Here is a 144,179-nt window from a genome sequence, read left to right as displayed (position 1 = left end):
AAACCATCACTCAAAACTTCTATATCTTTTTAGTCTTTAACTTTGGACTAGAAATATGTAAACAATTAACACTAAGACCACACATAGTTATTAGACTGTCTCAAGCCTTCGTTACTTAGTCACATTTCTGACAGTTTTTCTTACAAAAGAGTAACCTGTCTACAAGATCTGAAGCTAGGCAAGATCTCTGGGCGGTAACTATATCTCCCGCTGTGCTGAACACGCGTTCGGATGGTATTGACGTCGCTGGGATGCAAAGCCGAGCTTTAACTAGATTGACAAGTAAAGGAAAGTAGAAGCAATGCTCCTTCCACCAAACAAGAGAATCCATTTCAATTTTTATTGGTTGGACCATTTTGTACTTGGTATTCTCCTCATCCAGCCTCTCATAACTATATTCGGCTTATTGTTTATCATTGCGTAACTATAATGGAAAAAAATATTAACTGTTACGTTTAATAACAATACTATAAACTGTAAGAAAACACAAAATTGATCGGTAACAAATTGATCGGTACGGTACGAACGGCGATCCGGAGACCCGGGTTTTAGGGATATTGCGCCTACATGACTGGAACAGGAAGTAATCGATTATTGAATCTGCACACGTCAATTTTTTCATAATCCAAATTATGAAAAGACCGATAAGTTTTGTAAATTGAATTTAATGGAACAAAACCGGTACGCTAATGTTGTACCGCGGTACGATTTTTTTTGCTTCGTACCGCGATATACCGGTATACCGGTATATCGTGGCAGCCCTAAAGTTTATATAGCTTATTCCGTCGTGACATAATTTGGAATACAAATAATTCTCATTTCAAAGAAATAACTTAACACATAATGTATAAATTCGCCATATGCTAAACATCAGTGTTAAATAAACTAAGTACTCATCAATATAATAAGTTGTACATATCAATAACATGATAAATGTGATGCACACATACAATATCACAACTTAAAATCATCATGTCTAATACAAATAGCAACATAAAGACACATATTGAACCTAGTACAACAAAAATAACACAAATATCTAAGTACCATCACAATGCTTCCATGCAAAACAAAAGGAAATTCTTATTCAACACAACCAAATAAACGTCTTTCATAATGCAGAATAATAAAGGGTTGGGTGGGTAGGTTAAATTGGAAATTATTCTAAAGTCAACTGACTGTCATGACAACTTAGAAGATCGAATGACAAAAACCGCGTAACAATTTACCCAAGAAATTTTATTCAAGCGCGAATGAACAGCCAATCAAAATTTCGTCCAATGAAACTCAATGTAAAAATTAACTGCATCAAACCCGGATGAGACAAAGTGAAAGTAGATATGTAAATCCGGATGCACCAAAGAGAAAGTAAATGTCGCAATTAATTATTTTATATTTAAAATATGCCGTTTGTGTTCATGAAGTCTATGTCAAGTTTGAAACTGGGTAACCTAAGTTCAAAAACTAGGTCACGAAGTCAAATCATAGAAAACATTGTTAAAACACTGTTGAGGCCATATTTTCTACTTTATCTATATGAAACCTGGTCAGAATGTACTTATTACAGCAAGGTAAGGTTTGCAACTGGGTCATCCTTGATATTGAAAAAATCATCTGGATATTAAAAAAACAACTTGGTCACTAGGACGGATCTAAGTAATATATTTTTTAATTCCAGCAGGTATAAATGTTTTGATTCCATACCTCATGATTATATGCAGATTTATTGAAAATATACTGTAATTTAATAAAAAAAATCCTTCCATGATGCAGTCAAAAGTATGTATAATAAGTTTCCAATGTTTCGTGCATTTTCATGTAGAACAAGTGTTTTAATCACATTCACTGCTAAAATACATTCTAAATTAAATGAAACAATTTTCATGTTTATACTCCAACCATGACAAGAACAGAAAATAAAAATGTACAAAAAAAGACAAGTACGCATCCTTTCTAAGGTAGCAGACCACCAGACTGACATTTCAAATTCTCTAAATCTGTAATACCCTCAACTATAATATTTAACATGTAGCATTGAAAACTAGTCCTAAATATGTTTTAATTAAGTCGCCTCTCGTTGCACTTTCCATCGCCCTGAAAAACACTTATTCCCTCCCCCTGTCACAATTGGCCTCGCCCTGAAAACACCTAATTCACACTTGAATTGGAACAGGTGATCGATACAGGGCCTTCAGGGCCCTCTTGTTTTATAAAAAGGTACATTTACTTTGAATATATCCCCAATGTCAAGTTCACAATAAACCATTGGTCGCAATTTAAAAACAAAACACATACAAAGTGTGTTGGTTGGATTATTTATACACTATAACCTCTTAATCAAGGAATTGAAACGAGACTTACCACTACGTCAACACTATCAGCTTGCTGGTTTACTTGACACACATTTTTCTATGGACTAAAAACAAGTAAATATGGCGGTAAAGCCCAAAAAAACATTTATTGTAAAGAAATCAAGTCAATTCAGTGCCCTGTAAATCTTAATTCTGCTGCAATGAGGTTTATCTAGTGTCAAACATACCACAGTAAGACACTTCTACATCCAACTCAGTTCAAAATAATCACAAATGCAGCTACATTTAAGTCCATCATGTGTCAAGCAAACACCTAAGCAGCATAAAAATCGGTATTCTTAACCACAGATCGCAGATTTTCATATTTCCATTCGAAATTTTATGTTTTATGGCTAAAAGTGTTACTAACGGTTTAAGAAAAATGCATAAAACATCATTTTTTGAACTTAAAATGAAAATCTGCTATCTGATTTTTTTGTCAGCAGTCTTATATCACTGGTTTCCATGCATTTTCGCATAAAATGGCTCGTTCCAGGACAATATATAAAAAAATTGTCAAAACGTTCAATCTGTGAGAGTACAGCTTAAAATGACAAGGTTCCAATTCTAATGAGTCAAAACATTGTGTTAAAATTGTATTACGATATGGCTTTTTCAGTACAGTTTGATTATATTTGCTGATGATGTGATCAATAATGTATTATTTTAAAAGCAAATATACTTTTGGCTACTCTGATACCAAATTATTCACGAAACGAAAAATGAATAAAATAAAGGTTATTTCTTGGCTATAAATAAAACAGTATAGATGCCAATCATATTAGTGGTCGAAATTAGCACAACAGAAGCACAGAAGCCCGCAAGCCCTGCAGTGGTAAAATGCTTTCAGGTATGCTTGCTAAATTCTGCGTTTTAAACAACAGGGCTTGTTAAAAAATGTTAAGTAAAATTTAATAATTTCTTGTCTAAAATGCACATTTCAGGTGAATTTTAGTACTCTTTTTCAACTATATTAAAAAGTAAACTTTTCACCAATTTAGGAGGGGGGGGCACGCATTGTCTCACCTTCCCTCTTAAGCTGCTAGTGGGAAAAAGAAGAATCCTGTTTTTAAATAAATTTGCACCGGTCAATTGTAATCACGGCCCCCTAGGCCCGCTATACTGTGAAAGCGGGCTAAATTGGGAGTGTTTAAAATTATCTTCCAGATTGCCGAGTGAATTCGTTGGTTTTGTTTTCCCGCCAAAAATATCTGGAAATTGGCTTACCTAGGGTGTCACCAGGGTGCGGGGGCCATTTGACGTGGATTTACCAGGGATTGGGTGGACTGATTAGTGATAGTAAAATTCCCCGCTATTCCCCATATGGGGGGAGGGGAATGGTTACTGGTGCATTACGAGTTGACTGTTCATAAATTCAACAAGCAACACAAAAAGATCTATGAAGAAATGTATGACTTACACATGGGTGAGATATCCATTTAGCAAAACGTAAGTGTCATTCATCTCCTGCAAAGCTCAATAAACAAATTCGTCTGACAGAATTTCACAGCAGATAGTATTGATTACAGTAACATGTTTGTGGTAAACCGGTTTGAAGTCACATTCAAATACACTCTAGTATTAATCATTAAACAAATATTTGCAATGTAACAACTTGCACAACTCATATATTTATTTTCATCGGTATCAATTTATAGCATCTGGTCAGCTCTAGCTGGTATCACGGACCTAATTTTGTTTAAAAGAATCACGTGTAACAGTTTTCAAGACTGAGGGAGTGTGTATCAACCAGATATGAGTTTATTGTACAAGTAATAGTGACTCGCCCATGGTTTGTAAAATGTGTTTTTTACATTTTTTATATACAAAATAAAGTGTATCAATTAGTCAGGAGCGTAAGAACTAAGATACTCACAACTGGAACCCTTCAACAAATGTTGATGTATGCTTAAATATTGTCTTTGAAGTCAATATTAATGATTTCCAAAAACATTGCTACTGCAGTAGAGCAATTCAGCAAAAGGCTGAAGCGTGATTGGTTAATTGACAGTAAGGCATGATACTTTCAGGGTATTTAATAAATGATAGAATACCCAATACATTATGTACGAACCCCTATTGCTGAATGGTTATGTAACAAGTGTAGGTTCGGCCCCCGATTAAACCAGATTTTATTTATATACGTTCACTTTATTTTGTCCTGCAATTACGGTATCAAAGAGTTAAGTTAACATAATTCAAGTGTTTTCTGAAATATATTATCTGGTGCCAAAACATGAGAGAGTCCCTATCAGAATGAAGTGGAAAGTGATTTATACGAGCTTCAGCGAGCTAACAAGTACCAGTTTTTTGGTGAAAAAAAATGTAAACTCCATTTTTAAATGTACAAGAAGATTCTCATACAAGTATACATCATATGATTTTTTTGCTTTTCTGCCATCTTGTAGGATGACTGACCTAGCTACTACAATGCAATAAAGAGACTATGGCAATAGGCTATAACAATACCATTTATTTTGTAATGCAAGATTCACTAGCCCAATATACAGGTCGACCAGGTTTGTGTTCTACAGGCTTTTGGTCATGGGCACATGGTGAAGGATATGTTATAATATCATACTGCAGAACAGTGTCTATGAAATACATCAATATGTTAGGTATAACATTTCACAAGCCTCATCATTAATTTATAACATCTTCAATAAAAATAAAGACAATGGTAAAATTTAAGTGTAAAGGTACTGACAACCAAAAACAACATTTTCAAGTTTAAGACTAGTTTAATATTTGTCCCAAAATGAATAACTAGTCGTTCGTGACCAAATCTTAACCGATTAAAACAAAATGGCCTCTGAAAACCAGGTTAAAGATATTAATAAAATGGAAGTTGTGTCACTGGTTGAGTTAGAATACTTCAGGTAATTTTTGATATGATTTATTGCATTAAAATCCATTAAATGATGCTTAAATCTTATCGCTAAGATATCGGCACAGAAGTGTTAGCGTGAAATTGGATGGATACAACGTCAGGGCTCAGTACAGTAAACAAATGTAACGGTCCGCTGTATGCGGCGGATGTGCGTTCATAGTCTCCACTTCTATGCATTTGCTGGAAAGCTCAGCTGTCTTGTGAGGCATAGTAAGTTGGAACTTCAACATTCTTTAAAGCTCTGCTTTCCTGATGGTTGAAGTGTAACGGTCCCCTGTAGGCGGCGGAGGTCAACAGCGGCCGAGGTGCGTTCATAATAATATTCCGTATAAAACGGAAGTACGTTCATACCGGATGTAAACTTGGTTGGTAATATGCAAATTAGCAAAGCCAGGGCTATGTGAGAATAGAGAAGTTAGTGTATATAAAGACCAGAGGACCCCTTCAGGGTCGAGCCCGCCCAGGATAGGTGTGCGGTGGTTGAACTGTCACTCTGGGACCCTTCAATGTGCTCACGCCGGGACCCGGAGTATAAACTACTAACACCACCACCACCAGGGTCGAGCATGCTTTTCTCTGAAGGGATCTGTTGGTGTTTGTTTCATTACGTCAAAAAGCTCGCCCATCTGGTGTTTGATTGTTTCACGATCGCACGTTACACAATTAAATTCCTAAAGAAATTGATAGATATTTTAACAGATTTAGGAAAGTGGGAATATTTTCCCATATAAATTGTTTGTCTGAATTTCCAATTGGATTAAGCCCATTGCCAATCTTCCAATTGGAAGATGAATCTTCCAATTGGATATGATTACAATTGGAGATTTCCAATTTCCTAATTTTTCTCATATTGAATAATGGGAAAGTTCCAATTGGAAAAATCGGTCGATGGGATTTATTTTTCCAAAAAATGATAAAAGGTACTCTAACCGCACTTTTTCATGTTTACATTATAACTATTGACAATAATGATTGTGATTTATTACTCTCTTTTATTTAAATGTGGGAGAATTTTGCAGCACAAATTGTTGGGCTAATTTTCCAATTGGAAAATCCATTTTCCAATGGGAAGGCCATTTTCCAATGGGATTCCCATTGGAAAAGTTGACTGTATATGCCAAAAAGACATATTTTTAAATCAAATATCAGGAATAAAAAATATCTCTTATTAGTATTACCAAACCCGTTTCAATAAATCAAAAACTAAAACATTGGGTGAAAAATAAAGAAATTAAGTTTGCAAAAATTCTGGATTTGCAAACTTAATCCGGATGCTGTTTTAGGACGAGTGTATTAAGAGCTTGCATAGGATTGATTTTGGAGACCCTACGTTCGAGGTTAAGGTCACTGTATCTAGAAAACGAAAAAAAACACAGTCGAAACCAAATAGTTAGGTTACATATTGTGACTCAATTTGGTATGTAGGCACGCACAGTTTTTTGTAGACTTATCGTGGAATTGCGTTAAGAGTTCCTTGGGTAAAAGTTACTGAAAATAGAAAACGGATGAGACTTAATATATTTATTTTGGGTTGACATTTTCTATCCAATTTTGGAATTTACGAACTCATATTGAGACCTTTCACAATAAGTTTATGCTGAAGAAATATTTTAATTTATCCTTATGATCAATTCATTTGACTCTAATGAATAAAATAATATTAATGCAAAAAAACTACAGAAACAAGCTCAGTAGCAAAAAGTTTAAAATAGTAAAAATATTACACATGACATATGACCTTATAAGAACCGGTCAGTCAGCCCCCGAATGTATTTTGGACCGATGCGTTTGTGGACAAGAAAGGAGTTTGTGTTTCAGTTTGATCCTGTAGGTTTTATTCGACTCCAGATTTGATTTTGCATGATGTGCTATCCGAATAAAATCAAAGCATGCAAAAATGCCTAAAGGTCGAATATGACCACTATTCTAACGGATTGGGACTATTATCTTTTTCATAAGGTACTCGTAGATATCATCCAAGGAAACACAACACTAAAAAGGTTATGTCACTAGTCGTTATAATATACACAATATTATTCAACCAGTTCCGAAAACATGTTTGAAAACGATCCTTAGATACTGAACGTCTCAAATATATTATTAAGAAAAGTGTCAAGAGTAGATTTACTTTCTTCTTCTAATGTTTTCGTTCGATGATACAATTCGTTCCGTCTCAGGCTTTCTGTCCGAGGTTATAAAATAACATAATGTTGATATTCATAGATGAGAAATGACATACTTAGTGTTGAATTAATTGGCTAATATCAACGAAGCAGTCGAACCACGCTATGTCGAAGTAATCGGGACCTATGAAAAGGTTCGAGATAAAGAACATTCGATATATTCAAAATACAAAAAATAACACCAAACCCAGCACATTGAGTCTGAATTATGTCTAATTACATCCGCAGCTGAATCGATATTGTTGTATTGTTTCGTCGTGAAAACACCAAACTTATTATTGAAATTAATAAATTGAATTATTTGTGTCATTTTTTTATATCATGTTTATTGATTACGCAAACATAGATATAAAACAAACACATACATGACCAACGATATATCACATATGACAGCAAGTTTGATTCGTGATTCGTGATATAATACACAGCAATGTACTTGTAGCGCATTCCCAAAAGAATCATTTAAGTACTATAATACATAGGATGAGATACAGGATTCAGCAATAAATGTCTCTTTGATCAAACACATTAACTTAATTATTTACACTTAGCAATCATATAAATAAATACTGAATTGTTGTCAGATCAATTATTAACACTTAACCACTTAAGTATAATTTCATTTCACCTACCAGTGCAGATTTCGTTTTATTAATTATTTTTAGGTCAAAATGGTGTACACCAAAACACATGGTTCTTATATAAGCGATCTACTGTCATTGTAGCCCACTTGCATTTCAAGAGATTAAAAGGATGATTAATAAGGTTTTGTAACCAATATACGTTCGAAAATTGTATACTAATTTTATCACTTTACACAATGTAATTTATATCAAAACATTAACAGAACGTCATAACATTTTATGTTGCAGAAAAATGTCAGGAATAACAGAGGAAGACCAGAAAGCAATGATGAAAGCATATAAGGAAGAGGGTCTTCCTGGTTTAAAGCAGGTTATTGTAGAAAACAGTAACAAGTGGGAGAAAGAACCGGTACGCATTGCAGTGACTGGAAACTCGGGCGTTGGGAAATCCAGTTTTATCAATACTTTCCGTGGATTAAAACCTACAGATCCCTATGCAGCCGCAGTCGGAACAACAGAAACGACAATGGAAGTGAAGGCATATCCACATCCCAAGCACAAGAACTTTGTCTTGTACGACCTCCCCGGTGTGGGAACGCAGCAGTTTCCTCGCGAGTCATACGTAGAGAAAGTTGACTTCAACAAGTACGACTTCTACATGATACTGTCTGCCACTCGTTTTACGGAAAACGATGCGTGGCTCGGTCAAAAAGTAAAGGAGCAACAGAAGAAGTTCTTCTTTGTGAGAACAAAAATCGATATCGATATGTATAACGAAAAGAAGGATTCTGGGGAAAACTTCAACGAAGAAAGAAGCCTGCGAAAGATACGAGAAGATGCAGAACGCAATCTTCGAGGTTTGGACGCAAAAGTTTATCTGATATCAAATGAACTTCGAAAAATAAACCTGTTTGATTTTGATCGATTAATGCAAGATGTGATTGAGGGAGCTCCGCAAGTGAAGAAAGAACCCAAAACGCAATCATATAAAAGGTATTGTTTAACTCTTCCTATGTACCAAGTTTGGTACACATAAGTCAATAACAATAAATATATTCGGTTCCAGCCGTTGTTCCATTTTTAGTTACAGTTGCCTTGACATTGACCCTAAAGGCCCCAAACGCATTCCCATGGAATATATTATTGTTATGGTGTCCTGTCATTGGATTGCGTTTTCGGGCCCTTGAATCAAGGTCAAAGTCACTGTTACTTATAATAGGGAAGCGGCTGAATTTTAAAAAAGCACACTTTTAATTGACATTTTGTGACCAAACTCGATATATTGAAATAACTTATGGAGACGTTTCATTGATTACGTTTTTGGCCCCTAGGGTCAAGGTCACTGTTACTAGAAATCAAAGAACAAGTGATCAAATTTGCCATATAGGACGAGTGTATTGAGAGCTTATATAGGATTGATTTTGGAGACCCTATGGTCGAGGTTAAGGTCAGTGTATCTAGAAAACGAAAAAAATGGTTGAAATTAAATAATAAGGGTAACATATTGTGACACAATTTTGTTTGTAGACACGCACAGTTTATGGAGACTTTTCATAGAATTGCATTAAGAGTTCCTTGGGTAAATGTTACTGAAAATAGAAAAACGGATGAGACTAAATATATTTATTTTGGGTTGACATTTTCTTACCAATTTTGGAATTTACGAACATTTATTGAGACCTTTCATGGGATTGTGTTAAGGGCTCTTTGCGTCAAGGTCACTGTTAATTAACATATAAAAAACCTTTTGAAACTGAATTTCTTTAGTCAGAGTAAACATATTAATATTATCTTATAGGAAAAGTTTATGGACACCTCTCATTGGCATGGGTTTGGGGCCCTTTGGATTAAATTCAAGGTCAATGTTACTAAAGTTTACAAAAGAACCCTTGCAACTGAATATATTTAATTGGGAATGACATATTGTGTATAAAGGAAGAGTTTATGTAGACTTGAATTGCGTTCGGGAACCCTAGGGTCAATGTCAATGTCACTGTTACTAGAAACAGAAAAACAGTTGCAACTAAATAACCTAAGATACAGTTCTATTTTTGTAATTTTTCGTCAAATATTTGTAATATAAAAACGGTTTATTGAAATTTTATATTAACACACGCTGAATGTCAATCATTGAAAGCGTAGTTTCGTCGCATTCTATTCCGTGAAATATTGATGTAAAACAAAACTGTTTATTCAATGCGACCAAATATTCATTAAAAATTAATATTTTCAAGTATTAAGTATTTAAGTTAAGATATTTGTGCATTGACAAAATTGAATCATATTTATTGAAGACGACGAAAGCTCATTTAAAAGCCCAGTTTCACTTTGGGTAATACAGAAATGTATGGGAAATACCAAGGTAATCACGAACTCGACCACTCACACACAATATGCTTATGAGGTAGAGGTGGGCGGAACAAAGCTTGTAAACAGTACTGGACGGTACACTTCGATAAGTTTACAATACTAAAACATACTGGGTCTTTAAATCAAATGTTTATTAAAGTAGTCTTAGATCAGTTCTTATATCATAGAAAAGAAGTATATATATGAAAACACGTAAATTTGGCACTTTTGTGAAGCTATCTTTGACACCATGTTAAACCATGTCCAATACGTTTTATGGTTATAGAAAAGTATACTTGTTAAATGCAAACAATATCATTGAATAAATTTGACAAAAAAACACAGCTAAATGCACGTGTTTTTAAGAAACCCATCATGATTATGGTTTACTTTGGCAGCCGTCTTTGGCGCCATTCTGAATGTGATTTGGTCCAATTACTGGTTTTATACTTAAAAGTATACTTTGATTAACAAATATACCACAAAACTAATTTCTAACAAACCATACACGCAAACGGACAAGCTCATGGGAAAATAAAACATTTTTATACATTTGTAAACCTTCTTGGACTCCATTTTGAAAAACAATGATATATATTTTTTGTATTTCCATTTACGTATTATTTTCATTTTAAAATTAAAAATGTGATGACTTAGGACTAGATGTCAATATCCATGCACATATGTGAACTCAAGGTATACATTTGAACTTAGTGGCAGCCATCATTGACTCTTTGTTTAAAGACGCACAATATAAGTTTATGCTAAAGAAATATTTTAATTTATCATTATAATCAACTCATTTGACTCTAATGAATAAAACAAAACGAAACATGATTTTGTAATAAAAAATAGTAAAAATATTACACATGACATATGACATTATAAGGAGCCCCTGAATGTAATTTGAACCGATGCGTTTGTAGACAAGAAAGGAGTTTGGGTTTCAGTTTGATCCTGTAGGTTTTATTCGCCTCCAGATTTGATGTTTTTATGTGCTATCCGAATAAAATCAAAGCCTGCAAAAAAGCCTAAAAATTGAATATGACCACTATGCTACAGATTGGGACTATTATCTCTTTCATAAGGTACTCGTAGAAACCATCCACAACACTAAAAAGGTTATGTCACTAGTCGTAATTTAATACACAATATTATTCAACCAGTTCCGAAAACAAGTTTGAAAACGATCCTTAAATGCCGAACGTCTCAAATATATTATTAAGAAAAGTGTCAAGAGAAGATTTACTTTCTTCTTCTAATGTTTTCGATCGATGATACAATTCGTTCCGTCTCAGGCTTTAAAATGATCAACTCAGAGGTTTTAAAATAAATATGTATGATATACATATACATAGATGAAAAATGACATATTTAGTGTTCAATTAATGGGTTAATATCAACGAAGCAGTCGATCAACGTTATGTCGAAGTCATCGGGACCTATGAAAAGGTTTGAGATAAAGAACATTCGATATATTCAAAATACAAAAAATAACACCAAACCCAACACATTGAGTCTGAATTATGTCTAATTACATCCGCAATTGAATCGATATTGTTGTATTGTTTCGTCGTGAAAGCAGCACACTTACTATTGAAATTAATAAATTTAATGATTTGTGTCATTTTTTATATCACGTTAATTAATTACGCAAACATAGATATAAAACAAACACATACATGACCAACGATATAACACATATGACAGCAAGTTTGATTCGTGATTCGTGATCTAATACACAGCAATGAACTTGTAGCGCATTCTCAAAAAAAAGCATTTAAGTACTATAATACATAGGATGAGATACAGGATTCAGCAATAAATGTCTCTTTGATCAAAAACATTAACTTAATTATTTACACTTAGTAATCATAAAAATAAATAATTGTTTTCACTATGTCAGATCAATTATTAACACTTAACCACTTAAGTATAATTTCATTTCACCTACCAGTGCAGATTTCGTTTTATTAATTATTTTTAGGTCAAAATGGTGTACACCAAAACACATGGTTCTTATATAAGCGATCTACTGTCATTGTAGCCCACTTGCATTTCAAGAGATTAAAAGGATGATTAATAAGGTTTTGTAACCAATATACGTTCGAAAATTTTATACTAATTTTATCACTTTACACAATGTAATTTATATCAAAACATTAACAGATCGTCATAACATTTTATGTTGCAGAACAAAAATGCCAGGAATAACAGAGGAAGACCAGAAAGCAATGATGAAAGCATTCAATGAAAAGGGTCGTCTTGGTTTAAAGCAGGTTATTGTAGAAAACAGTAACAAGTGGGAGAAAATACCGGTACGCATTGCAGTGACTGGAAACTCGGGCGTTGGGAAATCCAGTTTTATCAATACTTTCCTTGGATTAAAATCTACAGATCCCTATGCAGCCGCAGTCGGAACAACAGAAACGACAATGGAAGTGAAGGCATATCCACATCCCAAGCACAAGAACTTTGTCTTGTACGACCTCCCCGGTGTGGGAACGCAGCAGTTTCCTCGCGAGTCATACGTAGAGAAAGTTGACTTCAACAAGTACGACTTCTACATGATACTGTCTGCCACTCGTTTTACGGAAAACGATGCGTGGCTCGGTCAAAAAGTAAAGGAGCAACAGAAGAAGTTCTTCTTTGTGAGAACAAAAATCGATATCGATATGTATAACGAAAAGAAGGATTCTGGGGAAAACTTCAACGAAGAAAGAAGCCTGCGAAAGATACGAGAAGATGCAGAACGCAATCTTCGAGGTTTGGACGCAAAAGTTTATCTGATATCAAATGAACTTCGAAAAATAAACCTGTTTGATTTTGATCGATTAATGCAAGATGTGATTGAGGGAGCTCCGCAAGTGAAGAAAGAACCCAAAACGCAATCATATAAAAGGTATTGTTTAACTCTTCCTATGTACCAAGTTTGGTACACATAAGTCAATAACAATAAATATATTCGGTTCCAGCCGTTGTTCCATTTTTAGTTACAGTTGCCTTGACATTGACCCTAAAGGCCCCAAACGCATTCCCATGGAATATATTATTGTTATGGTGTCCTGTCATTGGATTGCGTTTTCGGGCCCTTGAATCAAGGTCAAAGTCACTGTTACTTATAATAGGGAAGCGGCTGAATTTTAAAAAAGCACACTTTTAATTGACATTTTGTGACCAAACTCGATATATTGAAATAACTTATGGAGACGTTTCATTGATTACGTTTTTGGCCCCTAGGGTCAAGGTCACTGTTACTAGAAATCAAAGAACAAGTGATCAAATTTGCCATATAGGACGAGTGTATTGAGAGCTTATATAGGATTGATTTTGGAGACCCTATGGTCGAGGTTAAGGTCAGTGTATCTAGAAAACGAAAAAAATGGTTGAAATTAAATAATAAGGGTAACATATTGTGACACAATTTTGTTTGTAGACACGCACAGTTTATGGAGACTTTTCATAGAATTGCATTAAGAGTTCCTTGGGTAAATGTTACTGAAAATAGAAAAACGGATGAGACTAAATATATTTATTTTGGGTTGACATTTTCTTACCAATTTTGGAATTTACGAACATTTATTGAGACCTTTCATGGGATTGTGTTAAGGGCTCTTTGCGTCAAGGTCACTGTTAATTAACATATAAAAAACCTTTTGAAACTGAATTTCTTTAGTCAGAGTAAACATATTAATATTATCTTATAGGAAAAGTTTATGGACACCTCTCATTGGCATGGGTTTGGGGCCCTTTGGATTAAATTCAAGGTCAATGTTACTAAAGTTTACAAAAGAACCCTTGCAACTGAATATATTTAATTGGGAATGACATATTGTGTATAAAGGAAGAGTTTATGTAGACTTGAATTGCGTTCGGGAACCCTAGGGTCAATGTCAATGTCACTGTTACTAGAAACAGAAAAACAGTTGCAACTAAATAACCTAAGATACAGTTCTATTTTTGTAATTTTTCGTCAAATATTTGTAATATAAAAACGGTTTATTGAAATTTTATATTAACACACGCTGAATGTCAATCATTGAAAGCGTAGTTTCGTCGCATTCTATTCCGTGAAATATTGATGTAAAACAAAACTGTTTATTCAATGCGACCAAATATTCATTAAAAATTAATATTTTCAAGTATTAAGTATTTAAGTTAAGATATTTGTGCATTGACAAAATTGAATCATATTTATTGAAGACGACGAAAGCTCATTTAAAAGCCCAGTTTCACTTTGGGTAATACAGAAATGTATGGGAAATACCAAGGTAATCACGAACTCGACCACTCACACACAATATGCTTATGAGGTAGAGGTGGGCGGAACAAAGCTTGTAAACAGTACTGGACGGTACACTTCGATAAGTTTACAATACTAAAACATACTGGGTCTTTAAATCAAATGTTTATTAAAGTAGTCTTAGATCAGTTCTTATATCATAGAAAAGAAGTATATATATGAAAACACGTAAATTTGGCACTTTTGTGAAGCTATCTTTGACACCATGTTAAACCATGTCCAATACGTTTTATGGTTATAGAAAAGTATACTTGTTAAATGCAAACAATATCATTGAATAAATTTGACAAAAAAACACAGCTAAATGCACGTGTTTTTAAGAAACCCATCATGATTATGGTTTACTTTGGCAGCCGTCTTTGGCGCCATTCTGAATGTGATTTGGTCCAATTACTGGTTTTATACTTAAAAGTATACTTTGATTAACAAATATACCACAAAACTAATTTCTAACAAACCATACACGCAAACGGACAAGCTCATGGGAAAATAAAACATTTTTATACATTTGTAAACCTTCTTGGACTCCATTTTGAAAAACAATGATATATATTTTTTGTATTTCCATTTACGTATTATTTTCATTTTAAAATTAAAAATGTGATGACTTAGGACTAGATGTCAATATCCATGCACATATGTGAACTCAAGGTATACATTTGAACTTAGTGGCAGCCATCATTGACTCTTTGTTTAAAGACGCACAATATAAGTTTATGCTAAAGAAATATTTTAATTTATCATTATAATCAACTCATTTGACTCTAATGAATAAAACAAAACGAAACATGATTTTGTAATAAAAAATAGTAAAAATATTACACATGACATATGACATTATAAGGAGCCCCTGAATGTAATTTGAACCGATGCGTTTGTAGACAAGAAAGGAGTTTGGGTTTCAGTTTGATCCTGTAGGTTTTATTCGCCTCCAGATTTGATGTTTTTATGTGCTATCCGAATAAAATCAAAGCCTGCAAAAAAGCCTAAAAATTGAATATGACCACTATGCTACAGATTGGGACTATTATCTCTTTCATAAGGTACTCGTAGAAACCATCCACAACACTAAAAAGGTTATGTCACTAGTCGTAATTTAATACACAATATTATTCAACCAGTTCCGAAAACAAGTTTGAAAACGATCCTTAAATGCCGAACGTCTCAAATATATTATTAAGAAAAGTGTCAAGAGAAGATTTACTTTCTTCTTCTAATGTTTTCGATCGATGATACAATTCGTTCCGTCTCAGGCTTTAAAATGATCAACTCAGAGGTTTTAAAATAAATATGTATGATATACATATACATAGATGAAAAATGACATATTTAGTGTTCAATTAATGGGTTAATATCAACGAAGCAGTCGATCAACGTTATGTCGAAGTCATCGGGACCTATGAAAAGGTTTGAGATAAAGAACATTCGATATATTCAAAATACAAAAAATAACACCAAACCCAACACATTGAGTCTGAATTATGTCTAATTACATCCGCAATTGAATCGATATTGTTGTATTGTTTCGTCGTGAAAGCAGCACACTTACTATTGAAATTAATAAATTTAATGATTTGTGTCATTTTTTATATCACGTTAATTAATTACGCAAACATAGATATAAAACAAACACATACATGACCAACGATATAACACATATGACAGCAAGTTTGATTCGTGATTCGTGATCTAATACACAGCAATGAACTTGTAGCGCATTCTCAAAAAAAAGCATTTAAGTACTATAATACATAGGATGAGATACAGGATTCAGCAATAAATGTCTCTTTGATCAAAAACATTAACTTAATTATTTACACTTAGTAATCATAAAAATAAATAATTGTTTTCACTATGTCAGATCAATTATTAACACTTAACCACTTAAGTATAATTTCATTTCACCTACCAGTGCAGATTTCGTTTTATTAATTATTTTTAGGTCAAAATGGTGTACACCAAAACACATGGTTCTTATATAAGCGATCTACTGTCATTGTAGCCCACTTGCATTTCAAGAGATTAAAAGGATGATTAATAAGGTTTTGTAACCAATATACGTTCGAAAATTTTATACTAATTTTATCACTTTACACAATGTAATTTATATCAAAACATTAACAGATCGTCATAACATTTTATGTTGCAGAACAAAAATGCCAGGAATAACAGAGGAAGACCAGAAAGCAATGATGAAAGCATTCAATGAAAAGGGTCGTCTTGGTTTAAAGCAGGTTATTGTAGAAAACAGTAACAAGTGGGAGAAAATACCGGTACGCATTGCAGTGACTGGAAACTCGGGCGTTGGGAAATCCAGTTTTATCAATACTTTCCTTGGATTAAAATCTACAGATCCCTATGCAGCCGCAGTCGGAACAACAGAAACGACAATGGAAGTGAAGGCATATCCACATCCCAAGCACAAGAACTTTGTCTTGTACGACCTCCCCGGTGTGGGAACGCAGCAGTTTCCTCGCGAGTCATACGTAGAGAAAGTTGACTTCAACAAGTACGACTTCTACATGATACTGTCTGCCACTCGTTTTACGGAAAACGATGCGTGGCTCGCTCAAAAAGTAAAAGAGCAACAGAAGAAGTTCTTCTTTGTGAGAACAAAAATCGATTTCGATATGTATAACGAAAAGAAGGATTCTGGAGAAAACTTCAACGAAGAAAGAAGCCTGCGAAAGATACGAGAAGATGCGGAACGCAATCTTCGAGGTTTGGACGCAAAAGTTTATCTGATATCAAATGAACTTCGAAAAATAAACCTGTTTGATTTTGATCGATTAATGCAAGATGTGATTGATGGAACTCCGCAAGTGAAGAAGGAATCCTTGGTTTTCAATTTACAAACGCTTTCCGAAAATGTCATCTTGGAGAAAGGGAAAGCTCTGTCTAACAGAGCCTTAAAAATGGCTATTGCGGCAGCTATTGATGGTGCTTCACCATTACTAGGTGTGGGCAATGTTGTCGACATAAAAATCCTTACCCATGAAGCGATGTTTTACAAGAGGCAGTTCAATCTTGATGAGAATTCGATAAAGGAATATGAGAGGGAATATGGAATAAACACTGATACCCTTGGCTTGAAAACGCGATCGATTTTCAATTCAACAATTAATTTATTGAAATCATGCGCCGCTGAAGTTGCTGGAATTGGTGTTAAAATCGTTCTTTCAACGATCGATGGGTTTGATAAGGTTATTACTGGAATAAATGCCTTTGAAAATACATTTGCATTGCTTCAGGATCTTTTACAGAAATTGACAGAGGATGCCCTCAAACTCATCTATGAAATAGAAAAACGGTTTTCTGGATCGACACACACGTGGCTTCATATAATAAAAGGACGCCTTTAGACACTGGTCTAGCAGAACATTTATGTTCCAAAACAGTGTTGATCGTGTATGAAAAGAAAGTTGCATTGTGCTGTTAAATGTTGATTCATTTTGCTATTTTTATTAAAATTAACGATTTTTACGCCATTATTTGCAAGCAATACTTAAATAAAAGGGTACGTTTTTTGTGATATACGCATTATTCTTAATAGAAGGTGAATATGAACTAGCTATGCATACATCATATACATAGTGATTCATTTAGTTTCGTATTAATGAAATGATAATGAATGCTGAGTGAATAGTAAAATCAAAACCTACAGAAACTTTGTTTATTGTAATAATATATCTGTTTAACTTATTTTGGATGACCTTAGATATTTTGTTTATAAATAGTTTTAGTTAAAATATCTCTAAAGGAATGATTATGAAATTCGCTGAAATTTACCTTAAACGATTTTGTGTCTGAAAACAATCGTTAAATGTAATAATGTTTTAGTTATTTGGGAATAAAAACTTTAGATTATCTAGCAAACAATTGTTCTGTTCAGTAGATTATTTGTTCGCATTTTTAACTGTTGATTATCTGTTATGCTTGTGAAACGCAATTGTCTTATAAATAGGTTTGATGTGGAAATAAAATGATCGCTTCTCACTCAGTTTACTTCCTGACAAAATTTTGCTGGACAATATATATATATGCGAATAAGAGGTACCGGCCACAGCAGGTGTTTATTTCACTATCGTTCTCCCTTAATTTAATCGGAGTTAGTCAAATGATGATAAAATCATCCGCATTGTTTTGTGATAAGTATGCATATTCTTGATGAACCTGGTTATATTAGTTTGAAACGTCGTATCATACAACTTTTCAATGCGAAATGGAATTTCATTTCTTTGACCTGCTCATCGAAGCACAAAAAACAGGTGTCGTGACCTTTAGGGCTATTAATCTTTAAAAAGACATCACGTTTGGAATAGGCTTGCTTATCAAACGTTTCCTGACGCATATTTGCATAGCCCTGCTTAATGACAACGCATTCAAAGGAAGACAACTATTATCAAGTCATGAACAATCGGCCCAAAGTGTAAAAAGCATGCCAATATCCTTGTTCCATAATAGTTGCTTGCTAGGCAGCCAAGGTAACATCGCGTTTAAAATTCAAGGGTCAAGGGTCAATACCATTCACTCTCTCGACTAGAGAAACAAACAAATACATTTGACGTGAAAAGATTTTCACACAATCGCATTCATAGTAAACGCCTTATTTTTTGTTGTATTAGCTAAATGAGCATGTCGGTAAAGTTGGAAGGTGGTCAAACAAATCTGATTCGGCAACAACCAACTGGTTAGCAGTTGGATATTCGCAAATAATAGCTAAATATCAATACAACTAGCAACTTGCGGGTAATTAAATAATCGATTCGCAAAACTACCAAATACTTTCCAATTTTACCATCATTGTTCACATCATATGTTTTGTTTTCCATATGGCTTTTCGCAATTAATCAAATGGGAATCTTCGAACATCCAACTGGCGAATGTAGAAAAGACACTAAAATAAAAGTGTTTGTAACAGTAGTGTAGAAATGGGGGGAGTAAATTAACCAGGAGTAAATTAACCAGGAGTAAATTAACCAGTTTTTTTTTAAACCAAATCTCCACTATGGTACACGTATGACGTAGTCGAGCTAACCCTTACTCGAGTCCTTAACCTCGACCTTAACCCTAGAGGTGGGGTGTATATTGTCATACATTACGAGCGCTATACTAGGGGAGGCAACTGCATACTCCGATTTCGCTTTACGCGCGATAGAGTCGCTTAACTTAGATACATCCCTTACGAGCTCTGCTGGTCATTGACTCGGTATATAACTGGGATATAAGTCAGCAATATCATCATTGTACCGTTGAACATGGCTGACACAGAAAGGGGTGATATTTTACGACGATATTATTTTAACAGTAGAAACCCTGCCGCATTTGCTGGACCTCAGAAGCTGTTTGATGCGGTTGAGCAAAAGCATCCTGGAATTTTTACGAAGAAGTACGTTATACAATGGTTAAATGATCAGGACGCCTTTTCTCTCCAGAGGCCGAGACGTCATAAATTTAAGACAGCAAATGTACGTTTGTCAGCCATTGGTGAGCAATTAGATATAGATCTTTTGTCGGTGTTTAACCTAGCCGAGCAGAATGATGACGTTCGATATCTGCTTTGTGCAATTGACATACTATCGAGAAGGCTTTGGCTGCAACCGCTAAAAAGGAAGACTGCAAAAGAGGTTTTAAGCGCTATGAAGAAACTATTTTAAGGGGCAACGAGGGCGATGATGCGATGATTTTTTCATACGAAGTCATACAATAGCAAAGGGTTTAAGAATATGAGATAGTATTTTGAGTATTAGTCATACTTTGTAAAATGTGTATTGACCCAGTTGTCATGTTATCTATACTACTTTCTACGGTTGTTGTAGTAGTAGTAGTAGTAGTAGTAGTAGTAGTAGTAGTAGTAGTAGTAGTAGTAGTAGTAGTAGTAGTAGTAGCAGCAGTAGTAGTAGTAGTAGAAGTAGTAGTAGTAGTAGTAGTAGTAGTAGTAGTAGTAGTAGTAGTAGTAGTAGTAGTAGTAGTAGTAGTAGTAGTAGTAGTAGTAGTAGTAGTAGTAGTAGTTGTAAAGTAGTAGTAGTGAACAGCGACATAGAGACACCCAGTTCGGCTAAATGAAGTTTCTGATCGTTATATAATGAGTAATTTGTCTTTAATTCAAACGTTCAAATTGTTCATCAATACTCCCAATGGATTAAAAACCCTAATGGTTCCGGTACAACTGAAGTCGGGAAAACTAAATCGAAAATGACGATGAAGGCAAAGCCGCGTTCAAAGAACACATATATTGCCTTGGACGACCTTTTCGGTGTTAGAACACACATGTTTCCTCGCCAGTCCCATTTGCGGAACGTGAACTTCTTCATAATTATGCCGCGAATTATAAACCGCGAATAACATTAAAACAATCTTGAAATAATAATTATCCGCGTGATATTGTTACCACCTGAATACGTCTTGGTGGGGTCAGCAAAAACAGAAGACAATGAAAACATAAATGGTTCAGAACAACATTGAATTCTTGTTTTATATAATGTTAAATAACAACGATAGTACAAATGGTTACATTTATATTCAATAAAACTTTTATGTATTTCTATTTGTTAAAAATGTTTTTAAGCTACAAATACGGCCGAAAATGTACAGCAGATTTTATTTGAAAAGGGTACTTAAATCCATTCACAATTAATACAAAGTCCGTATTGCTTTACAATACATTTGATTTTACACTGATACCTGTCAAAAGGTTAAGTAAGCCGGTTTAATAACATATATAGTTTCATAATTAATAACTGGTTACAACATATCTTATATTTCATAATGAAGGCATGGGCCCCTTTCCCGAATTTCGCGGAATATCCCTCTTAATTGGTCCCTTATAATTAACCAAACTAGTTAAGGTATAAATTCAGACATTTTAAGGAATAAAGATAAGCCATAGTTTTATTAATACCATATGATACTTTAGCCCGTTAGGCTTAAGATATTTGGAGAAAGTTGGGGGCAATGCCTCTATTTTAGTACCAAATGAAGTAGCATTACAAGCAAGATGTAAATAATGACCAATCGGTCACCTGACTGGATTGAAGTTTTAATCGGAACATATAATTTCAGGTCGGAAAATAATTTATCAACTTGAATATTTTGTGAAACGGATCCATAATTTAAACACTTTCTTGTGAAATGGGCAAATGATGTCAACTGTTTCTGACTTGTGAAACTGGTCCATGACTTTAACACTTTCTTGTGAAATGGGCAAACGATATCAACTGTTTCTGACTTGTGAAACGGATCCATGATTTAAACACTTTCTTGTGAAATGGGCAAATGATATTAACTGTTTCTGACTTGTGAAACGGATCCATGATTTAAACACTTTATAGTGAAATGGGCAAATGATATCAACTGTTTCTGACTTGTGAAACGGATCCATGATTTAAACACTTTATAGTGAAATGGGCAAATGATATCAACTGTTTCTGACTTGTGAAACGGATCCATGATTTAAACACTTTCTTGTGAAATGGGCAAATGATATTAAGTGTTTCTGACTTGTGAAATGGGTCCATGACTTAAACACTTTCTTGTGAAATGGGCAAATGACATTAAGTGTTTCTGACTTGTGAAACGGGTTCATGACTTAAACACTTTCTTGTGAAATGGGCAAATAATATTAACTGTTTCTGACTTGTGAAACAGGTTCATGACTTAAACACTTTGTGAAGTGAGCTCATTACATAAACATGTTCTTATCATTTGTTATAACATATTGGACAAAAGCAATTTATACAATTAAATTTGATAATTTCACAATCATTTGATTTCTTACAAACATATTCTATATATATACACGCAATAAACATAACCAAAAGCATATTACAATATCAATACATACACACACAAAGATTTTAGTTCTTGAAAGGACAAACAAATTTGTAAATATTGCCTCTTGGGTGGATTTGTAAAACTTCTTAAGTCATTTTTTACTTAAGTCACTTTCCCAGAATCTCTTTCGTCAGAAGAAATGAAAAATAAAAAATTTCCAAAATTCATTATTTTCATTGACCTTACTGAGAAAAACATTCATGAATGTTTAAAAAAAACTTTACATTTCATTTAATTTGACTATGAAAATTTGAAGAAATCGACTTAAGTTAGTAAATGACTTAAGAAGTACAATGAATACGGCCCCTGGTTTATAACAAGTCTAGATGCATTTGTCGTCAGTTAATATGCTACTGCTAAGAACGGGGATATGCAGAAAATATTTAATTTCATACAGCAAGCAATAATGGTTAAACATTTAATATATATAATTATTTGATTTAATCATGAAGCCTAAAATGATATGATCATGATTGTGAGGACACTGACGTCAGTTCTATTTTTGGTTCAAGTAAGGATAGTGTACATCGGTTTATAACACACGCAGGTTTGTTTACAATCTATCTCTTTTTTTCAGTAAGTTTTGATGATTTATGTACGGTCGGCTTTTCGAATAAAACACAGGGGTGAAGTATATAAATCACAGTATAGGCCTTGTCACTTAACATCTCCTGATATATTGGTAAGTATGGTATGTGTCAAAAAAACATCTAAGCTATTAAGTAGGTACTTGGGAGCCAAACTGATGTGGTGTGCTTGGACTCGTAAACCTGTTTAATCCTCAGTATTAAATGATGCAACAGTCAGTAAAAACTAAGTAAAACTTTAAACCAGTTCATGTCAGAGCTCTTTTCCGCTTAAAATTTCAATCATCTTCTTATACTACTTAAATTATCATTTTAAGAAACCTAATAATTTCAAAGACAAAGATGCACTCTTTTTTCAAAATAAGATGCACCAGACATGCATGATATATGTGTTAGAGGATACAGTCTAGACCTAATTGTTTTAATTTACAAAAAGGATGAATATATATTGAAAACATTAATAGCTTCATATAGAATCAATTCGGTATGGCAATACAATAATCACGTTCCTCAGACGTCAACATCAACCGGATGGCCACAGTGCTTGCAGAACATCCTCACACCATTTGAAGCGTCTTTTGTCTCCACCTTTTTCTTGCCGGTAGTTTCGCTCGTTGCTGAGTTAGTGTGTACCGGAACTTCTATTTTTAGAACAGTGTCATTTTCCTCTTGCTCGTTTTCAGTCAAAGCAGATAGATCTTTCGGGTACCTGGAAAACAAGAAGTATGTCCTTTTAATAAGAGCGAAAGGCATAACATAGTATGATCCGAGTTGCAACGTGCATCATGTGGCCAGACGACACATTTGAGATAAAAAAAAAATGTGAAATTATGAACCATGCAATGTTTCACAATAACTTGAAAATTATTCTCTTTGAATAGAAAAGTGTTTTCACATAATTTTCTTCGTCATTTCTTATGTTAACAACATTTTTAAACGCCCTGACTGTTAAACGGCTAAAATCTAATACCAAAAAGCAGTTTAAATACTGATACGATAATTATGCTCTTCGTTTCGATCAATTCATTTCGCTGTAACGCCAAATTAAGTCGTCAATGTTTGCTTAACATCGGCATGTTTGTTAGGTAGTATCATTTTTAAGACATGATATTGAAACATTCATAATTGCATCCTAAAAGGTCACTTAAACAATCTAAAAAGAACGTGTATACATGTATGAGGACCCAAAAACTTATAGAGCATTTTGATTTGATATTTTATACAAGTAAATCAAGTATTTGTCGATTTTGTTCAATACAATCAAAATGAGAAAATAATGCTGTTTAAATTTTTCTGAAAATAGATTGGCAAACACTAGCGTTTGATTAAGTACGATAAAACTTAGTGCACAAAACAACGATACTATAACACAAAGTTTATAAGTCTGATGATAGTGTAACGTGCGACGTTAAAAGAACACCAACAGATCCCTTCAGGGAAAAGCATGCTCGACCCTGAAGGGGTCCACTGGTCTTTATATACACTAACTTCTCTATTCTAACATAGTCCGGGATTTGCTAATTTGCATATTACCAACCAAGTTTACATCCGGTATGAACGTACTTCCGTTTTATACGTAATATTAACCTTCAGCTTTTTCTGAAATATTGTTGAAGTTCCAACTTATTATGCCTCACAGGACAGCTGAGCTTTCTAGCAAGCGCATAGAAGCATAACGCACATCCGCCGCCTCTAGCGGACCGGTACATTACTTTCCCCTCCGAGAAGACTCGTCAGGGAAGAGCATGCTCGACCCTGAAAGGGTCCACTGGTCTTTATATACACTAACTTCTCTATTCTCACATAGCCCGGGCTTTGCTAATTTGCATATTACCAACCAAGTTTACATCCGGTATGAACGTACTTCCGTTTTATACGGAATATTAACCATCAGGAATGCAGAGCTTTCTCTGAAATATTGTTGAAGTTCCAACTTACTATGCCTCACAGGACAGCTGAGTTTCTAGCAAGCGCATAGAAGCGTTACGCACATCCGCCGTCTATAGCGGACCGTTACATTAGTCTTAAACAATCGCCTATAAATACTATTAGCAACAAAACAAATACCTATCTACAGTGATGACTAACAGTAGACTCAAACTATCAGACAAACAGTTCATACTTGATGACATATCCACCGTTCGAATAGCTCTCTAATATTTCTTCAACCTTGCTGTCAAGTGAACCCTGCTTGGAAAATGGATGATTCCTATTGGCCGAGAGCGATCCGATATCGAGGCTCTGTTGTTTTGATTGGTCCCTCAGGTGCGTGCGCCTGCGCGGTGAAAGTCGAATCGGTCTCTCAGTGCAGTCCGTACGTGTGATTTCCTGATTACCAAAAACAAATACTTCGTATATAAAACAACATTTTATTAGAAAACACATATGTTCTAAGCTAAATTGAAAAGAGCCCGCTTGACATAGAAAGGACAAAACGTCTATTTCGGACATCTTGCAAAGCTTCCAGTGAAGACTTTCGGTGATAAAGGACCATTGCTGAGCACGAAAGACATGCCGAATATAATAAAACATAATAATTTATACTTGACTCCCATCGCCGCGACTTATTGTCAAAAAAGGGATGTGTAACTGATGTTGACAGATCGGGGACTTTGGCATTGTTCTGAAGACGAGGTGCTTGCCAATCCCTTATGTCAATTTTTTTGTAAGCCCGACCTCTGCCTTAATCAACGTCGGTGACACTGTGTCTTTGCAAATCATTATTTAAAGTTATTTTCCATAATTAATGTAAAATAGGCAACCTAATGAATGTATAATGTCAAAACTCGACCAGATTGTCAAAAATGTGGCCTAGCTTCATACATATTGTGCGTAAATATTAAAATTAGGGCCTACCTTCGCAAATTCAAGCATATTGTCAAAGAAAGCTGCATAGCTCCCGTTCACGAATTTCGGGGACATAGGGACGTTACTCAGGACGAGAGACATGCCGAACTCCCGGTTCTTTTTCCATGATGTCTTTTCTTTCTCTTTCACCGTTTTCTTCTCGTGCGCTTCTTCGAAAACCTCGTCCTCCAATGACTCCGCTTAAAGATTAGAAAAGAAACATGATTCTGAACATTATAAAACTTTAACATAAAAACGTGCCTCATGCTACTACAATTTGGGCTTTTTACTCGTCCTTAAAGTTTCCATTGTTTTATTCGCACCCTGGAAACATTTTTGTATGAAACATGTTATTTTTAAACAAGATTGGACTTGCATTTTTTTACAATTGCTTCTACTTTATGTGTTTAAATCATATTTTGTCAATATTTCAAAAAAAGGTAACTTAAGAGCAAAAATAATTGAAAAAAGTTGTGATGCAGTCATTTACATTTTCAACTTTATAATTTGTCTGGTATTTTGACCAAAGTTTTTAATAAATAATTAGAAAATTTATAAATACAAATATCAAAATTTATTCAAGATAACCAAAATGTTTATCCTATCTTAATTTCTTTATTTTTATCAAACACTGTTCGCAGTTTCGTCAAGTCTTAAATATGTTAAAAAAATTTGGACATTTTCGGTTCACATTCACCGTCTGTATTCTGTTCGTTCCCAAAAAGGGATGTTAACACGTATAGGAAGGGTAAACATATGAAAGCACCTGTTGTGAATGGAAACAACCATTTAACCGGTCATGTATACTATATGTATATGGGATGTTATGATACCAGTGACCCGTTTTAATGTGTTACGTACTTGTGGGTATTGAAGTCAAGGGAAGCTACCGCAAGCGAAACAAGTCAGCAGTTAAAGAATTCACTTTATTGAGCAAAGCTAGAAGGAAATGTTTTATATCTCACCCAAATAAACAAATTGCTAATACGAAAGCAACTATTTAATGTCAACGCACAAGAATTAACAAACATAAACCGTACCGTATAACGAGTATAAACCATTCGTCATTTCCTGAATACGTAACGCGGCCATTTTAAAGACATGGTCGAAGTAAATGTTCGTAGGATTTTGCAGAACTGAAGGAACTTTATAATTCAATCGCTATAACTATCGATGACGGGAATTCGTCTTCTGTTTTGTATTGGCGAGCTGTTCATGTTTTTGAAAATTTTAGAAATTTCGAATTGGCAAACAACTACTTTTCTAAATAGATCGAAAATGTTCATTATTTCGTGCTTATCCTCGTGTATCTTTTAAATAACATGTTCCTGGATATTTACATGCTACTGGTGACGTTAGTAATATAAGCTAGTGTTATGTTTCTAAAATTGGACATGTTTTACCATTTATTTTTGTCACGATTTTAGCAACGCTAAAGTAGTTCCTAGACTATACACCGTACTTGCATGATACGGAAACGGAAAACGACAGTACACGGCCTCTTAACGCCAGCTCCACCACTTAACGGTGGTGCAAAGAAAATGAGCTGTCGACACTTCCGTGATGGAGCTGTGCCCTATGTTTACATGAACACACGTGAGCATGGCTTATATTTTATTTGATAATTTTATTTACATATTTCGAAAATCGAAGAATGTGGTACCTTGTAAGAACACTTCTATTGCAGGCTGGTTACTATTTCGTTTCAATATTGTGCGAACTGTGGTGCCAGGAGCTTTTCTCCCGAATCGGACTTGTGCATATTTTGAGATCTGCTAGAATTTCAAGTACACTCCGTTGCTTACACACACCGTGAGAGCATACCGGCGCATGCAAATATAACTGTTATATAAACTACATACGCCGGATCACAACAAAACTAATAGGCACTTCTTAAAAAGGAATTATGAACATAATCATAAAAGTGGTGGCGCTATTGCACTTGTGGTGGCGCTGTCGAGTAGTGGTGGTACTGTCGAGTATGTCTTGCACCCGAAGTAATATACACATTAAATGCTTTTGGAATGAATACAAAGGTGGCTATGTTTAGCATTCATTGTTATGCTGGTTATGCCTACTACTAGCAGGAACAAATATCTACGCGTACTACTTGAAACCTGAAAACTATTTCGAAAACAAAAGGCTAGGTCCCGTAAATGTTTACCATTAAACTACAGTAAAACTGCGGTCGTTCGAGAACCGGCGTTCCCTCGAGGTCGGAGCTTGGTCCCGTACTTTTTTCCTTCTATTTTCATATAAAATATACCTACGCTGCATCGAAACCTAATTATGTCGAGGAGTCGAGCAATATTCTCGGTCCCAAGTACACAAATCATGCACAAAACTTTATGGCTCCCTCGAGGTCATAATTTCACACTTTTTCCCGAACGCCTGTTCCAAAATAAACAAACAATAGCTAGGTATTAAAATTTTCGCAAGTTGTAAAAATTGCAATGACAGTTGAAAGGCAATTAATAAGGTGTGAAAACCCGTTTAACACTGTTAACGCATCACCGATATAAGTTGATATGGGCATTAAAGAAGATAATTATGAGAAGTTATTGACCAGAAGTTAATTGTGAGAAATGTAAATGAGTAATAAAAATATAAATAAACACTACCATATCGATCCAACATCGGAATCTCGGAAAAAAAATCCTTTTTGTCACTTTGCTTTGCAATATAGCCATTTTTTTTAAAAAAATCGATTTATTGATATTTCTTTTACATTTTATATTTATGTACCTCTTTCATAACCTAGGTCATCGAAGCAACGTCTGATGTTAGGGGAAGGTGTAGAAAAAAGTAAACTTTTCATAACATTTCAGTACTACAGTATCCAAACTTACTTCGGTAAAGCCATACACCCTTATTTGTTTTAGTTTTCATTTCATACGGACACTCGCGAAAAAGGTGCTATTTTATTGTCTTTTTGTAGGTGTCATAAGAAGTACTAAAGCATTGCTGAAAACAGGTGGTTGGATTCAATATATTATCGATATCAATCTTTTGCTGTGTATCAGCTTGATTTACTTGACTTGTTTTGCCTTGTCAAATGTTTTTAAAGACAAAGATGAATCACGGGACGCGGAATTTGTTCCATGCGACAACTTTTTTCCAAGCCAAAAGAATTTAAGTGAAATTAATTTGCCGAATGTCATCAGAAATGAACCATTTTATCAAATCTAGAAACAACTTACATGCAACATTATCAAGACGTTACTTTTCGGCTGAGACTTATTTAAGGAATGACAGAAACTCACTTTTTATGTTTTCTTTTTACATTTTTTTTAATAAATCACCGAATACTGATAAAGTTTCTGTCTCACATTCGTCTTCGTCGAGAGCAAAACAATCATCTTCCGATTAGAAATACTTAATGGTAGTGTCTTCATGCGTATCAGAGGAGTACTGAAAATTGTCTGGTTCCTCCAACTCACTTTCTGTTCTTCGTATTCATAATTTCAAACTTTTTTTTTGCTTTTGAGTTTTATTTTTTCACTTTTGCATTTTTTTCTTTTCGAATAGTGGGTCTTCCAGGGTGTGCCTGTTTTTATTGGAACCGTCCGAGAAAAGGTACTGAAACTGGTATTTTCTGGGTGTCAGGAGAAAGGCCTTTTTTCTTTCTACTTTTGAAAATCCCCATCTGTTATGTACAATAAGTTAAATGATGTTATCTTTGTTTCGGTTAAAGCTATACAAAGCTTTCCTTACTTTTTAGATACTTAACTATATCACAGTGCAAAACACGACGTACGGAAGTAAGAAGTCTTGACAGGCCTTTAAAGACGAGTGTACGCTTTTTAAATTTAGAATAGGTAGCAATATAAGAAAAATAGTATATTTCCTTCTCTAAATAAAAATAATAATATTATTATTATTATCATCATTATTATTATTAATTTGGAGGTATACCAGAAATGCTACATAAACTGGTACGGGCATTTATCTGTGCATGACTATCTGAGACATACAACTCAAATGAACACTTAAGTCTCAAAAATACATGTTACATGTCATTTATGATGTAACTTCGGGTGCAAAACATACTCGATAGCGCCACAACTTATCGACAGCGCCACCGCTAGTGCAACAGCGCCACCACTTTCATAAATATGTACATATTTCTTTTTGAAAAAATGTTTTTTAGTTTTGTTGTGATCCGGCATGTGTACTATCATATATATATTTAACAGTTATTTTGGCATTCACCAGAATGCTCTTACGGTCTGTGTAAGCTAAGAAGTGTACTTGAAATGCTAGCAGAAATATGCGGGAGAAAAGCTCCTGGCACCACAGTTTGCACAATATTGAAACGAAATCTTAACCAGCCTGCAGTAGAAGTGTTCTTACACGGTACCACATTTTCCGATTTTCGAAATATGTCCGTAAATAAAATTATCAAATAAAATATAAACCATACTCACGCGTGTTAGTGTTAACATAGGGCACAGCTCCACCACGGAAGTGTCGACAGCTCATTTTCTTTGCACCACCGTTAAGTGGTAGAATGGCGTTGAAGTGCCGTGTAGTATGGTGATACGGAATTTACAATACGGCGTGCTGTATTTTCACTGTTCGATATGAAAAATTGATAGGGATATACTAAGTATGTATGTCTCTTACCCGAGTCATCTCGCACGATCCTAGCGTACGTCTGTTTGATGATATTCCAGTCTCGGTCAATGTCTTGTTCCAAGGTGTATGTCGAGGTCACGGTGAACCGGATAATGTATTTCCCCTTGATACTGGCCGGTACCATGTGTAGTTTGCCGCCCCTGTTCAGAGTTTGGAGAAGCGCTTCCGTTTGTGCATTGTCCCCCTGAAATATGCATCCGTAGGATCAAATACACGGTGATAATATATAAAACGTAATGCCTTCATACTGGCCGGCACCATGTGTAGTTTGCCGCCCCTGTTCAGAGACTGAAGCAGCGCTCCTGTTTGTGTATTGATCCCCTGAAATAAACATCCGTAGAAATTGTAATCACATCGAATACACGGTGATTCTATAAAAATACATAATGCCTCGGTGCTGGGATGAACCATGCGTAGTTAGCTACTCCGGCCCAGAGATTCTGATTAGTGCCTTTGTTTGTGCACTGTCCCCCCTGAAATATACATTCACAGAAATATCTAAAAGATCAAATGGTCGAAGATCATATAATAAGACACTTTTCCTTGATGCAAAAAGAAAATATATGCTTGTCAGACCTGTTTAGCGTTTGAAGTGGATCAACGGATTGTCCACTAGCTCCAAGACTTGATTCTTGAAAAATTGACTCAAGTCTTAGTTAATGCAATGCCATCCTTAATTGTTGTTCTTGGTACTAGCAGGAATCATTTGCAGTTTGTCAGCCCAGTGCGTTGTTACTCCAAAATTAAAGTTTGAATTAAAGGACACACCTCGCTCAATTTTGTCATAAACCTTCCATGCTATTTGTGAAATTCTTAGGAAGTTTGCAAGTCCTGTTCATGCAAAGTCACCCGAAAAAAATAAAACTGAGATAGTATCTACTTGTAAGTTGGCAAACCCAGTTAAAGCAAACGAGTTGGAAATTGCATACGTTATTTCTAATTTTCTATTGAAAAATGTTATTAAATTGAAATGCCTTTCCTTGCGGTAAACACCATTTACAAGTTCTTAAACTTCGCTATTGTTTTTTTCTGCGCTCGGATATCATTATTTGAAATCGCAAGCACATGGATTTAAACATTTAAATAAATAAATACAAGGCAAGCAAATATTACACTGACCTTCAGGCAAATATTACACTGACCTTCAGGCAAGTATGACACTGACCTTCAGGCAAATATGACACTGACCTTCAGGCAAATATTACACTGACCTTCAGACAAATATGACACTGACCTTCAGGCAAATATTACACTGACCTTCAGGCAAATATGACACTGGACATCAGGCAAATATGGCACTGACCTTCAGGCAAATATGACACTGACCTTCAGGCAAATATTACACTGACCTTCAGGCAAATATTACACTGACCTTCAGGCAAATATGACACTGAACATCAGGCAAATATGACACTGACCTTCAGGCAATTATGACACTGACCTTCAGGCCAATATGACACTGATCTTCAGGCAAATATGATACTGACCTTCAGGCAAATATTACACTGACCTTCAGGCAAATTTGACACTGACCTTCAGGCAAATATTACACTGACCTTCAGGCAAATATTACACTCACCTTCAGGCAAATATGACACTCACCTTCAGGCAAATAATACACTCACCTTCAGGCGGAACACGACCATTCCGAGATGCCGCTCCGCGGGAATCTCAAACCGAGGATCATTTTTCACCTTTTCCTCGAAGTACCGGGCAAGCCGCACACCCTGTTGAATAAAAGATACGCTTATGCATTGGAATGGATATTTCAATTGCAAATCAATAAATACAAAAAAATCCTTATCGGATTATTTGAAAAGGGTTTCCTACTCAGCTGGCACATACATGAACTAATACAAATTAAGCCAATTACAAAAGAACATTATTATATTAGATAAAACATTATAAACATATAAACACACGAGAATACTAAAATTATAACTTTTGATTGGAATATATGTTATAAATGTTATAATATGTTTAAAATATGCTTACACGATTATACAAACGATGTTCGTATGTCGGAATTTATTATTGAAAAAAAATAGTTTAAACTAAACTCCAAAAATGCAAATAATATTGATACAAAAGCAGATTGCTAAATATAAAGCGAACTTTTTGAACGTTCTTGTTTATTTGATTTATTTTCGTTTTATGAACAAAATATTTGATGTGATGTCAGCAACTGATAACTCAAAATGTACATTATTGTTTCGGTTTATACAATCATGAAGACACCAATCGCATGTAGACTGCCTACATCAAGGGCAAGCTGACGTACAATGTACACATCACGCAATGTCAGCATTACCTCCACTGTATGATTTTATTGCAAACCACAGCGAACAACCAGAGGACGAATCAAAGGTTTCGGATCTGAAAACATCACAAAGCCATCTTTTGTACAGTGTACATACTAAACAAGTGTAGTATTTCCGGAAATACTGAGTTACCTCTCGAATGTGTTTTTGCAGACCGTCCACGCCAAATGATCGGATGACGAACCACAGCTTAAGGGCGCGGAATCGCCGACTTAACGCGATCTGCCAGTGCTAGAATGTAGGACGATACAATATTGTGCGATAGGTTTAATAGCAACACTATTCAAATCAGGGGTCGCAGGTTCGAATCCCCGCCGCATCGCTTAAAATAAAACTAATCGTCTTTCGGGAGCCAATAAATGTTGATTGTTTAAATACGAATACGATGGAGACCTTTGCAGTCCTCCTTTAATAAATCGATGTTTAAACTAGTTGGTTAACCTGAGATGTTTTTATTTATGATATATCATATTTCATTTTTATCTATTCTTGATAGGGGATATTATACATGTGTGGTGTAAGTTATTGAAGATGCTTAACCCTTACCATGTAATCGATTGCAGCACCTGAAATATACCAAATCGGATAAGATAAGATAAGATAAGATAAGATAAGATAAGATAAGATATGATCAGATAAGATAAGATAAGTAAAACCCCGTTAAATTTCTTATCAATACGGTTAAAAGATCTATTGGCAACAGTTTTGAACTAATCAAATATACAACATTCTTCTAAAGTTTTGAAAAAAATGCAATGATAAGAAATAAAATTAATTAATCTGAAATAAAATAAATAAAAGAAGTGTTGCTGACAGCAGGGCTCATGCGCAAGTCCCCGGACAAGCCACATAAAGATTACGATCTGGACGGACACAACTTATGGTTGTATTGGATTGTGTAGCCATAACAGCGACAGTTTTCAACAGTAAATGATTTCTGTTTATTGTTTTCGAGATAATTTAGAATACTTTATTAAAAACTATCATTTTGTTGACACAATTTTGCCATGTGGTAGTAAGTTTAAAAGAAGCGTTCAAAAGGCCAATTGCTACTTGCTACTTAAATTTTATTCAGGAATATAAATAAATATACATATACTGGCCAAATCCGAAAGTGTGGCTTTTAATCATTTAAAAAATTGAGATGGTTTGCCTAAATGTAACGATTATCGTATTCTTCGAAAGCATGCCTCGGTAAAATCATTTATTGCCATGTGCACAGCTATAACTCAGCTGATCGAGGAATACTGGTAAAAGTGCAATCACTTTAACCCCATATATGGATTCATCCTAGGATTGAATCAGTTGTGCACAATATTCGGTCCAATGACAACACTGATATATCATTCACTTGAGATTGTTATTTGAATAAGCCAAGCACTACTTGATTTCTTTAACACCGAAAAAAGATGATCGCGATTATCTTCTCGTTAATTCGTAAGGTTTAACAATAACAAACTAATTTATATCACGTGTAAGGTTGTTTATTATGCAATTTTTGTTTATAAAATACAACGCAATATTGAGTTTAAAAATAAATACAAGGCAATATGAGACAATTTAGTCTGAATATCAGACACAGTTGTGTTGCGTTTCTAAATGAAATTGTCAGGGTATTATAATCGAAGCGGAGGCTAATCAGCTTTGACAAAAAACACAGTGTCCAGATTCACATTAACGATTCCGGAATTACCATCTTCAGAAGGAGACACCTAATTAGGCATTGAGTATTTTATTCCCATATATCTGTAAAATCTCAACAGAAAACCTAGCCTTTTTCACTGCCTGTTCATTATTGTTTATTGTAAATTAATTGTCTACTTTGACAACTCAATTATAGCAAGTGTGATTGAGTGATTTTTACGAACGTGAAAAACTCACAATAGCACCGTTTTGCAAAATTTACGATGGGCTAATCTTAGAACAGCGCCGTTACTAAATTTATATATCAAGATTTGTGGTCGCGATTAATGACAATTTGGCCTCAGTAAGGGTTTATTCAATAAGGAGAATGGACTTTTAATATCAGATTTTCTTCCTTCCATTCATGAGAGCAGCTATTGTATCCTAAGTGTCCATATTCAGGAGAGTTGGGGCATTTTATGTCTAGTCTTGATAGAAACCAGAATGATTTTGATTGCATGGCATTGTAAAACAGGAGAACATATAACCAAATGGCCTTCTGTTTCTGTAGACAGTAATTACAGAGCATATATACCTATATATATATATACATCCTGTTGCTAATAAATATCTTTTTAGACATACGGCATTACATATTACAAATAAAACGAACATAACTTTCTAGAAGGAGTAACCTATATTGTATCCCTTAAATAATTTGTATTGGGATTAAGTCTGTTGTCAGAAACCTTCCCACTTTGTCGAATGAATCTTTTTCGACAATCTAGACTCAGCCTGATAATTCTATTAAACAGAAACACAGATAAACTAAATAAAACAAATCGCTTAAAAATCAAAAACACTTTTTTAGTTTTATTAACTGTTATTTCAAATTAAGCCAATGTCATGAAATGCAAGAAACACAAGCAGATAAGGACAAAATAAACATAGTTCACGTAAATTACGAAAACTGTTATTATTTAATGAATCAACAATTATCCTCTGAATTAAAGGCAGAGAAAGTAAGAAAAGTTGTTCCCTACCCGAGTTCTCGTGCTTTAGGTAGAGCGGATCCACATTAAACGTCCGATGTAGGGCACCGCTGTTCTTCACCCTGAATGATCAAATATATTTTATTTTAAAGTATTGTATATCATGTGATATATGACAAAAAATAATTACAATATATTTGCCTAACGTAGAACATCAATATCAAGTGTGAAAATTCTAAATATAATTGTCTTGATCGTATTTTTTATGTTATATGTTTTATGATGAATATTGATCTAAACCAGTTTCAAGTTCTACACGTGTTATTTGAAAGTGTAAAAGAAAAGGCAACGTAATTAATAGCCACGTGGCCATATATTCCCTATTTAGGAAAGTGCCAAAATATCGTCCATATTATTTTTCTGTGCACAAGTTATACGCTCTATTTGTTTTGTTAATAACATAACAATGCATTAAAATGAGAAAAAAAAATCATAAACTTATGTTGAGCCACTTTAAGGCAATTGAACACCATAAACAAACCTACAAGACAGCAAGCATTGCGGAACTATATAAGTATGGCCATTGGCCAACGTCGTATGCATGAAAGTGGCTAAAATTTCTGGCTAATTTTAGAATATTACGAAAATAAGTCATGTCTGGGTTTTGTCGGAAAAGAGATAAAAATGTATCATAAATTAAGAGGGATACATTGTTAATGTTTGTTCACTAGCAATCCTGGTGCCAAGGCAAAATGTTCTAAGTGAAGGTGAATGAAGAGGCAGATACATCATCTTCCCGTCCATACACTGTTATCTTACCACATGGCGCTGCAATCAAAATGGACCATCATCCACTTGGATGGGTTGAAAGCGAATGACTGCGCATACTCCACTCCGGTCATGAACTTCCGGTACTCGGGGCAGATGAACGCTGTTCCAGCATAAGCCGCGTCTATGTGCATCCATATACCCTCAGATTCGCCTTGAAGGTTTAAAAAGTACCATATTATACAATTGTACCAATACGGACAAGCCGAGCTTCCATAGACTCTCGACTCGCTTAAAAGGTTTAAAAATGTCTTAAACAAAAAGGCTTAGCAGCCTGCAATAATATGTTACACGTTCAGCCCTCTGATTTTAAACCATGAATAATTTGAAGAAATCATACGCAGTCCACACAAGTTCAACAATATGTTTTACGACTGAAATTGTGGTTTAATTGTTTTCGCAGATTAGGACGCATCGTGATTTTGAGCAAGTGCCGATAACAAATCATTGTACATGTATATTCATAACGATGACTGAGAGAGAACAAAACAGGAGCGAAATCAATGGAGTAGTCTGTAAGTTATCTTAATTAACAGTGCCTTACATATAGCGAGTGCGATTGGGTGATTTTTACGAACGTGAAAAACTCACGATGACACCGTTTTGCAAACTTTACGACAGGTAATTACATATTGGTCCGATTTCTCTGAGGTTGTCAAACGCACATGCTCCTGTTGTCCCGAGAGTCGCACATAGCTGAAAAATGAATTATATGTTTTTACAAGTTTTGGCATTATATAAGATGTAAGCCATAGTAACGCAAAATGCTTACAAAACATGGATTTTTTTTTAAAAATTTATATAAATTTATATTTTTACATATGTGTATGTCTCTATAAATAACAATAAAAGGATTTAATTAATAAAACTACTTTAAGTGACGGTTACCATGGCTACAAGCAAAACTATTTGAATTGAGTCTTTATGTCTGTTTTTCGCAAAAGAACATGTTATAACAACACATGAAAGATATTTATGGCCACGCCAAAAATCATGTTTTTGAGTTATTTTAAATTATTAATTTTATATTTTTATGTGAAAGCATTAGTACAGGTTTCATGTTTGTTCAAAGACTGGCTCCTCTATATGAATGTTTTGATAAAACGTATAAAACGTAATCAGATTAAACAAACATAAAGTAATTTGCAAAACAGTGCACACACGCTTAATATTAATTATTATAAATAAATCATAACAAGCAGAAGTCAATTTGACGTAATCAAGAGATATGACGTTATAGATTCCTATGACTAAAATAAAATGGCGTCCATGTTCTATGTCAGGTAGATAACGCTTGTGTTGATGAATGATATATTTGATATGATGCCAACAAATGATAACTTACAAACTCGATTTTAAGACCCATATCAACTTGTGGTGCTCCATTTATTTAAAATAAAACACACAGTGCGTCTCGCTCATTCAGTTTGTCGTTTTAATTCAATCTTTGTCATGTATTTACTCAGACCCCCATATTCCTGTTTTCTCAACCCCGATAATTCAATTATTTGAGCACGGGTCAATGTAAGAGACAGGCGCTTGCTAATGAGAGACAATCTGGATATTTTGATTACCGATATTTATGTGAATTTTATAGCAACAGATAGGAGAATGGCTTTTTAAAACTTAATCACTCTCTGGGTTTGAAATTATCTTTACACTTCAAATTTGTATAATGAAAAATTGCTTAAAAGTTGGGAAGAGTGCTGGGAAGAATACAAGAAAATTTTGAGATTTTGCTGTTTTCGACATCACTTTTTTGTTTTCTCAAAAACCTACCTTAAGTCATGTTGGTAGTGACACAGTGTAATTTCTTCGTTAAATGGAATTCAAGAATAAGTCCCAGACTTAATCATAACATTGTCGTAAATAACGTTGCGCCATTTCCCTTTTAACAGCCATTACTATAAGTTTGTCTCTTTTCATTCATATGTTAATACAGAAAGCTTTCACATAGGTTTGCCAACACATTTTAAGAGTCTCAATTATATTAAGTGCAAAATATGCAATGCAATATACGTATGCATTTACTTCTTCATGCTTGGCCTGCTATTAAATAAAACAGGATGTTGCTTTGTATTAAATATAACACAAACCCCAATCAATATATCTTCGTATACACTATACTCGAGTGGTTTTAATACAAACATTGACGGTCTAAAATGCATATTTTGTACAGACAAATTCTGAATTTTAATTATTAATACATTTGTTTAAGGTATCAACATATATGTATGACTGATATAAATACACTGATCAATATGTATATATATATAGTTAAACATTCAACAAAATAATTATCTCAACTCATGTAACCACATAAAAAGAAAGAATCATTCAAAATCGTATAGGCTTTTAGTAAGTTTAGTTTAGTTAAGTTTAGTTTAAACTTATTTATATTACAACGATTGTGAAACAAGTTATAACAACATTATATGTATCACTCTGATTGGCAAAATGTAACGCGAGATTGAGGTTTTGTGTTGTGGAGGGAACTGGAAACCCATTTGTCCGGCTTGCAATCGTAGCAACTCGGGCATCTTCGGCAAGCTTCGAGATAGATAATGTTGGATTTGCAATCGTAGCAACTCGGCCATCTTCGGCAAGCTTCGAGATAGATAATGCTGGATTTACAATCGTAACAACTCGGCTATCTTCGGCAAGCTTCGAGATAGATAATGTTGGATTTGCAATCGTAACAACTCGGCTATCTGCGGCAAGCTTCGAGATAGATGATGTTGGATTTGCAATCGTAACAACTCGGCTATCTCCGGCAAGCTTCGAGATAGATGATGTTGGATTTGCAATCGTAACAACTCGGCTATCTCCGGCAAGCTTCGAGATAGATAATGTTGGATTTGCAATCGTAACAACTCGGCTATCTCCGGCATGCTTCGAGATAGATAAATATGGCCGAGGTGTTCCGACTGGACCGGGTTGGTGAATTTAAATCAAACTCTCTTGCTCACATACTTATACACGTTTAAAAACTATTTAGGGAATCAAAGACACTAGACGAGAGTCACAAACATGCAATCACCACAAACAGACGACATACACACATAAAATATCGTTACCAATAAATGATATAGGAAAACCGCCTTTGAACAGACAGACAACAGGCAGTTATAGCGCAGATATAACATATCTCTATCGATAAGTGCTGTTAGAAGTCAAAAATAAAGGTTATCTTACGTAAAAGGGAATAAGACCGGCCTGGAGGTCCTCGTTTATGGCTGTTTGAAGGATCTCCCCTCGTAGACTTAGGTTTTCGTCACTTGGTAAGAACCGCATTTTTACAAGTCCGATAAGCCCCGCCTTCTCCACCGACGAGTGCGCCTAGAATGATTACACACAGTACATATTATATATATCGTATATGTTAGCTTTTTCATGTATAGTTTTACATAGTTTTATATAAAAACCTCATGGGCCGTATGGCGTATTGCATTTAGAAAAATAAATCTCCTCCTTTTAAATATACCATTTGTAAGTTTAAACGAACATATTTATGGACTATATCATGGTACAACCCCAGTTTGGGTGGTGTAGACTATTTGAAGCCAATACCTTTGCGGATTCTTCTACTTCTAGTAAGTGGCATATCTTTTCCTACCAACAAAACACCTTAACAGTTTACTACTGGCAGATGTCAGTCATTGGGTTCCAAAAACACTGATCTTTATATAGTGTATAGTAGCGAATAATACCCACAGTTCGCGGAAGGTACAAAGTCAGGGTTGGACACAGACTCAGTAAAAAGCAAAACAAAAACGTTTTGTCGGTGACTTTTGTTGTTTTGTTTGTAAAATTGGTTTTATTGTTTTTTTCTTTGTTGTTGTCGATGCAGTTGTTGTTAATTTTGTTGTTGTTGTTCTTGTTGTTTTGTTGATTATGTTGCTGTTGCTATTGTTTGGTCTCCGTTTTCTTGTTTGTCCAAACGTTTTGCCAACTTAAACCTATCAATGAGAATCGCATTTGAAAATACGTACCATACAGTTCATTAGACATGATTACGTACCTGGTCGGAACAGTAAGCGACCAGCCTGGCATTGACCTCTGCATCTTCAAGGTCGTTGTTGTTGGCACGGTAATGCCTGATGGCATCGGAACGGGCCGCCAGCAACGTCACAAACGTACAGTCGCTAGCCGTTGTCTGTGAATAAAAGGATTTTATTCAGCATCTATGTCACAAATTCTGTCTCTGAAAGAACCTTTCCATTTGCAATACCAATGGGCGAGAATTGTGTTTACATGTATGCTGTTGGCTGGTTTTCATTCGCCAAGATATGGTTATTGCTATAAACATGAAGGAATAAAAATGGCACGTGTCCTAATTATGTTGTGGCATTGGCTTTAAGTAATCAAAATTGCATAGCAGGATTTATTGAAGTATACCATAAACAATACTGGCCTAACATCTTTGTCGCATTGATCCCATCATTGTTTGGTGGAACTGACAACCATAGGGAATGTTTAAATACAAATAATTAGACAAAATATGTCGTCTTTTATCTTACAACTACAATCATATTGCCCATGTATGCTGTAATGGAAAACTGCTGGTGAAAATATCCTGATTGTAACCCGTTGTAGAATACCTAATTATTTGAACAGGTAAAGTTGTGATCTCGGCCATACTTTAAATAAGGCTATCCATGGTCTCTTCGTTGCTATAGAGGAACTCAAGCGGAAGGCTAATCAGTTAACATTATGGAACAGTTATAATTGATCAAAGTTTAAGTAGGTCAAATAGTTCCGATAAAGTACGACCTTGACCTTACCTGAATGACACCACCTCCCATAGCATGTTTGTTGCTATGGAGAAACTCTGATGGCAGGCCAATCATTTTCCCCAGCCAGTCCATGACAATGGTTTCCAGCTCTGTTGCTGCTGGGCAAGAGGCCTGAAAAATAAACAATCAAAATTTTAACTTATTAGTCAGACAGACAATTAATTGACTTACACATAGTACATCGACATAACACATATATTTTATAATACAATTTGTCATGGTGTTTGAGTAATGATAATAACAAACAATCATTATTAATACACAATGCAGAATAAGTATATGTAGAAAAAAACATTCAATGAGAAGGTGAACATTTTTTTATAAATGTAATGAAGTATTGAAATTTAGTAAGCTTGGTCTTATTTAATGAGATCCTTAAACAAAGATCCATATTTTTATTAACTAAAGTTTAGTTGTGTTAGATGAATTAAATTACTGGACGGTTTATTTCAAACACTGACGGCTTTACAAAATAGTATTTCTTTATATATTTCTTTCTTAGTGCATCAAAATAAGAACAGATACATGTAAAGTGAAACTCATCTTCGATATTCAAATTACAGTTTTGAAAATACCTTTGAGCTCTATAAATGTTCTTCCTGGCATGTCTACCAGTTTAAATACGAAGTGGATGAACAGATAAACGTAATCTACTCTCATGTGAAATCTTAATCTCTTAAATTCTAATTTTAAGAATACAGTATACAAAATAGTGTGTTTGACGGGGGGAGGGGATTTATTTAACATGCAGGTGTGTCTGAACGTCCATGTTAACTAGATTCTTCACATAACGGTACTACCCGATTGTAGTGTTTTATATGGACAACTTTCAAAAGATTTAGAAACTCAGATGAGTAATGTTCTTATGAACAATATTAGATGAATATATATAAAACATGCAAAACATATTGTTTATTCTCATTCTTAACTACTAAAGAAAGCGCTATTTCAATTCGAATTAATACACAATAGGATTGGTAAAACATAAGTGTTTTGGTAGAAATTGCGTCAATAACTAGATAACGTAATTGTTTAACATATTCATAAATAAGAACACACTGCGGAAACTACTATCTATACCGCAGCTTTAAATTGGAAAATTGGATCATTTAAATATGCGTACGTGCATATATTTCTCTGGTTCAAATGTTAGACAGGAGTGTCTGAGTTTGGAGAGAAATATATTCGTTAATGAATTTCATGATTCAAACAAGCAGCCATTCGATCGTTCGTTCAATTATATCGGATCGTTCGTTCGTTCGTTCGATCGATCCATCCATCCATCCATCCAGTCATCCATCCATCCATCCATTCATTCATTCATTCATTCATTCATACATTCATTCATTCATTCATTCATTCATTCATTCATTCATTCATTCATTCATTCATTCATTCATTCATTCATTCATTCATTCATTCATGCATTCATGCATTCATGCATTCGTTCATGCATTCATTCAGGCATTAAATAATTTATTCGTTTTTTCCTTCGTTCCTTCGTGCATTCATCCATTCATTCATTCATTCATTCATTCTACACATGGAAGTAACAAATCATTCGTTTATGTATGGCCTTCATTAATCAATATGTCAGTCAGTCAGTCAATCAGTTAGTCAAGAAAAACTGAGTCATAATAAGTTGCTTGTCATTGTTTTCTATAACTTGAAGCAATTCATAAAATTGAACGAATTTTCAAAAAAAAAGACCAAAAAACATGTGTTTGTTATCAGAAGGCCCAAGTTATGTTTAACCGGCTTCATGGCCATTATTTTCTGCAAAAATGTAAGAACTGTAAGGAGCCACTGGACTATATACCAACAATCACATGATAGGGTGTTCGCCTACAAGTATTTTTGAGTGCATTTAGTAAGCGGTAATTGTGTCCGTACAGCATTGAGCTTAAAGTCTAGCTCTTAGTGCTACGACAATTTGTCTGATGTTCCACGATCAATCGTCGAAATGCTAATCGTGTTGAATCGCTAGATCATGGTCCAGATTTGGACTAAAAATGATACTGCCTAACCCTTTCGAGCCAGGATATCGTTAGGAATGAGATAATGATGTAAATAAAAGTGCATGATAAAAATAGTTCCAATCCTGCGAGGACCTTCCCGATATATAAGGACAGCGTGCAATAAATGTCCTGTTTCTACATGTTTTTTCTTTGATTGTAAAATTATAAATCAAATTATTTCGATATGAATCTCTGGCGGATGACATATTCAAATAACCTAATGATATTTATGGAATATTTATAACAGTTTCTCTATCAGAACAACAAATAAGAGTTTCTAAGGAAAACATCACTCGATGCTATTTTTTGTGCATAAAATAACCACTTAAAATTCTAACATTTCTAAATGCGTCCTTCAACATTTCAACATTTGCCGGTAAACGGGTTTGATTTCAATCGGTTCTTTTCAGTAATTTATTGACTTGACAAATTCAAAAACAAATCAAGTCTGTCATCAAAGGAAATCTCTATATTTAATATCTCAAAACTATTTCAAAGACTGTGACTTTTTTAGTCTTGCAAAATAAACAAGTCAAAATCCTCTTTCGATCGTAACTTGATCATGTTAAGGTGCCTTCAACCTTAAAATAACAACGACCCTCGGAGACAATCAAGGATCAAAGACAGAAAATGTAGCTAATATTAGTTATATTTCTTGAGTAAATCAAGGAATCATTTCTTGCATTTCCGGTTTGTGTGACTATGAATGAAAACGTTAACACCCGATATCAATGAATGAGTTTTTGCATATTTCCTGGCTAACCCGGTTTGTAAACATTCCATATTGGCGATATTGGACACTGTATTGACCGTGACATTTGCGCATGCCGTATAATAGCATGAGTCGAACTACCTTTCAAAATCAAGTGGTTTCTTAACTAAATGTTATTCTTTGTTATGTTCAAAAGCATGGTTGTTTGTATCAATTCAGATTGAGACCAAATTATTATACAAAATCTTCACAAAACACTTCACTGACTCAACTTTGTAAGGAATATTATTATGGGCCTTCCTCAATAGCATGAAGTTTATTGAGAAAGCAAGTAAAAATCGATAAATTGAATAAAATAGTATGTAAATTGCGTGTCTTCTTTTAATTAAATAAATAATTCTATTTTGTTTCAGATACATTTGCATTACAATTCAAGTACTACTTATAATTATGAAGCAAATGTACAAATGGTAATATAACTGTGGCAGTTACGCATTTCAACAGCACATACTAACTATTTTTTTCAAAAACATCCATAATGTATGGCATCTCGGCAATAACAAGGGCTCACTAAAGTTGAGTTCTTGAAAAGTTCGTATATTTTGCACGGAGATGATTGTGAATTAAACGACAAAAATATCCTTGAGATTATATTGATTTTACATTTAAAAAAAACAACACCATTTACTATAACTTTAACACTTTGTGATCTCTTTAAGCAAGGGCCACATAGTTTCATACCCGATCTATTATAACAGTGACAACAGCGTGACACATAGTTTCATACTCGATCCATTATAACAGTGACAACAGCGTGACACATAGTTTCATACTCGATCTATTATAACAGTGACAAAAGCGTGACACATAGTTTCATACTCGATCCATTATAACAGTGACAACAGCGTGACACATAGTTTCATACCCGATCCATTATAACAGTGACAACAGCGTGACACATAGTTTCATACCCGATCCATTATAACAGTGACAACAGCGTGACACATAGTTTCATACTCGATCCATTATAACAGTGACAACAGCGTGACACATAGTTTCATACTCGATCCATTATAACAGTGACAACAGCGTGACACATAGTTTCATACTCGATCCATTATAACAGTGACAACAGCGTGACGCGTGACACATAGTTTCATACTCGATCCATTATAACAGTGGCAACAGCGTGACACATAGTTTCATACTCGATCCATTATAACAGTGACAACAGCGTGACACATAGTTCATACTCGATCCATTATAACAGTGACAACAGCGTGACACATAGTTTCATACTCGATCCATTATAACAGTGACAACAGCGTGACACATAGTTTCATACTCGATCCATTATAACAGTGACAACAGCGTGACACATAGTTTCATACTCGATCAGTTATAACAGTGACAACAGCGTGACACATAGTTTCATACCCGATCCATTATAACAGTGACAACAGCGTGACACATAGTTTCATACTCGATCTATTATAACAGTGACAACAGCGTGACACATAGTTTCATACTCGATCTATTATAACAGTGACAACAGCGTGACACATAGTTTCATACTCGATCCATTATAACAGTGACAACAGCGTGACACATAGTTTCATACTCGATCCATTATAACAGTGACAACAGCGTGACACATAGTTTCATACTCGATCCATTATAACAGTGACAACAGCGTGACACATAGTTTCATACCCGATCCATTATAACAGTGACAACAGCGTGACACATAGTTTCATACCCGATCCATTATAACAGTGACAACAGCGTGACACATAGTTCATACTCGATCCATTATAACAGTGACAACAGCGTGACACATAGTTTCATACTCGATCCATTATAACAGTGACAACAGCGTGACACATAGTTTCATACTCGATCCATTATAACAGTGACAACAGCGTGACACATAGTTTCATACTCGATCCATTATAACAGTGACAACAGCTTGACACTAATCAAATCTTCTTAATTCATCCGTTCCATGCCAACATCGAGTCTGTGGTTATTCTATTCCGGAAAACGAGTTTATGTAAAAGGCGACAGGATGTACGTTTGGGTTCGAATAAATATAAAAAAATGTAATTGGATAATAAGTCTTAAGAGTGATATCTGTCCTCATTAACTTAAATTGACATTGCAATATGAAATAACGCTATTGTTATTTTTAAACATATTAAAATATTTCAAAATATATTCTAAAAGGCCTTTATCAAAATACTTAATAATTAATTTCGTACTTTTATTTCTTCCGGTTTAGATAACAGATATAATAATATGCATGCTATATGGCGCTACGGCTCCCATATTGTTTTCAGAATCGGGTTGTTTTTCGAAAATGGTCGCGGTAATAAAAACTAACTTCTTATATAAGTCTCGTGTTTTAAAAAAAATCACCAATTAAGTTGTAGTACAATGCAAATAGCTTGATATATCATCAATACATTGATAGTATATTTATTGTAAGACTTTCTTATACGTAAAATTGTCGTAAAAACTTCCTCTGCGATACTAAGTTCTCTCATCATTGATACAAACGTATAACAATTGAATACCGTTTGGCTTGAATAATTCTACATCAACCTTCAAACAACTCGTGTGTGAATCATTAACCCCACGAAGGCAATCAAATTATCACCTAATGACAAAGTAATGAATAAAGCTCGTGTGAAGTGCATCACAGAGTGGGGAAACCCTTTTGTATGAAAATAAATCTTAGTAATATGATTTGCTGGAGTGATCTGTATATTGGCTCAGAGAGGATGAATAGCTTGCATATCTAGTTGGCCATGGTGAGTTGGTGTTCGTAGAGAAATGTAAATTATACCATTATAAAAAAGTAAAGATTGTAGGGAAAAGGTCATTATTTGCACTGGGTAATCATAAGGTTTTCTTCTTCTTTTTAAAAACATACTATAACATGACAATGATGTGAAATGTAGCATTGCTATCTCAATTTGATTTTAAAAAACTATACTATACTAAACTAACTTGCAAACCAATGGGAGTTACAAGTCCTATGGTTTCTGCGTATGATAAATATGTAGTTATCTATATTCGTTGGGCGAAACAATCTTAAACAACAGGTTTTTTGTTACCAGTAATTTATACACGTTTCATTTAGTCCATTTTCTTCAATTCTGGGTAATTCAAGCAGATTCCTAATTGAGGTTAGCAAAACCTCTAGTTAAACTTACCAGAAGTGTTTTGTCAGTCTATGAGTAACTAACCTATTTAAAGTCAATACAGTTAGTGTCATCAGCCAACATATCTCCTATTAATGTTAAGGGCTATGTAGTATGGGTTTATGTAGGTGCTTTGCCAGAGTAGCTTATCCAAGTGAATTGCAGTTGATGGCATCAGCCAACATGTCTCCGGGTAAGGACAGGGAATTGTTAAGGGCTGAGCAACATATGTGCATGTGGGTACTTTCTACAGTAACTTACCCAAGTGAATCCAATACAGCTGATGGCATCAGCCAGCATGTTTCCAAGTTATGATAGGAAATTGTTAAGGGCTGAGAAATATATGTGCATGAAGGTACTTGCTAGAGTAACTTACCCAAGTGAAAACAATGAATTTGATGGCATCAGCCAGCATGTCTCCGAGTAAGGACGGGAAACTGTTAAGGGCTGAGAAAAGTATGTGTATAGGGGTACTTGCTAGAGTAACTTACCCAAGTGAAGCCAATGCAGTTGATGGCATCAGCCAGCATGTCTCCAAGTAAGGACGGGAAACTGTTTAGGGCTGGGAAGTATGCATGCATGTGGGGGCTTTGCCAATGAGTCACCTGCAATGAATAAGTATCTATTTTCATGGGCTATAAAGCTAACTGCCTTAATTATCTTTACCTTTGAAATGTATGCAGTACTAAATACTTTTGCTCTTCCAAATCACATCGTGAACATAATACTTGTAGTTCTGCTGTGGAATTCAAGCGGACCGTGTTATTTTGTTTGTCTCTTGTCGAACGTCGTATTAGCAAGGTCATCGGAGGTGTATAAGCTGATCTTGTCGCTGATTCGTCTAGCGTATTGATATCAATGTTCTACTTCAGTGGTACCATTGAATGATGGTATAAACGAATATTTAAACTTAAGATATATGATTCAGTATTGATATTCTATTGAGGCGGGGGTTCCTCCTTGTCTGTGCAGTGCCATCGAATATTGTTTACTGTTCTCACTGTACCCGATATGTGAATATATGAATGTTCTTGCTTGGTGACTCTTAAAAAGAAGGTGTGTGAAGAAGAAAATGAAGAAAAATATTTAACCAAAAATACTTCTACAAAAATAAATGGGTTTTCGGCCTTACAGGATTGCAGAATGTGTCCGTTTATGTCCGATTTCAGTTTAAAAAAACGCATATAAATAAACTGTAATAACAAATAGATAATGTATTTTTTTGTTATTTGTTCAATAAACAGTCGAACCCCGGTGGCTCGAACTTCGAGGGACCGGGGTAAATATCTCGAGCCTCGGAAAATTCAAGCCAAGCGGGAATGATTACGTTCAGTTTAAAGAAATCGGTCCTAAACATTCAGTTCGAGCCAACCAGGAATTCGAGCCAAGCGAGCCAACGGAGTTCGACTGTACTAATTACTAGGAATCAGCAAAAAAAATCCTCTCAAATTCCTTAAGACACTAGACAGTTGACTTACCCCTGGCATAATTACACGCTCCACATCTTCCATAATAACGTTCCAGTCCTCCCCATCTTGTGGGGCAGAGTCGGGAACCAGGTGGCGCATGTAACCCGGCTTCACATTCGGTAGTACTCGGCGTTCACGGATGTTTTTCAAGTAATCCGCTATATAGTCCACCATCTCCTTTCCTGTGAAAGAAACGAGGCTAAAATGTTATCATTTATTTTTCGATGTTATTTCAATGTGACTGGGACCTGTGATCCCTTTTCATTCGAATACTACCCAATACAAGTGGTTTAGATTTCTTACTTGTGCGCTCGACTCCTCCAAAGGACACATTTACATGCCTCTCAGTGTTCAAAAGTATAAGTATTTCTAACCAGATAGATCCATATCAGCTTAAAGAATCGAGCTTAAAAATAAAAACGTTTTAATGACAATAAAAAGTGTCAACTGCTAGCTCTCGTGGCTCTACATGTATTTGAAATAAAACTTGAATTAAAGTATCATCCAAAGAGAGTGATCTTAGTCAGTAGAAGATGACGATTCATCTCTATTTGGTTTTACCAGTAATTGTTTCAGGAAATAAAACATAAATCATTTATAAATAACGTTAGAAAATGATGAATTAAGAAGTAACCGTTCTGGTTATTGTTCTAATTGAAATAAGGTTTTTCTTGGAGTCTCTCTTGTCCATTTCTCAAAACTAATGCCCTGACAGTCCAGAGCACATATTCACTAACGTATTGGGCTCAAGTTTGAAATTCAATACTCAAAACTTCATATTGTATTAAAATTTGTTGTATAATTACTCATACAATAAATATTAAAGGTCAAATGGTTCCGTTTTCAATGGCTGTATCGGTTTTACAATCTGGAACACATTGACAGGAACATATTTACATTAAAGATCATTTTAAACATATATGAATTTATAAACCTGAGTGATAAACTCAGACTCAATAACATGGGTAATATGGGCCCCCTAGTTCATATTCAACGTATTCTAAATATTCTAAAACATCTATGCATCTAAACAATGTTGGCGAATTAACTGATCCTACAGAGTGATTTCTTGAAATAGCACCGGCGTACATTAACAGTACAACTTTTTACATTTACATGTGCAAAATAAATGTTTGTGGATTTTAAAACATCCATATAAAACATGGACTCAACCAGAGCAAATTACAACTCATAGCACCATGGTCCGGATTTCATGATACTTGGTGTTTTTAATCTTTGAAAAACAAATGAAACCAAAATGCCACTAATTAAAGGCAGTTGCTAAAACTCCGAGACACGCATCCATATTTATAACAGAGCGCTGATTAAATGTTGGTTTTATCAGCTCTAAAAGTCTCCAAGTAATCGCATATATTACATTTTTCTCAGTGCAGTATGGTACTTATTACCAGTAAGTATCGTCATGCTCCTATCAGAGGACGTATACGTGTAATCATTTAAAGATATTGCGTGTTAAGTTACAAATCTATGATTCTTCAAAGAATTGTGCAATGAATAATTTAGACTTAAAATCTGGTGAGTCATGAATTTTCAAAGACACTAAAAGAGTTTAAAATTTTGTCATTTCGAGGTGTCTGCTGTACAAGTTTTTTATTTGTTGATGCCTTACCACATATTATTAAGCAAGCCTAGTGAAAGGATGATATGTGAAGAGAAAGAATGTTTAAATATTGTATCAAAAATAACATTATAATCAAGCTCTTTTGTTGATGAAAAATCGCAAAACTGGCAAGCTTCCTCCGATTTATGTTGAAATAATAACAAAAATAATGAAATAATGTTTTTATAAATGTATTTAGTCATTTATTCTTCATTTCAGAAATTAGCAAACAATTTCCTTTTAAATTATACCATATGTATGGGCCAATGAAAATCGAGGATTTACAATAATTACTGCAGCTCCATAACATGTATAGCAGATCTGACGGTGAATATAAACATTAATTTTCGTAGAGAGTATTCTGTCGATCTTACGATTGGACAAAGTTGACATCCGCAACACTTTATTTATATTGTGGCCACGACTTGCTCAGTTGTGACCAAAGATAAAAAGTTGTGACTACAAAATACTAAGTTGTGGACACAAGTTACTAGGTTGTGGCCATAACTTATTACATCGTGTTCAAAACATATTGAATCGTGGTCACAACCTATTTAATTGAGCCAACGACTTAGTTCAGCCATTCAAAACGGCCGTTTCATCTTTGCCGATTTCTCTGCGGCTCGTTCCATTTCTTTTGATCGCCAAAATAAACTCTAACATATACATGGAATCAACAGGCATCAAAACTGAACCTAATCGCCAATGACCCGATAAAATGAAAACCTGTAATACAGCGGATACATTAAACCTTAAAACAATGAAGAATGTATTAATTTTTCGTACGACTGAAGGTTGTTTTTACGATTGTTAAACTTTTTGTTTAAATTCACATTGGGATTGTGACTACTCATTTCTTCATTCTTCACACCAAGACCAGCGAGTTTTTACTTCAAAAGTACCTGTTTTGCATCAAAGAATTGCCGTATTTGATTATAAAGTAACACAGATAGATGAAATTTTGAACACTCACCGTGTTTTCTGTATTCTTCAAAATCCATTCTTCACAACCGCACACACAATACGCTCGCTAATAGAGCTGATAGAGCAGGTGGGTAGTTTCCAACAAAGTTATTTTTCCCCAACGATTTTTGTTGATAATTCGAGAAGTACTCTGTTGCAACAGTTCTGTTATATTTACGCTGTTGAGACACTTGTTTACTGTGAAAAATATCAACACAGTGATTGCACGTTATTTTAATACTTTAAAATGTTTTCCCGTTCCAGCACATCAAATCAGAATTTATGTCTTTGTACTTTTCTAACCAACTGCAAAATATAGCATCGAAACATATAAATAGATAAATGCTTCTTGAGCACGAGGTTTCATGAACAACAAAAAGACTTAAAGCTCATAAAGTCAAAAGTGTTTTCCTTTATTTTGTAGCATAACCCATTTCCAAATATTTAAACTGATTTCAACAAGATTTACTAATTCCTTTCCCGGAACAAACATGCTTATCGAATTGTCTCGAAATTAAAAAGCTCCCAATTAGTGTTCACTGTACGTTACAAGAATATAACATGAAAGCAGTGAACCAGATATTTATTCAATTGAGAATAGGGTTAATAGAATTACTTGTCGTCCATGTATTCGATTGTTTTTTACACACAAAAAAGATGAAAAATCTCTTCATTTCATAAGAATCATACGCGAAACAGGTTCAAAATTGCAATGTTTTTAAGGGTGGTGAGAAGATGTTAATGTTCAGTGTTATTTATAATCAATGCAAGAAACGTTTTGCCAGACGTAGCAAATATCGGATGCTGTCTTAGAACGATTATTGTTTCATCTGAACACGTTTTAGGTCGACAGATATTACCCATCGCGTAAATAAATGAAATATAGACACTTCCACTGAGCTGTGATGTCATGCAAACTAGTAAAGCAATTCAATTCCAGTTAATTGAAATACTTTATGGAATACATAATACATTATAATTATTAAGCATGCGTCGTTTGAAAGAAAGAAATCGAACGGTAAAAATGAGTTTATCAATCATAGAATACAATAACAAATACGACACATATTTAACTAAACCTTAAAAGAAATATTACATAAGTACCAGCCATTTGTTAATATTAAACAAATTCGCTCAAATAGTTCACCCACTATTGCAGCTTATGTCACATCGTTTCAAGAACGGGAAATAAATAAACCAGTATCTTACACAATCTGCGATATTTTTTTAGATATCAACTTAGTCCCTTTATCATTTTCAGGTAAAGCATGCCACTATATGTGCAATTTCTATATTATTTAATGAACGCGGACCATTGTCTAAAGTTTGAATTTATAAAAATATTAAAAGAGTTTCGTTTAAAAGTATAAATGAATCGTTATATTATTTATTCGTTAAAGATACCCTTTTTATCTTAAATGATCCCAAGTCGTAAAAGCCAACCATTACAAATATTGGCATCGAGTAAATCTAGCAATTATTCATTACTAACAACAAACCATCAAAACCGTCCTTTATAATATCGTATAATCACTTTAAGATATGGACAGAAACTCCCAGTATGAAAACTGTCCCATGGAAGAGTGCGAGCGTTCACTGTAACAGCGAGGACAAAACAGGAAATGTTTATATAGGCGGCACAAGGATCGATTCCCTTGATAGTTATTGTAAAGGCGACGCTCATACTAAACTCATGTGGGTTCCAACGGATACTCACCGCAGCGATGTTCTCTTATATCACCTAAGAACACAGTCAGGGCGACTTCTTGGGTACTTGTGGAATGTAAATTACTACATTTTCTTATCATTTTATTCGTTATTCTTTTCGTATATCCAATTATTATTCAGGCGCAGTTTGGTTCTTACATTTATTTTGATAATACAACTAAGTTCGAAAACACATATAATAGCAAGAAGACAGATAATCACAAAGTACTCATGGTAGTCAATATTTGAAAGTATTGAGATACCAAGAATTAGTTCTACTAGCAATTAAAGTACACATTTACAGAATTTGGAAGTAAGCACAGTGTTTTTTCTAAGTCTTTCTTCTGTATGTCATTAGAGAAATTGATATATGTGTGAAATACCAGAGTAAACATGTTGTCACATTAGATTAATAAGGTTCAACCGTTTGGGAACAGTTTTAGGTTTTAAAATTCTCAAAGGTGTGTTCTGGCACTATTTAAATACATAAAAATAAGACTCTGCTTTGTGTTGTCTAAGTTTTCTTTTCAATAAACTCTTAATAATATTAGTACTTGATTATCAAATTATCGTCCCCCCATGTCTAAAATTTCTACCGCTCTCGTCTCCGAAATTCGTGTGCCCATGGTTTTCCTTTCTTTACCTATCGCGAAAAACTGTGGTCGGCCATGTTACATCTCATGCAGCTGAAATTCGTGCACCCGCTGTCTTTGATACCCCCCCCCCCCCACCCCCCATCGACGAATATCGTGTTGCCGTCTACGTTGTCACTGCTGCCGTCGCCAAAATTCGCACGCCAGTGGTGTTTGTTACTTCTCCAGTAGCCTTATTTAACTTCCCTGAAAGACAAGAATGGGCACAGAAAATAATGCTTTAGTGACAGTAAAAATACTTATTATAAATATTCTGATACATTTCGTTGACTGTACATGCATCAAAAATAAATATCATCTCTGAGGGAAATAGTGAAGGCGTTTTAAGTAAAACTAAAGAGAATTTAACGTATTAAGTATATTTGCAGCATTATTTAAATAAGTTTTTTTTTTCTCATCATCATGCATCAAACAGTTATGGCAAAAGTTGATATATACAATTTATATAATATATAATACACAAAGTAAAGTACACGTATATACAAATTATAAGGCGTATCCAAACAAATTATTACCTCAACCTCAGGGGAAATAGTTATTATGTTTGATCTACGTTAGCCAGTATCGTCCATTCATTCTGCGAGATTTTTGTCTTCGACATAATAAGTCACATCCGCGATATTTTGCGTTCCGACTAAACAATCTCGCGGCGTAAATATATAATTCCCTAGATATTTTTCCGAAAATGACGTTTGAAAATCACGCAGCTTACATTTTATTTTGAACAGGCCGTTGCAGTCAATATAATAACAGCTTAAAATGTTAAAACAAATGTACAGGGCAGACACGTATACCACTATTTGCACAACTCGCTATAACGGTTAAGTTAATAATAATGTTTTCATACCTATAGAAACGGCCCATAATCATCGAGATATGTACTGCAGGGTGTAGATAACACAAGTCAATCGCATCTAACGAAACTTATCGTCGTGCTCCGGTTCGTATCGTGTTGCCTGACCGTGCCCATTGGCTGCATTTATGGCCTGACGCCGCGGAGCCCATTTTCAGTGATAATAAAAAATTAAAAGCATATTTGGAGAAATTTGGTGATGTATGAGTGCAAAGAAAACAATTTAGAATCCTAAAAAAAATTGAAAAATGACACCTAAAATGATTCACAGCCTCGGTTGAAAGAAAGCCAGCCAAGCTCCCTGAACGTAACCTTGTTTCAGCTTGCAAATTGCAACAAATCATTCCGATGGAAGGTCAAGATCGACCAGGTTGCATTAGACGGCTTCAAGTTCTCTCGACTACTGATGTCCAGTTGAATTGTAACAAGGTAGATACGAATATCATTACATATACACCATCTCATACCTTAGTGAATTGGTCTCCATAAGGATTTTGAATAAAACCTACCTTCTCAGGCAATGAAATTGCAAATAGGCAATTATACTTAATCATTAAGAATTTCAACTTTCGTGAGGGTTTAAAGGACCGCCTCCTGCCACTCCTCTGATGCACGTCAGATTTACGTTGACAATGTTTCAGCAAAAACGATTGTATTCTTAGACGGTTAGATAACCTGAAGTAATGTTTTAATGATTAAGAAGAGGTCGTTCGTTCCGCTCACTCCGCCAACTCTTTATCATTAAGATATTACTTTATGTCATCTAACTATTACTTAGCATTTAAGAGAATCTTCCTGAAGTACAGGGACTCTAATAGGCATGCACTTCATTATACAATATCAAACCAAATGTTTTATTTTACATTATTCTGCCATTTATCTATTAACATCGAATATACAATTTAGAATAACAGTGTATAGGTCAACCGGTCATTTTTACTGACAAATAACACTTTTTCAGCGTGGTCAAATGTCTCCCAGCCAAGAGATCGTGGTTGAAATTAAACTACGATACTGAAATCTCGTGCCGTGCGTATGTTTTTAAATGTTCAAAATTTGTCTTTAAATTCGTTGACTTTGATTTGCGTTGATCACATTTTGAGAATAAAACCAATAAACGATCAAATTATTAATTTTGAGCATATGCAGCTGATATTTCAGTCAATAGTGCGCTGTCTTTACACATCGAAATCGGCGTAATAGGACCTATCATTATTCATATATATTGTTTGTCATGTAATCTGTACGTCTCGTCCATGTTATTTCATTAAACATTTGTAAATTACAAAATGCTAATTTGCCGATATATATGCAGATACAAATTGAGCTGAACATAATACATGTATACCTTATATATTGACACAGCTCTGGTTGATCACATGACTTATGGCCATTCCGCAAAGACAGACGTGTTTCTAGACAGGTTTGGTGACCTCTCAACTGTTCGAAGTCAAATCATTTAAGGTATTAGATCAACAAATATTGTTTTAATCAGCTTCCTACAAAACATCGTGCTAAATTTGAGGCAATGTAACCATTAATAAATTTGGTAGATCTATCCTGTGAAAGACTATCGCTTGCTGATTGCTAATACACAAATTTTTAAGGGGTTTTTCATTATTTTTTAACTGTAGTCGAACCTGAAATAAACTAATTAACCATCTTTTCAAGGCCAAAACGGTGGTTCTTATATTTTCATGATAACTTACATTTTTCCCTACAATTAAAACACTTTCAAATGATTCTCATATAATGCAGAGTGATTCGTATGTAAGTAATATTCGTATGTACGTAATATTCGTATGTAAGTAATATTCGTATGTAAGTAATATTCGTATGTACGTAATATTCGTATGTGAGTAATATTCGTATGTAAGTAATATTCGTATGTGAGTAATATTCGTATGTAAGTTGTATTCGTATGTACGTAATATTCGTATGTACGTAATATTCGTATGTAAGTAATATTCGTATGTAAGTAATATTCGTATGTACGTAATATTCGTATGTACGTAATATTCGTATGTAAGTAGTATTCGTATGTAAGTAATATTCGTATGTACGTAATATTCGTATGTAAGTAATATTCGTATGTACGTAATATTCGTATGTACGTAATATTCGTATGTACGTAATATTCGTATGTACGTAATATTCGTATGTAAGTAATATTCGTATGTACGTAATATTCGTATGTACGTAATATTCGTATGTAAGTAATATTCGTATGTACGTAATATTCGTATGTACGTAATATTCGTATGTACGTAATATTCGTATGTGAGTAATATTCGTATGTAAGTTGTATTCGTATGTACGTTATATTCGTATGTAAGTAATATTCGTATGTACGTAATATTCGTATGTACGTAATATTCGTATGTAAATAATATTCGTATGTGAGTAATATTCGTATGTAAGTTGTATTCGTATGTACGTAATATTCGTATGTAAATAATATTCGTATAATATTCGTATGTAAGTAATATTCGTATGTAAGTAATATTCGTATGTAAGTAATATTCGTATGTACGTAACATTCGTATGTAAGTAATATTCGTATGTACGTAACATTCGTATGTAAGTAATATTCGTATGTAAGTAATATTCGTATAAGTAATATTCGTATGTGTTTTGGTATCGGACACCTTTAGTGTAACTAATGAAATAATGACGCCCAATAAAGTGCATTATCGGCAGACATTCACTCCTTAGTTCTTAAGCTAGATTCTATCTATAATAATACCTTAAATGTCTGTTTAATAGCGATGTGCAATAAAATCCCCATTCTTCACGCTTATCAGATGGACCATGTACGATAGTTCCATATTGGATGTGTCCGCAAAGTCTTATTGTAACGTGATAATAGCCAATTAATAGCCAAACAATTATCCTATTCGGTTTAGGCGTATTAAATATTCATTTTTTGTTTTGTTTCATTCACATGACGGGACAAAATAGGAATTTCATCGAGTCTCGATCTGTAGACGGACTTTCTATTTCCATTTATCAACTGGTAAGTTTACGTCACTAATGGTTTGAATTCTTAAAGACTTTGAACTATTATTGATTGGTGTTTTAACATTGATCATGCATGATGCGATCCATTCCAATCTTGTTAAGTAATGTAAACAATTTTACAACAGGAAGAAAGGGTCGTAAGCCAGGCGTCTATTTCGAAATTAAGTTCTTGCTCCACCATAGTTTGCTTCCTCTACCTTACAGGAAGTCAGAGCCAGTGGGTTTAACATGAATATCTCAGTGTAAATAATTTATTCTAGCCGAAATTTAAACATTCTTATTATGATATAAATTCGAATGATACCAGGTATAGTGATCATTGTTTTGATCAGATCACTATGCACACCAAGATTTCTCTAACAATCTCGAGTCCCGTTTAGCAGTATCAAGATAAGAACAATATTTAAGTTTTGATATATACGTGTAATATTCTCCTTATCAAGGTTTTAAGATTTTTAGAGGAGATTTAATTGCGATAAAGCGATATTATTTTTGTCTTAAATCAAGTCAATTGCTAAGCTCAAGTGACATCAAACGTATGTACAGAACTATTTTTTCAACAATTATCTAGGTAGAAGGTGATTTTTTGAAAACATTCCCTTCTTTTGACAGAGTTGTAATTAAAACTTTGTTTACAGGTCTGTTTTCTCATTATTATTTTTTGTCAGGGCCTGCCACAGTGCAAAAGTGGGTGGGGAAGGCCGAAAAATGAAAAAAAAAGATCATGTTTTGTTTAGTTTTAAACAACAATCTTTTTCAGTAGTAAAACATGCATCAATTGAATCAATTACGACTTGTTTTGGGATAATTATGAAATGATCAAATTTTGCGAAAAAAAGATCAGATTTTGGAACAAAAAACATTTGCCATTTTTGGGAAAGTCCTTCGACAAAATGACTATGTTTTTGTGGCAAAATGCCCTAGACTACCTAATAAAGAGTGTCTTGTGGGTTCTTGATGATATATTATCAAATAAGAAAGTTATTCAATAAAATAATGAAAACTAGTAGATTAAATTCATTTACAGGTTACAAAAATGCAAAAATCTTTCTTAAAATAGCTGCAATCACAACAAAGCCTTCACGTTGTTGAGGGTAGTACTTCACAAAAACATCTTCATTTTGTATAAAGGCATTTCCGGAGAATGTTTATGCTTTTGATTGGAAATCTGATAAAATCTTTTTTGTAAAATTTGCTCAACATCTTAATACAGCTTCACATTATGCAACGGATATATGTATTATGCTTGCTAAATATTGTACATCAAAATTAGATATAAAATGATTTTTTAAACATTTTCTCTTTCAGTCCTTCAAACGACTTTTACTAAGTGGAAGGCCCTTAAGGTGTTCAACGTTTTTGTCATATGCTCAAGTTTCTGATTGACCAACCAAACTATCAAAAGTATTTTCATTTTAATAAACAATTGTCCACTTTCACTTCGAACGTAAGTAAATTTAGCACTGGTTAATTGGTCACTTTAGCGTCACCTTAAGTAGTTTGGCTAAATAAAACAAGAAACTAATTGTGTTACACTGTTATTTTGAGAAAGTAGGACTTGCTTGGTTTCGGTTTCAAACATCAGAAGAACATATCATTGATCTACAAATTAATTACTTTCGTTCCTTCAACCTCGATTTTTGCTCAAGTTCAATTTTCAAAAATATATATAAATAACCAAAATAAAGCTAAGTTGATTTCAATTTACGAATAAGATCGACTATTGAAATGGGAACCTGGGGTCCATTACATCAAGACTCCTAGGAACAAGTTTGTACCTCGGAAGGGTTTAAAACAGTGCAATTCTTCTGTTGCAAATTCCTCCTAGGAGCAAAATAGCACCAGGATTCTTCATGAAATGACCCCTGGCAAATTCATCTAAATTAATGAAGGACTATAACTCATCCAGTATTTTAAGAAGAACCTTGGCTATATTTATATACCTGTACATGTATACTAATGCTATTTAAAACGTGTGTACCAAGTTTCATGGCCAAAAGTGACACAGAGACTAAGGTTATGACCATACATGTACATCTTTTTAATTAACATTTCAGATGTGAATTTTAGGAACAAGACAACTGCCATCCTAAGATTATAAATTCAAATTTGAAAATAACATAAACAAGATAGGTATGACATTTATTTCATATTTCAAATACAAACATATTACAATAAATCAATAAAGATAATGAAACTGTGACCTTACAAAATGGACTTTCTTTCTATTTATCCTCTGATGAAAAAAGTTTGAACAAAACTATTTGAAAACAAATTACTTAAAATATTCAAATGAACCAATATGATGTGCATGGCTTATAAATGAAACAAAAACATGTATCACATCTGAAACATTGATTTTATGAGACTTGATCAAATCTTCCAAAAATGTTTTTTCTTTGCAATAGGTCCACAATCATTCAAAGCACTTTGAAGCACAATTACACTGCCTAGAAATCAATGTCTGTCAGCCTGTTATTCATAGCCCCTGGAATAAACAAAGAAGAGTCATATATATTTTTCTGTCTAATATTTAGTACAATATACATTTTTAACACATACAAGAAGGGTAATTTATCCCCTCAGTTAACTTGATCGATCAGTTTTAACCCAACGAAAAGCTGATTGATCAGTTTTAAACCAACAAAGCTGATTGATCATTTTAACCCAACGAAAAGCTGAATGTTTAATTTTCACCAATAAGTAAACCTATAAGTTTAGTTTCAACCCATTAGTGAAACAAAATGTTCTAACCCATTATTACATGTATGTACTTTTTTATAGTAATGTTTGAATACATTAATTTTATGTGAAGAAATCTTGATTCGAATGAAACAGTTATCATTTTAACTTTTTCGGCAATGAAATACTTAAAATCTATTTTTTACTTACTTGATTAGATGTGCAATTTCCCAGTTGGGTTTTGAGGCACAGGGAGTTCTGATTTCCACGCCGTCTTTTGTGATGATCGCCACCTCATACTGAAAGCATAAAAAAAAATGAAACTGTGACAAAAAGAAATGCCTGTGATTGTGAATAAAATGGCCAAGCCCTTGTTTTTACAGCCTTATTTACATATGAACATTTACTAAAATTTTTGCAGCAAAGTGAATGACAGCGCTTGTTCAGGTTTTGTTCACTAAAAAAGGAGGTACCACTCAACAATTCATAAAGCCAGATTTATGGGCCTTGCTGTGCATGTGTGCATTGTCTCTGGCAACATTTATACCAAGTTTCATTTAAACATCTTGAATGGTTTTAGAGATATGCCTTATTGTTTAAAGTGATTGCTAATCGATGCTGAATACAACATTGACAACATCACCATGGCCATGACTATACCTATAATATTATTCAATTACATTGTATTAGTTTAAACATTATATATTTTACAAAGATTGTGAAGAAAGTTGTGATAACTTATACTAAGCCACTCTCGTTGGCACAATGTTGCCAAGAGTGTGGTCTTGTGTTGTGGGGAAACCGGAGTACCTGGAGAAAACCTATATGTTTGGCTTGGTGACCACTAGCAAAACTCAAGTGCGCCTAGGCCGGGAATCAAACCTGGGTCGCCTTGGTGAGAAACAAGTGAGCTAACCACTGTGCTAACCGGACAACCACTCCAATTACATTATATTGAATATTAAATAGAATGTTCAAATAATGCTCACCTTGTTCAGAGATCGAGCATCCCGATAGTAGAGAACACGCAGGCAGTTGTCCACTATCTCAGCAGCTTGGGCGGACGTCATGTTAGGATTCTTCTCTACAGCCTCTCGCAACAACGGCTGAAATGGGATAATAGAGTTTAACATATCAGCCAAACTTATTCAATGACTGTGTCAGTAATACAGAACATGCAGGAACCTACTATTATTATAGTAGACTGGCCAGACGTCATATTTGGATTTATTTTAACGGCATGTCAAAACAACACCTATTATGGAAAATTAAAAAAATTATATTTATTTCATCAAAAGTGGTTCATAAAGTGAGAGTTCCTGTACAATAGAGTAATTATTACACTGTAACATATCTGAAAAATTGACAGTTTTGAGCTGAGGCTATGTTGGTGTTTTTTTCAAGGGCATTTCCAAACAGGGGATTAAATTAAACAATAATACTTAAATATGTTATTGTATATTATTCAGAAATTCAGCCACCATGTAGCAATAAATGCAAGGACAACAACCATCTTTTATCAAGACCAGTTCAAATGGGCTGTCATCATGTTAGGGTATTTCTCAGCACATCTCTCAACATTAGCAAGGACTAAATGTGATAATTATTCAATTTAGTTTAATGTATTCATATAATATATGACCCATGTAGTAATTAACTGAAATACATCCATATACATAATACGACTACATCGTGGGCTAACATCCAGTAAGGATCATTTTTTCCCAGCATCTTGAGGATAACCCACAATCAAATTTGATTTCCATAAAACTTGTTAATTGAGCAATCCAGTACATGCAATAAAATCTGAAACAAGAGATGATAATGTACTTGCCATCATGTACACTGTATATTATCAATATCATACATAATTTTGCAAGATATTTCATCTAAACTATGAATAAATGTAGGCTTATATTAAAAGTACTCTCTACTTCCACTCATTTGCCACATAATGAGCCACTTTGCTTACTTTAAGTATTCTTACTTTGACTAAAATGTTGATAAATGGTATAAATTTACTATATATATATATATATATATATATATATATATATATATATATATATATATATACATACATATATATATATATATATATATATATATATATATATGCTGAAACATTAACAATTAACAACTGAGAAGTAAATAACGCGCTTCAACTTAACGTATTAGTAACAAACACACAGAAATGCCCATGTGAAGAGCCATAGTTCTGAGCTTTGTTTGCATTCTTTTATAGTTCATGAATGCAATTCTACAATTTCTTAAAAAAAATATAATTCAAAACAATAGTGCGATGGAGAAAGGGACATACTGTAGTAATGTACTAGGGTTTTTAAAGGGACAGGGCTCTGAGGGAGAAAGGGACATACTGTAGTAATGTACCAGGGTTTTTAAAGGGACAGGGCGCTGAGGGAGAAAGGGACACACTGTAGTAATGTACTAGGGTTTTTAAAGGGACAGGGCGCTGATGGAGAAAGGGACATACTGTAGTAATGTACCAGGGTTTTTAAAGGGACAGGGTGCTGAGGGAGAAAGGGACATACTGTAGTAATGTAATGTACTAGGGTTTTTAAAGGGACAGGGTGCTGATGGAGAAAGGGACATACTGTAGTAATGTACCAGGGTTTTTAAAGGGACAGGGTGCTGAGGGAGAAAGGGACATACTGTAGTAATGTAATGTACTAGGGTTTTTAAAGGGACAGGGCGCTGAGGGAGAAAGGGACATACTGTAGTAATGTACTAGGGTTTTTAAAGGGGCAGGGTGCTGAGGGAGAAAGGGACATACTGTAGTAATGTACCAGGGTTTTTAAAGGGGCAGGGTGCTGAGGGAGAAAGGGACATACTGTAGTAATGTACTAGGGTTTTTAAAGTGGCAGGGTGCTGAGGGAGAAAGGGACATACTGTAGTAATGTACCAGGGTTTTTTTAAAGGGGCAGGGTGCTGAGGGAGAAAGGGACATACTGTAGTAAGGTACTAGGGTTTTTAAAGGGGCAGGGTGCTGAGGGAGAAAGGGACATACTGTAGTAATGTACCAGGGTTTTTAAAGGGGCAGGGTGCTGAGGGAGAAAGGGACATACTGTAGTAATGTACTAGGGTTTTTAAAGGGGCAGGGTGCTGAGGGAGAAAGGGACATACTGTAGTAATGTACTAGGGTTTTTAAAAGGGCAGGGTGCTGAGGGAGAAAGGGACACACTGTAGTAATGTACCAGGGTTTTTAAAGGGACAGGGTGCTGAGGGAGAAAGGGACACACTGTAGTAATGTACTAGGGTTTTTAAAGGGACAGGGTGCTGATGGAGAAAGGGACATACTGTAGTAATGTACCAGGGTTTTTAAAGGGACAGGGTGCTGAGGGAGAAAGGGACATACTGTAGTAATGTACCAGGGTTTTTAAAGGGACAGGGTGCTGAGGGAGAAGGGGACATACTGTAGTAATGTACTAGGGTTTTTAAAGGGACAGGGTGCTGATGGAGAAAGGGACATACTGTAGTAATGTACCAGGGTTTTTAAAGGGGCAGGGCGCCGGTGGAGAAAGGGACATACTGTAGTAATGTACTAGGGTTTTTAAAGGGGCAGGGTGCTGAGGGAGAAAGGGACATACTGTAGTTATGTACCAGGGTTTTTAAAGGGACAGGGTGCTGAGGGAGAAAGGGACATACTGTAGTAATGTACCAGGGTTTTTAAAGGGGCAGGGTGCTGAGGGAGAAAGGGACATACTGTAGTAATGTACCAGGGTTTTTAAAGGGGCAGGGTGCTGAGGGAGAAAGGGACATACTGTAGTAATGTACTAGGGTTTTTAAAGGGGCAGGGTGCTGAGGGAGAAAGGGACATACTGTAGTAATGTACTAGGGTTTTTAAAGGGGCAGGGTGCTGAGGGAGAAAGGGACATACTGTAGTAATGTACCAGGGTTTTTAAAGGGGCAGGGTGCTGAGGGAGAAAGGGACATACTGTAGTAATGTACTAGGGTTTTGAAAGGGGCAGGGCGCCGGTGGAGAAAGGGACATACTGTAGTAATGTACTAGGGTTTTTAAAGGGACAGGGTGCTGAGGGAGAAAGGGACATACTGTAGTAATGTACTAGGGTTTTTAAAGGGACAGGGTGCTGATGGAGAAAGGGACATACTGTAGTATTGTACTAGGGTTTTTAAAGGGGCAGGGTGCTGAGGGAGAAAGGGACATACTGTAGTAATGTACTAGGGTTTTTAAAGGGGCAGGGTGCTGAGGGAGAAAGGGACATACTGTAGTAATGTACTAGGGTTTTTAAAGGGACAGGGTGCTGAGGGAGAAGGGGACAAACTGTAGTAATGTACTAGGGTTTTTAAAGGGGCAGGGTGCTGAGGGAGAAAGGGACATACTGTAGTAATGCACTAGGGTTTTTAAAGTGGCAGGGTGCTGAGGGAGAAAGGGACATACTGTAGTAATGTACTAGGGTTTTTAAAGGGACAGGGTGCTGAGGGAGAAAGGGACATACTGTAGTAATGTACCAGGGTTTTTAAAGGGACAGGGTGCTGAGGGAGAAAGGGACATACTGTAGTAATGTACTAGGGTTTTTAAAGGGACAGGGTGCTGAGGGAGAAAGGGACATACTGTAGTAATGTACCAGGGTTTTTAAAGGGGCAGGGTGCTAAGGGAGAAAGGGACATACTGTAGTAATGTACCAGGGTTTTTAAAGGGGCAGGGTGCTGAGGGAGAAAGGGACATACTGTAGTAATGTACCAGGGTTTTTAAAGGGACAGGGTGCTGAGGGAGAAAGGGACATACTGTAGTAATGTACCAGGGTTTTTAAAGGGACAGGGTGCTGAGGGAGAAAGGGACATACTGTAGTAATGTACCAGGGTTTTTAAAGGGACAGGGTGCTGAAGGAGAAAGGGACATACTGTAGTAATGTACCAGGGTTTTTAAAGGGACAGGGTGCTGAGGGAGAAAGGGACATACTGTAGTAATGTACCAGGGTTTTTAAAGGGGCAGGGTGCTGAGGGAGAAAGGGACATACTGTAGTAATGTACCAGGGTTTTTAAAGGGACAGGGTGCTGAGGGAGAAAGGGACATACTGTAGTAATGTACCAGGGTTTTTAAAGGGACAGGGTGCTGAGGGAGAAAGGGACATACTGTAGTAATGTACCAGGGTTTTTAAAGGGACAGGGTGCTGAGGGAGAAAGGGACATACTGTAGTAATGTACCAGGGTTTTTAAAGGGGCAGGGTGCTGAGGGAGAAAGGGACATACTGTAGTAAAGTACCAGGGTTTTTAAAGGGGCAGGGTGCTGAGGGAGAAAGGGACACACTGTAGTAATGTACTAGGGTTTTTAAAGGGACAGGGTGCTGAGGGAGAAAGGGACATACTGTAGTAATGTACCAGGGTTTTTAAAGGGACAGGGTGCTGAGGGAGAAAGGGACACACTGTAGTAACGTACCAGGGTTTTTAAAGGGACAGGGTGCTGAGGGAGAAAGGGACACACTGTAGTAATGTACCAGGGTTTTTAAAGGGACAGGGTGCTGAGGGAGAAAGGGACACACTTAGTAATGTACCAGGGTTTTTAAAGGGACAGGGTGCTGAGGGAGAAAGGGACATACTGTAGTAATGTACCAGGGTTTTTAAAGGGACAGGGTGCTGAAGGAGAAAGGGACATACTGTAGTAATGTACCAGGGTTTTTAAAGGGGCAGGGTGCTGAGGGAGAAAGGGACATACTGTAGTAATGTACCAGGGTTTTTAAAGGGACAGGGTGCTGAGGGAGAAAGGGACATACTGTAGTAATGTACCAGGGTTTTTAAAGGGACAGGGTGCTTAGGGAGAAAGGGACATACTGTAGTAATGTACCAGGGTTTTTAAAGGGACAGGGTGCTGAGGGAGAAAGGGACATACTGTAGTAATGTACCAGGGTTTTTAAAGAGGCAGGGTGCTGAGGGAGAAAGGGACATACTGTAGTAATGTACCAGGGTTTTTAAAGGGACAGGGTGCTGAGGGAGAAAGGGACATACTGTAGTAATGTACTAGGGTTTTTAAAGGGGCAGGGTGCTGATGGAGAAAGGGACATACTGTAGTAATGTACTAGGGTTTTTAAAGGGGCAGGGTGCTGAGGGAGAAAGGGACATACTGTAGTAATGTACTAGGGTTTTTAAAGGGGCAGGGTGCTGATGGAGAAAGGGGACATACTGTAGTAATGTACTAGGGTTTTTAAAGGGACAGGGCGCTGAGGGAGAAAGGGACATACTGTAGTAATGTACTAGGGTTTTTAAAGGGGCAGGGTGCTGATGGAGAAAGGGGACATACTGTAGTAATGTACTAGGGTTTTTAAAGGGGCAGGGTGCTGAGGGAGAAAGGGACATACTGTAGTAATGTACTAGGGTTTTTAAAGGGGCAGGGTGCTGAGGGAGAAAGGGACATACTGTAGTAATGTACTAGGGTTTTTAAAGGGGCAGGGCGCCGGTGGAGAAAGGGACATACTGTAGTAATGTACTAGGGTTTTTAAAGGGGCAGGGCGCCGGTGGAGAAAGGGACATACTGTAGTAATGTACTAGGGTTTTTAAAGGGGCAGGGTGCTGAGGGAGAAAGGGACATACTGTAGTAATGTACTAGGGTTTTTAAAGGGGCAGGGTGCTGAGGGAGAAAGGGACATACTGTAGTAATGTACTAGGGTTTTTAAAGGGACAGGGTGCTGAGGGAGAAAGGGACATACTGTAGTAATGTACTAGGGTTTTTAAAGGGGCAGGGTGCTGAGGGAGAAAGGGACATACTGTAGTAATGTACCAGGGTTTTTAAAGGGGCAGGGTGCTGAGGGAGAATGGGACATACTGTAGTAATGTACTAGGGTTTTTAAAGGGGCAGGGTGCTGAGGGAGAAAGGGACATACTGTAGTAATGTACCAGGGTTTTTAAAGGGACAGGGCGCTGAGGGAGAAAGGGACATACTGTAGTAATGTACCAGGGTTTTTAAAGGGGCAGGGCGCCGGTGGAGAAAGGGACATACTGTAGTAATGTACTAGGGTTTTTAAAGGGGCAGGGCGCCGGTGGAGAAAGGGACATACTGTAGTAATGTACTAGGGTTTTTAAAGGGACAGGGTGCTGAGGGAGAAAGGGACATACTGTAGTAATGTACTAGGGTTTTTAAAGGGACAGGGTGCTGAGGGAGAAAGGGACATACTGTAGTAATGTACTAGGGTTTTTAAAGGGGCAGGGTGCTGAGGGAGAAAGGGACATACTGTAGTAATGTACCAGGGTTTTTAAAGGGACAGGGTGCTGAGGGAGAAAGGGACATACTGTAGTAATGTACTAGGGTTTTTAAAGGGACAGGGTGCTGAGGGAGAAAGGGACATACTGTAGTAATGTACTAGGGTTTTTAAAGGGACAGGGTGCTGAGGGAGAAAGGGACACACTGTAGTAATGTACTAGGGTTTTTAAAGGGACAGGGTGCTGAGGGAGAAAGGGACATACTGTAGTAATGTACTAGGGTTTTTAAAGGGGCAGGGTGCTGAGGGAGAAAGGGACATACTGTAGTAATGTACTAGGGTTTTTAAAGGGGCAGGGTGATGAGGGAGAAAGGGACACACTGTAGTAATGTACCAGGGTTTTTAAAGGGGCAGGGTGCTGAGGGAGAAAAGGACACACTGTAGTAATGTACCAGGGTTTTTAAAGGGACAGGGTGCTGAGGGAGAAAGGGACATACTGTAGTAATGTACTAGGGTTTTTAAAGGGGCAGGGTGCTGAGGGAGAAAGGGACATACTGTAGTAATGTACTAGGGTTTTTAAAGGGACAGGGTGCTGAGGGAGAAAGGGACATACTGTAGTAATGTACTAGGGTTTTTAAAGGGACAGGGTGCTGAGGGAGAAAGGGACATACTGTAGTAATGTACTAGGGTTTTTAAAGGGGCAGGGTGCTGAGGGAGAAAGGGACATACTGTAGTAATGTACTAGGGTTTTTAAAGGGACAGGGTGCTGAGGGAGAAAGGGACATACTGTAGTAATGTACTAGGGTTTTTAAAGGGGCAGGGTGCTGAGGGAGAAAGGGACATACTGTAGTAATGTACCAGGGTTTTTAAAGGGACAGGGTGCTGAGGGAGAAAGGGACATACTGTAGTAATGTACCAGGGTTTTTAAAGGGACAGGGTGCTGAGGGAGAAAGGGACACACTGTAGTAATGTACCAGGGTTTTTAAAGGGACAGGGTGCTGAGGGAGAAAAGGACACACTGTAGTAATGTACCAGGGTTTTTAAAGGGACAGGGTGCTGAGGGAGAAAGGGACACACTGTAGTAATGTACCAGGGTTTTTAAAGGGACAGGGTGCTGAGGGAGAAAGGGACACACTGTAGTAATGTACCAGGGTTTTTAAAGGGACAGGGTGCTGAGGGAGAAAGGGACATACTGTAGTAATGTACCAGGGTTTTTAAAGGGACAGGGTGCTGATGGAGAAAGGGACATACTGTAGTAATGTACCAGGGTTTTTAAAGGGGCAGGGTGCTGAGGGAGAAAGGGACATACTGTAGTAATGTACCAGGGTTTTTAAAGGGACAGGGTGCTGAGGGAGAAAGGGACATACTGTAGTAATGTACCAGGGTTTTTAAAGGGACAGGGTGCTGAGGGAGAAAGGGACATACTGTAGTAATGTACCAGGGTTTTTAAAGGGACAGGGTGCTGAGGGAGAAAGGGACATACTGTAGTAATGTACCAGGGTTTTTAAAGAGGCAGGGTGCTGATGGAGAAAGGGACATACTGTAGTAATGTACCAGGGTTTTTAAAGGGACAGGGTGCTGAGGGAGAAAGGGACATACTGTAGTAATGTACTAGGGTTTTTAAAGGGGCAGGGTGCTGATGGAGAAAGGGACATACTGTAGTAATGTACTAGGGTTTTTAAAGGGGCAGGGTGCTGATGGAGAAAGGGGACATACTGTAGTAATGTACTAGGGTTTTTAAAGGGGCAGGGTGCTGAGGGAGAAAGGGACATACTGTAGTAATGTACCAGGGTTTTTAAAGGGACAGGGCGCTGAGGGAGAAAGGGACATACTGTAGTAATGTACCAGGGTTTTTAAAGGGGCAGGGCGCCGGTGGAGAAAGGGACATACTGTAGTAATGTACTAGGGTTTTTAAAGGGGCAGGGCGCCGGTGGAGAAAGGGACATACTGTAGTAATGTACTAGGGTTTTTAAAGGGACAGGGTGCTGAGGGAGAAAGGGACATACTGTAGTAATGTACTAGGGTTTTTAAAGGGGCAGGGTGCTGAGGGAGAAAGGGACACACTGTAGTAATGTACTAGGGTTTTTAAAGGGGCAGGGTGCTGAGGGAGAAAGGGACATACTGTAGTAATGTACCAGGGTTTTTAAAGGGACAGGGCGCTGAGGGAGAAAGGGACATACTGTAGTAATGTACCAGGGTTTTTAAAGGGGCAGGGCGCCGGTGGAGAAAGGGACATACTGTAGTAATGTACTAGGGTTTTTAAAGGGGCAGGGCGCCGGTGTTGAAAGGGACATACTGTAGTAATGTACTAGGGTTTTTAAAGGGACAGGGTGCTGAGGGAGAAAGGGACATACTGTAGTAATGTACCAGGGTTTTTAAAGGGGCAGGGTGCTGAGGGAGAAAGGGACATACTGTAGTAATGTACTAGGGTTTTTAAAGGGGCAGGGTGCTGAGGGAGAAAGGGACACACTGTAGTAATGTACTAGGGTTTTTAAAGGGGCAGGGTGCTGAGGGAGAAAGGGACATACTGTAGTAATGTACCAGGGTTTTTAAAGGGACAGGGTGCTGAGGGAGAAAGGGACATACTGTAGTAATGTACCAGGGTTTTTAAAGGGACAGGGTGCTGAGGGAGAAAGGGACATACTGTAGTAATGTACCAGGGTTTTTAAAGGGACAGGGTGCTGAGGGAGAAAGGGACATACTGTAGTAATGTACCAGGGTTTTTAAAGGGGCAGGGTGCTGAGGGAGAAAGGGACATACTGTAGTAATGTACCAGGGTTTTTAAAGGGACAGGGTGCTGAGGGAAAAGGGACATACTGTAGTAATGTACTAGGGTTTTTAAAGGGACAGGGCGCTGATGGAGAAAGGGACATACTGTAGTAATGTACTAGGGTTTTTAAAGGGGCAGGGTGCTGAGTGACAAAAGGGCATATTGTATCGAGCAGTGAATAATTAAAGCATTATGAATTTCATAGAAAATGTTAGTAATTATGCTTATTTGAAGTAATACAAGGTTTCTACTACTAAATAATTATGTAAAATTTGTTTGAATTCATAATCAAATTTCAAGCTTTAGAAAAAAAAGAAGAAATATTTGATTATATTAAGCATTTAATTATTAAAAGGCAGGAGTGTATACATTCTGAGCTCCTGGAGGGCAGAAGCGTGCTTCCAAAACGGGACAGAGTGCAGCACCCTTCCATATCTCTCAAGCTAAAACCTTAGTGTGCATAATTTTATTGTCTTTGGAAACATGTGTACCAAGTTTCCTTTGAATATCCTAACCTTTGGGGAAAATTATATTATTTTTACTTTGACAATGACACCAAGACTATCACAATTCCAATATGTTTTTCTTCGACCAGACAAGCTAGTACCAGTTTAATAAACCCAAACACAAACACATCCGTTGACTGTGTCTTAAATTTCTGTTAACCTGTGGTATAAGGTTTTGTTTTCAAGGGTATTTCAAAACCCTTTAACACAGGCTTAAAAGCATATCCTGTTGAATATTAAAGCAATGTTTCAAAATCGAAATAATTACAGTATTCCCTTACATTAAACAAAAAATAAAAATCAATTTAATTTAAGTCAATGTTAAGTTGTTGTTGTTTTTTTGTTAAAGATACTTTAACTGTAATCTTGTAATTTTAATACAATGCCATTACTTCTAGGAAACTATACTGCTAATTGACTTAAGTATTTTTGAAGTATTGGCAAAAATCCCTTCAAAAACCAAGACAAAAGATGATGTTTAAAAACCACAAATTACACGGAAAAGCCGCTATTTCTTCTTTAAATAAATTGACAAAAACATGGTACCAGTAGATACATGATATCATTTCTTAAGAGAACTTGGTTGTTGCAGTAATTAAAGTTAGTACTTCCAATCATCCAAAAACAATAATCTATAAAACAGATTCAAATACAGACATCCAATACATGGCACTTCTGAACTAAGTATTAAAGAGAACAATCATTTCTTTCATTGCACAAATGACATTCTTCAATAATAGAGAAGAAACCTGAAGCACTTAATCGTTGTTGGCCTTTCAGACATCTGCTCACATGTATTTTATAACCAGAGATGGCAACAGCTCTTCCTTGTAAAAAAAACAACTTACTGGCTTAAACATTTCAATACAACTGATATTTATAAATGACTTGTGTTAGAGTTGAGTTGATAAGTGGTATCAATTATCCTGTGTGTTCGCCAGTGCAATATAGGCCCAGAATCTTTAGTGAAATAAATCAATGTTCTCATGTGTTGACCATGTGTAATACATGAGTTATTACATTTTTATATAACGGATTATTCCATTTTGTTTTCCTTGTTGTAGTGTGTGTGTTCTATGTTCACTAATATGATTTAATAAATAAGAAACACAAGTGTGCTCTAACTATTTATTATGAACTACGCTAAGCAATGTACCCCAACAGACTGACCAAGAATACTAAGCATGCAAGAAGATAAAGATATAAAGTATAGTCTGTTTCTAGAATCTGCAACATCTCTCTTGTTTTGTTAAAAAGAAGAAGTAAATATTATAGTCAATAATATTCCAAACATGTAAATAAAAGAGATCATTGTTACACATTAATTATTAAATGAATGATGTATTTGTCATTTTAAATCTTGCACAATCTATGTAATATGGTAGAAAATATTATTGACAGTATATTCATGCATGAATTCATTTATAATGATAACAGTTCATTTAACCCAATCATCGTGATTGTATCTTTGACTTGGTTGCACTATTCTACCAGATCGTGTCTGATAAGGGGCAGGGGAGTTTTGGGGAATCTCTGCAGGGTAATTAAACTGCTGAGAGTTTGCACAGCTGGGTACCTGTGGGTTGATTTCTTTATCAGTACTTGACTGATCTCTGGCCAATACATTGGGTGTGAAATCATTTATTTCTGTTAATCGCTCATTACTCTTCAACATGAATCATGATTTCTCCTGTAACTACTTCCATCAGGGGTTAGGATTACATAATAGTGGTCATTGTGTATCCTACTTTAGCGGGTTTCCAAATATTTCCAACTTGAAATCGTACTAAGTCATTAACCTGCAACCTTGAAAGTGGTTTTGCGTTTTTGTCGTATACTATTTTTTGCTTTCTTTTGGATGTTTGGATGGCTGACCTTACCGATTTAGAGTTAACCGTTTTAGGTAGCAGCTGAGATATTGTTGTAGGTAAAACAGATCTTGTTCTTCTGCTCATAAGCAATTGCACAGGTGATTGCTTACAATCTGACATGGGTGTATTCCTGTATTCTAACAATGCTAGATATGGGTCATGACCACTGTCTTTGGCCTTTACTAGCAGTCGTTTTACAGTCTGTACAGTACGTTCTGCAAGTCCGTTTGAACTTGGATGTCGTGGACTTGATGTGACATGTTCAATGTGCCACGAATCGACAAAAGTCTTGAATGTCTCAGATGTGTACTGAGGTCCATTGTCACTGAAAATACGTATTGGTATTCCGTGTGTACTGAAACGTGATTTGAGTTTTCTGACAATAGTCGATGATTTTGTGTCAGGCAGCTTGTCTATTTCAAAATATCTGCTATAATAATCAACGACAAGTAAGTACCATTTCCATCAAAATGGAACAAATCAGTGGTAACCTCTTGCCATGGTCCTTTTGGGATGTCGTGGGTTGTCATGGGCTCTTTTTGATTTGAGTTCCTACGTGACAAACAAATTTTACAGTTTAGAACGAAGTCATTTATTTGTTTGCTCATGCCTGGCCAAAACATCACGTCTTTGGCTCTCTGTAGGCTTTTGTCAGTGCCCATGTGACCTAAATGTACTTGCTCAATCATGTGCTGTCTGAGTGATTTGGGAATGATCAAGGTTTGACCTCTGCAAAATTAGGTCATCGGCAACTGATAATTCGTCCCTGTGATTGAAAAATTCATGCACCAGTTCTGGGCAATCAGATCTAGAATATGGCCATCCTTGAACTATAGTCCGTTTCAATGCCTGCATTTGTAGGTCGCTGTTTGTTTCCTTTCTCACATTTTCAATACTGTGGTCAGTAAATGTCAAGCTTGAAAGCACGGTATGAACATTTAGGTCAAGACCTTCTATTTCGGAACTATCTGACATAGGTTTCCGTGACAAGAGATCACTAATGGGAACGTTTTTCCCGCTCACATGTCTTACGTCAATGTCATACTTTTGCAAACTTAGCATCATTCTCTGCAAACGCGGTGGTGCTGCATGCAAAGGCTTTTTCATGATTGCAGACAAGGGCTTATGGTCAGAGTGTACAATTACATGTCTACTATATATGTATTGGTGAAAACGCTGACATGCAAACACAATGGCTATTTTTTGCATAATTGCGTTCTGTTTGCATAATTGCGTTCTGTTTGCGTCAATGTCTTAGATGCATAAGCTATGGGTCGACCATCTTGCATAATGGCTGCACCTACTCCATTCATAGAAGCTTCGCATTCAAGATAGACTGGCTTCTTTGGATCAAAATAAGCTAGAAATGGGCTTTGTGTGATAACCTGCTTGACCTTTGTGAATGCGTCAATTTGAGATTGGTCCCAAACGAACTCTATGTCCTTTTTAAGTAAATCTCTCATTGGGCTTGTAATTTCGGAGAGATTTGGGGCAAATTTCTGTAGGTATGTCACCATACCAAGAAATGTCTCTAGCTCTGCACGATTTTTGGGTGTTTCGATTTTCTCAATTGCCTCTATTTTGGCTGTGTCTGCTTTCAGCCCTGATGATGTAACCATATGACCAAAATATGGTATCTCTGACAGTCCTACGCGGCATTTGTCTACGTTGAATCGTATGCCTTTGTCGCGGGCACGGTCTAGTACTGCTTTCAGATTTTTGTCGTGCTCTGCTTTTGTCCGACCATATATCAATATGTCGTCAATAATAGCCTTGACACCTGTCATGTCTCCAAAGATTTCGTCTACTTTTTGACAAAATACATATTGACTACAACAGAGACCATAAGGAAGACGGGTGAATCTGTATCTACCAAACGGAGTGCTAAACGTTGTCAAATATGACGACTCTTCGTCTAGTCTAATGCTCCAGTAAGCATGAGTTATGTCTAAAAGACTAAAGTATTGACAACCAGCTAACTGTACTGTTACGTCGTCAAGTGTCGGCATAGGGTAGTGCGGTCTACGTATTGCCTCATTCAATACTTTTGGGTCTAGACATATTCTCAATTGTCCAGTTTTTGGTTTTTCTACTACAACAAGGGAGTTAACCCAATCAGTCGGGGTGTTAACCTTGGCGATTATGCCATCGCTCTCCATTCGATTCAGTTCTTCCTGAAGTCGGTTACGTAATGCTTCAGGTACCCTTCTTGCAGGATTCACAACGGGGATAGCATCCTGCTTCAAATGAAGCTTGCAAGATCCTGGAATTACACCAATTCCCGTGAAAATGTCTTTATAATCAGATAACACCTGTTGTTCGTTTAACACTTGACCAGTACTTTCACAGGACTGCTTATCAATGGTACATGTCAGTTCGATTAAACCTAGATCTATGGAAGATTTCAGGCTCAAGAGAGGCACAGCAGGGGTATCTACCACATGAACCCATGTGTTGATTGACCTTTCTTTGTATTTACAATACAACTGAACTTTTCCTAGAACTGGAATACGATTACCTGTATAGGTAAGAGGGAGGCTCTTACGGGGAATTTAAACCTAGCACTTGAAAATCTTTGCGGGGAAGAATATTTGCTGCGCTTCCTGTATCAATTTTGAAATTTACAGGACATTGTTTTTGGCCAAGGGACAGGCAGACTAATGCACGATCGGTAAAACAAATTGTGCTTAACGTGTCAATGTTGTATTCTTGTATACCACAGATTATCTCATCATAATTATCGTTAACACTATTCACATTGTTTTTTTTCATGACGGCAACACTTCGCGAAATGATTGTATTTGTTACAGTTATGACACTGTTTCCCTTTTGCCGGGCACGCTCCGAATGTATGTGAAGTTGCACAGTTCATGCACGAGCGTCCTTGTCTCGGTGGTCCTTGTCCCGGTCTTGAAGATGAAGTCACTGGTCGGCGTTGTTGCTGACGGCGCTGTGTAATCGGCTTGTGTCCAAACGGTTTTGATCGACAGACGTCCACGTTCTTATTCATTGAGCGTAGCTGTTCCTGCGAATACTCGAGGTTTTGGGCAGTTTGTATTGCTCTGTCCAGTGTTAAATCAGATCCGATGTTGATGAGTTTTTCACGCAACTTTGCTGAATTGGTTCCAAACACTATTCTGTCTCTAATCATCTCGTCTGTGTTTGTAAAATTACAATCCCTTGCGCACATCCTCAAGCGAGTGATGAATGCATCAATTGTGTCATTCTCTTGCGTTTGATTAAAGAACTTATAGCATGCAAAAATAGGATTTAGTTTTGGTTGTAGATATGCTCTGAATCTTTAATAGTATGTACTGAGCTTTTTCCCATCAGCTTCCGAAATGTCTTTCCACGTACAGTGAATATCTCTTCCTCTGTCGCCTATCCACAACAGGAAATATGACACTTGCTCTTCTTCTGTTTTCGCCTTCAATGGTCCAGAGAACATCAGCTTCGCGTGACGCTCAAACTTTTCGAATGCTTCTGGCAGATTTGTCAAGTCCCATTCCATGCGTGGTGCTTGAATTCCACTGAATTCCATATTTAGTAAACTAAATACAGAATACAGAATAGGGGGCTTTGTTGCAGATTCTAGAAACAGACTATACTTTATTTCTTTATCTGCTTGCATGCTGAGTATTCTTGGTCAGTCTGTTGGTGTACATTGCTTAGTGTAGTTCATAATAAATAGTTAGAGCACACTTGTGTTTCTTATTTATTAAATCACATTAGTGAACATAGAACACGCACACTACAACAAGGAAAACAAAACATGGTGTCAGAAGTTATTTGTGGATTAACTAAATTTTGATCTGAACAGTCTTACATTAGTAAATATTAGGGATGGAAGCAAATATCCGAGTATCCGGATATCCGGATATCACGCAAGTATTCGGATACCAAAATGGGTATTCGAATATTCGTTAAGAATCAAAATTTCAATGAAATAGCTTAGCAGAGACATAGCAATTGTTATAGAACTTTTCAGATGAAATATTTCAGGTGATCAACAGTGTCTGTTGCGAAGCGGGTATGTGTCACAAATCGTCTGCTAACTGGGTGTTTGCACAAGGCGTGATATTGTGTCCTTGTGCAGCACCCTGTGAAGTTCTATGACCTTGTTTACAATGACAAGTGTTGTTTTATGATTTCAGATGTGCTTAATTGACACTTATTTGCACTAGTCGATATTAAACGGATTGATCATTAATCCGTAGGAATTGATCGTCCAATCACAAGATAAGGGTCGTGCAATCAAAGCTATTAATGACCAATCGTATTTTTGATGAATATGCATGAAGAATTTATTGCTATCTGAACAATAAATACAAAAACAAATTTGTTTATCTTTTCACTTTTCAATCAAATTTCCATCATTTTGCATCTTGTAATTGTGTTTTGAATTATTAATCGTTAATCCTGTATCACGACTAAGGAAATATTCCTCCAACATTGACTTCAAGTGTTTGGCAGTATTTCACAAAATCCGAGGATGGTAAAAGTGTCGTGTGTCAACTGTGTAAGGTTAAACTAGTATATTGTGGTGGAACTTCAAATCTTAGAAATCACATGAAAAACAACAGGTATGCAGTCCACCGACTACGCCTTCAAAGTCCACCATGAGGCAGACGTTTTATTTGTGTAGTGTATTTTATTTTTCATACGATATGTAAACATGTTTAGTTTATTGGTAAATAAAATAGTACACGCATGTAAATAAATAAAAATCATATCGTCTTTTCGTCTTCTTATCTTTCCCGCAATTATATCCTTCATTACAAAACACCACAGAAATTGTAGGTATTGCATTAAATCAAACAATGTAATGAAATAGAATTACAATCGACTATCAAATAATCAAAGCGTCATGAAACCTGCTGATAAATAACAAACTTGAAAGCACGTGGCAGTACCCAAGCAACCACCTCGGCCGAAGTGACTATCAAATTTGCGAGGTGTTTATGTGGAGTTCATCATGAGTTTTATGACGTAAAATGAGCTGTTTTGCTTTGATTATAACATTATTAAGACGGAGAAATAATGAATGAAAAAGTGAAATTGCCATATGACGAATTATAAATTAAGTGGACAATTATGTCAAGTAACAGAAGGTGGGTGACATATAATAGGAAATTTACTTATTATGAAAACCGGATACCAAATCGGTATCCGGATATTCGTATCAAGTATTCGAATACTATCCGGATACTCGTATCAAATTGTTTTCATAATAAGTAAATTTCCTATTATATGTCACCCACCTTCTGTTACTTGACATAATATTTAGAATAGTGTGCGATATAAGCCCCATACCCCGTAGCTATAGTGGGGGCCTGATATGTGGTATAAGATATTTATCACATGTGTTCACCTGTGCGATATAAGCCCCATATCCCGTAGCCACAGTGGGAGCTTGATATGCCACGCCAATCTTGTCCACATATCCAAGGAACCTGGAACAAGCATAAATACCATCTATGATACATGACCAAACCTTAATAAAGATTTATAGATATAAGTATTTTCATGTGATTAGACTTTGGTAAACATTAATTTTGGCATTTATGTGCATAGTAATGTTGATTTATACATACAAGTAAGCTTTTTACAACAGTTTCCATTGAAATCTCATGAGATTCTGACACCCTGTTCTAGTGTGTAAGCATTCTGACACCCTGTTCTAGTGTGTAAGCATTCTGACACCCTGTTCTAGTGTGTAAGCATTCAGACACGCTGTTGTTCTCATTTGTAAGCCTTCGGAAACTTTGAAAATGATGTACAGCACCACAAACTCATCTGGAAGCTTGTTATTTCTCAGACGAAAAAGGGGCATAACCCGCATAACTCACCAATTATATAGTAACAGAATTGTGGGCCTTGCTATACATGTGCATATATATATTGTCTCTGGCAATATTTGTACAAAATTTCATTTGAATATCTCGAGAGATTATTGTTCATGCATGCTGCCAGCCGCAGACTCTGAAAATATCAACAAGGTTTTCACAATACCTGACCAACTAATGTTCGTAATAAAAAGAGTTAACAATGTATCATTCAGTAAAACAAAAAATATTGATCACAGCTCAATTAAATGTGAATAAAGTTTTCATTTACCCTTATCCATTGTCCCAGCCAGCAACAACGTAAGTGTTCCACAACGGGTTGATATTTGATCGTCTGTTGTACATGACACGAGTCAGCCATGAGAATAGACTGCTTGGTGTATAACCAAAGCCATCGTTGAGGCATTCTTCTTCAATTCTGAAGGACAAGAAATGTTCTAAAATAAGTTAAGTGAATTAAGATAATGTGTTTCACAGTCGGTGGGTTTATATTTGACGTCCAGTTGTATATGTAAGTCTAAGTAAATCTAAGACATGAGAAAACACTTTCACACGGGTATTATTTTTGCATAATATAACCAGTGTATATCACTTTTATCACTTGTCCCGTAACAGTCTCTCCAGTAATGACAAGGGTTGCAATAGACCATGCATGAAATAATTAAGGATTGAATGTTTTACGATTGCCGTTTATTGTTATTTGAAAACATTTGGTCAGAGCATGACAAATTATTTTCATACACTCATGATTAGCAATTCTGAAAAATATATAAATCATTCATATCAAGCTAAGCCAAAGTTTTATCAAATCCGACTACAGTCAGAACCTGTTGACTCGATATCCTATGGCTGTATTTCATTAGGTTTGAACATTTTGGCCCGTCCCTGGGAGTTAAAGACAACTAGGTTCAACTGTACTTACACTCTCTGTTCGATAATTTCTGCGAGGAACTGGTAGTCTGCGTAATCCCCGCTGGCTCCCACCACTGTTGTGTCATTCACCTGAAAGATTTACACAAATACGTCATCCTGGTCTTCAATAATTGATTAACTTCATTTTTTGAAACAAGGAAAAATATATAAAGCAAACCATTTTTACAAACGAAATAAGAAAAAATGAATTTCAAATTGACACTAAACTATCACAGATTGAAAGTTTTGACAACTGTTTTAGTTGTCTCCGCTGATTTTGGTATTAATGCATTCAATTCAGTCATATAAGATATCTCACAAGAGAAAGGATCTTGATTGTTTGCAAAACTGAAGAAAACTTCATATTTCTTTAAGCATTAACGATTTTAGAGTCTTGTATCCCTCAATTTCAGACATCAACATCCATTAATCAGGAATGAAAGTCAGGCTTATTTCATCAATACATCTACCACCATTTATGAGGCATTGGCAATCACAGAAAAAGAGAATTAAATGTTATGATCAACAAACAAGATTTCTTGCATTACTTCTAAGTTTTAACAGCCCTAACTGTGTACAATTCAAACTTTGAGCAAGCCCAGTAAACAGTTTACAAGGGCAGGGTTTGCAATCTTGTTCTAAATTTAATAACTGCCTCAAGCACTACCATACCTTAAGAATTCTTGACAGGTCCCTAAATCGTGCCATGGAGCCATATGAGCCCAATTTGTCTGCAGCGATGACAACGCCATCATTGAATCGGAGTCCTAGAACAGACGTACCAGTCACAGTTGGGTACCTGGAAATATATAATGCTGCATCCATGACAAAATATCAAGCTTAAAAGGAATTGAAACACTTAAGAAAAAATAACTGAAAAAACAACTGACAAACTTCTCCCTATTTTAAGCTAAGAAGGATCATATTGTCGACAGTTACCTGTCGTAGACACTTTGATTTGGTGGAACTACAGCCCTATCACTTGCAAAAATTTGGCATTATGAATGACACTGATACTTACAGAACTTTAAGAGTGTATTTTGACAACATTTGCGTGTTTTCAAAATATTTTAAGGAAAACTGTGGAATTTTAAATGGTTTTAATCGCGATTGCTGAACACTAGCCATTGTGCTCAAACAACTGGGCACATGGTCTTAACCCATATTCACTATTAATATTTTAGGCCAATCCTGGCACACTTGCCTTTAAAGTTAAACCTTGGAGGAAAAGTGCACCCTGTGTGGGGCTCAAACCCAAGACCGCCAGAACACAAGCACGGAGCTCTAACCAACTGCGCTAAACGGGCGGCTGGTTCTAGCCCCCACAACTAGCATATAGACAACAGTATAGTATAGTAGCCCCAGCCACAACTACCCCGCCCCTACCCTCACACACAGCATACTCACCTCAAAAAAAGAGTAAATTTAGAGCCCTAACCTCCACTTCCATTACCTCTACACTTTAAAATGAAGTATCTAAAAGTAGTATTTGAGACTTCTTCATAGCCCCCCCCCCCTTCTCCGACTTCCCCACCCCTCTCCAACCACCCCAACCCACGAGAACACAATGCAATATTAAACCCCGGCGTACAAACCACCTCGCATACTCTATTTTATGTACTTGTAAAAGGTTTATGGGTGTTCAGGTTTTCCGTGGTTTTCGGTAATTCCACCGACCGAAATACCTGAAATAAAACCATGAAGATTTCACAGTTTGTTGACTTCTCCTTGTTTTGTAACTCAAATTTGATGCATCCGATAATTTTTGCAAGCAATATAGTCAAAGTAGAGCCGCCTCTGTTTGCTCCTGAAGAGTTGTTCGGAGTGTGATTTGCTGGTATTTGACATTGCTCCTAAAGTGCTTATTACATTTTGGAAGTTAATATAAACAGATGAAATCTTGACAATGCTAGTCAATTTGCTACCTCACAAAATTACTACGCGATCTATTTGAAGCTGACTAAAACGTACCAGTTTTGGAGCATGTAAACCGTCCAAATACATCCGAGCTTGTTTTTGGAAATAATGGCCGCGGAGTTCCGAATAATAATATGAAAGATAGCGTTATCTTTCCTGATTGAAGGGCTGGGAGCCTGTGTATAAAGCTTCAATGCAATACATGATGTATTAAAATTTCTATGTCAAATAAAAAAGGGTCATAATTTGAATTAAATGCAAACTAGAGTTAATTTACTTGGTTAGTTATGTAAACTGGATGGTTGAGTATCATTGTATGAAGTCTCAATGCAATACATCAAATTGTTGCTGAGATAATATGCTTTGTGTGCGTACATGCAAAACCTTAACCAGAATTTCTAAGTAAAATAATAAAGGCCAATAATTTGCATTATATTCAAAAAAGTGTTATTCCACTTCAATAATATAGTAGGTTAGATTGTTGGGAATACATATCTAAAGTTTCAATGTAATACATGATGTACTTGCTGAGATATTGACTTAAATGTGGTTACATGCAAAATCTTAACAAGAACTTTTAAGTCGAATAATAAAGGGAAATTGTTCTGCATTAAATGCAAACTAAAGTTATTTAACTTGGTTAATTAAGTAAGTTGGATGGCTGAGCACCATTTTGTAAAGTCTCAATGCAATATATCAAGAAGTTGCTGATATATTAACCTATGTGTGCTTACATGCTAAACCTTAACCAGATTTTCTAAGTCGAATAATAAAGGGTCATTATTTGCATTTAATTCAAAAAAGTGTTATCTAACTTCATTAATTTAGTAGGTTAGATAGTTGGGAATACATATCAATGTATCAATGCAATACATTTTGTATTTACTGAGATAATGACATAAAGGTGCTTGCATGCAAAACCTTAACCAAGGTGTGACGCCGACGCTTTATGTTGTCATTTTCTTGCAAACAAAACAATTTCTTGCCAGTGTCACTTATATATTACTATTGTTACGGAGCTATATAATATCAAAAATTAATGAGAGTTCATATTTAAAAGAAAAACCTCAGTCGGCCGGGTTACCTAAAACTTACACTTTTTTGTCTTAGTGTTGTGGTTATTTTTTCTTTTACAGAAAGATTATTTATTTCATGAAAAACAAATGTTTATTTTGACATTTTGTTTATTTTTGGAGAACTTCACCATGATTATCATCACATATAAATCCAGATATATAATGTTAAACTTTCGAAGTATCCGATCTGCGTTTGATATACCCTTTTTTCAAAGGGTTTTTGTAAATTACCATCCACTTTAATACAAAATCAAACTTTTTTTAAATATTTCAAATGTGTTCACATTTTGAAGATAACACGACTAATTAAGCTGAAGAGAACAATTATACTGTGTGTTTGCATGGTAGGGCTCTCACTAGGCTGAACATTTTGGGAGAAGTGACGTCTCACTCAAGTCAAATTAGGGAGAAGTGGAGAGACTTTAGGGAGAAGTGATACCTATCGTAACACCTGATACAAATACTATGCCATACCACACACCTCAGATAAAACTAGAGCTGTCACAGTAGTGACGAATACCCCCAAATGCCGCCTGGACACAGGAATGGCAAACCATTCCTTTGAAAAGAGGCCATAACTCCAAGGTTACTGCAAACTGCATCTTCTTTTATCATGCATGTACTGTTTTATTTAAATATGTTGAGTAATTTAGAAGTTACACTGCTGACAAGAAAAACTAGCCTTTCATGAGTTATCGTCCGGAAACTGTTTTCTATTTTTAGTAACAGTGACCTTGACCTTGGCCCCAGCAGCCCCGATATCAAACTTGACCTGTATCTTCTGATGTTACACCTGTGTACCAAAAATTGTTCAAATCTGTCTAGCCTTTCATGAGTTATCGTCCGGAAACCGTTTTTCTATTTTTAGTAACCGTGACCTTGACCTTGGCCCCACCAGCCCCAATATCAAACTTGACCTGTATCTTCTAATGTTACACCTGTGTACCAAAAATTGTTCAAATCTGTAAGCCTTTCATGATTTATCATCCGGAAACCGTTTTTCTATTTTTAGTAACAGTGACCTTGACTTTGGCCCCACCAGCCCCAATATCGAACTTGACCTGTATCTTCTGATGTTACACCTGTGTACCAAAAATTGTTCAAATCTGTCAGGCCTTTCATGAGTTATCGTCCGGAAACCGTTTTTTCTATTTTTAGTAACAGTGACCTTGACCTTGGCCCCACCAGCCCCAATATCGAACTTGACCTATATCTTCTGATGTTACACCTGTGTACCAAACTGTATCTTCTGATGTTACACCTGTGTACCAAAAATTGTTCAAATCTGTCTAGCCTTTCATGAGTTATTGTCCGAAAACTGTTTTTCTATTTTTAGTAACAATGACCTTGACCTTGGCCCCACCAGCCCCAATATCGAACTTGACCTGTATCTTCTGATGTTACACCTGTGTACCAAAAATTGTTCAAATCTGTCTAGCCTTTCATGAGTTATCGTCCGGAAACCGTTTTTCTATTTTTAGTAACAACTAGACAAAGCTGTATAATTTTTGCCTATTTTAACTTATTCAGGGGCCATAATTGGAGACATGATCATGTGATTCCAACCACAATCACAGGGGCAAATGTTCTCACCATGGCTAAAAGTTTGAAAAAGATTCATTCAAAAATGACGAAGGAGTAGGACGAACAAAACTAATTTTACCCAATTTAACTCATTAAGGGGCCACAACTCCACTCAGGATCATGTGACCCCACCAAATTCATGGAGGCAAAGGTTTACATCATGGCCATTAATATTTGAAAGTTTGAAAAAGATTTGCTCAATAGCTTCAAAGAAGAATCCTGGACAAAGCTAATTTTGCCCAATTTAACTCATTAAGGGGCCACAACTCCACTCAGGATCATGCGACTCTGACCAAATCCACGGAGGCACAGGTTTACATCATGGTCATTAATATTTGAAAGTTTGAAAAAGATTTGTTCAATAACGACAAAGATGAATCCTGGACAAAATAATTTTGCCTACAAGGGGAGATAACTCCAGTCAGGGTCATGTGACCTGTACCAAATTCACAGAGGCGAAAGTTTACAACATGGCCATTAATTTCTGAAAGATTGATAAAGATTTGTTGAATAATAACAAAGATGAATCCCGGACAGGGCTTATTTTGCCTACTTTAACACATCAAGGGGAGATAACTCCAGTCAGGGTCATGTGACCCGTACCAAATTCACAGAGGCGAAAGTTTACAACATGGCCATTAATTTCTGAAAGTTTGATAAAGATTTGTTGAATAATAACAAAGATGAATCCCGGACAGGGCTTATTTTGCCTACTTTAACACATCAAGGGGAGATAACTCTGGTCAGGGTCATGTGACCCGTACCAATTTCACAGAGGCGCAAGTTTACATCATGGCCATTAATATCTGAAAGTTTGAAAAAGATTTGTTCAATAACGACAAAGATGAATCCCGGACAAAAAAAAACGGACGGACAGACGGACAGACAGACAGACGGACAGACGGACAACCCGATTCCAGTATACCCCCCCCCAAACTTTGTTTTGGGGGGTATAAGGCCAAAAAAAAAAATATGTGTGTTTCAGGTTACATGATAAAAAAAAATAGGGACGGTAGGCAGGCTTTTTTTTTTTTTTTTTTTTTTTTTTTTTATACCGTCACATATTTGGTATCTTTGACAACTACTATATGATGCCATTATAGATGCCATTTTTCGATGTTTTGAATATTTTATAACATTATAATAATTTAAATGGTGCACTTTCAGGACCATACATGTACAATATTTAAATGAAGACCCATACAACCAATTACAGCAAACCAAAGGAAACAAGATGCTGCACATATTTATGTTTGTCAGTTTCTGTTAGGACGTCTGTGGAAACACCAAATTAGTATTATTATCCTGTCATTTTTCTTGCTAAAAGATCAATATTAAAAACAAACAACTTGTATTTTTATTTCTTTGTTTCTTTATTACCATCAATAAACCAACACTGTGAAATCAGAAAGGCTTATTTTATCCATTAACCCTTGACTCAATGTATGCTACATTTAAAAAAAAAATGCATTGTATTCTAATTTTGATCACTCTTGCAAATATTATCGAAAACTGAGCATTTGCTCATGAGGAGCAAATGCTCCATTTCCCATATTATTAAATACAAAACATTCATAATAATTAATTGGAATTTTATGGAAAAAAATAAAATGCTTATTATGAATGTTTTGTATTGTGTTTTTAATGTAAAATATTATTATTAAAGGATTAAATGTAGAGTCAGTAAAATATACATTTAGCTTTCATGCAGCTTTGTCAAAGATATATAGCCCTAACTCCAGTTACTTGATAAGGCTGTGCACAGTATTTCACACTTCACAATTCCAACACAAGTATATGTTATTAATTCAAACAAAAAGGGTATGTGTTGCTTTCATACATTTAAAAAACAATGCAGCTTTCTGCAAAACAGTTAACTCCGCTTATAACCTCGCCAAATCTGCCCTATTTGGTGGCTTTGGTTTACACTTCTTAAGCATCGAATGCCCTCGTAATGGGGACATTTCTTTATGTTGAGTGACAGAATAGCAGACGCCATTATCTGCAGTGTACGAATTTCGGATTTGATTCCACTAGCCCATTCGGGCTACCAGATAGGAAATTTTACTAGCCCAAAACCAATTTCACTAGCCCAAACTTAAATATTATAAAGTATCACTTGTTCATAATAATTTTTGGAAGTTTAAATACGATTCCACAACGATTTTGATCATCTAATCAAGCACATTCATACAGTTTCAATAAATGTTCCCCAATCTGAACAATGCGTCAATAATAAATTATAGTCATACATATATTAGTGTTGTCATCCAAAGTTCAGTAACTAATAAAGTTTTCAAAAAGGTGATAAAAAGAGAAAAATATTTTCTGAACATATCATTTATTAGTTTCTGAACATATCATTTATTAAATGGAAACAATTATGCATGTACTGTAAGTTCCGTTATCCAATGCATCCTTGTCAAATCCGATATCCACCAGCAATTGTGCAATGACATTTTTCTCTTTTCAACTTTCAGTTTCACTGAAGTTTCGGAAGAAACAACAAAAATATATCGATGTTTATATTGCCAATATTTCTATAATTGTTCTTTAAAATAAATGGCAAAGCAATTCAAAGGTATAAAATAGAACCTTACTGTACTGTACACTGACAACGAGTACTTTATCCGACAGTTTCCCTTTCACTTTGATTAAATTTGTCAGAAGTAAACGGGCACCTGTTTTCTGTGCATTTAAGACGATGTTTATAGAATGGTTATTTTGTGTTCGCATTAAAAACTTAAATATCTTTCTTTTTATTTCAGCAAATAAAATATATTTAAACGAAATAAATAATATATCAATGTTGATATTGCTATTTTAGCATTGTTGATTTGCATTGTCATCAAAGTTGTCGAAACTGCCGATGTTATCCGTTAATTTACATAATGGGCGGAGTTATTGACGTCATAGAGTTTGACTGCGGCTTTAAATAGACACACTTACTGGTTAGAAACTGATCGATAATAACTTGTCACTTCAGGCGTTAATTAATTTTGACATGTGTTTATTATATTCATTGATTAAATAAACACACACACATTCAGCACATGGCTTGAGCCCTGAATCGCAGAGCAATAAGCTTTTTGATCATCGTAAATTTCGGCGAATCAGACTTCGCCGTTGTCAAGGCGACTTAGTCGTTCCAGTCGCCCTGAAGAACGCGTTCTTAAATAATAAGGTTTTGCGTATTAAAAATATGATGTGTTACGCGTTTAATTGGTATGTGTTTTTTTTTTTTTTTAAATCACATTAGGAAAAAAACGGTAGCCTGGTCGGGCTAGTTTCTGTGGAAAATCGGTAGCCCCAGCTGAAATTTGGTAGCCTCGGGCTATCGGGCTACCGCGAATTTCGAACACTGACAGATAATCTGTCGCCTGCTTACTCCTACTCAGTGCGCTCAGACGCTCTATCGATTTTTCCGGGATGAATAAAATACACGTTTAAAGCGTCTGACGACATTGAGGAATATTTGGGTAGGATAAAAAAATTACGGTCGGCGGGCGCGGAACAGACACGGCCGGGTAACCGGAAACACACATTTTTTTTTTTTACGCCTAATTAACATTCAAATTGATTGCTTTTACTATATATGAAATGTTCTTAAAAGAATGTATCATTATTGGCTGAGCAAAAGTGTCTTTGTTTATGTCTCATAGTTTATCTCCAAATAGAATCTAGAATAAAACAAACCCAGACAGCCATGCATTTGAAACAATAAGAATGACCTCATAAATGAACTGTCAAAATACAATAAGTGCAGGATTAATCTTATTTTGGTGCGATCGGGATTGGGTACGAATGTCACATTCAGCTCTGCTGTTTTTTACTTCTCGTTGGTTAACTAATTTTCAATAAGGAATTATGCTGACATTTTAGAAGCATGAAGACTGTCCATGATGTAAACATTACCAATACATGATAAAATGTTGAGAAATAAACTCTGAAAATTGTTCTGACAAAATGAATGAAGATCTTGCCATATTTCTGGCATTGTTAATATGAGGAAAATATCGTAAGTAATAATAATAAGTCAACTCTACATAAAGCAAAAAAAAATGTAATTGCAAAACAATTTTTATCATGAGCATTTCACTGAAACCCATCAAATGTTTGTTAATACGTCATGTTACTGATTTTCTTAGCGCAACCTGACCGTCTGCATCAAAGCAACTATGTTTGAAATGTCTTGCCTTGTATGTGCAATACATATATCAATTATATTTTAACTTGATTAATGCATGACAAGATTTATCATAATTATGTCGAGTTTTCTATCGCATTTTTAAATCTTAAATCATTTGATCTTCTCAATACACATTCTGATGGCATAGCAGGCGACGTTTCGGTAACACAAAGCCCAAGTATCGGATTAGGAGATTATCAATTATGATTTACTAATTGCGATGTTCTGACTGATGGGACAATGGCCAAATACTCGCTGATCAACCGATTTACAAGGTGCTAAAATAGTCGGGGTAGTCAATGTCGCTTTGATGATAAAAAAGTGCAAAGTCTGGGATTTAAGCGACCACTTCGCCCAAGACGCCCCCTCGTGAGAGCCCATATACACACATATTTACATGATTGGAGTAAATTAACGAAATCAGACTTGCCGCACCTCGTCAAAGCTGAAACTCTCTCTCATATTGACCAAAATTATGCTTCAAGAGCATTTAAAAATTTACACAGATGGATCTAAAAACCCAGAAACCGGCATAGTTGCATGTGCCTTTTATATTCCATCCAAAAATATTAAAAGACTCAGCAACCATCTCTCCATATTTTCGGCTGAACTTTTGGCAATTAAAGATGCACTAGACGGGTGGGCTCAGATCAGGGTAGGAATGGCTACCTGCCCTTAGTTATAGGAATGTGTGGAAACAATTTTAAGTTTTATTGATACTTTCATGACATTTTCAGATTGGTGAGGCTTTTCTCTTTCTTTGTATATATATTAAGGCATGGTTTGTAGAATCGCATTTTCACGGTATTTCGTAAAGTTCCAAAAAATTGGTGTTTTTTAAGCATTTTCATGTTGCACTTAAATTTAACTGTTTTTCGAAAATAGTTTTCTCAGTTGCAAATGAAAGAATTAATGCTATATTTGTATATTATTGTAAGAAATTCATTATCAATAATAACTCTTTTTACCGCATCAAAATCGGACAAAAATTGAAAAAGATACAACATATATTTTAAATGTAGGCAATCGTTATGAAATCATTAATCCTGACCATTTACAAACAAATAACATAAATTCTACAAACTTTATGGGTTAATGACTTATTTCTTTTTTTCTAGTGTTATTTAGACATCAATAAACCAAGCAATACCACATGATTAGTTTGAACGCATAATATGTGTTAAAAACGCAACCTCAAAACACTGGCTTTTTTTGTATAGTCCGTAGACCTAAGTTTAACAGCGAACAGTTGTTAGACTGATAACTTTTATCACTCGTCTTTATCATTTTCTATTTTAGATTGGTAAACATAAAAAGAAGCAAGAATGGTTTCCTACTTTGGACAGTTGTTGTGTTCACAACACACTGTCAAACTTTGTCCGTAGACCGTAGAGTCCGTAGACCTAATATTTCATCGCCATTATTTTTGACAGCAATGCATTAAGCACTACTTTATTTACTGTTTGTACAAGGTCTTCAGTACTGTGGTTTGTTTAAAATGTATAAACCATCATTTTTTTTAGTTATTTTTCTTAACTTTCAATGAATTTAGTAAATTAAGCATTGAAACTGCGAATATTTTATCCAACCGTGGAACCTTATTATTTATGATGCACTAAATGATGTTTAAGATGCTTATTTAGGTACGAACTAACTAAATAAATAAGACTACCTAGCATGTATGTAGTATTCCAATGATTGAATCACTGTAAATATGGATAATGAAAAAGTCTACGGACTATACCATATATCTATAACATACAGTTTTAACAGTAATATTTACAGTAAAAAGTGTAAATGAAGACAAGGGGCAAAATAAATGAATCTGAGAGCAAAATGGAAGCAGACAAATAAACAAGAACTGTCGTAAGACAGCGGACTCGACTAAGTCGCTTTGACTTAGAAGTGAATACAATAACGATATGTGCCTATCAAAAGCAATAAAACAATCAAATCAAAAAGTGAACAAGAATCGCGATGTGACAAAACCAGGTTTTCAATGATTGGCAGAAGAGATTCAGTTTCAACTGCTTTCTTCTATTTTTTTGTAACAGTGACCTTGATCCTAAGGGCCCCAAACACAATCCCATGAAAATCCTCCTTAAACTCTTCCTACATATCAAGTTTGGTCACAGTATGTCATCCATAACTGAAACAGTAATCAATTTTTAGTAACAGTACCCTTGACCCTATGGGGCCAAAGGCAATCCATAAAAGCATAAACTTGTCCTATATACCAAGTTTGGTCACACTATGTCAACCCTTACTTGAGTTATTCAGTACTAACCATATTTATTTTTTTAGCAACAGTGACCTTGACCTAGACCATAGCTCTCGGGCCCAAAACATAATCTCAGGAAAGGTCTCTATAAACTCTTCCTATATACAAAGCTTGGTCACAATATGTAGACCCTTACCTAAGTTATTCAATACCAACCCTTTTTCTATTAATAGTAACCTTGACCTTGATTGTAGGGGCCTCAAACCCATTTCCAAAAAAAGGTCTCCATTAACTCTTCGTATATACCATGTTTGGTCTCGTTATGTCAAACCTGGCTAAAATTATTCGGTACATAAGGTGACTTTGATACTGCCCATCCACCAGCCCGCCTGAATTATGACGCAAGTCATTCAAATAACTTGTTTTCCCTTTATAAAAATGTGGTTAAGAATATAAAAATGTGCCTTTCAAAACAAATTAAAATAAAATTAAAAAAAAATATATACAAGGGTCATAATTTGTATTTAGGGTTAAAATGGAGTTATGTTCCTTGTTGTAAGATGGTCGCCAATAATTTTGCATTTCATTCAGTGCATTGAATGAAAGGTATAGAAGTTTTTTTTTATTATAATCCCAACTTTCCCTTAACTTTAACTTACCCTAAAACTTTAACTTAAGACAACCAGAGGCCATAACTTGTATAAAGGATAATATGGATTTATATAACCACATTGTGGGATGGTCCTGAACAATTGTGTGGAGTATTCAGTCTATTGAATGAAGGGGAATGAAAGTTATTAATAAATATCCCAACCTGCCCTCAAATTTTAACCTAAGTTCCATAGTCAATCAGGGGCCATAAATTGTATAAAAGATAATATTGAGTTATCTAACCTCAGAATGTGATTGGTCTGAACAATTGTGTGGAGTATTAAGTCAATTAAATGAATGGTATTGGACTAAATGGAAATTGGAATGGTATGATATAAGTGAAAATCCCAACTTGCCCTTTAACTTTAACCATCCCTAAACCTTTAAACTGCATACCACACATATAAAATGAAATATCCAAATGATAAGGTTGGTTTCTCCACTTTCAAGAAACTGAAGCCCTAACATGTCATGCGTGTGTCAGAAACAAACCGTAAATCATGCCTTTTCCAGGTATATTGCAACATTGCTCTAAAATCAAAAGCTTTGAAATCCTTCCTAAGACATGATTACTTTAAAGGCATAGAAAAGCCACCATATGAGAAGCATGAACTGATGAACAGAACACTTTGTAAGAAGGCAAAAGGAAAGCTGCATAAGAATGTGTGTCTCAAAAGAGAATGTAAGGACTGTGGAACTAGACTGCTAAGACTATTATTTGTGAATATTAGTTTACTGTTTTATAATATTTGATAACTGTATGATGTTTGTATAGTCCGTAGACTTTTAAAAACATGAATGGTATAGCATATTTTGTAAACACTAGTACTTCATAAGCAAAGAGAGTTGTATGTTTTCTTCTGTATGGAAACTGATGGGTGTGCCAAAGTACTAGTTGTCATTCTGTCTATGCTCTTCTATTCATAGTTGTATTTGACAGGAAAGTGCCATTTCTTTGAAAGTAGAGTACAAGGGCTAACACCTATTTTTTTTTTAATGAGGCGTATTTTGTTATGGAAATGTTTTTTTGTTATGGTTGTAGTATATTGTTCTATTGCTCAAAGCAGTTTACAAGTTATAAACAATAAAGTTCCATCATTTATTAACTTGTTATTGTACATTGTGTATAGTCCGTAGACTGCATTACAAGATGTAAAGACCTTGTGGTACTTTTTTTATTAGTCATGCGATCTTGATGCCGTTCGGAATAAATATGCTCGAGTGTCTATGTAGTCCTTTCTCGTAAAAAATAGAAGGATTTATGCAACTTTATTTTTTGGTGTTCGTGCAACATGCTGTCCTACCCTGATCTGAGCCCACCCGTAGACTGGGTTATCAGTAACAAGCCCATACATACTGCTATCCTCTCAGACTCGCTATCATCATTGCAGTCTATACAAAACAGAGGTACAGTACACTCAACGAGTTAGACCCACTTTCCTCGCTCACTCCGAGGGATAAAGTCGATGATCGCAGGTTTCCTCCGAGGGTAAAACTGTTGCCCTCGCTGAAATCCCCCAGAGTTCCTCCGAGTGGCTGGCTTACCGCTGAGTTTAATATGAACGATAGCGTTGAGAATTTTATGATCCCGCGGCGGAACTCTGAGTCTAATCAGATAAGCAAGAAATCATTCTTGTTTAGAAGTTATTTATTTTTATGCTTATGCACATTGTTAAGCGTAAAAGATTCTTACATGTACCAACGTTTAATTTGTATTTATGTCCGTAAACGCCAATTGAATATTGTCTTGAATTATAAACATTGAATCATTAAAGTATATCCACTAAGTTATTGCATCATAAAGCAGCCGACTATTTACACGATTCTGACGTCAAGCGCGTGATCAATACAATGTAGAATATACTATTTATTATTGGTGGTTAAAAATAGCTATGACGTTTCATGGAATTACGAGGCAAGAAGGCCTTCAAAACCATGCGCTGTGAACTTTGAACGCGTGTTTGACCTCCTGATTTTCCGAAAATGTGTAACCTAGAATTTCTCGGAAAAATGTGTTTATCAGTCATAAGCAAAAACACGTTTATAACATGCATGTGCAACTAGTGAAATACGACTGCATTCTTGTGGTAAGCTAACTTCATGCAAAACGGGCAGAGGAAAAAGAATAATAGCAAATTACTGGAGCCGTCGTTATCTGTTGAAAATTTTAATAAAATAAATATAACTTCAGCGTAGATTCTTATCTAGTGTCCGCCGAGTTTCGCGGAGTTAACCCCTCCGAGGAACGCCGAGTTCGTTATTCTTCGGTTGACTTATCACCCTCCAAGGGCCTTAAATTCAAACTCCGAGGAACGCGGACAGTCGATAAAATCATTGTGTTGGCCGCGATAGCAAAAATCCGCGGAGGGAAACGGAAAGTGGGTCTAACTCGTTGAGTGTACTGTAGCAGCTCCAGACCGGATTTGATAAAAGACATTTTGGAACAAAATAATAAGTGTCTGGAGAAAAACTTAAAGGTTACCATGGTATGGGTCCCAGCTCATGTCGGCCTGAAGGGGAATAATGTGGTTGACGGGCTTGCAAAGGATGGCCTCAGGCGTGTGGAGGTAAATGATCCGGTCCCTCTTGCACCCACAGAGGTCTATTCACTAGCCCGCCGGCACGTCATAAATGAATGGCGGTTGGCGAGGACACCTAAAACATACATTAATACATTTGATAGGACCTCTGTGAGTCTCCAGCCTCCAAATAAATATTCTAATTTCTTTAGAATTGATAAATGCATAACGAGGCTGAGACTGGGCACATCACTTCTCCCAGGAAGTGCTGGGAAATATATTCTTAAAAGTGATCCGAACTGTGCTCGGTGTGGAGTGACCTGTGACACTTCACACATTCTGTTACACTGTGACACTTACAGGGGCCAGAGGGCCGAACTTAAGGCAGCCCTAACTTTTTCTGGTTTGGATTATAATATAAATAATATTCTAAACCCCAGCAAGGCTGCCCAAAGGTCTGTCTTCAGGTCACTTGCCAAATTCCTGGTTGACTGCCAGATAACCGACAAAATTTAGACACAATATACAATTAGTCTAAAATAATAGACATGTTATACGGGATTCTTCCAATCCCTAACGTCTAAACGGGAATGTGCAAAAAACGGGGGTGTTTAAAAATATTGAAATTGTTTTAAGTGAAGTATTTTATGGTTGAAATTGATCATAAAGAGTTATATTCATATTTTACCATGTAAGTGAAATGTTATTTTGCACTAAACAAGCATTTAGTGCATTAAAACAAGTTGTTTACCTTTCCAATAAAACGAAAGCTGACTGACACAGACAACAATTATGCGAAGGGGAACAACTCGATACAATCGTAATAGCTCGGCCTCCTCCGACAAAGCTTCGAAATAGACCTCGTTATACAATCGTAACAACTCGGCCATGGCCGAAATGTTCCGAGCGATTTAAAACTGTGCCCTAAAGCCTTGCAGGTGCCCTTCATGTATATATCGTTATGTTTTGACAGAATGAAATGAAAAAAGCCATCAAACTCATAATTATAAGTTGGATATTTATTTTTTTGTGTACGGAACTAATATAAAATAACATTATCTGGTAATAATTCTTGTTTTTATGATATTTTATAGACGCTATATGCTTTAACCCGGAATCCTGATCGGAACAACAACCCACTTTTGATACTAAACAATTTGTACGTGAAGGATTTGCCATATCAAAAATCTAAAAAAAATCCGTCAACGTACAATTATTTGGACTAAATATACAATGTGTTGTATATCATAATATACAATATGTTACATTATTTTTAATTATATTTTTATTTTTATATATAAAGGTCGGTTGTCTGGAAGCTGTCGGCACTTTTAATTAATTGCCCCATATATGTCAGGTACAGTCTACTCTATATGTTGTTCATTTTTGGACATCATATATAATCTAAGCTATTATTTACATTTTTAATTTATATTTTATCTTATTTAATTTAATTATTAATGTTACCCCTTTTACCGGCAGCTTTATCCTACCCAGGTCAGGTGTAGGGAAGGTCCATTCAGTACCCCAAGACTCTAGTCCAAATAATTGTACGTTGATGGATTTTTTTTAGATTTTTGATATGGCAAATCCTTCACGTACAAATTGTTAAGTATCAAAAGTGGGTAGTTGTTCCGATCAGGATTCCGGGTTAAAGCATATAGCGTCTATAAAATATCATAAAAACAAGAAATATTACCAGATAATGTTATTTGATATTAGTTCCGTACACAAAAAATAAATATCCAACTTATAATTATGAGTTTGACGGCTTTTCTTCATTTCATTCTGTCAAAACATAACGATATATACATGAAGGGCACCTGCAAGGCTCTAGGGCACAGTTTTAAATCGCTCGGAACATTTCGGCAATGGCCGAGTTGTTACGATTGTATAACGAGGTCTATCTCGAAGCTTTGTCGGAGGAGGCCGAGTTATTACGATTGTATCGAGTTGTTCCCCTTCGTATAATTGTTGTCTGTGTCAGTCATCTTTCGTTTTATTGGAGAGGTAAACAACTTGTTTTAATGCATTAAATGCTTGTTTAGTGCAAAATAACATTTCACTTACATGGTGAAATATGAATATAACTCTTTATGATCAATTTCAACCATAAAATACTTCATTTAAAACAATTTCAATATTTTTAAAACACACCCGTTTTTTGCACATTCCCGTTTAGACGTTAGGGATTGGAAGAATCCTGTATAACACGTCTATTATTTTAGACTACCCAAGACTCCTAAAAAAAAAAAAAAAAAAAAAATAACATTTAATTATCCATCATGTAAATTGAAAAACTAAGTGAATAATACAAGGCCTAGCCAAATATTCTTAGCAACAAATTATACCGGTTGGAAATTAGTAACATAACTTTGACTAACCAAAACTAAATCTTAAAAGCTTAAATAGTAGCCTTACAATTTTGTTTACTATAATCTTTATAGTATTACCGTGAGAAACACATTCCAACGGTCACGTGATTTTCATTGATCAAGTTCAGTAGAATATATCGTAGTCATATAATTGTGCACATTCTGATCCGTATAAATACTACTAGTGGTGTGTGTTTTATTTAACAATCATTGTGAATTTAACGGTAAAATTATCCTTCGATAGTCCGTCTGTTTAATCCCCCGCCATCGACCGAATTGGTCACGTGACACTTTCCTCCCACATGGTATCTCCTTCAATGGAGAGTATTCAAGTAGCCTAAATTATGGCACCTGGCGAACTCGTTCTTTTCTCTATCCCGGGGTAGGAAAAATAGTAATACTGAACGGAGCCACCCCTCTAGAATAGCACAAGCATTCACATTTAATTCTTTTGTATTTTTTATTTTTCAAGTATTAAACCCCATACATTTATGGGAAGAAGGGCGTCGGAGAGTTTGTTTATATCTTGTTTTAATAATTCACCAGCCGTTGTATATTATCAATTTACCGTTCCTCCGGGGTGAGAATCCTTTTTTATGTAAATAATGTATATAACATTTTAAATTATTATATAATATTTTAACAGTGGCCCTGAAAAGGAGCGTTTTCTTTCTTATAGTTAGTAAAGTCTTTGTTTATACCAATATTAAACTACCATCCGGAAACGGTTCTAATATTAATAGCGATATTTTAAATACACCCTGGAGGATCAACCAATCTCTATTTTATTTCATAATTTAATCAATCCTTGGCAACGCTTTCACATATTGTTACATCATAGGATGGAGTCTTAAGCTGGGAATCGTTATATTCTCCATCCTGGTTTGCCTGGTTACACAGCGATACTAGTCCAAAAAAAAAAAAAAAAAAAAGGACAACAATAACAACAGTTGGACACTTATATATACATGTATAACACACTTTTCTTTATTTTATTTTATTTTATTTTTTATTGAATATCGCTGTTGTATAATAAAGAAAAGAAAAAAAAAGAAAAAAAAGAATTCACTCAAAGAAAAAAAAATCCAGGCAAACGCACTGAGGCTTAGTCCTCAGTGCAAACCAGCATATTATATACCGCCCCCATCCCTGTAAAGAATTTTAAAATTTAGACATCTTTTTTAAAATGTAGGCTGAGCCTAAAATGTTTGTACAGGAAAAATTATAGCATAATTACTATGATGTATTTGAAGTGTTTGATTTTAATGCGTATGTGATAGATTCTTAAGACATTATTTAAATATTGAATTTTTAACCAGAGATTTGTACATACTGTGTAGGAATATTTATATATATACAGTCCAAAGCACCCACGCTACGATTAAAGATGAGATGTTAAAAATGTTATTAAATCTGTAGAAATACTGTAAAACGTAGCGTGCTCGCCGAATGGGTATAACCCGATGGCGAGGGTAAATAAGCTCACCCCCCCCCCCCCCCCCCGCCCCGGAGTAAATATATTGCTTCTAGTACCCAAGTATTCTTAAGAAGTGACCATATTTTTAGTATGTGACAAGCTTGATCTCCCTACACATTTCATCAAGGGGAACATTCTAATTAAGTTTGAACACATGTAATCTTACCAAGCAATACCAAGGTTCGATTCTATTATGTTTTGAAAATACAATCCAGTGACCTTCATTCGTACCACATGTGACCTAGTTTCCAATTAGTCGACAATGAAAACATTATTATTAGGTTTCATATATATTGGAGCACATAGTAAACCCTGCTTGGTTTAAGAGATAACTGGTCAGGGTAGCTAGAGATTTGTCCAGGGTCGTGCTTCTCCATAACAGCCTTTTGACCCATACCCAAGTTGTTGATCAAGTGACACATCAAGATCTGTTTCTTCAGCGACTCTTTGTACGGATAGGTCTTTTTTCTTTCACTGGTAATACTGGGGGATAATATTGCCATCCTCTACTTTTTGTTCTATGCACGGTTAAGTCTGCAAACAAAACAAGAAATGTTTCATTTACAAAATTAGATTTGATCACATTAATACACACATGAAGTCTTAAAAACAAAAGCCGAAAAAGTTATATAAACATATATACAATTTTAAACATCCCCTCGTTGTAGATTATGGCCGAGTTAACATGTTTCAGTTATGCATATTCTTCACAATCATAATCGAATTCCTGATATTGTGGTGCTTCAAAGCATTGTGTATGACAAAATCTCTCATGTTCTTACCCTTTCCAAATGATTGTTGTGATCAATTGCTGGGTAAACTGGTGACAAGTAGGAAAACCGCTCCGAACATTACATTGGCATGTGCTTGTTGAAGCCTTCAAGGTCAGCTGTACTTCTGAAAGAAGTATACATTTTATTAGCAATTAAACTAGCTTAATCAACTTACAGATTTATATCACTAAAATTGCAGGGAAATGGCAAGCAGTCATCACACACACACACGCACGCATGCAGCACGCACGCACGCGCGTTAGGCTGACATACATTAGGTCGAGCGGATTTAAGCAGATTACCTCTCTGCTTTAGCAGTAACCTCTGTCTTCGCAACCCCCGTTACCCACTTTCGATTTCCCAGATATTGAAAACTCCTTGAGGGTACAGATGCGATCAGATTGGCCCTCAAAATGTTGCCACCCAGTCTGGTAACTGATTAGGAATCAGATCTTGAGGGACGAGTTTGTCAATTTTGCACTGCCTTCGAAGTGAACCTAAGGGTGAGAGTGGTCTAGTGGTATAGGTGTCCGCCTCTCACCCAAGAGGTTGTGGGTTCGATCCCCACCAGGAGTACTTTCTCATAACCTCTCAAAAAGGACACAGTACTGGTTTCTGCCCAGGAAACGGATTCGAGAGTGATTCTATAAGCTATCAGCTTTCGTCACAATCGAGCTTAAATAAATTAGTATAAACTAAAGTGAACCTTTTAGTTTGCAGATATCGGCATCGCATAAGCCAGATGACCAGTTACTTCTCGGCCTGTATAGTGGTAGACAATATTGCCTGGCTTTTATTCTGCATTACCGAGTTCATACCTGTATAGGAAGCTACCATAATAAGCCAGTTTTTGTACTACCTGCCTATTTTTTGCGGCGAAACCCAGTTCGAAAGCAGAGAGAACACTGTATCGATGTCAATACCCGATTAATGATACATATTGTGTTTCTCACGCTCCACCATACATACAGCTATATGACAATATTGTTTTTCTTTATTTGCTCACCAGTTCTTAATTACGGTTGTGAAATCTGGGGATTTGGAAAAAAGTGTCAATTTATGGTGAACTAGGAAGATATCCGTTGTTCATAGCAAGATATACACGAATTATAAAAAAAATTCTGTAAAACACTAAATAGCGATAATATTATTGTTAGTACATAGTTCTCCAATTACGTATTGAAACTGCGCGTTATGGAAATAACAGAGTTGATCATCATGAACGTTATTGCACCATATGGTGACATTAAAGATGAGTTTTATTTTGTTTGTGTTTGTGATGTATATGATGATTTACGTAGAATGTATTTGAGAAGAAAATATATCGTTAGGCCTAGTATGATGAAATTTATTGATCTTATGCAAGATACGAATTATTCTGAACAGCTTAATTTGTGCAAATTTATTTCTAAATTTGAATGTCGTCTCACCTGAGTAAAAGATTTTAACTTTTGTAATCAATATAGCTTGTTATTTGTTCTCAAAGAATATTGAAAAACATACTGGTCAATCATGTTGCCTGGATAATCACTGACATGACTTCTAACGGTTGCCTGCACACTGACAGGACTTGTCACAGTTTCCTGCACACTGACAGGACTTGGTGATTGACTGCACACTGACAGGATTTTGTTCAGTTGCCTGCACACTGACAGGACTTGATGATTGACTGCACACTGACAGGACTTGATGATTGACTGCACACTGACAGAATTTGAATATAATACCTGCACACTGACAGGACTTTGTTCAGTTGCCTGCACACTGACAGGACTTGATAATTGACTGCACACTGACGACAGCACTTGGTACAGATACCTGCACACTGACAGGACTTTGTTCAGTTGCCTGCACACTGACAGGACTTGATAATTGACTGCACACTGACGACAGCACTTGGTACAGATACCTGCACACTGACAGGACTTTTTACAGTTGCCTCCACACTGACAGGACTTTGTTCAATTGCCTGCACACTGACAAAACTATGTTAAATTGCTTGCACACTGAAATAACTTTTAATATACTAATAGATACACCAATAACAAACAGTGCACCATCCAATAAAATCAATAAACTGCCTTTTAATAGCTCGAAAAAATAAATATCAGAACACCTTCAGCACCTTCCACTAATATCATTGCTTTTTCCATCTAGGTCTACATCACCTTCCTTCACAGTTCAAAATCATTTTTTTCTTTAATTACATGAAGGCTTATTCACTATCAACACAGAAGATAAGATTGCAGCTTAGAATAATCTACATGAAGTTTTCAATAATCTACATGAAGTTCAATGTTAAAGTATGATCATTAAATTTATCGTTAAGTAAAAATGAAATTTCTTCTAAAGAATTGAGTGTATATTAATAATTATTTGAATCTATGACCCTAAAAAACAATAATTACCTAAGAAGTGACTATGTTAAAGACGTAATAAAATTTAAATTTATTCCCTTATTACTACAAATAGACTGACTGACTGACTGACTGGCTGGCTGACTGTCTGGCTCCGTGCTCTGGTGAGCTAAAAATCTAGCTTTCATCATAAAATTATTATACAGATATTTACTAATAAGTTGTTAGTCCAGCCTCACTGCATGGTGTAAGTGTAATGATAGTGTAATAATAAAGTATCTAATGTTAAGATTTTTGTTTAAACATTGATTATCAGTTCTATTTCATGTCTGAGATTTCAAACCTATCATGTTACCGTTGCATATTTGTTTAATTGAATATATATATATTCATATATATATATATATATATATATATATCATGTAATGAGGAACACTGTGTTCAAGTTACTTAATAATTAAGTTGAATCTTGAATCTTGAATCTTTATTGCTAATGACCATATAAAGTTCTTTTGTCTGACAAAGATACAAAGGTTGATTTCTGATTCGCAATCTTAACATGCAAGCGTGGTCTTTGTTATAGGCGTCATTATCTCATTCCAATGTCAAAAGAATTATGACATGCAATATCACATATCAACTACTTATTGATTTCATTGGCATTTGAGCCTGCAGTCCCGGCAACAATGCAAACGTCGTATGAAGGACAAAAATTTAAATGTTTAAAAAAAGAAATTTTATTTTGTTTTGCGGTTCAATATTTAGCAAGCATAATTCATACACCCGTAAACAACACGTGAAACTGTATTTATGTATCAATACAAAATGAGTATGTTTATGCGTCACATTTATCAGCACTACTCGATCACCAATGTCTTGAGGTTGTGTGGTGATTGAAGCTATTCTAAAAAGATGTTTGCATTTTTGTTACCAGGAAATGAATTTCAGCCACTATTTTACATAAGTTTTTCGAATAACTTTCTTATTTGTAAAGATATCATTAAGACCTCAAACGACGTTGTTGATTAGGTAGTTTGGGGAATTTTGACACAAACACAAAGTAATAATGTCGACTGACTTTTTCGATAAAATATGAATGCTTTTTTTCCAACATCTGATAAAATCTTCTTTTGTAAATCTTATTCAACTCCTTACTACCCAAAAACATGCCGCCAAGATTAGAATGCATTTTTTGTTTCCAAAAAAGATCTTAATAATAGATGAACTTTAGAAACATTTTAATTTTTGACCTTCTTCACTGTTGAAGGCCCTTAAGTGTTCAACAAAATTGAACCAGAAACATATCGAAAACAATTAACAAATGATTCGCCTTATTGATTAAGACAAGCTTTATTATTTCATTGCTGTATATAACGCAGACCTTTATTCACATTCAACAGTAATTTAATAAGAGTTTGTGCCACAATAGAATAGAGGATAACCACTGAGATAATTTGGAGAACTTTTCAGAGCAAAAAGCCATTTTTAAACGTCTTGAAAGTATGCTTAATCAAAACAAATCTTACCAGAGGAACTCGGGAAATGAATTGCCATATAAAAGCCGAGAAAGTACACGTCAATATAAGGAACCAACGAAGTCAAATGATGAAAGTACACGTCAATATAAGGAACCAACGAAGTCAAATGATGAAAGTAAATATCAATATAAGGAACCAACGAAGTCAAATGATAAACCCAAAAGAACGACTTCATCAGAAGGTACCAGCCAAAGGCATCGTTCTAGTGAACGTGACGACTGGCAATTTCCAATACGCATTATTGACGATTTGACAAAGGTTCTTGCCAATGCGAGTGAGGACTCAGGGAAAACAATTCGGAGTAAGTATTTTTACATTCTAGTAACCACTTTTAATGTCAAAATATCATAGCTCAGAAACAGTTTAGAAAGTTTTAACCAAATTACTGTGCACTCTTTTATTAGATTTCCATAACGAAAGCAATATTCTAATTTGTATCCTGCATCTATTTAAATTGGTAAGCCCGAGCTTCATAATGGTTCACCTGACCGTCCATGTGGCTAAGTTTTACCGTGGTGCATTGCTGATGAGTTGGTGGAACCAAATGCCATTTTCTTTGATAAATGGAAACCCTTATTCCCAAGATTAAATACGGTACGTTATTTTGTAAATTTTCCGACTTTGATCTGGAAATATCATGCCTTACTATCGACAGTCTGCATTATTAGCCAGTGTAACATTAATTTTTCAAGGGTTTATTGATCAATTTTCAACGTTGAAAAATGACCCTGTCCGTGATTTAATGGCCACAGCCTCACATTAAAAATGACCCCGTTGAAAACTGATCAGCTGTATGCAGGTCATATTTATTAGTTCAACATTGAAATCATATCCCTACAACTCCTTTTACCATACAGTTTTAAGATAAACATGTTTGCATCATTTTCATATTTTGAAGTGATTAAAGGGGCTCGTTCACATACTGCCAAACATTTTTTTTTTTTTTTTATATTCCAAAAAAAACTTATGCAACGCTTTAGATAAGTTAAAAATTGAAGACTGACAACTGGAGTCTTTGAACCGCTTGATTTCTAGAGCGTTAATAATGCTCTGCAGACCTCTCTTTATATCGAAAGTAGAGTACCGACTCCGTTGCCGAGTGGTCTAACACGCTAAAAACACTTTTGGACTTATAGTCGTGAGGTCTGTAGGTCGTTGGTTCGAAACCCCGCTCTGCAATTATTATTTTTGCTTTTTGCATTTTTTATTTTCATAATATATTTGTCAAACAGCATCAGGAGAAAACATTGATCATAAAGGAAAGTTTTCAAGGCATGCTAAAATTTATTAACCAAATCGTTTACGAGTACTTTACAGTATCCTGACGTCAACTTAGATTCTTCACAACTGTAGATACCGTCGGTGTAAAAAAATGCAAAATATGTCTTTAGTACGCTATGTTTTATATTTGGGTGTGTGTGTTCGAATGATGTTGCAAATAAAGTTGAAAATATAATTTTGTAAGTAACTGGGGATTAAACTCATAACAGCTTGAAAAACACAACTTAACGTACAGAACAGTACTCGTTAAGGCTAGATTGACCATAATGTTTCATAATTAAATAGTAACAACTCGTAAATACAACGTACCTCGTATTGATCTGCAACTGTCCTAAACAAATTTACATCAATAATACCCTCATTGGCAGATGTGAGCGAAAGGAATAGAACAGATTTGAACGAACATGTTAATGATATTGTAAAAATTGTGGATGATATTGCTACTCCTTGTTTAAAAAGGTTATTAAACAACCTGTTAATAATACTATTTTGCATGCTACTAAAACTGACTGGTATAATGATAATTGTAAAGACAATCATATTTTTTCAATTATGCCTTTAACGATTTTAGACTAAATTGTTCAGATGAAAATCGTCATAAACTTGTTAATGCTAGAAGTCAATATAAAACACTTTACGAAAATATTAATATGAATATGATATGCAACAGACTAGAAAATTAGAAAGCATAAAAATGCTAAGACATACTGGAATATGTTCAAACAAGTGTGTGGGGTGAAAATAAATACAATTAATCTTTCCACTTTTGAACACTATTTTAAAAGTATTAATACTTAATAGTCCAGATGAGAATATTTTGTATTTTAACGAATGAGTTTTAAGTAATGTTTTTAGAATTAGACTCAGACTTTTCAAAAAGAAGATATTTTAAAAGCCATCCAACACTTGAAATCTGGCAAAAGCTCAGGTCCAGATAATATGCTAAATGAATTTTTCATATATGGGAAAAAAGAAATGCTAAATAGCTTACATGCACTTTTTAATAAAGTGTTGAATTTAGGGTTTTTTCCAGATAATTAGTATGAGGGCTTCATTGTGCCACTACATAAAAAGGGCAGTCTTAATGATAAATCTAACAATATTTTATTAAATTTGTTATACCGTAAATCAGTTAATTTAAGCGAGGAAGGCCTCACAACTTGGGCATCTAACGTTAAACGTTTACTTGAGGAGAATGGATGTTTAGACGTCTGGGTTAATCCGGGGATTTATAATCACAAACTCTTTGCTCCAGTCTTTAATCAACATTTAATCAGTAGTTTTCTACAAAAGTGGCGTGCTGATATTGCCAACAGTGCAAAACTTAATATTCTATACTTGCATCTGCACAGTACGTTTGGTATGGCTGAATATCCTAATTTATTATATAACAAAACTAATAGAAAATACCTTACTTTATAACATGTATCAGCACACAGGTTACGTATTGAAACTGGCAGGTACGGACAAAACAGACTGCCAAAAATGAAAGATTATGTTTATTATGTCATATACATGATGAATTTCATTTTGCTATAAGATGTAATTGTTTCGATGACCTCCATTCAATTTTTATTAAAAAGTATTTTAGGTAAAACCCAGCATGTTTAATCTTACTCAACCAGTTAGTAGTAATAACAAAACAATTATTGTAAATTTATTTAAATTTTTGAAACAGGCAAATAATAGAAGAAACCTATTAATCAATGATATTGTTTAAGTCGTAACCGTATAATCACTGTTGTAACCATTTATCAACTGCATTTCCATAATGTATCTAAATAACTAGATAAACAGCTTCTAATATCTATTTTTAATATTATTCACAATATTGTTATACATAAACATTCTCAATATTTCTTGAGCTGTTCTTGAATTGTTATTGTTATTGGCTACCTTGTAACGATGATCACACAAATGAATATTTTGTTTAATTGTATATATTTGTTTGACGAGATGCTTTGTTGCAGAAGTAGAAATAATCTGCTCTGTTCTGTCCATTAATAATCCTAATAATTATAGGGGTATAACCTAATTAAGTATTCTAGGTAAACTGTTTACACATATTCTAAGCAATAGACTAGATAATTGGGCTGATCATTATTTCGTATATATTGAAGATCAGGCTGGCTTTGGGAAAGAGATGGGCACTGCTGACAATCTTTTTGTACTGCATAAACTCATTTCCTATATGATTAACAATTATAAAAAGTTATTGCGGTTTCATAGATTTTAGCAAAGCTTTTGATTATGTGGTTAGACCAAACATTTGGCATAAACTAATAAGACTTGGTGTCAGAGGTAATTTTTAAAATGTAATAAGAAGCATGTATGATTGTATCAAAGCACGAGTTAAAGTAAGCAATACTCTTAGCACGGATTTTTCTTGTATGTTAGGAGTGCGGCAGGGTGAATGTTTATTTTCCTTGCTTTTCTCGTTATATTTAAATGACTTAGAAGAAATGCTTTTACTTAATGGCTATGAAGGCACTGAGATATATATGTTTATAAGTTTGCTTTTATATGCAGATGATATTGTTCTATTTTTTCTCAAACACCAGATATTTTACTAGAGAATTGCAATACATGGAAAATGAAACTAAATGTAGGAAAACCCATAACAATGGTTTTTAGAAAATCAGGATTATTACCGGAATCTAAATTTTGAATATAATGGCGAAATGGTAGTACATTTGTAATTGTTAATGCCTTCAGCAACTTTGCGGGTCAGTCATGAAATGCACTTCTTAAAATTAATAAATATTTATACAATTTTACAAATATAAGTATAAAACACAGATTAAAATTATTTGATAAACTTGTATTGCCAATTTTAAATTATGGCTGTGAGGTCTGGGGTTTTCACACGGCAACTAATATTGCACATGTACATACTCAGAATGGTAAAAACATTTTAGCTGTCAAAAGATCCACACAAAATAATTCTGTATATGGAGAACGTGTCATATTATCATGCATCTTTAGGATTTCATGATGTTTGGTTTTTCCAAGGTGTTGGACGTAACATAATGTTTTGAACTAAGTAAAGCAAAGACTAAAAGATGATTTTATACAAAAATGGAGTGCTGACCTAATAATCTCAACAAGAGCTTTATGCTATCGCGAATAAGCCTTAGTAGAGAGGGAGGGGGAGAGAGAGAGAGAGAGAGAGAGAGAGAGAGAGAGAGAGAGAGAGGGGGGGGGAGTATGGAGAGTGAGTCATCTGAATTTCAGTAAGATGATTAAACAGAACAATGCCAACTTAATTAATTTAGGTCTTTTGTTACAGTTCATACGTTCACCTAATTTAAAAGAGTTTGGGCGACGAATGTCATTAGGCACAATAAGATTTTTACGTATAATTAAAAAACGGTTACATTCAAGTAAGTAGTGAAATTCATCACCAATAACATTCTTAGTACATAATTGACATAATCTTTGGTTTCTATCAATGTTCAAATGCCTGCCTTTTTCAATTGGCAAGAATGGTTTCTAGTCCAAAATTTACAAAGTATGTTACAAAAGTAACTAGGTAACTAGTCAGGATAATCTTCAAAACAATGGTAACTCTTAAACATTCTATGTACAAGACATTTGGAAGAGCTAGAAACAGTACTAGTCCAGTTTTGCAAGAATTGGTCATACAGTCTACTTTTAACAATTGACTTAAAATTAACAGGGCTAACTGTTTGACTTCTAAAATAATCAGACAAACCAAGTTTGTTTAAGGTATTGCTAACGAAAGATAACCATGGAGAAACAATAAAATTACTATTATGTAGTGTTAGAACCGTTTTATATAACAACTTAGATATTTTACAATCTTTTCCATTCACTATCTTGCTCCAATAACATAAAACTCTCGATGTAATTTGTAAAGCTATGGGTTTTACACGAAGTTCACCGTACACCATGCAGTTAGGGATGAAAGCCTTGAGATTGAGTATTAATTTGCAATATTTCAGCTGAAACTGTTCAATTATTTTGATATTTTCAAAACCCCATACTTCGCAAGAGTATAACAACATTGGAGCAATCATAGAATTTTCCCTGTCAATAAGTAATTTTAATGAGAAAATATGATCTACTGTGCTATACTTTTTACGAAACCCAGCTTGTTCTTTACAAAGTAAATTATGACCTTCTAAATAACAATTTAGTCTTTCATTAATAATATTTTTAAATAACTTGCCAAAACAACTTAAAATAGTAATGCCTCAATAGTTATTTGGATCTTTAACATCTCCCTTATTCTTATATATAGGTAATATAACACCGCGGCTCCAGACATCGGGAAAAATACCAGAATCCAAAATAACATTAAAAAGTTGACAAAATAATAGATAAAATGTCATCTCTGTCTGCATGTTTTATAAACTCATTCAGAACATTATAAAACAAAGAAGGGCATTTGTTATTTTTCAACGGTCTAAAAACCTTTTTTTAATTCTTAAATGCTAATAACAGCATTTAAAAACTCATTGCTATATTCAACTGAAGTATCATCAAAGTCTTGGGATACAACATCATTACCATCAACAACATACTGGTTCAATTTGATAAACTGTTCATAAAATATCTGTCTAGAAATATTTGAAACAGTATCTTTCCTATCACCAGAATACTTGTTTAGCGAATTCCAGAATGCTTTAGGATCATTAGAGCGTAAATTAATAAGTTTTTAATTTACATCATTATAAAACAATTTTACTTTCTTGTTAATTGTTAATTCTTTTTATAACAATTACTACTATTACCCATTATATCATAACTACCCACAGTATACTATTCTTTCTATAATAATTCTTATCATGTATCTTTTCATAGCAGTATCACAGTCAGCATCAAACCGAGGTTTCTTCTTAGAAGTATGTGGTTTGTACATAGAGGCCTTCTTAGCAACAATTAGAATACTGTTATCAGCAGAATTAACAAAGAGTTCAGATATTTTATTTGTTAAACTATTATAATAATATTCAGAATACTTTTTATTGTTAAAAAAAACAACAACTTCTGACTGTTAAGTTAACAAGGTATCTTCTTCAAATCTAGACAAAAATCTCTCTTTTACAGTGTTATCCAAGATCGGTTTTTTTTTCTTCCTCTTCTATAAAGTCAACATCAATGTCATTATCATGGTATTGACTATCAGTAATATCTGAAAGATTATGACAACAAAACATTAAAGAAATAGACGAGTGTGCATCCGATAAGATAGGATCAAAGTCATTTATTACAAAGTTATTAACATTTGGGAAATAACAATGTGACAATAACAAATAGTCAACCAAACTCGTGTTTTTACATGTACATTTACCCAAGTACATATCATTTCCACATCTACCATTAGCAATACAGAGTCCAGTAGATTTGCACAGTTATTAATATTACTCTAATGAAAATCTTTCTAATAGAATACCCAGACCCAAAAGATTTTTTATTGACATTTGTCAAGTTGCAATATCATCTAAGTTATTATCTGCTATATATGTCGAAATATAACTGTTGTTTGCTGTAAGCTGGTAAATGTGACCGTGAGTCATCGTTAGCTGTTCTTGTTTAACCCTTTGTAAACCTGTTAATCGATTATTTTTATCAAACACTTCTGGTTACATCACAAACTAATTGAACATTTACAGCGCTTATCATTACTTTATTCTGTGTTGTATTTGTTATGTTATGTAAATATATAGTGCGTTTTCATCGTTGTATTTATTGCGCTATTTGGATATTGTGTATATTTGTTGAAAATCACCATGTCAAAAGTCCTAGACACACTTTCGTTTTCGACCAGTGGCTAGGTCTGCCCCTACATGGTTAGATATGTTAATAAACTTACACATTTAATGTATTAACATATGCAAACAATATTTATTTATTAATCATTTATCTGTTCTAATTATAAGCATGCAAGCATCTTAATATCTTATTCCATTAAGTAAACCTCTTTTAAATGGTTTTGTTATCAATCCAAGTCTGACATATTCTATAAAAATACAATTGTATACAGGTATTGCAATGTAAGATACTTTTCTATAGCAAGTATCATTATTTTCTTCAGAGTATTGTTTAAACGATTATTGTGTGCCTTCTCATTATCTTGTATGTGTATGTACCATTGTCAATAATTGTAAATATTGGTTGTCCTCATCGGCTGTATGGCTTAATATTGGATGTGAAATAAAAAAAATCTTCTATAACGGTTGTATCACTGGTAACAAATCGTTAATTTTAGTCATAAATTTATCATAATAACTCAACATATTGGATCGCAATTTGTTCGTAAACAACTCCTTAAAGCTGCACTCTCACAGATTGAACGTTTTCAACAACTTTTTTATCTTGGAACGAGCCGATTTTTGCGAAAATGCATGGAAACCAGTTATATAAGACTGCTGACAAAATATGGAATGTAGATGTTATATTAAGTTCAAAAATTGATGTTTATGCATTTTTCTGAAACCGTTTGTAACGGTTTAAGTAAAAACATAAATTTTCGAACGAAAATATTTAAATCTGCGATCTGACCTTTTGTCAGCAATCTTTCATCATTGGTTAATTTGCCGACATTTACGCAAAAATTTCCTCTTTCCAAGACAAAAAATTTAAAAAAAATGTAAAAACGGTATATCTGTGAGAGGGCAGCTTTAATATCTGGTTAAAGTGGTCAAACTGTATAAATTTCCTGATGAAAGAATTCATGGAGGACGACTTGGGTCTTCAAAATAATGTACCTTTATTTGAAACCCTTCAGTTTTCGTACGAGTTTTGAATTAAGATGTATAATTATAATGAACCATGGTCGGGGTTTCGTTTAGTCGATTTCAATGTCATATCTCGATAGCCAACCGATGGATAGAAACGTTTACTCGGTCATCGCAGTGATCAGCCTTTTCAAAATAATAAAGTTATTCTGCTGCTCGAATTTGGCCCCTAGTCGACTTCAGACATTCTGATTCAGAAACCATTTGATAAGATAAGTTGAAAAATCATTTACAAGTCTTCCTAGACAAGTGTTACTTAGTTTCCTCTAATGATAATGAGTATTTTGAAGAATAAATAATGTGTGTAGTTTGATGAAATATTTTTTTCGACAAAAGAAACAGGTTTTGACTCTTTTTCGAGACTTTCTGTTTTAAGCCAATTTTGTGCGAGATCGAATCCTCTCCTTTTCATAGCATGGCCTTGGGTGATAGCAAGCTTATTTTATAACTCGACCATTTGACTTAGCCTTTAAGCATGTGATCTGACCAATAACGCCAATACCAGTTGTGAATTCTGTTTGCAAAATGTGGTCTCTTTCAAACTCACTCCAGGTATATGCAACGAATTATGAACGAACGACGGACGGACGGACAATAGGTGATCACAATGCTCAAAGGTCCCGCCACTACTTCACAGTTCAGCTTTAAAAGGGCTTGTACCCTTGCCTATTAAATAGTGAAGCCAAGGTAGAACAAATTTCACTTGATAAAGCTAGAAATCGCCAAAGGAATTTTCCAATCTTTCGATTATAAGTTGATTGTAGAAAATGTTGATTTTAAACATATAATAATATGATCATCTTTTTAATACCTTTAATGGCGTCAATTATGTGATTTTGGTGGGAATTCGACATATTGGTGATTCTTAAGTGTATTTGGGGTAATGAATTATGTTTCCCCCATTCATGGGGAGACATATTGTTTTTGCCCTGTCCGTCTGTCAGTCCGTCACTACGTCGCACTTCGTTTCCGCTCCCTAACTACAGAACGCTTGGACTCAGGAACGTCATACTTGGTATGCTAGCTGGAAATGACTAGTAGATGACTCCTATTGATTTTGGGGTCACTAGGTCAAAGTTCAAGGTCGCCGTGCCCTTTAAGTGAAGAAATGGTTTCCGCTCAATAACAAAAGATCCTTTTTGTCCAGGAACTTCATACTTGGTTAGCTAGTTGTTCATGACTAGAAGATGATCCCTATTGATTTTAAGATCACTTGATCAAAGGTCAAGGTCACCTTCAGGTAAAAAAACGATATGTTGGCGGTGACCTTAATCTTAAAAATGGTTTCTGCTCAATAATTAAAAAACGCTTGTACCTAGGAACTTAATACTTTAGTACGTTAGTTGGCCATGACTAGAAGATGACTCGCAATGATTTTGAAATCAATAGGTCAAAGGTCAAGGTTACCATGACCTTGAGGTGAAGAAACGGTTTATACTCAATAACTAAAGAACACTTGCACCCAGGACATTCATACTTTAGCTAGTTGGTCATGACCGGTAGATGACCCCTAATGGTTTGAGATCAGAAGGTCAAAGGTCAAGGTCGCTGTGACCTTGAGGTGAGGAAACAGTTTGCACTCAATAGCTACATAACGCTTGCACCCAGGAACTTCATTCTTGGTATTCTAATTGGTCATGACTAAATGGTGGCCCTTATTGATTTTGAGATCACTAGTTCAAAAGCCAAGGTTACCTTGACCTTGAGGTGAAGAAACGTTCTCCGCTCAGTAACTTAATATTCTTTCGGTCCAGGAACTTCATACTTAGTATGCTAGTTGTTCATGACTAGACATGATCCCTATAGATTTTGAGATCAAAAGGTCAAAGGTCAAGATTACTTTCAGGTAAAAAACGATATGTTGGCAGTGACCTTAATCTTAAAAATGGTTTCTGCTCAATAACTAAAGAACGCTTGTACGTAGGTCAAAGGTCAAGGTACCCACTTGCACCCAGGAACTTCATACTTTGTTTCCTTGTTGGCCATGACTAGTAGATGACCTCTATTGATGTAGAGAGCAGAAGGTCAAAGGTCAAGGTCGCTGTGACCTTGAGGAGAAAAAACGGTTTCCACTCAATAACTACAGAACGCTTGCACCCAGGAACTTCATACTTGGTACGCTAATTGGTCATGACTAGTTGGTGACCCCTATTGATTTTGAGATCACTAGTTCAAAGGTCAATGTCACCTTGACCTTGAGATGAAGAAACGTTCTCCGCTCAATAACTAAAGATCTTTTGGGTCCAGGAACTTCATACTTGGTATGCTAGTTTTTCATGACTAGATTATTGATTATTATTATTGACTTATTGATTTTGGGATCAAAAGGTCAAAGGTCAAGGTTACCTTCAGGTAAAAACCGATATGTTAATGGTGACATTAAGCTTAAAAATGGTTTCTGCTCAATAACTTAAGAACACTTGTACCCAGGAACTAAATACTTGGTATGCTAGTTGGTCATGACTAGTAGACGACTCCTCTTTATTTTGAGATCAGTAGGTCAAAGGTCAAGGTCACCGTGACCTTGAGGCGTGGAAACGGTTTCGGCTCAGTAACTAAACAACGCATGCATCCGGTTATTTCATACTTGGTATGCAAGTTGGTCATGACTAGTAGATGACCCCTATTGATTTTGGGATCAGTAGGTCAAAGGTCAAGGTTGCCGTGACCTTGAGGTGAAGAACAGTCAGTCAGTCCGTCAGTCTTTTCGTCACACTTTGTTTCCGCTCATTAAGTAAAAAACGCTTGCACCCAGGAACTTCATACTTGGTATGCTAGTCGCTAATGACTAGAAGATGACTCCTTTTGATTTTGAGACCAGTAGGTCAAAGGTCAAGGTTGCCGTGTCCTTGAGGTGAAAAACAGGGTTCAGGAGCTAAAGAACACTTGCAACCAAGTGTTTAATACTCATGTAGATGATCCCTCTTGACTGTGTGATAAGTAGGTCAAAGGTCAATGTCACAATGACTTGAGCTGAAAAATGGTTTCCGATCAATAAATGATTAACCTTTAAGCCCAGGAACTTCATACAAAGCGTCTCTCGTTTTTTTAACTTTTGTTTCTAGAGGCCTTAACAAAAAGGTTATTGAATGTATAAGCTGAGCGATTGATTGTTTACAAAGTGAAAATAGAAAATTGCGCGACTTAAAATTGTGTTTTCAGTCCAAGTTTACCATTCTTGTACTTATTTGCAATTTGTTATTGAATTTTTGCATTATTTATCTTTTCGACGGCTAATGCACTTAAATGGGCACTATACAGTCGATTTTGTTTTATGTTTTATGTTGGGCGACGAAGTTTTATGCAGTTTGTTTTTGTGAAGCAGAATCAGAATAAGCGTCCTTTATTAAGTGTTATTAAGTCATGAGCTGTAACATATGTTAATATTTATAACAAATTCAAATTTGAACGCACCGTGTATTTGCTATGCAAAATTACTTGTATGTAGTATTCCAGCAATTCATCTATATGTACTCGGAAATTCGGAAATTAAATTATTGCTAGGTATATAAGAACTCTTGATGTAACATGAACGTCCCGCAATACGGCAAATACAATGAACGCAATATTTGATTCGGCTTCACAAAATTCCCTCATTTAAAATTCGGCAAACACAAATCACGTTGGATCCCCTGGTTATGGAGTGACAAAACTCATGCAATGTGACAAAACACGATCAAATCCACGATTTTTATGAAGAACAACAAACAATAAAACTGAGTTCTTAGCTGAGTGAAGTACATTCATGACTATTTACATGAAAGTATATACTAAACTTTCAAATCATAGTTCTATACGTCCAATGTGTTAACATGGGAAAGTAAACAGTAACTGCACTTTGAGAGACTGAAATAATAGCCAATGATTAGCAAAGTCCTCTTCGTCGTTGAAAACATTTTGGTCCATTTGCTATACGTTTGGTTCCAAGAATATTGAATGAGCTGAAATTAAAAGCACGAACAAAAAATATGTCTCGGCGCGTTTCAGATTCCTCTAACACTCTCTTATCGCAGAAGTCGTTCACAAGTGCAGCACCCATCACAGCGCCTGACACATGTCCCTTAAATTGTTCTGGAACATATTTTCCTTTTGGTAGATACGGGGGTTTGCTGAAGATATCATATGTTACGTCTAATACGCGCTCATAGTGGTCATGACGGTGAAGCAAGTAAACGTTGCTGCATTCGGACGTTGAATTCATTGGCGAAAATTTTGTCCTGCACATTTGTCCTCCATATTTGCAGTATACAAACACGTTTGTGTTCAACATTGTGGCAAAACCCAGAAGTATCTATCATGTGTTTCCGGTACAGATAGAAAACTCCGACCCGAGGGCACGCGCGTAATCTGGTAACGAGGCTTGCCGAGTTACCGGCAACGCAGCGTGCCTGAGGGCCAGATTTTTCGATCCGGACAGGAAACACAATGATTGATATTTTTTCTTGCATATCTAAAATTATCAATTTGTGGAAAAATTGACGTAGAAAACGAAGTTTTGTGCCTTTTTACCAAAAAGCGCGTGCGACGTTGTTTACTGACGTCATGAAGCACAGTAATTTTAAATAAGTAAAAATTGCGTTTTTTAAGATTATTTGTTTTTAATTTAATCAAAAGTCTGGCATAGATATATATTTGATTGCGCTTTATTGAAATAGCATAATATTATTTTCATAAGCCATGCAATAAAAGAAATAAGAAGTGTCGCGTTGTTGCGCGTGACTCATCTTAATTGGGTGTGTAAGATGGGGGGTTCCAGCACTGGTCACATGACTCGTTGTGGCAGTGTCTGGTCTCTTGTCATGCTGACTGGCGGTGTCTGGTGTCTTGTCACGCTGACTGGCAGGGTTTTGTGTCTTGTCATGCTGTCTTGCGGGATCTAGTGTCTTATCACGCTGTCTTGCGGTGTCTTGTGTCTTGTCACGCTGTCTTGCGGGGTCTGGTGTCTTGTCACGCTGATTGGCGTGGTCTGGTGTCTTATCACGCTGACTGGCGGGGTCTGGTGTCTTGTCACGCTGACTGGTGGGGTTTGGTGTCTTGTCACGCTGACATGCGGTGTTTGGTGTCATGTCACGCTGACTGGTGGTGTTCGGTGTCTTTTCACGCGGACTGGCGGTGCCCGGTGTCTTATCATGCTTAATTGCGGTGTCTAGGGTCCTGTCACGCTTAATGGCGGTGTCTGGTGCATGCTGACTGGCGGGGTTTGGTGTCTTGTCACGCGGAATGGCGGTGTCTGGTGTCTTGTCACGATGCTTGGTGGGATCTGGTGTCTTGTCCCGCTAACTGGCGGTGTCTGGTGTCTTGTCACGCGGAATGGCGGTGTCTGGTGTCTTGTCACGCTGCTTGGTTGGATCTGGTGTCTTGTCACGCTAACTGGCGGTGTCTGGTGTCTTGTCACGCTAACTGGCGGTGTCTGGTGTCTTGTCACGCTGCTTGGTGGGATCTGGTGTCTTGTCCCGCTAACTGGCGGTGTCTGGTGTCTTGTCACGCGGAATGGCGGTGTCTGGTGTCTTGTCACGCTGCTTGGTTGGATCTGGTGTCTTGTCACGCTAACTGGCGGTGTCTGGTGTCTTGTCACGCTAACTGGCGGTGTCTGGTGTCTTGTCACGCTGCTTGGTGGGATCTGGTGTCTTGTCACGCTAACTGGCGGTGTCTGGTGTCTTGTCACGAGGAATGGCGGTGTCTGGTGTCTTGTCACGCTGCTTGGTGGGATCTGGTGTCTTGTCACGCTGAATTTAATTGTTTGCCACGTTGTCAGGTTTATTTGCCGTGTCAGATGTCTCCTATCGTCTATATGCTTTCAGATGATTACCATGTATGAACTTTAGTCTTCCCGATAGCCGATAACAACCATTGTTTAATATTCGTTCAACAATGGATGGCCCCGTCCAAAAAGGATCTAGCTTTCCGCCTTTTCGTGTAAGTTTCCGGGTGTTGTGTAGTAGCACTTCGTCACCAACTTCAAACACGGATGTCTTTACATTTTTATCGTGATGTTTCTTCTGCTTTACCTATCGCTATGCTATTAACCGCGGACTTGCGATGCCTGGTTAAATCCAGAAATACATTTAATTTAACACTTTCGGTGCGATCCGTTTGTGTACCAGCAGTTGATGGCAGTTCTATATCTAGGGAGACGTGCTTCCCTTCCATACACAAGGAAAAACGGGGATTGCTGTGTCGTGCAATATACAGACGTTATATAGGCAAATAAAACGTACGGTATTTAGTGTCCCAGTCATAATGGTTTTCATAGTGGAGCGCACACAAACTGAATAAAGCAGTTTACTATTGTCTCTGAATTCTTATTTGGAATAGCGTACGCATCAACCAACCTCGTTAGATATTCAGTCATCACAAAGATGTACTTGTTACCTGAAATAGACAAAATAATATGCTCGTTATAAGAAAAGCATCGTGTAATTATAATTAATAACTGTTACTTTAATTAATTTATTCACTACTCAATACCGTTCTTATTTCAGATTCAACCTGCACATCAGGGCTTGATGTATTTGCTATATAGATGAAAAAATGCGTAAAAATATCTTTTTGATTGAAAGGTAAACAGTCAATGAAACATACAACGCCACAATTCATATAAGAAACGGAAATGAGATCCTGACGGAGGCTTTTTGAAACAAGAAGAATTGACTAGAACATAGTTTTACATAGTTTTACAATGGTAAAATATTTTCGTGGAAAACAACACAAATAAACGGCCTTATTTTCAGTAACATAACACCTACCTTTTATGTGAACTTGCATCATCTTTAACAAAAAGTAAATTAAAAATTAAAATACTATATTAAGTAAAATAAATTAAATTGTCAATGTCAAATCATCTTTCAAAGTAACTAATATAATACAATACAATTCTAGAATCCTATATTCATACTAGGTCTAGCACTCAATAACATAGATGGCACATAACTTTAATGAGATCTATCATCATTTTGAGCAAAGAGTAAAATAAAATTGGAGGCTGCTACTTTCACATATATTTGACCTCGAAACCCACTTCAAAAGTGTGACGGGGATTTTTTGTAACAAAAGGCATTATAGAAATAAAGTAAAAGTGGCTCAACATAAATACTCTGCACGCTACTACAAAGCATACCATTTCTGGTCTCTTCAAGTGGTCCGATCAAATCCATTCCTACTTTGGAGAATGCGTCCGACTGCACTTGTATTGGATGGAGAGGTTTGCTCGCTTTCTTCAAAGAACCCTTTCTCTGACACGAATCGCAACTCAACACATATGCCTAAACCTTTTTGAATAGGCCTTCATGGTAGTAGCGCTGTTGTATTTTGCTGCAGCTTTACATATTGGTACGACATGGTCTAAAATATTGTATATATTGTAAAGTGATACAAAACAAATTTAGTTGGGAGAAGCAGAAGATAATGTGACGTTTATTTTATTACAGATGTGTTACAAACTCCTCTCCAATTACATTCAAATGACCTCATCCATACGCGGATTGATACTTCTTGGCCAGGGGGATCCAACCCACCCTCAAATATGGACAACCAAAAAATCTAACACTAAAAAAACTATACAAGTAGGTTTCTAACGTATTTGTTGCCAATAGGTCAGGGTGGGATGGTCTCCGTGAATGTATGTAAAGCAAGTTCTTAGTACTGATAAAACTCTTCATACAAGGCATGCTGTATAATTAAGCAGATTTTCGTGTGCCAATTGTACTAACCATACTCCTACGGGTAAAGGAGAGCTTAAAACCTCGCACCATAGCGCTATGCTGTTGTTTTTTTACCGATCACCATTCCATAATGGTGTCAGTGCATGTATTCAAAGTCCCTTTACCCGGTCACGACCACGTCATAGGTTTAAAATCCAAAACAAGAGCTGTCACATTAAAAAAAATGCCCCTAAAGCAGGTTAGTGTTGAAAGCAAAGGCTGTATATACATGAAATAAGAAGTTAAGTAAAGCCACTATCTCGATGTGGTGAGCATTTGACCGATGTTCCACGAAAGCCCATAAAGTTCAATGACCTCAATTGTGAAACTGTGACCTTTACCTTGAACGGCGTGCCTGGAAGTTGGTTCTGCATATCGTCGCGGCGAAGTTAAATTATGACCCGAGTTTTATGATTATCCTACATAGGGTTATTAGATATTGCGTTTAAAATAAGTTCAATGCTCCAACCTTTGTCTTTCAACTGTGACCTTGACCTTCAACCAGCGTGCCTGGTAGGTGTGGTGTGCAAGTTATCACACGAGTGGGGACAGACGGACGGTTCGTTTACTATATCCCACCGACATCCCTTCGGAGACATAATGAGGTCGATGTCAAATTAAGGTGTGGTTATGTTGGAGGATGAGAAATGGTCACAGGTTATAATTGCATGAGCATTGACGCAGTGTAGCAAGGGACGTTGGTGCTAGACATAACGGTCCTATTTGGTCAACCTCGTACGGACGGATGGACGAACGGACAGGAAGAACATTATATGCCATCCCGCATCAGAAAATGTATGGGGTATAAGAGCATCCTGTCACTGCCATTCCCTCATAATGTATACTGTTTTTATCCCCCTTCTATTAACTCATAACAGTAAAGTGTGTTCACAAAAACAAATACAATTGTAACAACAATGTTGTCAACCATAATGTCCTTTGAACATATGTATAACTTACATGTGCTCATTGAGATAAACAACAACTTTTTTCGGTTATCTACATGCATGTTTTCCTTCTTATTTTATTGCACCGACTTGATGCATCAAGTATTTTCTTGTGCTACATTTTGACAACCTTTGATTTGTCCAGACTGAAAAATGAAATAATAATAATCGCAACCCTTTTCTCTTGTGTAGTAATGACCGAATTGATGTGTATGACTTTTGCATTGGTGTTGTCACAGCAGCCACCAACAGGTGTTCAATCTGAATAGTTGGTATTTAGTCTGACCGGTAGCAAACAATGATGATTAGAATCGTTAGTCACTGATCGGTTAAACTAGAAGTCTTATGTAACATTTGTGTCGGGCCTCATCACCCGTAGAGCTCCTTAACTAATTATGTATGAAATACATTTTATTTATATGATTCATGTATACATACTTTATCATGTTATACAAGTGTCGATTTCAACGCTATGTGTACACGTGAGAACAAATAGATCATTCATATGATGAAATTGAATAATAACAGAAAACTTTCACCCTTAACATTTGCTTGTTAAATTTTACAATCAATTGTATCGATGTGAACGAATCGGCTACCAAGCGCTGCATATAAATCACTCGTTCTTATAAAACGCCACCTGGCGGATATTCCATTACAAACAGGGAAAAAATTGTTTTCTAATTCCTTTCACTCATTACCGATGTTAAGGGCCGGCAGCGATGCAAAAGTTGGTGGGGAAGGTAAAAAACTAAAAAGTTCATATTTCATTTAGTTTTAAAGAACAATTTTTTTGGTGAATGAAACATATATTCTTGTCGACAAGTTTTTGGTAGTAAAGAGTTAGCAAATTTTAGAAAAAAAGATTTTTTCAGATTTTGGATGAAAAAACATTCACATTATTTCGGAAAAGTTTGTCGATACTTCGTTTTTTTTGTGTCCAAATGCCCCAGACTACCTATTCAACAATATCTTGACAGTTCTTGATGATATCTTGTCAAATAAGAAAAACAAATAAGAAAAATAATGAAAAGTGATGGATGAAATTTATTTCCGGGTCACAAAACTACAAATATCTTTTTTTTAAATAGCTGCAATCAACACAAATCCCCAAGACTAGGCAGTTCAGATAAATTTGACTTATAAACATATTTTTTTGTAGACATTTCCGGGAAATTGTAAATGTTTTTTATTGGAAATCTGATACATTATTCTTTCGTAAAACTTTGCTCAACTCCTAATTACAGCCTTTCATGTCGCAACGGATATATGAATCATGCTTGTTACATATTGAACCTCAAAACTAAATAGAAATTGATTTTTTAAACATTTTAAATTTTAATCCTTCGATCGACTTTTGCATCGCTGCCGACCCTAAATTGATGAGAACATTTCAGACTAACATAGCATGCGCGATTTCAACAACGCAAAGAACGGTGCTTGTGTTAAAAGTAAACATCAGGTCTGACAAACGTACATGGACCTTGTATTGGCTTAAAAAAAAAATTAAAAATTGTGTAAAAATTCGAAACATTATTAAGTTACTGGTGTAATTCTGCTACTTAATCATAAAATAAAAGTTAAAAATTTGAAACGAATATAATATGGTATAATACCACTAGACGTGTTTTGACTTCAAATATTGCAAATAAGTCATTTGTGCAAAGAACCATGGTGACTGTGCGATGCCCACAGTAAGTAAGAAAATAATAATGTTTGACGTTACAGACATCCGTAAGGTCCAATCTCAACATTACATACGCTCTGCCAAGCTTAAAGGCCTGAGAATAAAGTTAAGCTGAAATTTCGTTGTATTTTTCAAATCTTATTTCGGTTATTAGGCTTTTTATATCCATGCAAATTGTACCAATTGTATTTTCCAAATCTTTTTTCAGTGATTAGACTTTTTATATCAATTCAAATTGTACCAATTGTCAATAGGTAGAGCCGAGACTTTAAAATGAAATTTAATTAACGTCGTAGATTCGAATTTTAAATAAAAAATTGAAACCATTTTTGTCAGTCAATTTGTGCATTGTTAGCAAAATATGTAAAGATGTTTACGACTATGCTGCATGGAAAAAAACAACACATTAACTACAATATAACTATGACTATCAGTTTTACATAAGCGTAACTGTTATTATAACGGCTAGGCTATACATTACAATTTTGGAAATACAGATCATTTGCAAAACAGATTTCATTAGGTCCGATTCAGAGATCAGCGCAAGTAATTAAGACCGTGTACTTCTGTCATGTTGCACGAAGTCATACCTCAAATGGCTACGCACGCATACACTCACTGCAAATGAATAAAATAAATAGATATAAGGTTTAGACATGGTCGCCGATTCCCCAAGAACCTAAATATATATGGGTTTTTTAAAATGTCGGTAGGGTCCTTGTGGATAAATGATAATATTAAGATCTAGGCGTACGACATTTGCTTGCCGGCCTCAATCGGATTATTTGGTAGCGAATTGACCTGTGTTTAGAATGAACGTAGACAAAAATAATGTTTATTAAATAAAAATAGTTTAAAAGGTTAATATGTCGATATCTTGGCAGAATTCTTCTTAATCTTAATTAACTTGACACTCCAATTTAGTCAAGAGCTAATTTCAGCGCGTAGAAGAATGTTAACTTATTTATTTATTTTTATTTACGCTTAACGTATGTACATAATCTAGTTTCATTCCGTAGAAAAATATTTCAAGATATAACGCATTTGATCAAGTATAATAATATAACAATTAACAAAGGATATGTGGGGCCTATTCTAAAATATTGAATGTTAGTAATTCAAGTATAAGCATTATTAAGGTGCTACGAGAACTAATTTGTTTACTTCAAACGATTGCACAAAGGCTTGTCATTTAAATGTTGTAATTTCATGAGACCTACTCTAGTCTTCCAATTTGGCAGATAATTCGAAATATGATATATACCCCTCAGTTAAGAAAACATTACGAGACAAATACTGTTAAATTTAATCAAATAAATCATAGTTAGCTGGATTTGCAATTTAATGTAATGCATGTCTTTATTTTTGTGTTTAATAAACGTTATAGTTGTGGGCAATCGACGCAAATTGAACATTTTAAGGTTCATGTAAAGTACTACTTTTACGAGTTTTCAGGAGTTTTTACGAGGAGAAATCATCTATTTGTGATGAATGCACAGCCTCGTCCATCAGGATGCTATGTTACAAGCAAGTTTACATGCATCAGAGCATTTTTGGTGAAACAAATGACTTTCACTTTGCAAACTGAAATTTCCCGGACGAGCGCCCAATTATGTTACGACCACATAGAACGGAAATCAGCAACAAAACAGTTTTACAAAATTTGAGCTGATATCAGTATTGCTAAATTTTAAAACAAAAAGATAAATAATAGTGTCCAAAGACCAAAAGTTCACAAAATATCTGCACTGACCCATATATTTAAACGTCCACAGAATAACATCCATATAAAATATAGAAGACATCATAGGTGAGCACTATTTATATCCAACAATTCCCCTAAAATATTGGATTGCAATCCTCAGAATACTTAAATTCTGGATCTTATAAATGGTCTAGCACTAGTTACACTTTCAACAAAGGATTGCAATTTGCGTGTATACATCAAATAAGAAATAATGGTGATTTCATTATGGTAAGCACAGCCAAAACAGTTGTTTGACTGACAGCACTGTGTGATTTCAAGGCCTTGTCGTCATCAGTCATAGTCATTAGTTCGTGCATATTAATAGATATGTTTTATATGCATCGATTTGAGGTGACTTTCAGATCTTACTCAGCGTGATGAAACGACGCCAGCGTTATGATATGATTTTAATGAGATAAAAGTATATTTATTGGTTTTTTTTAATATGAATTTGAAAGATAATTGATTTATACTAAATATTCTTGCAGGTATGAAAATGCATGCGCTTTTGACCGGTGGATGTCTCCTGGTAGGAGGAATTCTCGGCGGAGGCATAGGGGCTGCCGTGGGTGGTACGTTTGGTAGGTTTCACACATTCGTTTGATAATAACATTTTTACTTTAGAACAAATCTTAGGAAACATACCATGTTGCAAACTCTGAGATACATTCCATTTATTCGAGAGGCTATGATGCATACTTAACGGTGCATATTCCTGCAAGAGAATTCAGCATATACAATTCCGTACTCATCATTGTGTTGTTTAATTATATTTAATAAACTCGACGCCTTGCATTTGGGTTGAGAGAATATTCGGGTCATGAATACTTTTAGATGTTATAACAGATATATTCTATTCCATAACATCGTGTTAAATGCGATTATGCTCACTATGCTTTACCATCGTCTTCAATAACATTGAGTCATTATCATAGTTTACGTTGTAAAAGCAAGGGTCTTCCCAAGGCCGTTTAGGGGCCCCGGTACCGCAGAGTCTGATTTCCAGTATCCGTATCGCCGAAGCGCTTTATAATCGTATCTCGTGATAACTTGAGTAGCCCGGAGTGCTTAAAGGGCCGGTAAGGGTAGCGAGAATAAGGTCTACCTGCTATGATCTGGATTCGGGGCATTTTCATGATTAATTAGCACGTGTCATTAATTGCGTGTTATCTTTATTTAGGATAATTGGGATAAGAGTGAGGTTTGTGCACTAAAAATGGTTTAAACCCCCAGTAAATTTACATTTTACTGACCGTTCCAAGGCGGTACCAAACAATCCTTGATTAACATGCCTATGTTTATATATATATATAGAATGCATGCACTGTGCTGTTTGTGGAGTTTTGTGCTGTTCTTCCATGTTTCTTGTTTGTGATGTTGTGTTCTATGTCTTTGGCGTTTGCCCAGTGCCACTTAACTGGGTTTATGTTTACACTTTTTGTTACTGAGCTTGTTTCTGTAACTTTTCGCATAAATATTGGTTTTACGTTATGGCAATGACAGCTTGCAGTGTTTTAATAGCTTATTGATATCAGATTAATGACTTTCTTTAAAACTTGTGCCGATCGCGAATTCATTTATGTCAATGTTTTTGATGCAGGGTTAACATTTTAGATATTTAGTAATTTACATCAACTATTTTCGGCAGTTTGCACTGCGCGGAATTCGTTTTAGAATTAAGCAAAGTTATTTTTGTGATATCCGAAAAGTCAAGTCAAAGTCGAGTCATGGCAAACAGTGTTTATTCGCTTATACCATAATTTATTACAAACGAAGTTTATATACTAAACACATTTGGCATGACGGCAGATACATTTTAAATTTAGAATTTGATACCTAACATGGGTATCGGAGAGTCTGGTATTTGATTTGGAATAGAATTTAAAATTAACTATATGTATATATAATAACATAATCTGATAAGTAAATATTAAGCCAACGTTCTCAAAACTCGATCTCTTGATAATATGTTCGTATTAAAAATGCTTATATATTACCCGTATGCATCACGCAAAAAGCTATTCTGTGCGTGCATAGATCTGAAAGCTGCATTTGATTCTATTAATAGAAGTTTGCTATGGTTAAAATTAGAGAACTATTATATTCAAGGAAAGTTTTTAATGTTGTAAAAAAATATTGTTTTCGTTTTTTATTTGTAAATAATCTACATGACAATTTACAAAATAGCACAGTTGTTAATGGCTTAATTATTGCGAAACATGATGATGATCACAGATTAATAGATTTTTTTTTAAATTGTTTGCACATTATTTCAGAAAGTTTTGACGATTTACAAAACGCTCTATATGTATATGAAAATTATTGCTACGAAATTAGACTTACAGTCAATACCTAAAAAAACAAAATTCTTATATTTACCAGAGGTAGATTGCCTAGATACGAGTTCACTCTTTGTAATGTTAATATTGATGTAGTGCCTGAATATAAATATCTAGGAGTGATACTTGGTAGAAGTGGTTCTTTTTGTAAAGCAAAAAGCAATAAAGGACATGACTAGTCTATTTAAAAAAGCAAAACATCATGTCTATCTATTGACCTACAGATTGATTTGTTTAAGAAAATTGTAAAATCGATATTAGTATATGGATGTGAAGTGTGGGGCTACGGAAATAAAAATATTCTAGAAAAAAGTGCAGTTGATCTTTTTGAAGTATTTTCTAAATATTGAAAGCAGTACACAAAACTGTATTGTTATTGGCGAAAGTACCGGTGTAAAGCCATTGAAAATAAGTGGTTAAGATCGCGAAGTGGAAATGTTTGCGAATTTCGCGAATGGACAAAATTCGCGAATATATTAACCAGCGTAAATATCCACGCCATCAGATGTTGACAAAGTACATATAAATTCAACCAAATCAACTGATTTTATTACTTACATTTTGTACACAAACATGTTTTATTGAACAATAAATGCAAAATATTGATCAAAATTTTAAATTTCGTACTTTTCAAAAGATGAGTTAATCATTTCTGGTTTCGCATGTAGTGTACCGTGTGTTTTATGAGCCACTTTGCATGAATAGGCTTTATTGCACTTGTACGTAAGTCAATGTCGTTCACAGACTGGTTGTGTTTGACTTTAACGGCAACGCAATCAGAATAATAAGTATGAAATATTGATTTCATGAAGATTTTGTTTGGAATGGCATCGAGAGGCTGCAGTTGTTCTGTACATGAAGGTTGGACGAAAACAACCTGGACGTTATTTGTCTTGAATTTCTCTAACCTTCTCACTGCATTGTGCCTTGAAAACGTCAAATATAGCCAGAGCAGCTTGATCACGTCTACACAAACAAACAAAAGCAACAGATTAGATTTACACCTCTATTGTGATCAAGCATGGCATAGCGACTGTTTATTTGTTAGCACGTAACGGCTTTAAATCAAATGTGTATTGTACAGTATTGTTTAGAAATGCACAAAATAATTGACATCAAACTGAAAATGCTTTACCTTTATATTTAGATGATTTATTATAACTTATGAAACCTGAGAGACCGATTACTCAACATTGACAACATACCTTTCAATTAGGAGAATTTCTCTAACGGATATTGATTCACAAATAATCAGTTATTGGTCAAAGCTTATAGTCCCATAATGTACAAAACTTTCAGTATCTGTATATTTATATTATGCAAAGTAGATATATGTATGACAATAGAATTTTAAGCAACGAATTTCAATGGATAAAACATATACGAAATAATGATGATTGTCTCAATGATGATATAAAATTCATAAAATTATGTAAATTCCTCAAGTGTATTGTTGTTTTTTTTCTCATTTATTTTCAACATATATCATATATATCAAGAATATGCATACACTTAAACATTTCTATGTTGGTTATAACTTTTTTCTAAAACACACACACATACACACACATACACACACAAACACACGCACATACACTAGCACACACACACATGCACAGACACACGCACACACACATACACAAAGTGATGTCCCTTTTTGTGTTCAAAAATATTTCTTTATTTATTTCTTGATTAAAAACCATGATGTGATATGCGTTGTTTAGGCTAGATGTGTCTTCATATGTATATAAGTTGTTTAAATTATTGAGTACTTCCCATTTATTTCTGTGGGTTTCATACTTATCTTTGTTAAATGCTATTTGCTCTTCTATTTTGATTCTTAATTTCAGATAATGCAAAAATGCATCGAAGTGTCTGTCATTACATTTTGTAGAGTTGATTTAAAAATTCATTGAGATAATTAGAAAATTACTGTACTTGCTCTTCTTGATAATGCCAAATAGTCCAGGGAAAATAAAAAAATGGGGAAAAAACTGCACAGAATTTCTTTTGGTGGATTTGTGTCAAATCAGGCATCACATTTAACATACTAAAAGTCACAATCACATGGTGCAAAATGTGTTTTTTTTGGGTAAAATGTTGGAAAAATTAAATAAAAGTGAGAATTTCTGGATTTTGCTGGGTGTTCAAGATCGTTACGAAACAAAAAAAATATATGATTGGCGCATCCTTTTGAAAATTTGATTCATAGAAGGCAACGTCTTTGAAGCACACGTACTTTAATAGATTATCCCGATCTCTTAAATATGTTCTGGGAACGAGGATGTCCCTTATTTGTTCCAAATATTTGATATAGTTCATCTTTTCTACTTGTCATGTACTTGTTTTCACTCACACTCATTCAATTCGTATTCACAACCAATCCTCGAGGGCGGTTCAAGTGGCCTAGTCGAGCACTCACAAATGTCCCACTCACGCAAAACACTTGAGTCTCACTCACACCTGTGAATACGGATATACCTTTCACTCGAAAATATCTCGACCACTATGTGATACCCTTTATATATTAATAGGTATGTACGTATTCTGAAGTACTGGTTCAGAGTCAAGAATAGTAATAATATAATCATGCATTCTGTAATGAGAGATGTTTTGTCAGATATTGGTGTTAACGCTGATAACTGGTTTTATAAAGTTAAAGATTTACTTACACGCTATGGTTTTTATTATGTATGGTGTAATGATGAACAAATTAATGAAAATCATTTTATAACTATGTTTAAGCAACGCCTTGTTGATGAATATAAACAACAATGGTACGCAAGTATTAATGAAAATAATGTCCTTACTGTGTATAAGGTAATTAAAACTGCACATGAGTTTGAACCATATTTAGATATGATATTGTCAAGAAACCTTAGAATTGCTGTTACAAAATTACGTATATGTGCTCATAATCTAAGAGTTCAAACAGGTAGATATGAAGGTATACAGAGAAATTTACGTATTTGCCATATGTGTAATTTAGATGAATTAGAAGATGAGTTTCATTTTGTGTTTAAGTGTTCTAGATTTAGTCAATTAAGACAGACGTATATAAAAAGATACTTTAGGGTCAGACCTAGTATGTTTAAGTTTGTACATCTATTATGTACTCAAAATAAAAAAAGCTATTCATGTTAGCCAAATACGTGTACGAGGCTTTTAAAATAAGATATGATATGTTGGTACATGTGTAGCTACATGTATTGTGATTATGTATGTAAACTTGTTGATATCATTATTATTTGTAAGATTCATATCGATGAATAATACAACATTTATATCGTTTGATATATGCAATTTTGAGTTGTTAATATGTCAAATATTCTGTAATAACAATCAGTACAAAATATCATGCATCACATGTTTCCGTGACTAGTATGTTCTTATATTGAACAATATTTAAGACAATATTATGTTCCAAAATAACTTTGTAACGAAATATGTCATATGTTATGTTAAACAACATTTAAAGTCTAGTTATATTAGTTCATCCATAGCTTTCCGTTTATTATGTGTCTGCTTACTACATTGTATAATTGTACAATTCATGTATTTGTATACAATTTATGTATTTGTGTGCAATATGTATGTTTATCACGAAAAACTGTATAAGTTTAAGTGAAAATAAAATCTGTTCTATTCTGTTCTGTTCTGTGATTACAGAGGATTAACTCATTGAGTGTGAGTGAGAGTGATTGTTCTAAATTCGGCCCTATCTTTAACACAGTGACATAACAGCTGGTGGGTATAGAAATAGGTTTTATCCAATCCGTTTTACTTATCGATGTTCATTTCTGTTTCAGGAGCATGGTATGGAGTCATACTTTTAGGCAATTACAAATCTTTGTATAAATGCCTGTTAGAGCTGGATGGCGAACAGAAGGTTGCTTTGTTTCAGGAGTTGACTAAAACTTTTGGGGATCATGCCTTACAAACGATGAGTTGTAAGTATTTAATTTCCTTGCTCAATCTTGAAACGCGACGAAATGACAGCCTACAATAATACATGTGTCACTATCAATATTTTTCTTTATTAAGATAAACACGTCGATTGTACCTTACGCTACCAGAAATGCGTTCAATAACACAATTAGGGAAAAGGTATATCAAACGTTGAAGTTAAAAATCTTTACAAAAATGAGACAGCTAGCAAAGTATTAGTTTCTACAATCAAACTAGTTTCAATTGGCAAAACCTAGTGTCTTAGTGTATCAATGAAAAATCGGCAGAAGATGATGTAACTGAATTGTGCTGTGTAAAGTGTAGCTTAAACCAAAGTGATTAACTTTAAAAGTTGGAAAATCTTTTGTGCGCCAGCTGTTTACTCACGAAAGTTCAATACAGAAAAAAATAAAGGACGATTGTGTGTTATCTAAATTTTAAGTAAGTTCCTTTAGAGAACCGAATATACTTACATTTGAATGAGCTGTAATAAATCGATGTTATAAACTACAAATATTATATTTTAATGTTTTAAACTAAATTAAGCTTATGAACTAGGCATTTTTCCGTATTTCTTTTCATACCAAACATGTTTACGCTTTAATGTGTTAAAATCACACTTAATGATAACTGATTAACCCCAGAATCAAGCTTTTGCTGCATGCGGTTGCAAATGTTTGCAACGTATGTAGACAAAATACATTGGTCGTTTTGTTCAAGTAACTATAGGGGGATACACGTAAACCGAATCTGCAACGGTTTAAGTGTGGTTCTTTAATCTTAGCTGCCACATTCACATTTCGCATTGCTGATGAATCCCTTGATATTCGCCATTATCCAACTCACACATATGTAAACTTTTAATAACTTGTAAACAAATATCATTTTGGTCTCATTTCGAAATGTTTTGTGTAAGTCAAATAAAATGTAGAGCAAAGAAATACCAAATGTTAATGACAAAAAAAAAGGTTTTTAACCTTCAAAGATTGCAAAATATGCCGTTTTAAGTCCAAGTTGAAATAAAGATCAAATACAGAAACTGTAATAGCTTAATGTAAAATTATTTGTTGGAAATTTATTCAAAATAATAGTAATAATCTTATTTGTTGGTCGATTCCTTAATATATATATATATTTGTCTTACTTGTAAGAAAGAGCTTCGAAAATGCGGCAAAATTTATATAGACATTGTACAAGGCTTCTCTTTTTTGGTTATTGAAATTTTATTGAATGCTTTCAAGAAATTGGTCACCAATTCTGTAACGGCTATTAAATTAGCTTACATGCATAACTTCGGTGACAAAATAGTGTCTAAAGAAAAGCATTTTAGTTTCTGATTTTAATGTTGAAACAAAATATAAAACTTATGAAATATATATATATCTGTTGTAAAGCTGCGTGGAAACCATGGTCATAAAAAGGGTCATAAGACTTGGACTGAAAGCTAGAAATTAACATGCCAAAATACTTTAAAGTCGTTTGTTTCATTCAGTATCCACTAGTGTAGCTATATATTGATGTTACATTTCAGCTGGATGTATTGGTGTCGCTGAATTGGAAAAGTTGAAGAAAACATGTGAGGAGTTTTTGGAAAAGATGAAGTAACTTTATTACAGCTCTGAAATTGTTGATGAATGCTATCTTATTTTTTGCGAGTGTTTTTTTTTCATAGGAAATTTGTCCGATACTAAAAGTATGATTTTATCATTCTTTCTACAAAAGGATTATGAAACAAACAATCAAAAGCAGTATTGATATTAAAAACCTACATTATCATGTAGAAACATTCATTTCATAGAATTAAAAAAATATTTATTTTAATAAAAATTCTACCAACAAAAGTATTCGGCACTAGTATTTGTTGTATGATGTTTTTGGTGATGGTGTTTTATACTGCAATGACATGTTGTTAGTCTCAACATTATAATATAGAAACTGTCGTAGTCTACATTGGTTAACATTTACGGTTGGTTGCAATTCAATCAATCCGTAAGCATAAATAGGTTAACATGTATAATGTTCCTTCTAAGATTATTTTCTTTTTTCTGTACAGGTTTAAAAACATAATCATATAAAACGAATGCATTTTTTTTCTGAACAAATGAGAATCGAGTATAACTTAAAGTTCTGTATCAACAAAAGAAAATAGTAAACAGTACATATTCAATTTATTATGTGTTTTGATAACCTAAAAGCAATAAATTGAATGCAGGTTTTATCATGAAAGATAATTTTCAAAAGTATAAGCGGTATTCAGAATTAAATACAAGACGAAAAGAAATGTTTCCGAGGTCACTGCTTAGATCTGTAGCTTGGGGTATATTTTGTTAATCTTGTATTCAATGATAAAACTAATTCTGAAAAGTTTATCACAATTTAAACCGTCGGCATTGTTCTTTATTGGCGAAAGCCTTTAAATCGTACAATATCGAGTACAATTACGAAAACACGTTCACGACGCATACTCAGTTGAATAGAACTAAATTCTACAAATTGTACCAATCCAAATTTCTAACGCATCCGTTTTGAATTGTTTTTGATTGTCTGTACTAAAAAAAAGGCTTGCCTCAGAGAATTAATTATTTAAAATAAGCCCCAAAACACTAATTCTATGTAAAATGCAGTTATGCCGTCCGAATGTTCAAATTCCGATAGTTTTACTTGCTGTTGCTACATCAAACTTTCCTGCTTTCTCTGCTACATATTCACAAAAGTTGTTTTGTATTACTTGGAATATAAAATAGGTTCAAATGGAAACGGCGAAAGATAATTTTCCAGTAATTTGATAAAAAAAAATGTATTAACGATGATAAATGGAACTAAAATTTGCACCTGATACATTTTAGGACTCAAAGAACAGTAGTTTGTACTTCTAAAGATAAAAAAAAAATGGAAATGAACAACCTCGTTATTTTGTGAGCTTGTCATACGAGATTTGTACATGGTTCCAACTTTTTATAGACTAAAGAAGAACCGGAAATGAACACGACCTTCGTCGCGACGGCAGCTAAAGTGCTTCATGTAATGCTTCAAATGGGCTGAGAACCATCACATATTTTTGAATCATTCAAGCTTAGCATTTAAAGTTCAGAGCGCACTTTTTTGAGAATTTTTGAATGCGAAAGTGATAAAATATTGCGCTTGTAAAAAGTTATGTTTGTTGACTTGTTAAATTACAACTGCTTGTCTTTTTACAATTTTTCATATTCTTTAACCTATAAAATTTAAATTATACCATTCTTATGTGTATGCGCGCAATAAAGTAACAATCTTATGGAGCTTTAACGAGACATTTTACAAAAATTGGCGACGTGAGCTAGCGTTAACGTGCGCTCTGCAATAACAAAATTATTCTTGCTCATTGAAATGAGTTTGCAACCTCTTGTGAATCGTTTCGAAATTAATAAAGTTATACTGTACAAATTTAGCCACCTAATCGTTCAATTGAATATGAACAGGCGACCATTTGATAAATTCTCGATTCTCATTGGTGCAATATTGTATCAGGGGTGTGATTGACCTGGCAGCTGGAGGGCTGAAACATTTATCGGCCATGGGTTTATGGGGCGCTCTTGGGGTCAAAGTGCAATGCTGTAGAAGAAAAACTGGCTTTTTAAAAGCTCTTTTGAGGGCTCTCCTCAATTTAAATTTGAACTGAAAGCAACAAAATATTTTATTTTATTATGTTTTTATTTATTTTATTTTATTTTATTTTAATTTTTTTTTTTTTTTTTTTTTTTTGGGGGGGGGGGGTCTCTGGGGCCATTAGGACAAATTACATCCCTGAATTGGTGTACAACGTTGTAGCGATTTTATAAATTCTGTTTTGTTTTACTTGAAGTGTAATAAATTTCGTAGAATTTAAACTGTGTTATTTTTTGCACGATTACAATGACTTTTCGAAGACATGGCGCTCGATAGCTGATTGTTGTGAGAACAAGAAGAACGAAGGTTAAAACCCTGTCAGTATCAATTTTTTTTTTAATTTTTTTTTGTTAATTAATGATCAATCTGTATCGTTTTGTATGTGAAAAAGGATTTACTTAGCTTGCAAAAAGACCTTATAATGATATTTACATATGTATCACCGGAGGTTTCAGTCATTTATGAAAATGATGAAAATGACGGGATTTCCTTACTAAATGATAAACTTACACTTATTAAATCAGACTTTCCGGATACATTATTAGTATTAGCCGGAGACTTAAATGCACGTGTAAAAGATATAATTGATTTCATTCCACAAGACAATGTTAACTCTATTTATAATACAAAAACAGACTATCCTGGAGATGAGTTTTGTTTACCGCGTAGCACAAAAGACTTAGTGTTAAACAAATTTGGGTTATCACTTATTGATTTATGCTGTACCCATGACGTGCATTTATTAAATGGTCGTCTCTTTGATGACAAGGAGGGAAATTTCACTTGTATGGCTAATAACGGAAAAAGTGTGGTCGATTATATTGTTGCTTCAACTGAATTATTTGAGCATTTTTGTGACTTTGGTGTCGATGTAGCAGATTTTTCCGATCATTTCCCGCTCTATTGTACATTGAAAACCAACACGTTTAGACTACAGTGTTATGACGAAGGCGACCAGATTCGTAAGTACGTTAAGTACAAATGGCGCGACGAGTGTAAAGATAACTTTATGAGTAAATTTTCAACATTATACGAATCGTTCGTAAATATTGTAGTAACAACAAATCCAGTTGATAAGCTTAGTGCATTTATAGATGTATTCAAAAACGCTGGTGAAGACATGTGTGTTAGGCAAAATGGGTCTTCGCGTATGACTGTTGAAAACGAGCAGTCGGACTGGTGGTGCAAAGCTTGTGATACGGCTAAACAGACAAAATACAAACTTTTACGTCGTTATCGAATATCGAACAATAGTGAAGATTTACAAAAGTATATTGACGCTAGAAATGCATTAAAAAATATATGCAGATCAAAAAAGGAGGCAGCGGAGAGATATAACAGAGAAAAACTGATTGACTCTCGAAACAACCCGAAAGAGTTCTGGCGGCAAGTTAAGAAATCGAATAAAATAAATGTTGTAAAAGATAACAATATATCACCTGAAACATGGGTAGAATATTTTTCAGACTTATATTGTGAAACAAATATTGTTTACACACAAGATGAACAAAACGCGTTTGAGGAGCTTGCACGTGATATAAATGCAAATGAACTAGAAAGGGAGATAACTAACGATGAAATACTATTAGGTATAACTACGTTAAAAAAGATTGTAGCCCTGGAAATGACGGATTATGCATAGAAATGTTTAAGAATACCAGTGGAATTATTTTACCGTATTTACGGGAATTATTTAACAATATATACGATAGCGGTGTATTCCCTGTTGAATGGAGCGAGAGTATCATTGTACCGTTGCACAAAAAGGGGTCTAAGGACGAGCCAAATAATTACAGGGCGATTTCGCTTATTTCAAGCATAAGTAAAATATTTACCAATATTTTGAATAAGAGACTGTCACAGTGGTGTGAAGATAACGGGGTTGTGAGCGAATCTCAGGCTGGGTTTCGAAAGAAATACTCGACAATAGACAATATTTTTAATTTACATGCTGTTATTCAAAAATACTTGTGTCGAAAGAAGGGGAGAATGTACGTTTTTTATATCGACTTTTTCAAGGCCTTTGACTCCTGTATACACGAGAACTTATGGAGAAGCTTATCAAGAAAAGGCATACAAGAGAACAGTAAATTCCTGATAATATTTCAGTGTATGTACAGGAACTTGAAATCATGTGTAAAGGTTAAAAACGGACTGACGCGGTACTTTAAGTGTTCAATAGGCACAAAACAGGGCTGTGTAAGTTCTCCGATGATTTTTTCATTGTTTATTAATGATCTAGTCGAGTTCCTAAAGCTGAAATGCGAGTCTGGAATTTACATAAATGACAACATTGATGATATGTATGCTTTCATGTTTGCTGATGACGTAGCAGGTGTTGCAGACACAAAACAAAATTTACAAAGACAAATAAATTACATTGAAGAGTTTTGTAACATAATTGGGATGAAAATCAACATTGACAAATCCAAGGTTATGGTATTCAGGCGAGGTGGATAACTTAGAGCATATGAAAAATGGTACTATAACGGAAACCAAGTTGACGTAGTTTCATGTTATAAGTATCTCGGGGCGTTTTTTACGCCTACATTATCATGGACTTAAACTCAAGATACACTTAGACTGCAGGCTACGAAGGCAGTGTCAAATATATATGCGTTTCAGAAACGTTTTGGATACTTTCAGTTGAAGGATGCATTCAAACTGTTTGATTCGATAGTTGCACCTATATTGTGTTATTCATCTGAGTTATGGGGATATTGTCATATTGAAAATGTCGAACGTGTACATACAAGCTTTTGTAAATATATAGCATGTCTAAATAGAAATGTTTCTAACTGTTTAGCGTTGAGCGAGTGTGGAAGACTTCCTTTAAATGTGATATATATGACTCGTTGTGTAAAGTATTGGACAAAACTGATAAGCATGCCTAACTATAGGTACCCTAAAAACTGTTATCTAATGCTTCGCGAGTTAGACGGTGCTGGCAAGACAACATGGGCCACAGGAGTGAAAATACTTTTATTCGAACATGGTTTCGGTTTTGCATGGATCGCTGGCGAAGTAGGAAATATAACAAACTTTATTGTGCTATTTAAAAGCAGACTTAAAGACTGTGCAATGCAGAAGATGCAGGGATTTGTTGATTCTTCTCCGAAAGCGCTACACTACAGACATTATAAAAGTCTTTTAAACCCAGAAAGATACCTTTCCATGGATCTACCATTCATATTGAAAAAGACGTTTTCTAATTTCCGTTGCTCTAGTCACGTATTGCAAATTGAAAAAGGCCGACACGATAACATTGATCGGGACTTCAGGTTTTGTCCTTATTGTTTGAAACGAAATGTCTATGTTATAGAGGATGAATACCACCTTTTATTACTCTGTCCGTTGTATAATGATGTTAGACAAACGTACTTGTATGAACAACTTGAAAATAGAATGATAACGCTTCACTTGTTTTACAAACTATTATCAGACTACAATAAGTGTTATATTGGTTGCACACTATATTGCAAAGGCTTTTGCTATTCGAGAGGAATTCATTCGTGATCGATAGTTTTCTATCCTGGTTATATTTTCCTGATATATTTGTATTATACAGTTTTATATCTATACTACTTATATATGCATAACTCTGTCACCACTATTATGTAATTCTCTGATATTTGTATTTTAGGCCGGAGGCCTTGTACTACAATAAACATTATGTTATGTTATGTTATGTTATGTTATGTAATCATTTGTTCCATTACCCATCCTTGTATACATTACTTAAAAATATCATGTAATGCACCCAGTATGTGCAAAGAAAATCAACTAGACATGCATGTCTTCGAAGGACAAGGCTAAATCTGACTTTTGTGCTACAGGAATGTCGATATTAAGTTGATTTTAATAAATATCAACATATAGCCAACATTTCTCAAATTCAATGACCATGAATATCATGATACGGTGCAAAGGCAAATCAACAGATTATTAATTTGCGATTTCTCTCTATCAAGGCAATAACCGTGATGCATTTTTCATCAAAAATCTTGGGAACTATTTTGTAACTTTTTTTTTTTTTCAACAATGAAGTAAAGCTTGTAATATCCATTATATCGAAGCTATAGCAAAAATAAGACAATACTGACAAAAACGATAGTATGTGGTTGTAGCGGTGTATGAACGAAAGGAAACTCCATTACAACCCTCAGAGTATAGCATTATACTGAGATTCAGATGCGATTGATCGTTTTTTAAGAAATTAGAAAAGAGCAGTCTGAATACTTCTACTAATCAAAGCACTGAAAGTGCTGATGGACGGTGACATTGTTCGGTCTGCTGCGAGTATAGAACTAAGTCCTTTCTCTTATAAACACAGAAAATCATCGGAACCTAATCTTGAATATAGGAGCATAATTTGACAATTAGACAATGCTTCAAACCAAATATCTAAGCTGGATATTGATTTTCCAAACATAATTATTCATCTTTATGCTGTAGCTTTGAAAAGTTGATGAAAAGGTCACCTGGCAATATCATCGTTAATGTTTGTTTGCAGAACTACATCATGGTCAAAATTTCATTCCAGGTGCATAACAAATACGCCAAAAGGACACAATCAAGATAACTGAAGCATAACATTAACAGATGTGTTTTTTTAAAACAGTACACATGGTCCAAAGTTCAATGTTGTACTCAAAATTAAAAACGTAGGCCTTATTTAGTTGAAGCTGTGCACAAGATGATCAATTTGCAAGAGAAATTGTCGAAAACTGACATAAACTTGGTATTAATATGTACAATGCATTGAATCTTACTAACTGAAGTACCACATAGTTTACAATTTATTTTAGCTAAGCAGTGATTTCGTATTTTTCCATTAAAATATTACTGGGTATGTCTACCAAGGTATATAGCTTAAATATACCACCCGTTTGGAGTAAGCCTTCGTAGCACATAGGATACAACACTGGACTGCTATTTTTTTACATTTTGGTCCTTTCTCTATAATTATGATTCAAAGCTTAATACATTCTATTAAATAATTGTCCTGAGTTGCGTTACAGGAAAAACAAATTGGTGCCAATTTGGTGTACAGTCCCTTTAAAGTAACCCGAGAACAACAATGATGAATTGTTTTCCAAACATAGCAACATTTTTTTGCAGAGGCCACAAAAATAAAAAAGTAAGTGAAAATGTCACTATCATGGTTAGCCAAACACAACATTTATAATTATTCTTAAAGCAGTACATTTTGTCCAATCTGTAAACATATGAAAGAGGGTCAAAAGGTCACAGTAAAGGAGATCTGAAGACAACATTGATAATTGTTTTGCAAAACTTACTGAACTTTCGTTGCAGTACTTTAGAATAGAAAAGATGGTCAAACGGTAATTATCAAGGTTATCCAAGTACAATATTGATATTTGTTTTAAAAGTTATACACATGGTCTAAATTTCTTTGCTGTTGCTTCAAAAATAGAATGTATGTCAAAAATTCATATTCTATGTCATCAAAGCACAACATTGCTTTTTGTTTTGAAAACTGTACTAAAAAACTTTCATCGAAGTAGCTTAAAAATAGGAAAGTATGTCGAAAGGACAACGTTATACAAGCATAATTTTGATTTTTGAGTTCGAATAAATGGTCTTAATTTCATGGCTGAAGCTGTTAAATGTGTGTCAAAAGGCCACAATCTAGGACATCAAAAGAGAAAAATAAATATTGTTTTCAAAACTGTCTAAAATGCTATAGCTCTAAAAAATAATTAGGTCAAAAAGGTCCCAGTCAGGGTCATCCGAGAACGACATATATAAATATATGTTTGTTTTCAAAACAGTTCAGATGTCAAGTTTTCATTGATGTAGCTTTAAAAAACATATTCAACAACTTCAGGAAATGTGTAAATAACTTAGCCTTTGTCGATCTTACTAACATATTTCCTTGACGAGTTGTATAATACATTCTATTATATGATGACGAGTCTTAGTATCTTTTTATCAAAATATTCTTTAAGTAAAGACAGCAAAATCAACTAACCTGTTTTACTTCTCTAGTAAACAAGAGCTGTCACAGAGACTGCGCGCTCGACTATTACGCCGCTGTTCAGTGTAAGGATTGAAAAGTTTTGGCGAAACATGGATCACTGTAAAATGAGATTAGATTTCAATGCAATACATTATGTATTTGTTGAGATATTAACATGAATGTGGTTACATGGAAAATTTTAAGCAGAATTTCTAAGTCCAATAATAATGGGCCGTTATTTGCAAAATATAGTTATCTAACTTGGTTATTCAAGTAGGTTTTGTGGTTGAGTACTATTGTCTAAAGTCTCAATGCAATACATGAGTAGTTGCTGAGATATTAACCATCTGTGCTAACATGCAAAACCTTAACCAGTATTTCTAAGTTGCATAATAAAGGGGCAAAAATGATAAAATATAAAAGATAGAGTTATCTTTCCTGATTAATTAAGAAGGTTGAATAGTTGGGAGCCTGTGTATAAAGTTCTAATGCAATACATGATGTATTTGAATTAATATGTCAAATAATAAAGCAAAACCTTAACCAGAATTTTTAAGTCGAATAATAAAGCGTCATTATTTGCATTTAATGCAAACTAGAGTTATCTAACTTGGTTAATTAGAAAGGTTGTATGTATGAGTACCATTGTATAAAATCTTAATGCAATACATCAATTAGTTGCTGAGATATTAACCTATGTGTGCTTACATGCAAAACCTTAACCAGAATTTCTAAGTCAAATAATAAAGGCCCATTATTTGCATTAAATTCAAATAAGTGTTATCTAACTTCATTAATTTAGTAGGTTAGATAGTTGGGAATACATTTCTAAAGTTTCAATGAACAACAAGATTTTATTTCATTTCAAACATTCAAAATACATGGTTTCAATGAAATAAGTCGAAATGACCCTTGATCATTGCAAAAGCTGATACATATTCATATATATATTTATATGTCGATCATAGTCAATAGGTCAACTGTAAACACATTTAGTATTCGAGCATGTATAGCACATAGATAAACTATACACACAGAGAAATGAAAGTAATATATGCGTTTAAATTCAAGGCTTAAACTCTTTATAAATTATTACGCTACCTCTTTCCTTATTTCAAAAGCTCTAAATACAAAAACTGCAAGATTTTTAACTACATTAACATTCTTCGACATAAAAAGCGCAATTGTTTTATACATGCTTGGATGACGACAGTAGTATCGAGGTAAGTATCTTTGTCTAATATCGGTATACATGTTACATTCAAAAAGAAAGTGGAATTCATCTTCTAAAATGTTACAAGATGGACATATCCTATTATCAATATCTGTACGGTTCCATCGACCGGTTTCAATACTTAATCTATGAGATGATAACCTCAATTTGCTGAGAGCAATCCTATATTTTTCAATATTAACGCATTTTAAATAAAACTGAAAATTAAAGTCAAAAATATTTCTATTAAACAATGCCCTATAAGATTCAATTAGCCTACTCTTAAAGTTTTGAACACAATTATCCGTTAGTCTTTGTTTAAAAAGTGATAGAAAACTCGTGTAGTCTCCTACACCTTGTGCTAATCAGACATGATAGAAACCCAATGAGCTTAGAACACTTTTAACCTGTGTTGCCCAGTTATGCTTTAAAGGACGAATTTCAATATCATCTAACATGAGTTTATAAATAAGATTAATGTATTTGTGTTCCGGAGAACAAATAACCTTAAACCAGTACTTAATCATGCTTATAGTGCTGTGTGTCTGAATATCTAGTCTACCGGTCTGCTAGGATAAAATCCTTTTGTGTACTAGTTTTCACAGATAGTATATATTTGATAAATTGAGTATGTATCCTTTCTATATGAATTATTTTAATAAATCCCCATACTTCAGACCCATACAACAAAATTGGCTTAATAAGTTTATCGAAGAGCTCAATTTTATGGTCTGGAGTAATATTAACGAATTTATTTAAATATTTTCTTAATTTGTATATCGCCTTTTGCGCTTGACCAGCTAAGGTTTTTGTGGCCTGCATAAACGATCCTCCTGTTGTAAAAACTATTCCTAAGTACGTAAAATTATTTACAATTTCAATGGTGGCATCGTCATATAAAAACTCCAGATTTCTAGGCACTCTTCCACCTTTTCTAAAAATTAACACTTTTGTTTTATTTATATTAACTTTTAATTTCCATTGTTTGCAGTACTTACCTAGTATATTGGAGTTCTTCCGCAGAATTTGCAAAAATTACAATATCGTCTGCATACATAAGTAAGAAAAATTTCAATAAATTAGTATCCACCCCTTTTGCCCCTTTAAGATAAAGTGTATCTTCCAAGTCATTAATATAAAGAGAAAACAATATTGGCGAAAGACATTCACCTTGTCGCAACCCTAGATGACTTTCGAATATAGTACCTATGTCATACTGAAGCTTAACTCTTGTATATACATGACTATACATGGATTTTATAACTTTAAAAAGTCTACCCTGAATACCAAGTCTATATATTTTAAACGAAAGATTTTCCCTTACAATGTTGTCAAAAGCTTTAGTAAAATCAATAAACGTACAGAATAATTGCTTGTTTTGATTAATAAAATGAGTTATTAGTCCATGCAAAGCAAAAATATTGTCGGTAGTTCCCATCTTAGCCCTAAATCCTGCCTGTGCCTCTAGTAATACATGGTAATTTTCTGAAAGCCTACTATTAATTAAATTTGTAAATAATTTTCCAAGGACGCTTAACAAAGTAATACCTCTAAAATTGTTTGGGTCATTGATACTCTCTTTTTTGTGTATTGGAACAATAAAGCCTTCGGTCCATTTATCCGGAAAATATCCAAGGAAAAGTATTTTATTGAACAGTTTTAACAAGAAAGGTGAAAGTTCAGTTTTACCGTTGATAAAAAATTCATTTAACATTAGATCTGGTCCAGCACTCTTTCCAGTATTGAGATTTGAAATACCCTTTTGTAACTCGTTTGAAGTAAATGGAATGTCCAATTCTACAAACATGCTATTTAAATCAGTCTGCATTACTTCATTGTTAAAATAAACTACATCGTCGTCAGCTTGTAAAAACCTATCATTGGGATCATTTATTGCCTGAAAGTATTCCGTAAAAGAGTCCATGCTTATATTTTTTGGTGTTTGGTGAGTCGTGCCTTCTTTTAATAGCTTCCAATAATCTTTTGCATTTTTTATGTTTTGCTTTATAGAGTTCATTAGTGTTCTCTTTCATTTTCTGAAAGTTGAACTTTCGAACGCTAGCCTTATATTTACTTCAAGCTTCAATCATTAGACGCCTAGTTTCTTGAGACTTGTTTCTTCTGTAATTATTTAGTGCTTGGTAAAACATATTTTTATCATCAGAACGTATATTATAAAACAACAGCGTATCTTGCTTATTCTTAGTAAATGTGTTAGTGTTCACACTAGATTTTGATTTTCTCGAAAATAAAGGTTGGCAAATACTATCAATACCTGTAACAAACTTATTTAAATTACTATCAATATCATTTCCCGAAGACGCCTGTTCAACATTATTTTCTAAATTTGCCATTAGTGTCTTAAATGTCACACTATTAAGCGATTGTGTATATAGATATTTGTTTTCGCTATCCCATTTAAATGTATACAAATTATTTTTATTATTATTATTATTATTATTATTATTATTATTATTATTATTATTATTATTATTATTGCCCTTATTCATATTATTATTATTGTTATTATTATTATTATTATTATTATTATTATTATTATTATTATTATTATTATTATTATTATTGCCCTTATTCGTATTATTATTATTGTTATTATTACAAATTATGCCAAACTCTATCAAACAATGATCGGATAAAATGTTTGCACAGTGCACTTTAAAATATGTAAACTCTTGCAAAGAACTTTCTTCCACAGTACAGTAATCAACTACACTAGGACCATTAATACCTATAAAGGTATAAGACCCAATATTTTTATCTTCACACACCCGGCCATTTGCAATTCTTAGGCCTGTTTGGATCAAAAAGTCTATTAGTAAACGACCGTTTTGGTTGACTGTACTATCCTGAGAAGTTCTTGGTATAGCCCTATCAATTATATAATCATCTGGCAAAAAGTGTTGATTTTGCAAATCAATATTATCGTTTTCAACATAGTCAGGCATTAAACCTACGCGTGAATTAAGATCTCCCACAATCATATATGAGCAATTTTCCTCGCCATATTTACCTTTTATTGTAATCATATTATCTTGTAAAACATCAAAAATATTATTTTCAATATAGATATTTCTACTTGACGTGGTTGGTACTATATAACATACACATAAATATAGATCACAAGTTTGCTTAATGCAGCTCTTATCAATCCTTATCCATACATGACTATCATTGTGTGACAAAATAAACATATCATTAGTAACAAATCTCTCTCTGACATAAACCGATAATCCCCCTGAACTCCTTTTAGCCGTGGTCAATTGATCTAATCAATTTAAAATAAAGCATTGAAAATTCTCAACATCGTAACAAAAATCTTGACAACCCCATGTTTCAGTAAAACATACAATATCATTTGTTTCAAACAGAGACATAATTTCAGGTGACAAAAGTTTATTATTGCTTTTCGTTATCAATCCTTGAATATTTAATAGTGCAAATCTTAAGTTGTTATTATTATTTGTACATTCAAGACTATAGACGACCTATTTATTGTTAGTCACCACAGGTGTAGTTGCGGGCTGCCCGTTGATTGGTTGACTTTTGGCGGGCTTCCGTGGCGCACGTGCACTTACAGAGCGAGGCTTTTTCTGGTTGGCCGTCGATTTCGACCTAGATATCGATCTACCACGTGGCTTTGGGATGGCATTGACAACTGATTGTGGGGGGAGTAAATACACTATTGTCACTCAGTAGACTGGCAACCGGCTGACTAATACTAACACTGTGTGAACGACCTCGGATGTTCTGAATGATCGGCATTTGCCCACCTCTCGTAGCTGGTTGCGAGAATGACTTAGGATTGCCATTGACCACACTAGCGAATGAAGGAGCGGGCGGTTGACTATTCGGTTGGGGGCTGACATTTTCCCTGCGTTGCGTGGGCTCCTGGGAGGGCCGAGGATCCGCTCTAGGCATGAACGGGCCCCGATGGTGCTGTATGGGGTGAACTATTTCCTGCCAATCTGGGAATTCGTCCCTTACCAGCCTGTCATTCACATATAGTGCTGAAGGAAATCTCAACTGAACTCTGTTGTTCCTATTCTCCCTATACCGTTTAAAGTCCACCCAACAACGCTTTCTGGCGGCACGAATGACTTCCGGGTAATCCCTATCTATGGTGTATCTACTACCCGCTAGCCGCCTTGCATTGCGCATGACCAAATCAACTTCTTGTTTATATCTAAACGTAAACATGATAGGTCTTTTTTGAGTAGGATTTTGATTTCGAGAGACGGGACCCAGTCTAATTGCACATTCAATGTATAAACTGTCAACATTTAAATTCAATTGCGAGATAAAAAAGTCAACAAGAAAGACCATTGATGCAAAGCATCAAAGGGCGCTGTTTAATAGTTTATGCACTTGTTATATGTTGAAAAACAAGGAATGTCAAGGCCAACAAGCATATTATGGTGCATTGAACCGCATCTATGAAATTCTCAAAATGTTTGTAGTTTTCTGCATGACAACATAGGCAAAAGCATTGAAATTGAAGATTTTCAAGTTGAACATTTCATTAGGGGTGGGGTACATTAATGAACAAGACAGAATTAGGGTGCTTGTGCACTGTACTTTTTGTCATTGCCACATACCCATATACCAAGTTTTATTTCAATACCATAAGTAGTTTTAAAGTAATGCTCTGGTCAAGAAAAAGCGGCAAAGGGCAATAATTATGTAATTAGCTTAAAAACAGCTATAGTCATTGTGCTCTGCACTTCCTCTCGTTGTGCTAAATATCATTGAATGATGTTTAATGAAATTCCCAAAAAAGTAGTTTTCTAGGTATGCTCCGGACAGGAAAAGATACAAAGGGAATAACTCTTGCAATACGCTGAAATAGAGTTATTGTTTATGTACACTCCAGTTCTAATCATATAGGGGGAGGGGGCAACGTCACCATGCTGTAATGACAACTTGTAGGGAAGAATAAGTTACCTCATTCATCATGAAGAAGTGATATGAAATAACAATTTAACAATTTGTGTAGTACTTTTATAAATATTATCATTTCGTCCGAAAGTTGCAAACATAAATAGAACATAATTATTGAACTGTAAAGTTGCAAACATAAATAGAACATAATTATTGAACTGTTATATAAAAAGTGAACATTG

At 35.1% G+C, this 144,179-nt stretch overlaps 4 protein-coding genes across 5 annotated transcripts in view; 2 read left to right on the top strand and 2 right to left on the bottom strand.

Annotated features, from left to right (window-relative positions):
- LOC128222213 (uncharacterized) overlaps positions 1 to 18,527 on the top strand; it is a 25,028-nt gene extending 6,501 nt beyond the window's left edge. The window contains exons 2-4 of the mRNA XM_052931138.1: positions 8,297 to 9,001; positions 12,552 to 13,259; positions 16,810 to 18,527. Coding sequence (XP_052787098.1) covers positions 8,301 to 9,001; positions 12,552 to 13,259; positions 16,810 to 18,022 — 2,622 coding nt within the window. The 5' untranslated portion in view covers positions 8,297 to 8,300 and the 3' untranslated portion in view covers positions 18,023 to 18,527. The remainder of the gene's footprint in view (positions 1 to 8,296; positions 9,002 to 12,551; positions 13,260 to 16,809) is intronic.
- Positions 18,528 to 23,590: 5,063 nt separating this feature from the next.
- Positions 23,591 to 51,152, bottom strand: LOC128221562 (histidine decarboxylase-like). The gene is made up of 16 exons (XM_052930167.1): positions 51,125 to 51,152; positions 48,540 to 48,712; positions 47,553 to 47,666; positions 41,114 to 41,236; positions 40,351 to 40,485; positions 39,525 to 39,668; positions 36,959 to 37,025; positions 36,321 to 36,483; positions 35,553 to 35,623; positions 33,433 to 33,452; positions 33,019 to 33,117; positions 32,191 to 32,292; positions 30,554 to 30,749; positions 25,937 to 26,127; positions 25,194 to 25,408; positions 23,591 to 23,789 (listed from the first exon to the last, which is right to left on the bottom strand). The coding sequence occupies exons 1-16, from the start codon at positions 51,150 to 51,152 to the stop codon at positions 23,591 to 23,593; spliced, it is 2,040 nt and encodes a 679-aa protein (XP_052786127.1).
- Positions 51,153 to 59,487: 8,335 nt separating this feature from the next.
- Positions 59,488 to 79,932, bottom strand: LOC128222219 (proteasome subunit beta type-4-like). Its single transcript, XM_052931150.1, is given in 7 exon segments — positions 59,488 to 59,836; positions 60,241 to 60,329; positions 61,020 to 61,136; positions 77,721 to 77,802; positions 78,467 to 78,613; positions 79,118 to 79,197; positions 79,780 to 79,932. Coding segments are annotated over 7 exon segments (681 nt in total). The 3' UTR covers positions 59,488 to 59,823.
- Positions 79,933 to 101,633: 21,701 nt separating this feature from the next.
- On the top strand, positions 101,634 to 131,854 carry LOC128222220 (uncharacterized). 2 transcript variants are annotated; one of them, XM_052931152.1, is made up of 4 exons: positions 101,634 to 102,085; positions 122,399 to 122,482; positions 128,059 to 128,199; positions 129,729 to 131,854. In XM_052931152.1, exons 1-4 carry the CDS (start codon positions 101,749 to 101,751, stop codon positions 129,800 to 129,802), a joined length of 636 nt encoding a protein of 211 aa, XP_052787112.1. In that variant the 5' UTR covers positions 101,634 to 101,748; the 3' UTR covers positions 129,803 to 131,854. The 2 variants fall into 2 exon arrangements, with proteins under 2 accessions (XP_052787112.1, XP_052787111.1); XM_052931151.1 differs by having other exon boundaries at positions 122,399 to 122,491.
- The last annotated feature ends 12,325 nt before the right edge of the window (positions 131,855 to 144,179 follow it).

This window comes from Mya arenaria, chromosome 16 (genome assembly GCF_026914265.1).
Source record: "Mya arenaria isolate MELC-2E11 chromosome 16, ASM2691426v1".
Classification (NCBI taxonomy): domain Eukaryota; kingdom Metazoa; phylum Mollusca; class Bivalvia; order Myida; family Myidae; genus Mya; species Mya arenaria.
The sequence above is the reverse complement of the archived record's forward strand: the minus strand, read 5'-3'. Positions and strand labels throughout refer to the sequence as shown.

Excerpts from the sequence above, each read along its gene's own strand:
- LOC128221562 (XM_052930167.1), bottom strand. The coding sequence starts at position 51,152 with ATGGATTTTGAAGAATACAGAAAACACG. Across the intron at positions 35,624-36,320 it reads TTTGATTGCAGCGCCATGTG|GGTGAAGAACAGCGGTGCCC; the intron begins GTAAGATAACAG and ends TTGATCATTCAG. Across the intron at positions 32,293-33,018 it reads TGCAAAAACACATTCGAGAG|GGTGTGCGGCTTGCCCGGTA; the intron begins GTAACTCAGTAT and ends TTTATTCAACAG.
- LOC128222220 (XM_052931151.1), top strand. The coding sequence starts at position 101,749 with ATGCTTAATCAAAACAAATCTTACCAGAGGAACTCGGGAAATGAATTG. Across the intron at positions 122,492-128,058 it reads TGCCGTGGGTGGTACGTTTG|GAGCATGGTATGGAGTCATA; the intron begins GTAGGTTTCACA and ends TTTCTGTTTCAG. Across the intron at positions 128,200-129,728 it reads TGCCTTACAAACGATGAGTT|CTGGATGTATTGGTGTCGCT; the intron begins GTAAGTATTTAA and ends GTTACATTTCAG.